Raw genomic sequence first — 102,500 nt, 5'->3', positions numbered from 1 at the left:
GCTAGTGTTGTTAAGTCCTCAATCTTTTGCATTATAGGCGGTGAGCTTTTATCCTTCCACTATTGTAATATCTGTCTTTTAGGAGCCAATAATGTAGGGATGTCAGAGAATTCCGCCACGGATCTCGGTGAGGCCGAATGCCAGTGCATTTGGCCCCCCGAAATCCATGGGTACGCATTTGCGTATGCGTTTTTTTTTACTTTGCCGTGATAGGCTACGAAAATATTTACGTAGCCTATCACAGTTAAGTACAGGGACACAAACGGCGGTGGCTACAGCCACCACCATTTGCGTCCCTGCTGCCCAGCGGCCAGATGTCCGGCTGCAGGCAGAGCCGGCCAGCGGCTCTGCGGAATCCCCATGGAGCGGAGCCAGCTGGGCAGGATTCCAGGGGGAGAGATGGAGCACCTCCCCCCCATTGAGGATTCCAGGTGGAGGGAATGGAGTGCCTCCCCCCACCGCAAAGCAGATCCGCGAAATGGTAAGTGACTTTCGTACATCCCTACATGATTCGTAGGGTGGGTGGGTTGAGCCAAGAACTGTTCAAAGATACAGGAAGTGGGAAAGCCAGTGGATAACTTATGTTCTAATCCACATATTCATCCAGGAGGTCAGGTCAGATCAGAATTTGCCATTTCTCCCCAGTCATACAACTGATTATAGAATTCTAGGGAACTAGCAGTGTGATGGGAAGGAGAGCTGATTCCATACTGAAGCCCCCTGTGATAATCCTTTGCCCACATGGATGTATGAGTGTGTGTGTGTGTGTGTGTGTGTGTGTGACTGAGAGAGAGGGGGGAGGGTGTGGATGTGTAAATGGAGGTGCCCAGCTGCTGCCCATAGAGAAATGGTTTCCATGCTGCTAAGATAAGTACCCATTAACCAGGGTTTGGTTTTTTTGTTTGTTTTTTTGGCCCAAGGGCCAGATTGCCACCCAGGAAACTTCCAGTGGGGTGCATGCCAGCAGTGGCCATGGCCAGAACCCCAAGTGGGTGTGGTCAGCTCACTCTCACACACCCATTCACAATATTTATACACACACAGAGACAGAAACAACCCATCCATACAATCTGCACGCCCCATTCACCCCATTTACATATGCACCATCCACACCATTTGCACAACCCATTCACCCCATTCACACATACAAACACACGTCTCATTCACACCATTTACTAATTTACACATGCAACCATTCACCCCATTTCCATACACACCATCCTCATCATTCACACACACATACACACACTATTCATACACACAGCATACACTCTTCCCAGCTTCCCTTAGCTGAGCCATGCAGATCTGCTGAAGGGGAGACCTTCCTTGATGAGCACAAAGAATTGCCTTCATTTTTGGTTCAGCTGGATCAACAACACCACTACTAAAATGCTGGCATCTCACTTCTCACAGTCCTTTTAAACTATTTCTGCCAAGGATCAACTTGATTTTAAGGTGTACATGATGGTACTGAAGAGCAGGGGCGCCAACTTCTTTACCATCCCAGGGTCCTGAAAACTTTTCATTGTATCACCAAGTAAGAGTTCTCTCCACTGTTTTACACACATGGCATCGAACTCCTACTAAGGCTAATTCTAAGCGCCTTTGTGGTGTGACTCAGCCAGAGAGCACAGACGTAGCAGTGTCCTCATTACGTTCGTTACCTTATGGCTTTAGCAGTTCTGGTTCACACTTGAATCCATTTGAAAGTCCTCCAAGTCCTTCCCTATTAGGCTCTTTGTAAAGGAAGATATCAAACAAAAACATGTTATGCTGGCAGAAAATGTCAAGCATTAAGTGAAGGCAAGTTAGCAGCAGCTTTATTATATACTCAGCAGTAAGGACTTTTTTTGATGTTGTTCGCTTTTAGAGATATGTAAGGGAAGTTATTTGGAAGTAGGTGTTTACTCCCCCCCAACACACACACACACACACACACAGGAGGGGGGGAAACCCAGCTGGCAGCACATCATTTACTTAAAATATCCTTTAATTATTATTTTTTAAGGTAGACCAATTGGTTGGGCAGCATTTTTAACAGCTTCACTTGAAGGGAGCAAATGACCATCGTCAAATGGTTACACAGGTCAAAAGACTGGATGTTTACAATGTAGCATGTTACTAAAGGCCACTTCACATTAAGGATGTCAGAGAATTTCGCCACAAATCTCGGGGAGGCCGAATGCCAGTGCATTCGGCCCCCCGAAATTGGTGGGGAACCGGTCTGCCCCCCCGCCCCCCCCGGGACGGGACTTACCTTGGGCAAATCCTCCTGGCGGCAGCATCTCCGGCGGTGGTGCGGCGGTGGCGGTGCAGCGGCGGCGGCAGCCGGTCTTCCGACCGGCTACCACCGCCGCCATTTCCACTAAAAAAAACAAAAAAAGTGATAGGCTACGTAAAGATTTACATAGCCTATCACAGCTAGATTTAAAAAAAATACCGTGATAGGCTACGTAAATGTTTACGTAGCCTATCACGGCTGAGTAAAAACAACAACAACCGCCCGTACGCAATAGATTTACGTAGCCTATCACGGCTAGATTTTTAAAAAATACCATGATAGGCTACGTAAATATTTACGTAGCCTATCACGGCTGAGTAAAAACAACAACAACAACAACCGCGCGTATGCAAATGGCGGCGCCCATGGGCGCCGCCATTTGCGCTCCTTATTTTGGCATGTCTAGTCTATGTAAACATTTACATAGACTACGGTGAAAGTAAGGGGAACGCAAATAGCATAGTGTCTACGCTATTTGCATTCCCCGTATTTTCGCCGTAGTCTACGTAAATGTTTACGTAGACTAGACGTGCCAAAATAAGGAACGCAAATGGCGGCGCCCATGGGCACCGCCATTTGCATATGCGCGGTTATTGTTGTTGTTGTTTTTACTGCCAGAATTTTGGGGGGAGGGATGGAGCACCTCCCCCCCACCGCGAATCAAATTTCATTCAAGGTAAGTGACTTTCGTACATCCCTACTTCACATTCGATGCAGAAATGGCAACAGATCACTGATGAGTGGGCCTCTACAACAGACATGGGTTCAGCATTCACACTTTACATGTTTATGTATTCACTCGGATATGAAAGGACCCAAAGTGTTATTGAAGCCAGAAGTAAAAATAAGCATATATGCAGGGCTGGTATTGACTCCAAATGTGTTACTGAGGACAGAAGTAAAAACAATTGCATGTATAGGGGTGTTATGGGTCCAACTGAGATGCATGTAGAGTGAGGGGGTAGGGCTAAATGTGACTGGTATGTGAGTGGTCCCTGCCAGCAGTGCTTGGTGGTGGCAAAAGCAGAGTCAGGAGCAGGACACAGAGGCAACCCCAGAAAAGGTAAGGCAAGCAGTCCTGCCAGACAAGTAGCTAACCAGCCCACCCATTGCTAGGTGTTTCCTTGATGGTGAGGCACTTTTGTCACACAAATTATGCCTACCAATGCTCATAGAATCATAGAATAGTAGGGTTGGAAGGGGCCTACAAGGCCATCGAGTCCAACCCCCTGCTCAGTGCAAGAATCCAAGTCAGAGCATCCCTGACAGATGGTTGTCCAGCCTCGTCTTGAACACCTCCAGTGCGGGAGAGCCCACCACCGCCCTAGGTAATTGGTTCCATTGCCGTATTGCTCTAACAATCAGGACGTTTTTCCTGATGTTCAGCCAGAATCTGGCTTCCTGTAACTTGAGCCCATTATTCTGTGTCCTGCACTCTCGGATGATCGAGAAGAGATCATGGCCTTCCTCTCTGTGACAACCTTTCAAGTACTTGAAGAGCACTATCCTATCTCCCCTTAATCAGTCTTCTCTTCTCAAGGCTAAACATGCCCAGTTCTTTCAGTCTCTCTTCATAGGGCTTTGTTTCCAGTCCCCGATCATCTTCATTGCCTTCCTCTGAACCCTCACCAGCTTGTCTGCATCCTTCTTAAAGTGCGGTGCCCAGAACTGGACACAGTGCTCCAGATAAGGCCTAACCAGTGCTGAGTAGAGGGGAACTAGTACTTCCTGGGATTTGGAAGCTATGCTTCTATTAATGCAGCCCAAAAGAGCATTGGCCTTTTTTGCAGCCACATCACATTGTTGGCTCATATTCAGCCTGTGATCGACAACAATTCCAAGATACTTCTCGCTTGTAGTGTTGTTGAGCCATGTATCCCCCATCTTGTAACTGTGCATTTGGTTTCTTTTTCCTAGGTGCAGAACTTGGCATTTATCCCGATTAAATGTCATTCTGTTTTTTCTGCCCAGCACTCCAGTCTATCAAGATCACTTTGAATTTTGTTTCTGTCTTTCAAAGTATTAGCTATCCCACCCAATTTTGTGTCATCTGCAAATTTGACCAGCATTCCCTGCACCTCCTCCTCCAAGTCATTAATACAAATGTTGAAGAGCACTGAGCCCAGGACTGAGCCCTGCAGTACCCCACTCATTACCTCTCCCCATTTTGAGAAGGTCGCATTGAGAAGCACTCTTTGAGTCCGATCCTGTAGCCAACTGTGGATCCACCGGATCGTTGTTTCATCTAGCCCACTTTGAGCTAGTTTGCTCATCAGGATATCATGGGGCACTTTGTCGAAAGCTTTGCTGAAGTCGAGGTATATTATGTCCGCAGCATTCCCACAGTCCACAAGGGAGGTGACCTGATAAAAAAAATGAGATCAGATTCATCTGGCAGGACTTGTTTTTGACAAATCCGTGTTGGCTTCGAGTAATCACTGCATTGTTTTCAAGATGATTCCAGATGGATTGCTTTAGAATCTGCTCCAGAACTTTCCCAGGGATTGCTGTCAGACTGCCTGGTCTGTAGTTCCCAGGTTCCTCCTTTTTACCCATTTTGAAGATAGGGACAACATTAGCCCTCCTCCAGTCATCTGGCACTTCCCCCATCCTCCATGATTTCTCAAAGAGAATAGAGAGTGGTTCTGAGAATTCTTCTGCCAGTTCCTTTATTACTCTAGGATGCAGTTCATCTGGCCCTGGAGATCTGAACTCATTCAAAGTAATTAGGTGTTCCTTGACCATATGCCTATCGATCTCAAGCTGCAATCCTGCCCCTTCAGCCTGTACTTCGCCTTTGCCAGGGGGCTCATAGACCCTCTTTTGGGAGAAGACTGAGCCAAAGTAGGAATTGAGCACTTCTGCCTTTTCATTGTCATCTGTTATCATTTTGCCATCCTTATTTAATAGCTGAACCACCATTTCTTTCCTCTGCCTTTTACTATGCACGTAGCTGAAGAAAGCCTTTTTGTTGCTTTTAGCATCCATCGCTAACCTCAGCTTGTTCTTAGCTTTAGCCTTCCTGACGCCATCCCTGCAATTCTGTGCTACCTGCCTGTACTCTTCCTTCGTTGCTTGGCTGCCTTCCACTTCCTATATGTGTCCTTTTTTGTTTTCAGGCCATCTCTAAGCTTTTTGTGAAGTCACACTGGCTTCTTCTGTTGTCTTCCACCTTTTCTTCCTCCTGGAGATGAACACACTAATGTGGGGACATCTTTGCAGTATTCTCTCACCTCACTTCCCCTTCTGGCTCAGAGGAGGATACGAACAGAGAGGAGGCTTAATCCAGTAACCCATCATCTGCCACTACAGGCACTTCCAGGCTGGAGGATGTGGCTTTACCACACTCCTTGGTCTCAGATGGTACTCTTCCAATGCAGCCCAGATCAACTCCTCACCATAGAAGCCAGCAGCTACATAATAAGACAATAGCCTTTTAAGGAGTAGACATCTCCTCAGAGGGGATGGAATTAACAGTAGGTCCAGACTTGCCAGGCTTCATAGGTTTCAGAAGGCTCCTGCATGTTGCTGAGACAACAGCTCCTCTTGCATGACCTTTAGCCAGCATAGATCTGTCCAGGGTCCTGAAAGGCCTGGCCTTCATTGGACTCAACTCTGCCTTGCCCTGGTAGTATGTGCAACTACTTTGGATTGCTTACCTGGGGACCTTAAGCTGAGCTAGACAGGACAACCTGTAGGTTGGGCACAAACCACTTTGCAGTAATTGTGTGACATGTCCTTCACATGAATAATGTGTGAATGGGGCTAAACTGGATTTTTTTTAAAAAAAAAATTATGTGATTTGGGATGGTGGAACGAGGGATTCTCAAGCTCACTGAGATTGTCTGAATTCCACTTTGAAACTCAGCTGGCTTCAATCCCATTTTTGTGTGTGACCTGTTTTTCTTTCTGTTTGAAGGGGGAAAGTGTGCATTTTGAATGGGGAAAGTGTGCATTTCCAGGAGCATTTTTCAAAAGTTCGCACTTACGCCCATTGACTGAAGTGTGAAAATATATATGGGAGTGTGCATTTTAAAGTGTGCAACGGCTAGAGTGTTGGACTAGAGTCTGGAGATCCAGGTTCTAGTCCCCACTTGGCCATGAAAGCTCACTGGGTGCCTTTGAGCCAGTCACTGCCTCTCAGCCCAACCTACCTCACAGGGCTGTTGTTGTGAGGATAAAATAGAGAGGAGGAGGATTATGTACGACGCCTCAGGTTCCTTAAAGAGGAAAAAAGGTGGGATATAAATGTAATAAATCAATAAATAATCACACACACACTTCTCAAAAAATGCATATTTTTCAAATGTGAACACATGTTTGCAAATGTGCAAACTGCTTTCAGGCAATGTGCTTCTGTTCACGTTTGTGTTCAGAGTTGCAAATGGGGCATGTTCTGATGATTTGTGAACTGAAAAGTGATTCTTGTACATCCCAGGCTGCAATCCAAAGCATGAAAGGTAACTTATCAAAAGCAAGAATATTTTTAGAGCAACCATGCTTAGGATGGCAGCATTAAAGTGAATATCTCTTTAATCCTCTTTCAAAAATCTAATGTAGGATGAGATACTTGATTCCTCATCTGAATGCGATTTACCTGTCTGTGCCTTCCCATGTTTGCTCATTGATTTGTTTTTTGAGTTATAGGGATAGATGAGCCCATCTCTGTTGGAGGCGGGGGGAGCTCAACGAGCTGCCTCCCCCCCAGCTCATGCAGCCCAAACCTGCTCAGCGAGCCTTCCAGTTCGCCCTGCCCACCCGCGAGCTGCACAAGCCGCCCCTCCTCTCCATGCCAAGGACTCTAGAGGAGGCCAGGGTGAGAGTGCTGGGGTCCTGCTGTTGCCCTTCTTCCTTGCGCGGCTGTCAAGGGCTGGGGCAGGGGAAAGAGGCCTGGGCAGCCAGCCCCCAGCCTCTCACCCTGGCAGCCCTCAGTGTAGCGGATGGGGGGGAGAAGAGGATAGGTGCCTCCTTCTTCATTCCACCCCCACCTGCTACAGCAGTGGCGGCAAGGGACAAGCTGGTCATTTTCCATAAAGCTCTTACACTTACGTAAAATGGTCAGCCTGTCCCTCGTCTCTGCCAACATGGGGATGAGAGGGGAAGAAGGCACCACCTCTCCTCCTTCCCCCATCCTTGCTGCAGTGGCAGCAGCGAGGGACAGGCTGGTTGTTTTATGTAAGTGTAAGAGACTTGTGGAAAACAACCAGCCTGTCCCGCACCACTGCCACTCTAGCAAGGATGGGGGAAGGAGGAAAGGTGCTGCCTTCTTCCCCGCTTGGCGATAGGCAGCTGACTCACTGAGGGACAGATACCCGCTCACGCTCTTGCCCAACTCAGCATGCAGTGAGCTGGGCAAGAGCTCAGGTCCGTGAACTGGCATCTGGGGGATGGGGGCAAACCGGCAACTTTTTGCCAGGCTTCAAGCCCCAACAGGACTCTTGCACCATCCCTAAGTTATCATCACTGGCAGTGGCAGGGTGAGCTGTAGTGGGTTGCAGAATACACAGAGCATAGCTAGCGGTTCCCACAGTGAACATATCCTGCACATCATCAAGTGTTGAGTAATAAAGTTGTAAGAACTCGAGAGATGTACATGTGTGTGAACTGACCCTGACTTTCTGGCTTGGAACATTCTACCTGGAATTATTATCCTCATAGGCCTGCCCCCTTGATCTCAGTTCTTCACTCAGCCTGTGCCATTCCAGCTTGTACCACAACTCTGCCCCCTGGCTGCCATATTGGACTTGTTTCCACCTGTACTCCCACCCACCCACCCCACAGCCCATACTTGATCTCGCAAAAATCACCCACAGCAAATGCCTAATACATGGGGTTTAAACATAATCAGTCATGTTAGGGAAGTGCATGAAAGAAATGATCAAAGAAAACCCATGAACTGTAAATTGAACAAGGAAGATAAAGTAGGCAGCTATCACAATCTTGTAGTTCTGCAGAGTAATTATCAGCTCAATTATCTGATACAAAATGTGGTCTGATGGAGCTTTTGTTCTTTTCCAGACAAAATTAATGTATGCTCTCTTTTCCCATTAAGGCTAGGGATTTTCAGAGCCTTCCCATTTTCCCTAATGGATGTTTCTAACCTCCCCCAATGCTCATGTTGAACGGAACCATTTGTCAATATGCAGACTTTGTTATCATGCATCATTCCCCTTTCAAAATACCAACTGGCTCTCTGTTAATTCTTGCTCACCAATTCCCTGTTGAAAGCATAAGCCCAGGTAGCTACTGCATTCCACTTCACAAATGTTTCTGAGTGGGCTGCAGAAACTAGGGATGAACAAACTTACCGTGCCCTGGATCACGTACCACTCGGCAGACCCCCTGCATGCAGTGAATGGCCAGGCAGTCCGCGAGCACCTGGCGAGTGGCACACAGCTGCCTGATCACTCTCTAAGTTGCCATTTTGCAGCTCAGCCATTTTCTTAAAAGTTGATTTTACACAAATGGCAGCCATAAAGCAGCTATTTATACAAGATTACAGGCATCAATGGCCATTTATGACTGTAATCTTGTGTAAACGGTCACTTTACAGCTGCCATTTGCATAAAATTGGCCTCTACAAAAAAGGCCAAGCTGCCATTTTGCGGCTTGGCAAGGGATGGGAAATCCCCATGCTTGCTTGACTCGATGTGTGCTGAGTTGGGCAAGCACAGGGATGCACGGACTGGCATCTGGGGGGTGAGGGGTCAAGCCAGCAATTTCTCACCAGGCCTCAACCCCCAGCTGGATGCCGACTTCTCTAGCAGAAACCATAACAGATTCCATAAGCCACTCTGGGCACAAGCAGAGACCACCCCTCCCCAGTGTACTGGAGGCCTCAGAGCATGCCAGACAAGGCCCGGATACATCTTTAGACTGCTTGAGGTCTCACCAGGTATGCTTCAAGGTCTCCACTTGGCCAGAGAAGACATGATGGACTGTAGGCCTATGGGCATACAAAGCGAGGCCTTAAACAGTCTGGGGGTATCTCTCGGCCATATTAGGCTGTCACTTCACACACACCAAGACCCCCAGCGTGCTGAAGGGATAGTAAAATCACTACCTCCTTGCTTTGTTGGAGGCCTCCAGGGTAGGGTAGCCATGTGTCCTCTTTTACAGAGGAAGGTCTTCTGGTTGAAGGTATCCTCTGTTCGAAGGGGTGTCCAGTCCAAGTCCAGTTTAATGATAAAGAACCATAAGAACAGTTGTCCTTCAACAGTTAGCACCTAGAAAGCAGATGAAGCAGGTGGGTACACAGGGCACCTAGTCACAGTCTCCCACACTCTGGTTAGATGTACTGTATTTCTATTTAAATTATACTAATTACTTATAAACTTGCATTTATACATATAAATTAGCATATGCAAAATTCAAACAAATCTCTGTCCTCTTTTTTTGGTGTTTCATAAGTGGCCATCCCGTACAAGACATGGTCCTTACTAGAGTTGAGCGCAAATGGCCTCTCAAAATGGCCTCTCTCAAATGGCCTCTCTCAAAGTTCTCCACCCTATTTGTGGTCAGAGAAATGCAGGGTTGGTTGGGGATTTCACTGAATTTCTCCAGGGGAAGGAGAAATTTTCCAACCATATGTAGGGTTCACCATTTGCAAGGTTCTTTCTCTCTTTTTTCCCTATGGTTTTTTTGGGGGTGGGGGCAGGGGTTCACTTCCCCTACAAGTGGCAATAGCATCAACTGTGTTGACAACCTGGCCTCCATTTTGCATCCTCCACAATACCCCATTCCTGCCATCATTTGGGGGCATGGGAGTGGGTGAAGAGAATGTAGCCACCACAAAAAAAATAATGGTGAAGAACATTTGGAGAAAATTCTGTGAAGTGGCCGTTTATTTCTAGCAGGGTAAGAAAACAAAAATCTCAGGATTTTTCTGAGAAAAATGTCTGCTGAGAAATTTTGGCCTAGCTCTACTTAGCATTCTTCAGCACCTTCCCCAGGGTCTTCCAAATGTTAATTTCTGAGGGGCGACTGTGGATGCATCTTGCAGGTGTTGAGAATAATACTCCTTCCCTGCAAGCCCTGTAGTGGGTGTGAGGTGAGGGACATTTTGGTGCCCAGGTCCAAGGAAGAGGTGGAGCTGTTGTTGTGCCAAAATCTGACCTCCAATTTCCTGAGAGTTTTCTTCCCCCGTGAAAGAGGCTTCTGTTTTTCTGCCTCATTCTCAGGGCATTTAGTAATTTATTTTGAATGTCTTTTGGTGGTGGTTTTGACCTTACCTAACCACTGTGAGTTGGCCGAGGGTACTGTGTATGTTTCTTCTTTCTTTCTATTACACATCTCTCCACTGCTCTATAGCCTCCCAGGTTGCCTGCACTTCCTGATCTGAAAAAGCCCTACGACAGGAATTACCTCATGAGGTCTTCCCCTAGGAGAGAAGTATAAGAAGGCAAAGAGGCTACAGGCTGCCAGAGAGATGATTGTACAATGAAAGACAGGTCCCTTTTACCCGTGCCTCAGCCACCTCATAAGTAAGCTAAGCACAACAACCCTGAACCAAACCAATGAGAGTTTCTCCAAAATTTCTTCTCCTTTGAAGTTCTTCTCAAAAGCCGTTTCTTGTCTACCAAATGGAATGAGAATAGTCGAAAAATATGTGGGATAAATTTTCGGCACAACGTTAGTCCTTACCCTGACATTTTATCATCTATGTTAGATGGCAAGGCCAGGCTGGATGACAAGAATGGGAAGAAGCCATGAGAACTGGCTAGGGAAGGCTTAGAAGGCAGCACCAGTAGAGGTCAGGTGATCATAGGGTAGCTTAGGAATAGTTTTGATGAGCTCACATCTTTCATAGTAACTGAAAAGTTATTTTTGGCTGGACAGGGACCACTCGAGGATGGAAGCAAGTGAACTTGCCAGAGGGTATTTCTTGCAAAGGGTGTTTTCATCTCCCAGTCCCCTTGTTGCCATTGCTATTGGGCTGCATGATAATAAGATATTTCTGCTGTATGTAGTGGAAAGTGAGGGTCAATCTAGACATTATGGGCAGTATCCAATCCTTCCCACATGCTAGCGAGAACCACCGCTAGCACTACAGGAAGTTAGCACTTCCAGAATCAGCTGGAAACATCAGAAATGCCTATTTCCGAAATGGAACAGATCAGTGGAGCTCACAGAAAGGAGCTCCCCTGAAATGTCCCATTCTGGAAACAAGCATTTCTGGGGCTGCTATAGGAATTGCGAATTCCTGTTGTATTAGCAGCGGGTCCTACAGCGGGGCTGCGGGGCCGCGCTGGCTTAGTGGTTAAGACGCTGAACTGCAGACTGGAAGGTCGGCAGGACAGCAGTTCAAGACCCGGGTGCCGCATGCTGGATTGAGCTCCCATCTTCAGTCCCAGCTCCTGCCAACCTAGCAGTTCGAAAGCAAGAAATTGCAAGTAGACAAATAGGTACCGCTTTGGCGGGAAAGGTAACAGCGTCCATGCACCTTGGTGTTCAGTCATGCCGGCCACATGACCACGGAAGCATCTTTGGACAGCGCTGGCTCTTCGGCTTAGAAATGGAGATGAGCACCACACCCTAGGGTTGGACACGACTGGTTGGGGACACCTTTACCTTTTTTACCTACAGGCACAATGGAACTAGTGGAGGTGCAGCAGCAGTATTGGATACTGCCCTATGTTAAATGCCTTAGGGCACAATCATATGCAGATAGGCGGCTGCCTCTGAACTCAGAGGCGACCGCCTATCCAATGCAGGGCAGGAGAAGCACGGATGGGATTGTTCCCTCTGCGCTCCTCCTGCCCTGCATTTTTGGCTAGACAGCTGGTTTCGGCTGTCTAGCCGCAGGATGGCAGAGCGGGGGAGGGGGCTGCTGGACGACACATAGGATGTGTTGTAGAGGCATTTCCACTCTCCCCGCCCTGGAACGCCCCCTGGAATGCCCCCTTTTGGCTGATCCAAGCTCCTCTTGCGAGCGCGGAGCACGGGGCTTTTCTGTGCTGCCTGTGACGCAGCGAGGGGGGGGGGAAGGTCAGTTCCCAGAAAACAAGATATCCTATGGCCATTTAGCGGCTGGCTTGCAGCCATAGGATTGCTCCCTTGTTGCATTTAACAAAGCTGGGCTTTTTAAAGACCAATATAGCAGATGCAGAGTGTCTAGTCAGGATTGGGACCATAGTGGGTTTGGAGGGGGAATTTAATGCTTCCCTCCCCTGCTCCAAGGACCCCCAAAAAGCCACTTTAAAGCTTCCATTGGCATTCACACCCCACTGTTGAACATTACACAACTAAAGGATATGGACAGCCAAGTGATTTCAACAGCTAGGGAAAAGTAGGGTGTGTGATTAGTTCACAGTATTGTATGTATTTATCTACATATTTCTTTTAAACATTATTTGTTGTTGTTCAGTCATTCAGTCATGTCCGACTCTTTGTGACCCCATGGACCATAGCACGCCAGGCCTTCCTGTCCTCCACTCTCTCCCGGAGTGTGCTCAAGTCCATATTCATTGCATCGGTGACGTTATCTAGCCATCTCATCCTCTGCCGTCCCCTTCTCCTTTTGTCTTCAATTTTTCCCAGCATCAGGGTCTTTTCCAGGGACTTTTCTCTTTGCATTAGGTGGCCAAAATATTTGAGCTTCAGCTCCAGTATCTGTCCTTCCAATGAGCACTCAGGGTTGATTTCCTTTAGGATGGACTGATTTGACCTCCTTGCAGTCCTGGGGACTCGTAAGAGTCTTCTCCAGCACCACAGTTCGAAAGCATCAATTCTTCGGCACTCAGCCTTCCTTATAGTCCAGCTCTCACAGCCATACGTTGCTAATGGGAAAACCATAGCTTTGATTATATGAACCTTTGTCGGCAAGGTGATGTCTCTGCTTCTTACTATACTGTCTAGGTTTGCCATAGCTTTCCTCCCAAGGAGCAAGCGTCTTTTAATTTCATGGCTACAGTCACCGTCTGTGGTGACCTTGGAGCCCAAGAAAATAAAATCTGTCACTGCTTCCATTTCTTCCCCTTCTATATGCCAGGAAGTGATGGAGCCAGATGCCATGATCTTCGCTTTTTAATGTTGAGTTTCAAACCAGCTTTTGCACTCTCCACTTTCACCCTCAACAAGAGGTTCTTTAGATCCTCTTCGCTTTCTGCCATTAGGGTGGTATTGTCTGCATATCGGAGGTTGTTATAATTCTCCTGGCAATCTTAATTCCGACCTGTGATTCATCCAACCTGGCATTTCTCATTATGTACTCTGCATATAAGTTAAATAAGCAGGGCGACAATATGCAGCCTTGTTGTACTCCTTTCCCAATTTTGAACCAATCGGTTGTTCCATGTCTGCTTCTTGACCCTCATACAGGTTTCTCAGGAGACAGGTAGGGTGGTCTGGTACTCCCATCTCTTGAAGAATTTGCCACAGTTTGTTGTGATCCACACAATCAAGGGCTTTAGCATTTTTTGATTCAAAAGACTTTGAATCAAAGTCAATGAGGCATAAATAGACATTTTTCTGGAATTCTCTTGCTTTCTCCATGATCCAGCGAATGTTGGCAATTTGATCTCTAGTTCCTCTGCCTCTTAAAAACCCAGCTTGTACTTCCGGTAGTTCTCAGTTCACATACTGCTGAAGCCTAGCTTGTAGGATTTTGAGCATAATCTTGCTGGCATGTGAAATGAGTGCAATTGTACGGTAGTTTGAACACTCTTTGGCATTGCCCTTCTTTGGAATTGGAATGTAAACTGACCTTTTCTAGTCTTGTGGCCACTGTTGAGTGTTGCAAATTTGCTGACATTTTGAGTGCAGCACTGTAACAGCATCATCTTTTAGGATTTTAAATAGCTCAGCTGGAATACTGTCATCTCCGCTAGCTTTGTTGTTAGGAATGCTTCCTAAGGCCCACTTGACTTCACTCTCGAGGATGTCCGGCTCAAGTTCAGTGACTGCACCATCATGGCTATCAGGGCCATTAAGATCTTTCCTGTATAGTTCTTCTGTGTATTCTTTCCACCTCTTCTTAATCTCATCTGCTTCTTAGGTCCCTGCCTTCTTTGTCCTTTATCATGCCCGTCTTTGCACAAAACATTCCCTTGATATCTCCGATTTTCTTGAAGAGATCTCTAGCCTTTCCCATTCTGTTGTTTTCTTTGATTTCTTTGCATTGTTCATTTAAGAAGGCCTTCTTGTCTCTCCTTGCTATTCTCTGGAAATCTGCATTCAGTTGGTTAAATCTTCCCCTTTCTCCCTTGCTTTTCACTTCCCTTCTTTCCTCAGCTACTTCTAAAGTCTCATCATCAGACAGCCACTTTGCTTTCTTGCATTTCTTTTTTGGGGGGATGGATTTAGTTGCTGCCTCCTGAACAATGTTATGGACCTCCATCCATAGTTCCTCAGACACTCTGTCTATCAGGTCTAATCCCTGAAATCTATTCCTCACCTCCACTGTGTATTCATAAGGGATATGATTGAGGTCATACCTGAATGGTTTAGTGGTTTTCCCTACATTCTTCAATTTAAGCTGAAATTTTGCAACAAACAGCTCATGATCTGAGCCACAGTCAGCTCCAGGTCTTGTTTTTACTGACTGTATAGAGCTTCTCCATCTTTGGCTGCAAAGGACATAATCAATCCGATTTCAGTATTGACCATCTGGTGATGTCCATGTGTAGAGTCACCTCTTGTGCTGTTGGAAAAGAGTGTTTGCTATGATCAGCGTGTTCTCTTGGCAAAACTCTATTAGCTTTTGTCCTGCTTCATTTTGTACACCAAGGCCATGCTTGCCTGTTATCCCGATGATTTCTTGACTTCCTACTTTGGCATTCCAATCCCCTATGATGAAAAGGACATCTCTTTTTTGGTGTTGGTTCTAGAAGGTGTTGTAGGTGTTCATAGAACCAATCAACCTCAGCTTCTTCAGCCTCAGTGGTTGGGGCATAGACTTGAATTGCTGTGATGTTTGCCTTGGATTCGTAATGAGATTATTCTATCATTTTTGAGATTGTACCCCAGTACTGCTTTTCCCACCCTTTTGTTGACTATGAGTGCTACTCCATTTCTTCTAAGGGATTCTTGCCCACAGTAGTAGATATGGTGGTCACCTGAATTAAATTTGCCCATGCTTCTCCATTTTAGTTCGCTGATTCCCAGGATGTCGATGTTCAATCTTGCCATCTCATGCTTGACCACCTCCAGCTTACCTTGATTCATTGATCTGACATTCCAGGTTCCTAAACAATATTGTTCTTTACAGCATCGGACTTTCTTTTCACCACCAGACACATCCACAGCTGAGTGTCCTTTTGGCTTTGGCCCAGCTGCTTCACTCTTTCTGGCACTACTTGGAAATAACCTCTGCTCTTCCCCAGTAGTATATTGGACACCTTCTAACCTGAGGGGCTCATCTTCTGGCGTTATATCTTTTAGCCTTGTGATACGTTCTATGGGTTTTCTTGGCAAGAATACTGGAGTGGGTTGCCATTTCCTTCTCCAGTGGACCACATGTTGTTGGAACTCTCCGCCATGACCTGTCCGTCTTGGGTGGCCCTGCACGGCATAGCATATGGCTTCACTGAGTTATGCAAGCCCCTTCACCACAACAAGGCAGTGATCCATGAAGGGGTTAAACATTATAACCAACCCCAATAAAACTCAGTCCAAAGGTAATAAACGAATTCAGCAACCAATATAATCCCAGCAGCAATTCAAAAGGAAAAAGAAACTAAATCCCAATCAGCCACCAGTCTTCCTCAAGGCATCCTGAAAAACTGTCTTAACCAGCTGACAAAATGTGTTTCCCTGGAAAGGGTATTTTTGAAGGTTAGGGGACCTTTAGGAATGGTACTGGATATGGCATAAGCAGCTGGAGTTGAAGGTAGGGATGGTGGAGAATTTCTCCCCGAATCTTCGGGGGGCTGAGCGCCAACGCATTCGGCCCCCCGAAATCGGGGGTTAAATTCTCCGCCACCCCCCCCCGCCACCCCGCCGGGATGGGACTTACCTTTGGCGAATGTCACTCCCGGCGGCGGGTCCCGGTGGCAGTTCGGCGGCGGTTCATCGCGGGTGGGGGCGGCGGCCGGTCTCCCGACCGGCTGCCACTGCCGCCATTGCAAAAAAAAAAAAACTAAATAAAAACAGCCGTGATAGGTTACGTAACGATTTACTTAGCCTATCACGGCTAGATTTCCAAAGTCAGCCGTGATGGGCTATGTAAATCGTCACATAGCCTATCACGGGTGACTTTGGGGAAAAAAAAACGCGTACGCAAATGGCGGCTCCCATGGGGACCGCCATTTGCATTCCTTATTTTGGCACGTCTAGTCTACGTAAAGATTTACGTAGACTATGGCGAAAATAAGGGCAACGCGAATAGCGTTCCCTTATTTTAGCCGTAGTCTACGTAAATCTTTACGTAGACTAGACATGCCAAAATAAGGAACGCAAATGGCGGTGCCCCATGGGCGCCACTATTTGTGTACATGCTTTTTTTTTTTTTAATTTCGGCCAGGCGAGGCGGGAAGCCTCCCCCCCTCGCCTGAACTTCGGGGGGAGAAGCGAAGTGCCTCCCCCCACCGCAAAGCCAAGCTGCGAAAAGGTAAGTGACTTTAGTACATCCCTAGTTGAAGGAGCAGTCGGTGGAATTCAGAGACTTCTACTTGCGGGAGCAAGTTCAAGCAGACTTTTGGATCCAGCTCTAGCCCTAATCCCTCACTCTGATTGTGGGAAAGGGGAAAGCAGGGGCACACTCATTGATGCCGTCCTCTACATCACATCTCCAACGTTCCATCCTTGCAGCTCTCCAGACATTTGGGCTGGAGTATAGACATGAGTACAGTAGGCTCCCCACTGCAGAATTTCAACCTGAATGTCTCAAGGACTGCATGGACCTCATCAAGTATGGAACTGAGGGGGGGGGTAGTAACAGGCATGCAGCCCTCCCCTCCCTCATGTAACTGGAATAGGATGAGTTGGGAGCAATGTTTCTATGTTCCCAGGAACTCTGGAGTGCCTTGAAGAAGAGCAAGGTTTCCTCAATAAGATCAACAATGACAGACAATCTTGGCTTAAGGTCAGCTTTCGTAATCTACCAATATCATCTCTGATGCACAGCCACAGGATAGTGTAGGACAGGGGTGGGGAAGCTCAGTTTCCCGGAAGCCAAATCTGGCCCTCCAGGGCTTCCCAGAGGCGATGCCCCCTTCCACTGGCCCCGGGCCCTTTCCTCCAACCACCATTTGTTTGGTAGTTTCCCAGCCTTTGTATGTTTTTCCTCCTTCAAAAAGGTTAAAATGCTTCTCCTAAGGCATAGTTACTTGCAGTAAGAGCTTGAAGCTAAAATACGCTGGGTGTGTGTGTATTTTTGGCCCTCCCTCCTTTGCCTTCAGCCCTACCCAGCACTGGAATGCCCCCTCCCCTGAGAACCTCTTTGAAATGGAATTTGGCCCTCAAGCAGAAAGAGGTTCCCTATGCCTGGTGCAGGGTGTGTTTTCACCTGACATCTCAATTTATGCCAAGCAACAAGTTCGAAAAGTTCTGGCCATCACTTTCTGTGAATGGATTCTGCCACAAGATCCAATGTGCCACAGGATCTTCTCCAAGTACCAGGGTTCCTTGGCAGGAAAACCAGAGTTTACACCATCGTCTGAAAGTGACAAGTGTGAAAAGCATGGCTGTGAACTCTCTTTTCTGCACCCTTCTCAAGTTACCAGTTATGGATCCTTATAAATGTAGAATGGTTCAGCTACCAGATGATTCTCTCTCTCATGCTCAACTGCAGTGATCAAGAAACGGATTAAAATGTCAAATGTGGGGGCCTGCCATGTGTTACATTGATTCATTCAATACAAAACCATGCAGTGTACAGGCAGTTGTTGCTGCATTCTTGAAGAACAGAGAATAACAGATATAATGAGAGGTAAAGGGAGGTCTTTTGTTGAACTTAGGAATTACAGATAGATGAAAGGCTGCCTAGGATAGTAGTATCCAAGAAAGACTTCTATATTTCTCCCACCATGATCTTCAGGTGGATTTGTGCTCCTCTCTAGCACACACTGAGAGGTTCTAAGCCCTGGGTACCTCAGATAAGCTGGCATCCAGTCCCGCAGGTCAGCTATCCAGTTCTGCTTCTGCAAAGAGCTGGCCAGTGGCTCATTTGGGCTCCAAATTTCTATTTACGACATTACCACACACACACACATGGCAAATCTGTGAGCTGGCCTGACTCGATTCAGATCAAGTCAGACCAGCTCGTGGGGAAAGAAGCCAAAGCCTGAGAGGCTGAGCTGATGAAAGCCCCCGACAGATTCCTCCAACATCCCTAACTAGATGTTACAGAGGGAGAGGGGAGAACTAAACACCCAGTTGCCATTGCCTGCAGAAATTGTATTTTGTAAAATGCCTAGTTTAACACTTGTACGGGTTGGTTGTGCTACCACAACCATTCATCCCCTTCACCCCATGCAGACTGGTTGTTTTGTCAGGACTGAAGACTAGGAGGAGGGGAGGATACGTTTTGCTGCCACTGAGCAACTACAGTTTGCACTCTCACTTCTTGCTTGACATGGCTGATGCAGGGTGAAGTGACCAGCTTCAGGCAGGAATATGAGGACAAGGGGGTGGGGGTGGCGAGGCAGATAGATGGAGGTAGAAATAGGGCTGGCATAGGTGCCCAGCTGGGTCTGGGAGTCCATCAGACTCTGCCCCCCATTCCCGCCCCCAAATCCAGCTCAGCAAGCTGTTGCCCCTACCCACCAAGCCATGTGAGCAGCTGCGATGCTCACACCTAGCAGCAGCCCATCCACCTTTCAAGCCGCCATCTCTTATGCAAGATGGGGCTCTATATTTTTGTGTATTTACCACTGCGCACAATTGCAGCCATAAAGGGCCATTTCCACAACATTAGAGACCTCTAATATTGTAGAAATGGCCCTTTACAGCCACCATTGTGCACAACAGCAAATGTACGAAAAATTAGAGCCCGGTCTTGCGTAAAAGATGGCAGCTCACATAGAGGAGTGGGCAGCTGCGGCGTGCTCTCAGACCCTCCAGAGGCTCGCATAGGTGAGCAGCAGTGGCAGCTGTGTGAGCACCCACCGAGCACAGACTCCGAAGAGTCTGTCCATCCCTAGGTAGAAAATGATGTCTAAATGATGCAGAAAGAAAATGTGTAAAAGGGACTTTTTTATTGTCCCTAACCCCTGGAGCACCATTTGGGATCCATTTCAGGAAGCAAAATATCTTGGGTCATCACTGGCCACTGGGAACACATTGACTTACCAAGCAAGATCAGGAAGTCTTAGCAGATGGCTGCATGGTACACCATGTGTGTGTGTTTTTTCCAAGCTCTCTACTTAGGAAAAATAGACTTTGGCGCTTTTAAAAATATTTTTTTATATTTTAGTCTCATGCCAGTGTAAATCAGAAATAATTGAAGTCTCAAAAGATGCATAGTACTATTGTAGGTGAGAGGAGACACATTATTCATAATTATTTACAGTGTACTTGACACAGCTTAAGAATGATCCCATTTTAAACAACCATTATGAAGTTGAAAAAAATTTGTAGCATGCTAATGTAATAACTGGTGGGTAGATTCTCTCCAAATTTCTCCATGTAAAAATAATTGGCATCACTGTTTGAAAGAACAAGAAATATTCACTATTTATGAAGCTGGGTTCTCACAGCCATGCAGAGGCTTCCGTATGTTCTATAAAAGCATCTGGTTAGAGTTCTGTAGTAATTGCTTTAATCAGCACAACCTGAAATCATAGAGTCCTTTTTCCATAATTAAGCAATAGAACATGACAAGCTGAGTTTTCAGCATGACAACGAAACGGCAAAGATCATGCATCTTAATTATAAATATTAATAGATGGTACACATCTCTAATAATATGCTGCACTGATGCTCTCAAACTTATTTAGAAATACTCTACTCTGCTCTTGGTAGTGTTTAACGTAGGGGTTCACATTAACATGCATGATGTATCACAATTAGTGTCATTGAATACTGTTTGTATTCAAATGTTTAAATGTTACTTATTTAATAGATTAGCAAGCCTCTTTCCCAAACCTTAAAAAACGGAATTAAGCTTATAATAACTGCACAACACAGACAGTAAAAAGTGAAAATCCCAGTGCAATCCTAAACATGTTTACTCAGAAGTAAGTCCCACTGAGATCAATGGGACTTACTCTCTAGTAAGTGTGTTTAGCACTTCAGCCTTAGGCTGCACTCTTAATTGGAATAAGTTCCCTTGAACAAGTGGGATTTACTTTGGGATAATCATACATAGAATTCTTCACTAAGGCTACAATCCTTGGTACATTTCAAAGTAAATATTGAATTAGGAAGGACAAAATGCCCCCCCCCCCCCCGAACACAATTCCATGTACAGAAGCTGACAGCATTGGCAGTTGAATCTCACTTCAACACTGGCCACAGGAAAGCATTGTCCACTGCAAGTTCTAGGGATGCTGGAGAAATTCGAGACGGACTAAAATGAGCTCTGCTTTCTAAGAATCTGATCTGAGGAAGCTGCACAGAGTTGGTGGACTTCCGGATCTTTAAAAAAAAAAAAAAATTCCAAATGTACCCATATTTATTCATAGGAAATACACATGTTTCTGCTGACACTGGTAAATATACGCGGGGAAAAGTTGCATGGAATGGGGGACAATATGCTAAACGTTACATACGAAGGTAAATCACGTAAATTGTTCTGAACCCTCTTACAGAATCAGTTGCACTTTTTTCCACACAGCAGGAAAAAATTCAAATCCATCTGTAAACGGATGATGGAACCAAAGGTGCCTGACAATCCACAAAACACAGACTTCACACAGTCCGTACATCCCTAACTGCAGCTGAAGACAGCACGCTAGTTTAGAGGGTGGAGGGCCGGTATGTGGCACAAGCCTCACCACCACTTAGCACCCTGCACCATCTGCTGCCCGAGGGTAAGGCTGTGTACAAGCATTTTGTTTACGTTCGCAAATTACCCAAAAATGTCATGTTCATAATATGCGAGTCCCAGCAGAAGAATGTGTTTTTTTAAGAAATGTTAGCAAATTCACTAAAATTGAGATCTCATTCGAAAAGTGTGCATTGTAAAATGTTTTCTTTTTTTAAGTGCATTTTTATGCTTTAGCCAATGGAGGGAAAGTGCACGTTTGAAAAATATACACACAAATATACATTTTTCCTGTTTGAAATGCACACTTTTCCCATTCAAACAAGCCAAAACATAGATCAAAAACTAAACTAATGTGGAAGTGAGGAGAAATGAGCTCGAAACTGCATTTCAGATCATTCTAGCATGTTCAAAAATCCCTTGTTCTTCCATCCCTACCTGACGGTGCTGCCTAACTCTGCCTAATGGCATGGTCAGCCCTGGACACATTTCTCTGCAGTGTAAATATATCAAAGTTGTACTTTGAGAGGAAATACTTTATTTATTTATTTATTTATATCCCACCTCTTTTCCTCCTTAAGGAACCCAAGGCAGCATACACCATCCTCCTCCTCCTCCATTTTATCTTCACAACAACAACCCTGTGAGGTAGGTTGGGCTGAGAGTCTGTGACCGGCCCAAAGTCACCCAGTGAGCTTCCATGACCAAGTGGGTACTAGAACCCAGATCTCCTGACTCCCAGTCCAACACTCTAGCCAATACTATACCACACTGGCTCTCATATTTAGAGATGCATATTTTGAGGGGGGTATATAAAACACATATTTAAATGTGGATTTTTGTGTGAATATTCTTTTAAAAAAATTTCAGATTAATGAGAAAATGTGAAAGTGACACAGGCTGAAAATAGGCCGGTCAGCAGGGTCCCCTAGCTTTTTGGACTGGTGGTGACATGAGTGCTGTCACAAAATGGCTGCCACCATGGGAGGCTTGCCATTCACAAAATGGCTGCCATGGTGGGTATGGGCAGTCACAAACACCCATTTCCCAGAAGGCAAACCGGTGTGACTAAAAGAAAAGTAAAATGCCCAAGAACCCAAGTACAAGGCAGAGGTGGGGGTCTGAGCTCCAGAACTTAAAACCACACTAAGATGGTGCTAGAGAGCAGCACTTTGCTGTGCAGCATGTTTGCCTCCCGGTCTTTGATTAAAAAAAAAGGTTTAATTTTAAACATGCTTCTTAAGATAAAAATCAAGGGCAGGAAGCCTGATGGGCACCAAGAGGGGTGTTCCCGGACACATGTTGGAAACCCCATCAACCATTTTCCAGTAACCTTTGCAAAGGGAGAAGGACTGACCAGGGCAGTCTCAAAGCCCAAATGAGGTGAAGCTTGGGAGGCAGAATTCAGACATCACTAGCTCTTGGTATGCGTCACGGGGGAAAGAAACAGGAACAGGGTTGGGAGCTTTAACATTAGACTTGTAATTGGAACGAAAGCTTTGCAGGTTAACTTCACAGGCACATTCACTTTCACAGTTGGGTGGCTGCCATATGTTCCCCAACGATCAGAGTGCGCTGCCAGAGTTTGCAAAGCTGGTGCTTTGACTGCAATCATTTAGCCTCCGAGACGTACTTGAACTGCCAAAAGGCTAATTAAAATTTTATGGCATATGCAACCACTTATTTCCCTAAATTTTGTTATGCTGCTCTAATGCGTTTAAAGGGTTAGAGCTTATTTCACTTAACATCTTATGTGAGCCTCTGTAAAAGTTGAGCCATGCTTATTATGCCATTTATTTATTTATTTATTTATTTATTTATTTATTTATTTATTTTAAATGTCAGACCAGCCCATCCAAAGGGTTCAAGAAATGAGCAACTTTAAAAAAAAAAAAAAAGTCAGGGCTGGTTGACATAGGATTGTTCATTACTTGACAGCAACATCAAGCAAAGTGTAGCACATGCAGATGAGTCAGTAGAGATCTACTGCCATGGACAGAACTATAGTATGTCTCCTATTCACACATGCATGCCTCCACACGTACACTAAATGCATACAGTAGAGAGTGGCAGGTGCTCCATGAGACTAGGAGCCTTGAGCCCCCTGGGGTCAATTCAGACCTTCACCTGTCTGTCATCCAGAACTCATTCACACATTACTTGATATTTTGGGGAAACGTGGAGGAGGTTTTCAGCCTAAGACTTTTGAAATGAACAAAAGATCTTAGCTCCAACCTGAAGTCTGCATGTGAAATGCTCAGAACTTGATCACTTAATCCTCCTGCAGGTGAAGACCCAGTCAAAGCTGCAGCCTAGCATTATTTGAAGCACCGTAGTGCAGCTTACATCCTGTGGCCCGTATGTGGCTCACAGAGGCATTCCATGTAGCTGGTGTGGATGCCCAAACTACCACCACCAAATAGTGCGGTCACTGAACTTGAGCCGGACATCCTAGAGAGTGAAGTCAAGTGGGCCTTAGGAAGCATTAGTAACAACAAAGCTAGCGGAGATGACAGTATTCCAGCCGAGCTATTTAAAATCCTAAAAGATGATGCTGTTAAAGTGCTGCATTCAATATGCCAACAAATCTGGAACACTCAACAGTGGCCACAAGACTGGAAAAGGTCAGTTTACATTCCAATTCCAAAGAAGGGCAACGCCAAAGAGTGTTCAAACTACCGCACCATTGCGCTCATTTCACATGCCAGCAAGGTGATGCTCAAAATCCTACAAGCTAGTCTTCAGCAGTATGCGAACTGAGAACTACCGGAAGTACAAGCTGGGTTTCGAAGAGGCAGAGGAACTAGAGATCAAATCGCCAACATTCGCTGCATCATGGAGAAAGCCAGAGAATTCCAGAAAAACGTCTATTTCTGCTTCATTGACTACGCTAAAGCCTTTGATTGTGTGGATCACAACAAACTGTGGCAAATTCTTAAAGTGATGGGAGTACCAGACCACCTTACCTGTCTCCTGAGAAACCTGTACGAGGGTCAAGAAGCAACAGTAAGAACCAGACATGGAACAACCGAGTGGTTCAAAATTGGGAAAGGAGTATGACAAGGCTGCATATTGTCACCCTGCTTATTTAACTTATATGCAGAGTACATCATGAGAAATGCCGGGTTGGATGAATCAGAGGTCGGAATTAAGATTGCTGGGAGAATTATCAACAACCTCCGATATGCAGACGATACCACCCTAATGGCAGAAAGCGAAGAGGATCTCAAGAGCCTCTTGTTGAGGGTGAAAGAGGAGAGTGCAAAAGCTGGTTTGAAACTCAACATTAAAAAAACGAAGATCATGGCATCTGGCCCTATCACTTCCTGGCATATAGAAGGGGAAGAAATGGAAGCAGTGACAGATTTTACTTTCTTGGGCTCCAAGATCACCGCAGACGGTGACTGTAGCCATGAAATTAAAAGACGCTTGCTCCTTGGGAGGAAAGCTATGGCAAACCTAGACAGCATAGTAAGAAGCAGAGACATCACCTTGCCGACAAAGGTGTGTCTAATCAAAGCTATGGTTTTCCCAGTAGTAATGTATGGCTGTGAGAGCTGGACTATAAGGAAGGCTGAGCGCCGAAGAATTGATGCTTTCGAACTGTGGTGCTGGAGAAGACTCTTACGAGTCTCCTGGACTGCAAGGAGGTCAAATCAGTCCATCCTAAAGGAAATCAACCCTGCGTGCTCATTGGAAGGACAGATAATGAAGCTGAAGCTCCAATATTTTGGCCACCTAATGCGAAGAGAAAACTCCCTGGAAAAGACCCTGATGCTGGGAAAGACTGAAGGCAAAAGGAGAAGGGGATGGCAGAGGATGAGATGGCTAGATAGCATCACGGATGCAATGAATATGAACTTGAGCACGCTCCGGGAGAAAGCGCAGGACAGGAAGGCCTGGCGTGCTATGGTCCATGGGGTCACGAAGAGTCGGACATGACTGAACGACTGAACAACAACAACAACTCAGTTGAGCAATGGGCTCTGTGGAGTATGACTATGATAGAGAGCGTCACAGAGGAATGACTCTAAGTGCATTCCACCCAGACCACCAAACACTAGGGATCAGTAAAACTCGAGCTCGCTGAAGTTGTCTGAATTCCTACCCATTCCGATTCCAGTCCATATCAGATTGCGAACTTTGTTTTTCTCTTTCTGCATGAAAATCCATCCGTATTTTTGTGAGCATCTTTCCAAATGTACAAATCAATTGTGTGCATCTTTGAAATGTAAGCATTCTTCTCCCATTGATTAAAGCATGTGTGTAGGCAATTTTCAAAGGATGCATTTTTTCAGGTGCATTTTTCAAATGTACACATGCTGCCACAAATGTTTTGGTCTGCAAATCCCATCGCAAGCTCGGAAATGTATGGATTTTGATTGAAGATTGCATCCAAGACTGTATTCAGTCCGGAAGGTGCAAACTGGGTAAATCCTGATTAAAAATGAATTGAAACAAATTTCTCAACAGCTGGGGGTGGGGGCGGATTGTGATGGGATGACACATGAGAAGAGCATCTCCATGCACTTTCTTCTCCATTTAAATCACATGACTCTACACCTACCACTGCCACCCAGCTGACTGGTGCTGGGAAAAGCTGTCCCCAGCTCCAATCAGCTGGTGGGGGGAGAGTAGGGATATGTGAATCAACAGAATTCGAGCTTGCTGAAGTTCTCTGAATGCCATTATGACGCTCATTCTGACTCGAGTCCATATCAGATCATGACTTTTTTCTTTTCTTTTTGCATGAAGACCCATCCATATTTTTGTGCGCATTTTTCCAAATGTATGCATCAATTGTGCTTATCTTTGAAATGTACGCATTCTTCTCCCATTGATTAAAGCCTATTTGTGTGCATTCTTCAAAATTAAGGCATTTTTTCATGCACATTTTTCAAATATATGCATACTGTTGGGGGTCCACAAATCACATTGCAAGCTTAGAAATATATGGACTTCAACCACAGATTGTGACTGCGTTTGGTCCAAAAGGTGCATACTGGGCAAATTCTAACCAAAAACAAACTGAAATGAATTTCTCATACATCCCTAGGGGAGAGACATGATGAGGTTTCAGCATACATGAATGCAAAGAAAGGATGAGTGTGGGCTCTGTGCCTGTGTGTAGCTCTGCTTGTGAGTACACACATGAAGCCTCCAACCTACCACCTATCAGCCCATACAGCCCTCTGAGCCAAAAAGGTTGTCCACCTTTAAGATTATCCTCCATGTCCAAATTATTCCTACCATCATTCATCAGGAAGCCTCCCCAACTCTCCTTCTCTCTAACTATTTTTCTCCCCTTTCCTAAGCCACACACCATACCAGCCCATAACACCCCCACTCACACCATTCAGCACCCTTTTCATCCCCCATCTATGTATGACTCACTACTCTGCCTAGCAGGGTGTCTACTTGCCCTCCAACTTGGTTTGACTTGAGCTGCCCTCACCTTTCCTGACATCTGCACAGGACTCCCAGGTTGCTTTCCCTCTACATTTCCCCACACAGTCTTCAACTCGGCTGTGAAACAGAGGTGAGATGTGTAGTTGGTATACTTTGCCCAAGGTCAGAATCAAAAGTAAAGAAAGCCTTGACCTTTTAATAAAAAGAAAGAAAAAAATCACATAGATACCAAGACATTCACATGGTAATAAAGGTGCTATATGTTCCTGAATTGTATATGAAGGCAGTGCCTAAATAGTCTCTTAAGATTACATAGATCGAAGCTATGCTGGAAGAGTTCCTAAGGAGCATATACTATTTCAGGCTGGAACAATGGGCTGAGAAAAACACATGGGACATCAAAACCAAAAATGGCTTTCATGCGTATGCTGGCTATGGGTTCATTTGCCAGGCTCCAGAGCATGTCTGCGCACTTCTGCGCCTTACTGTTTCAAAGAGCCACTGCCTATGTTGCCCTAGGTCTCACCCACAAAGAGACTGCATTCTCATCTTGTGCATTATTAATACTTGCACTCTGCCTTCAGTCAGCAAAGACGCTATGCTGAGGTCCTTTCTGCTTGCCTCCAGTGGCTGTTCAGGTGGAAGTTAAAAGATCCCATCACACTTTTTCTAAAAGAACAGGGCTTAACCTTAATGTGAAGCCTGACCTTAATTTCAAGGAAAACATGTAATCTCTAGGGGAAGGTGTCACTTATTTTGGAGAGCACAACAGCTGCCAAGTTAGATGGCTGAACTGTTGCATTTTCTAATACTGGATCTACTATTTCCTTCCTAAAGTCCATTATTGTAGTAGTAGTAGTAGTAGTAGTAGTAGTAGTAGTATAAATATACAAGCACATTTCAATGTCCTAATTAGGGCCAAACTAGACAAGACATGAACAGATGTCCAATGGCTTGGGTATTTGTTTCTGGGTTCAAAACAGCCCACACACCACCAAATCAGATCAGGTGGGTGTTGCTGCTGAAAAGGATGCTTAACACTTTTCTGTATATCATTTTCCTGAAGTAAACTGCCCCCACACCCTGAAACCCATTATTTGCCTTATTATGATAGCGTTATCTTAAGAAATATACTTGCTTTCACCGCTAGTCAACCATCCTCCTCTTTTCGTCTCCATCATGATCCTTGTTATGTACATACAATGCTACCTTTCAAGAATAATAGTGTGAACATTTACAGTTGAAAAATCCAACATCCCCATTCAGTTTATTTTAAGTGACAGAATCATGACAAGATGCACTCAGCCTCCTACACATGAACTCACACCTAATCCTCCCAGATATAAAGATGTGTTTGGATTATTTATGTAAAGAACTGGAAGCCTAGATGAAAATTATGCTTCAAAACCAATTTTCCAGTTGTTCCTTTCATATGTCAATAACCAAGTTAAAGAAAGAAATGCAGTATTAGATTACTTAAACATTTGTACTGAAATATGTTGCTTAACCAGGTCTGTAGCTTGATTCAAGACCCAAGAATAGGCTGCATAAGCAGTGTGGTGATAATACAGTGTTGTATCAAATGCTGGTCTTATTTAGAGTAGACTCATTGAAATGAATAGGACTTAGTTAGGAGTTAGACTAACATTGGATACAACTAAGGATGTTGGAGAAATCCACAATGAAACCAAATAAGTTTGGATTTTTATGAATCCAACCCGCTGATTCCATAGTTAACCAGCTTTTCCTCTGTCAGGCAGATTCCACAAACTTGCAGACCATTTTTCTAACTTTTGGAAATTTTGTGCTAATTTCATCATAGAAAAATATGCAAACAATAAAAAACAGCCAAAAACGCACATTTCCCCCATAGGCTAATGCATGAAAATGTGCATTTGGGAGATTTTGCACATTTTGTGGGGATTTGCACATTTCTGCACATACAAATTTGTGCAAATTTGGAAACTAAAAACAATCCGATTCCATCGATAGGCAGATGAGGGAACAAAAGGCACCTGACAATCCGCAAAACACAGACAGAAAGGATTTACACAATCCATATGTCTCTAGATTCAAACTATAGTTTTACAAAAGTAAAGAGTTAATTACATCATAACACTGATATATTTATCTAGGGTTTTAGGGAGAACTGAAGCCATTTTCACACATTGATTGTGAATGCATTGGTGAGGGCAGATAACTGGGATCATAAATAGCCAATTTGTGGTAGTGATTAGAGTGTTGGACTGGGAATGGAAAGACACAAGTTCACATTCCCACATGAAGCTCACTAACCAGTCCCAATCTCTCAGCCAAAAAGAGTTGTGTGGATAAAAAGGGGGAAGAATTATGCATGTCACCTTGAGCTCCTTTACATTAAATGTAAGTACATAAATAACAAACAACAAGAAGAATAACAACCACGCCACCCTGTGAGGAGACACTGAAGGAACTGGGCATGTTTAGCCTTGAGAAGAGAAGACTGACTAAGGGGAGATATGATAGCGCTCTTCAAGTACTTGAGAGGTTGTCACAGAGAGGAAGGCCAACATCTCTTCTCCATCATCCCAGAGTGCAGGACATGGAATAATGGGCTCAAGTTACAGGAAGACAGGTTCCAGCTGAACATCAAGAAAAACTTCCTGACTGTTAAATAGGGATGTACAAAAGTCCCTTACCTTTGATGAAAGTTGATTCGCGGTGGGGGGGAGGTACTCCGTCCCTCCCCCCAAAATTCTGGCCGGGGGGGAGGCACCCCATCCCTCCCCCTGAAATTCTGGCCAGGGGGGAGGTGCCCCGTCCCTCCCACCGAGAATCTTGTCCTGCTGGGACTGCAAATGGCAGCGGCCGTAGCCGCTGCTGTTTGTGTCCCTGCAGTCAGCCATGATAGGCTACATAAATGTTTACGTAGCCTATCACGGCTGAGTTAAAAAAAATTAAAAAACGCACGTACGCAAATGGCGGCGCCCATGGGCACCGCCATTTGCATTCCTTATTTTGGCATGTGTAGTCTACATAAACATTTACGTAGACTACGGTGAAAATAAGGGGAATGCAAATAGCGTAGATGTTACGCTATTTGCGTTCCCCTTATTTTCGCCGTAGTCTACGTAAATGTTTACGTAGACTACACGTACCAAAATAAGGAACGCAAATGGCGGTGCCCATGGGCGCCGCCATTTGCGTACACATGGTTGTTTGTTTTTTTAACTCAGCCGTGATAGGCTATGTAAACATTTACGTAGCCTATCACGGTATTTTTTAAAAATCTAGCCATGGTAGGCTATGTAAATCTTTACGTAGCCTATCACATTTGTTTGTGTGTTTTTTTAACTTGGAAATGGCAGTGGCGGCAGCCAGTCAGAAGACCGGCTGCCGCAGCCGCCGCCGCCTAGCTGCCGCCGAACTGCCACCGAACCGCCACCAAACCGCCGCCAAACCGCTGCCGGAGCCGCCGCCTCCAGGGACATTCACACAAGGTAAGTCCTGTCCTGGGGGGGGCATGGGGGCAGACCGTTTCGCCACCAATTTCGGGGGGCCGAAGGCACTGGCATTCGGCCTCCCCAAGATTCGTGGCGAAATTCTCGGACATCCTGACTGTTAAAGCAACACGTCAATGGAACCGATTACCTAGGGAGGCAGTGGGCTCTCCCACACCGGAGGCATTCAAGATGAGGCTGGACAGCCATCTGTCAGGGATGCTCTAACTTGGATTCCTGCATTGAGCAGGGTGTTGGACTCGATGGCCTTGTAGGCCCCTTCCAACCCTATGACTCTGTGATTCTAAGATCATTACCACCACCCAAACTTCCGTAATTTAGAACATATTCTAAATAGAGCTTACAATGGTGCACATGTAAGTTCTCTCTGCACAACTGGCGGAGTTTTCATCCATTCATATATGAATGTACACACAGTTCTGCAGACACACTGGGTGAATTATGCTTTAGATTTATTGTAGAGGACAATGGGGGGAGTCCAATTAGTTATTACAGCTGGTTAGTGGTTATATGCTACTGTTCACTCCCCCCCTCCCCCTCTCTATTTGTTTATATTAATAAATATAATATATATATTATATTGTTTATATAATAAATATAAATATGACTTGTTCATTCTTCCTGGATTTGGATCACTCATTACAGAACAACACAACCAGAAACATTTTATACCATGGACATTTTCACACCGATCATGTAACAATGGGATTCCAAGTGAATAGCATACCAAAGTATTCATCCCACCCCCAGCTTCTGAGCTGAACACCAAAGAAGATAGTGAGAGATGACTTTATTGTTAGAGAGGAAACCATTTCTGCATCATTAGGTTTCATCAAAGGAGCTTTTCCCCTTTTCAGCTTTCCCTGTTCTTGCTGCCACACTCCATCCCACAGAGATGAACAAAGAATACATGGTCAACTTTACTGTATTCTCCTTGCTTGTCATTTAGTGAATTAGTATGGCTTATGAGCCTCCAGGCCTCTTCAAGAAGCCCTCAATTTCTGCGACTTACTCAAGCAGCACAAGTGGTTTTATTCTGAACACTGGTATACCAGTGAAGGGTATGGAAGGAGGGAGCCATGAGCACGATAAACAAACAGGTGAAAAGCAGAGAAGAGCTGTGCTGATGGTGCTGACGTCTTGTAATATTTCACCTAGAAACTGACTGCTAAGTTCCCAGAGTTGGGCCATGCTGCACTCAAATGTTCTGCAACAGGGTCTTTGAATACCAAGCAAAGGGTGGCAGTGTCTGTTACAGATGGAAGTAATCACAAAGTAATGTTAAAGTTTATCTGGTAAGGAAGGCAGGAGGGAAAGACCCTGAATGATGTCTGCTCAACCTAGCTAATGTGAAAGCCCAATATGCATGGCAGTCAAAGCAGTTAGTATAGCAGTTAGTGATAGTACAGAACTTGAAAAAAGTAACCTTTGTTTATAAGGGTCAACAGATACACACACATACACTGGCAGAAATCGGAACAATCCAGCTAATTTCCTATTTATTAATTAATATTTAAAATAGGTATATCCAGCCTTCATGCTACATTTGCAGCACTCAGGGTGTCTTGCAACAGTTTAAAAACAATTAAATACAAAAGAAAAATTAAGAAATCATCAACAAAAATAACCAGCAGTAGAAACAGGTACACCAAGTAAAACCTTTTCTTAACCATTCATGCTATTTGTGATTAATTGTGTGAATGATGTCACACCTAGTTTGGACTTCTGTTTGGATATTTGGATTTACATGTAATCTTTTATTTTCCCCCTTTTTTCTAGAATGTTGCAATGTTTGAAACTGAGGGCTTCAGAGCATGTTATACTTTCAATTTGTTTTGTTACATTTTTGTTATTTTTTGTCGAAACCCACAATAAAAAATTAGGTGTGTACGAAACCCCACTTACCTGGCTTCGCCGGATTCCACAGGTGGGGGGAGGCAATCCATTCCTCCCCCCGGAATCCTCGATGGGGGGAGGTGATCCATTCCTCCCCCCCCCCGGAATCCTGCCCGGCCGGCTCTGTTCCACAGCCAGGCCATGGAGCCGTCAGCCGGGCCAACCCACAGTGGGGCCTCCAGCCGCTGCCGGGCTGCTGTGGCCGCAAATGGTGGCTGTCGTAGCGGCCGCCATTTGCATCCCTATGCCAGCCCGTGATAGGCTACGTAAATACTTACGTAGCCTATCATGGCTTAATGCAAGGATGCAAATGGCAGCCTTAGCAGCCCAGCAGCAGCCGGAAGTCTGGCTGTGGCCAGCTGTGGCTGGCGGCTCTGCAGCCTTGCTGTGGAGCAGAGCCAGCTGGGGAGTATTCCAGATGGAGGGACGGATCGCCTTTCCCCCACCGCCGAAGCCCAGGACTGGAACCAGGTAAGGGATTTGTACATCCCTACACACTACCCATCCCTGGCACTCCCCTCCCACCCTGTTTTGTAATATCAGCCATGGCGTTCCCCTCCCACCCTGTCACCGCCACTGCCGGCATGCAACAATCCCTCTCCCCCTGCCAGTGCCAACACCGGCAGGGAGAAAAGGACGGTTGTGCAGCAGCGGCAGTGGAGGCAGTGATAAGGGTGGAAAGGGAGCCCCATGGTGCTTTCTTCCACCCTGCCACTGCCGCACCACTGCCATCACTGTGCAACCCTCCCTCTCTCCTTGCTGGTGTTAGCACCGGCAAGGAGAGAGGGAGTGTTGTGCAGTGACAGTGGCAGTGACAGGGTGGGAGGGGAGCACCATGGGGCTCCCTTCCCACCCTTATCACCGCCTCCACTGCCACTGCTGCACAGGAGCACCCTCCTGCCACCTCCACTGTGCAAATGTGCCAGCTGGCCCAACTCACTGAGGACCAAGTCAGGCCAGCTGGCAGTTGCTGGACTGGAGTCCAGAGGACTGAGCCAGTAAAAGCTCATTGAGCTCCACCTCCCAGACAGATTCCTCCAACATCCCTAAATGGGCCAATCCAGTTCCCTATTGCATTCCTGCTTAAGACCTCATGTATCATATTTATTTACCACTAGTAAGTATTTATACACATGGATCATGGGTTGATAGAACTGATCAGCCTCAATAAGTGCTTCCAATAGCAAAGGAGAATCTGAAGCTGTAAAAGTGGCAGGGCTACACCTAGATTCTAACAGATTTTGCAGTTACAAGTATTGCCATCCAGCCATAGCGGGCAAATCATATTTAGTACAGAAAGCCAAGAATGACAAAAACTCAACATCAGCACCCATTAATTGACCCAAGGTAAAAATCAACTGATCTATCCAAGTCCACCACAGAAACATTTTCTTACCCATTTTTAAACAAAAACATTTTCTTACCCCATAAAGTCAATTTAGCATCAGATAATGGATCAAAATGGGATTATGACATTATACACCACATGCCTCTAAATGTAGGAGGAACCCTATCCATTTTAATATACCAAGAACCTAATGCGATCCATTTGGAGAGAGGATCCAGACAGGAAGATTCCAAAACTGACAAAGGTGGAAAATCTAATCTAAAATGACCCAAATTTCGGTCAAGATCCAGAAAGGCAAACCCAAATTCTTTAAATGGAAGTTGCATCCTTTTCAAGGATATTTGTGTTGGGGAGAATCCCCCCACCCCCTACCCCCCCAAAATTTACAAAACAGAGCATTGAATTTTGGAAAATATTTCCCAGGTATAAATAGAGGAATCCCATGCATGACATGAACAGTCTGAGGTATAATATTCACCTAAAGTGTATTCATCCCACAACTCACCCTTAAAGATGCCCATCTATCTATATCTCATAAGATCTCATTACTCAACTTATTAAATTTAGCTGGATCATTTAAGATATGACTTTCGAAATAAATATTCCCAAATAAGTAATAAAATCTGGGCACCATCGAAATTGCCAATTGGCTAACACACTATGTGATATAGTATCTCCAATCACATCAATTCAGACTTTGACCACTTAACTGAATAGCTAGACAAATCACCAAAAGTATTGATCAACTGCATCAAAGCTGGAACAGATGTTTGGAATTTCAAAATACACAATTAAAGATTGTCCGCATAAAGAATAGTGTTAATTCTAAGCAATCATGCACAAAGCCATGAATACTACTATTCTGTCTAATAGCATGTTCCAGGGGGTTCCAAACATAAATCTAGGGATGGTCAAAACCATCTCCTTCTGGGGTGGGGGGAGCTGAATGAGCTGCCACTAGGGATGTGTGAACTCACCCCTGTCTAAGTTCTCCAGATGCCCTCCCAGCCCCTGCCCCTGCTCGCCAGTCCCCAGACCACACTCAAGCTCTTCCCATGCTCGGTGAGCAGCCCACACTCATCCCAGCGGCCTCATCAAGCTCTGTGGTCACCATGGAGAGGGGTGACCCTCCATCCTTTGGAGAAATAAAATGGTGATCTCAAAAATGTGCATGTTTTTGTACGTGCGAAAATATGCATTTTGCAAATGCACATATTCTTATGTGTAAAATGCACATTTTTGTGAAGGTGCATATTTGTGTGTGTGCAAAAATGCACATTTTTGAAAAATGCACATTTTCGTGCATGAGTGAATATGCGCATTCACAAATAGGTGCATTTTCGTGAGTGAACAGGCACATTCGCAAATATGTGCATTTTCGCATGTGCACAAATATGGGCATTCTTGCAATCACCATTTTATTTCTCCAAAATATGGTGACTGTGAAGCTCAGTGAGGCCACCAGAGTGAGTGCAGGCCATTCGCCAAGCGCAGGTAAGGGGCGAGCAGTGGCAGGGGCTCGGCGAGTGGGGCTACAGGGTGTGGGCAGGGGTGGTTCTGCCGGATTTCCAGACTGAATCAGGTGCCCGCACCATTCCTAGTTGCCACAATGCAGCTCGTGCAACCTGGACCCACTCGGCAATCCTCCCTGCTCACCCGGCCCACTCACCATGCCACATTAGCCGCCTCTCTCCATGCCAAGGACTCCTAGGCAGTATAGAAATGAAATAATAATTATTGCAATTATATAATTATAATTATAATATCACATCACTATCAACTTTAATTCCAATGCTTTTGCTGTTTAAGATGGTGTGCCATCTTACGAGGATGTTCACCATTTTCCCAGTATGCCTGTCATAAACAGAATAAGGCAAATTTCACCTGCTGTGAAAGAATATTATTCAGCTCATATTTTACATTCTGGAGTTCCTGATAAAGTTGTGCTGTTGGGCAAATGGCAAACTGGGTTATAAGAGATTTCAACTTCTTATTTAGAGATATGTTTGCATGGTTCGTTTGTTTGTTTTTCTAATATGAAGCATAGGCAATAATTCATCCCTGCCTGAATGCTTTACTGGCCTCCCACTCAGCATGTGCAAACATATATATGCAAATGGTACTTATATTGCACTCACAACCACATAAATGTTAAACGTGTACAATGGAGCCACAAGACAAGTCCGTTTCAACTCTAGGACTTTTTCAAGTTCATTTCCTTGGGAGAAAGATCTTTTCTTGGTTTATTTTTTGTTTTGTTTTGTTTTGTTTTGGTCAGATTTCAGCTTGAGTTATTGTCAGCTGCAAAATCCTACCACTCATTTTGTGATAAGTGAAATTCTTGCAGGATCAAATGAACTTGAAAAAGACCTAGAGTTGAAATGGCATATACTGGGATTCCATTGTACATTTTTGTACCTGCATTTATGCAGTTGTTAGTGCAATCTAAGCGCCATTTGTATATTCATGTGTCTTATGTTGGTGCTTGTCATTTCATTAGGGATGTTGGAGAAATTTGAGATAGACTAAAATGAGCTCGGATTTCTAAGAATTCGACCTGCAGAATCCTCTGTGGAGTGACCCCCTCAGACCACACGGAGTCCACGGACTTCCAGATATTTTTTATCTTTCCCAAATCTTACACATATAAATTCATAGGAAAATACGCACGTTTCTGCTGAGGAAACGTTGAATGGAATGGGGGACAATACGCCAAATGTTATGTACTGAGGTAAATTCTGTAAATACTTACGTAAATATTTGAGTATTTTCCGCATGACAGAAAAAAATAATCTGCATCCATCTGTGGAAGGACGATGGAAGAAAAGTCACCTGACAATCCACGAAATGCAGACGGAGAGGATTTTACACAGTCCATACACCCCTATCATTTTTATATAGAGACCCTTAGTCTGTGTTTTTCTAGCTTTAGCATTTGACCCACTGATATGGATTGGTGAATAGAATGCAACTCCACAATGGAGATCAGGTGCATGTGTTCCACTTTATGAAGTCACTGTCACATCATGATGGGATAAACTGCACTAATATATGTTTGTATGCACCACTGTATTTTCTTTTTTTTCTTTTTCAGTAGAATATTTCATTTCCCAATGGATCTTAGTGGGAGACGGAACTGAAATGTAAGACTTGCCTCCCCTCCGAGAGACTTTTTTGGCACACTTTCTCTGGGCTGGAGTGACAGAACTACCACCACCACCAGTGTTTTTGTTATTGTGTAAACTCCTGCAGATGCACTACGCTGCAGTACTACAGAAAAGGTCATTGCCACCTATATACGGTGGGTCCTCACAGCTATGCAATGGGTGTACGAAACCCCATTTACCTGGCTCTGCCAAGTTCTGCAGGTGGGGGGAGGCGATCTGTTCCTCCCCCCGGAATCCTCGATGAGGGGGGAGGCGATCCGTTCCTCCCCCCGGAATCCTCGATGGGGGGGAGGCGATCCGTTCTTCCCCCCGGAATCCTCAATGGGGGGGAGGCGATGCGTTCCTCCCCCCAGAATCCTGCCCAGCCGGCTCCACTCCATGGCCAGGCCACAGAGTTGCTGGCCGGGCCAACCCATAGCAGAGCTTCCAGCTGCTGCCGGGCTGCTGCGGAAGCAAATGGCGTCCTGAGTAGGGGATGCCATTTGCGTCCCTACGCTGGCCCATGATAGGCTACGTAAATATTTAGGTAGCCTATCACGGCAAAAAAACTGGGGCTCGCCAGTGGGGATTCGGCAAATGGCACATGGCACAGATGGAGGTGAGTCCATCAATTCCTACACAGAATCCTTTGGTCAGAATGCACTTGGAAAAGCTACAGCTTTCTATCTGTCCTTTGTTCATTCTTCACTTATGAACATTTTCAGTAAGTTAGAGTGAAAATTTGCATCCCTAAGATAACTTGCATTCATGGGATACTCTCTCCTTGCCTCCATTTCAAAATCTGTCCTCCCCTGCGCACGCATATGCATAGGGATGTTAGAAAATTCCACCACGGATCCCAGGGGGGCAGAATTCCAGTGAATTCGGCCCCCCAGAATCCATAGCGGAACGGAGCCCCCTGCCCCATCACCCTGCGAAAGCCCCGCAAAACGGAGCCTACCTGGCTGCAGCTCCGGTGGCAGCGGCAGCTCCGGCCACTGCCAGGCTGCTGAGGCTGCAAATGGCGGCCGTCATAGTGGCCACCATTTGCGTCCCTACACCGGCCCGTGATAGGCTACATAAATATTTACGTAGCCTATCATGGCTAAAGAGGGAATGCAAATGGCATAGGGGACGCCATTTGCGTCCCTGCTTTAGCCGTGATGGGCTACATAAATATATATGGGCCGGCGTAGGGACGCAAATGGCGGCTGCTACAACGGCTGCCATTTGTGGCCGCAGCAGCCCAGCAGCGGCCACAGCCACCACCACCGCTGGAGCCGGAGCCAGGGCCGCAGTCAGGTAGGCTCCATTTGGCGGGGCTTTTGCAGGGTGGGGGGCTCCATTCTGCCATGGATTCCGGGGGCTGAATTCAGTGGAATTCAGCCCCCCTGGGATCCGTGTCAGAATTCTCTATTATCCCTATGCAATGCACATAAAAGGATCCAAGATGTCTTTCACCCAGTGCATGTCTCCTTGGGAAGTCTCCCAAAAAATCTTCTGGTAAGAAAATAAGTAGAGCAATGCTGGATCAGACTAAAGGCCTATCTAGTCCAGCATTCTATTCACTCAGTGGCCAACCAGCTGCCTGTGGGAAAACCATAAGCAGGACATGAATGCAACAGCATCCTCCCACCCATGTTCCCCAGCAACCAGTATTCAAAGGCACAGATGCTGGAGGTAGCATATAACCATCTTGGTACATGTCCCATTACATACATTTATTTTCATCTTTTTTCATCCTGGTCACTCCCCTCAACCAAAATTAGCTTTCCCCGCTTGCTTATTGGAGGGAGCAATCCTATGAGGATGAACAGTCACCTCCAAGCCCGGGGGCGACCACCTATGCAGTGCAGGGTGGGAGAAGTGGTGAGGAGCAGATCTCCTCTCTGCTCCCACCACCCTGCTTTCACAGCTAGACAGCCAATTTTGGCTGTCTAGCTGCAGGACCTCGGAGCACCTGAAGGGGTGGCCAGACAACACATAGGATGTGTCGTACCAGGACTTCCGACCTCCCCACCCCAGCCCACCCCCAGGAATGCCCCATTTCCCCTGTTCCAAGCTGCTCTTCCAAGCGTGGAGTGCGAGGCCAATCCGAGCCGCCTACGAGGCGGCGCGGGAGGGGGTGGAGGTCAGTTCCCGGGAACCGACCTATCCTATGGCCATCTAGCCACTGACTAGTGGCCATAGGATTGTGTCTTTTGTTCCTTTTGTTACTTTTCTGTTACTTTTTAAAAATTGTTACTTTTCCTCTCCTACCTCCTTTTTTGGCATCATCTTTAACTCCTTTGAATAATTTTCGGTATCTCTCACTTTCTGTTCCTTCCCACCTGGCTCACTTGCTTTGTGTTTATAAGCCAATTGTTGCTAGTCTAACCTAAGCACTGTAAATATACTTTCTTTGCATATCCATGAACACACATACATACATGCAAATAATTGCATTTATTGTGATTTTGCTGTTATATGTGTATACAGTTTGACCAGGGACATTGGATTCAAAACAGTGTGGAAATACTGACATTCTCCAGGCTTCGCTTTGAAGCTTGTCTTGGTTTACTTTGCTCCATTTTAGCTTGCAATCTGTTTTTCAGTTCGTTCGATCTGGGAAAATTGCACTTTTCAAAAGGGAAAAATGTGCATTTCTGTGAGCATTTTTCAAAAGTGCATATTTCCCTGCACCCATTGACTAAAGTGTGGAAACATTTTTTTTAATGCACATTTCTAAGTGTGCATTTAAAAAAACATACACGAAAGCATTTTTCAAACACAGTCACAAATTTGGGATTGTGCAAACATTTTTTGAAAAAGTTTGCAGTTGTGAACAGGGCATGTTCAGGTGATTTCCAAACTGAGACAAAATTCTTGCACATCCCCAGTGGTAGGAGGGAGTAAAGGAGGATACAGTCTCTTCCTTTCTCTCTGTCTCTTCCCTCTCTCCTGCAGCAAACCAGGCCAGGAGCACTGGGAAATGCAGCAACAACTAGGGGTGCATGAAAGTCACTTACCTGGTCTCGCAGCTTGCTTCGCGGTGGGAGGGAGGCGCTTCGCTGCTCCCCCCGAAATTCAGGCTGGGGGGGAGGCTTCCCACCTCGCCCGGCCGAAATTCAGGCCGGGGAGAAGCGCCCCGTCTCCCCGGCCGCGAACTTCAAAACAAACAAAAAAAACCCCTGTGATAGGCTACGTAACGATTAACGTAGCCTATCATGGCTAGATCTGCAAAGTCAGCCGTGATAGGCTATGTTAATCGTCACGTAGCCTATCACGGGTGACTTTGAAAAAAAAAAGCGCGTACGCAAATGGCGGCCCCCATAGGGAGCCGCCATTCGCGTTCCTTATTTGGTCGCTGTAGTCTACGTAAATCTTTACGTAGACTACAGGGACCAAATAAGGAACGCGAATGGCGGCTCCCTATGGGGGCCACCATTAGCCGTACGTGCTTTTTTTTTTTAAAGTCACCCGTGATAGGCTACGTGACGATTAACGTAGCCTATCACGGCTGACTTTGCAAATCTAGCCATGATAGGCTACGTTAATCGTCACGTAGCCTATCACGGGGGCATTTTTTTTTTTTTAACTTTTATTGGAATGGCGGTGGCGGCTGCCGGTCGAAAGACTGGCTGCCGCTCCCGCCCCTGACGAAGACCCAACGAAGCGCCTCCGGGACCCGCCACCGGGAGGGACATTCGGGAATGGTAAGTCCCATCCCGGGGGGGGGTGCGGGGGGCGGGGGGGCGGAGAATTTCTCCCCGAAACTTCTTCGGGGGGCTGAACACGTTGGCGCTCGGCCCCCCCGAAGTTTCGGGGAGAAATTCTCCGCCATCCCTACTTAATCTGGAGGACAATTCATGGAGGACAAGTCGGGTCAGGAAGACCCGACGAACCGCCGCTGGGACCCGCCACTGGGAGGGACATTCGTGAAATGTAAGTCCCATCCCGGGGGGGTGGGGGGGCGGAGAAGTTCTCCCCGAACAACCTTCGGAGGACCGAATGCGTTGGCGCTCGGCCCCCTGAAGTTTCGGGGAGAAATTCTCTCCCATCCCTAGCAACAACAGCAAGGTAGGCAGGTGACAGTTGGGCAGCTGGGAGGTTGGAGACTCATAGGCAGGGGGAGAAAGTCTGTAAGAAGTGGATTGGTGGGAGTAAGCTTGCTCAAGGATTTCATGCAGTCTGCATTTTTAAGCAAACCAACCTGATTTGCACTTCCTGGATGAATATGTGGATCAGAACCTGGTTATCCTTTCATTTTTGTACTTGTACAAATTTTGCAATATACTTGGCTCAGAAATAGTACCAAAATGTATATTAAAAATGCATATTCTATGTTAAAATGCAGGCAAAATGCATATTATAGAGTAAAATGCAGGCTCCCAATGCATATTTTAGGGTAAAATGCATACACTAGGCATATGGGGGGCACATTAAAAATAATGCAGAATTTCATGATGTAAAAAAAATATATTCACAGATTGATGTGGAAACAGATGGAACAGACTTATAAATGAATACATGCCAAACTCACCCAGTCTGGAAACTGATTGATCTGTCCATCTCTATGTGGGAAGGAGGAGTTGGGTGAGTGATGCTGGCATAGATGAATGTCTAAGTTGAAGAAGAACTTGGGAGATTGTAATGCTTGCCTCATAAGATATTACAAATTGTTAAGGTTCATAGTCTGAGCCAAAGAATTGTGACACTCAGCAACATCTCTGATATAGACAGCGACAGTACCAGAAAATAGGGATATTTTCTAATAGGGATAGTGGTACAATATGCTGGCATATCCATTAAAATGGATGAAGTTGGCATGGCAGGCAGAGGAGCCATTTCCCTGTCTCAGGAGCCATTTTTCCTCCTTGATATGATTGAGAGCAAAATGACTGTATAACAACATTCTGACATAGCTTCAAAATTTTAGCCGTTTCTTTAAAAAAAATAAAAATGCACTGCTTCCTTTGCAGCTTCTCCTAACCCTTGCTCATTTTATAAAAGGCCTCTTCATCTAATTAGGGAACAGAGGCAATACTTTGTGTTTCATATGTAGCTGCTGACAGCTAACCAAATATCAGGCACTGAACAGTCACAACAAACTGTTTGCAATCAAAGCACACCGTTAAAAAAATATTGTGAATTAAATTTGAATAATGAGCTCACTGGAAGGAATTGCAATCTGCTCACAGTTCTTACACAAGTACACAAGCAGAAAGAGTCTGGATTTCTTCAGTAAATTATGCACTGCAAATTATTCATTCAAGTCTAATTAAAGCATCGGAAATCTTACAAACTTGAAGACGATGTGCTTTCCAACACATCTGTCTGTTTTAGACTAGTTTTAATACATATCTGTTTTACCTGAAGGGAGAAAATGCTATAAATAAATACCTACCCCACTACTAGATGAAGTGTATGTATCTGTGGCCAACGCATCCCCCTGCCCTTGCTGTCTGCCACAGTAGCAAGGACAGGAAGAGGAGAGGGGAGCAATGCTCCATTCTCCTCCTCTCATCCCTGTTACTGCTTTTGCAGCAGCAGCAGTATGACAGCAAGGGCAGGGGGATGCATGAGAAGGGCTCCCCTCTCACTCCTACCCTCACCGTCATGCTGCCAGAAAATCCACAGCTGCCCCAACTCGATGAGGTCCAAGTCATGCCAGCTGGCAGATGTCAGATGGATGTCCGGGGCGGGGGTGCTCAAGCCAGCAAAGCTCACCAAGCTCCACCCCTGCCTAAATGGATCACTCTGACATCCCTACTTCAGAGAAATATGCTCTATCCACCAGGATCCAGTAACCACCTGCAAGCTGGGTGTAGGACCGACTGAGGTTCCAAGGGGGGCACCACATAGAATGCAGTACAGTAGTCCAATCTTGATTTTATTTATTTATTTATTTATTTCAAGGATGGGCAACTTGTGGTCCTCCAGATGTTTTGCCCTATAACTCACATCAGCCTTAGCCAGCAGAACCAATGGTGAGAGTTCATGGGAGTTGTAGGCCAACATATCTGGAGGGCAAAACATCTGGAGGGCCACAAGTTGTCGATCCATTATTTATTTATGAATTACAAGATTTATACACTGCCTTTTAGGGTGGACCCTCCCAATGCAGCGTACAACAAAAATCTTAAACTGCAAGACAATACTGTCATGAATGACTATGTCCAGGTCTACCCCATCCAGGAAAGGATGCAACTTTACATGCATTACCAGATTGCTATTGGATCACAGTTTGACTTCAGAACACAACACAGCAGGCTTTAGAAACCATTCCTTTATGCAGATGCTACCTCTACCAGAGCTTAAAAAAACCCAACTTCATGTGGTTTTTACAAGAGTCTCACAACTACCAGATCAATCTCTAAAGGCATATCTGCACTACACAACTACATCAGTTTTATACCCAATCTATGTTCCTTGTGTCTACCAAAGAATCTTAGGAATTATAGTTTGTGGAAGTAACTTTGATTCTGTTACAGACAAGTGAGGACCCACAATGGTATATTTGGGTTAATTAAAAAGTTTAGTGCCATATTTAACCCTTCCATCATGTCCCTCACTTCTTTCCTAGGGATGTCAGAGAATTCCATGATGGATCTCAGTGAGGCCAAATGCCAGTGCATTCAGCCCCCTGAAATCCATCGTGGAATGAAGTCCCCGCCGCCCCCACCCCACAAAAGGCATGCAAAATGGTGCACTTACCTGCTCCCATCCACGCTGCTTTGCGAATGGCGGCCGTCCTGCGGCCGCCATTCGCTTCCTCCTCTTCATAGCCATGATAGGCTATGTAAATACTTATGTAGTCTATCACAGCTAACACAGGGATGCCATTTGCATACGCTGGGGTTTTTCCCCCTGCCGTGATAGGCTACGTAAATATTTACATAGCCTATCACGTCTCAATACAGGGATGCAAATGGCGGCGGCTACAACAGCCACCATTTGCGTCCCTGCAGGGCTGCCCAGTGGCCGGATGTCCGGCTGCGGGCAGCTGGAGCCGGCCAGCAGCTCCGCGGCTTGGCCGTGGAGTGGAGCCAGCCGGGCAGGATTCCAGGCGGAGGGATGGAGCGCCTCCCCCCCCAATGAGGATTCCGGGGGGAGGGGCGGAGCGCCTCCCCCCCATCACGGATGCCCCTGCATGGAGCCAGGTAAGGGATTCGTACATCCCTACTCTTTCCTCACCTGTCCTTCTGTTTCTAGCTCCCTCTTTCCCATTCCCTGCTGTGCCTCTCATTGCACACCTGTCTCCTTTTATCCTCCTCTCTCTTCTGTTGTTCATCCTGCCATTTCCCCCTCCTCTGCCTCTGCTCCCACCTACCCTTTCTTTTTTTCTCTTTCATGTCTTCCCTCCATTTCTCTTTCTTGCTTCCATCCTCCTCTGCCTACTCCCACCTCCTGCTCCCTCCCCCCAGCTGCCCCTGTTGCTGCCCCCTTTTCTTTCCTCTCCTACTCGCATTTCCCTCTCCCCCCCACCCCATGTCTCTTTCTTTCATTGTCCATCCTCCACCACCTCCACCTTCTGCTTTCTCCTTCTAGCATGTCTCTTCTCTCGCCTAGAGATTTATGAAAATTTTATTTCATTTGGCAAATCGCTTGAAAATGCTCCATTTACCACCCCAACTGTGAACAGGAGTACATATTCTCCAAAAATGTTCAGAAATACGCAAACTTGTGTTCACGTTCACAAAATGTGCACTTCAGAAATGTGCAACTTTCACAAAATGTGCAACTTTTCCTATTCCTATCCTAGCTGGAAAACAGGACAGACAAGAACAAGCTTGAGCCGAATCAAGTATTGAAGTAGGGATGTATGAAACACCTACCTGGCTCCGTGCCGGGCAATCTGCGGTGGCTCTGCAACCTGACTCCGTCCCTCCCCCCGGAATCCTTGATGTGGGGAGGCGATCTGGTCCTCCCCCCTGGAATCCTTCCCGGCTGGCTCTGCTCCGCGGCCAAGCTGCGGAGCCGCCGGCCGGCTCCGGCCGCTCATAGCTGGACATCCGGCTGCTGGGCAGCCCCACAGGGACGCAAATGGCGGCTGTTGTAGTTGCCGCCATTTGCGTCCCTGTATTGAGCTGTGATAGGCTATGTAAATATTTACGTAGCCTATCCCGGCAGGGGGGTAGCTGCCGCCATTTGCATACGCTGGGGTTTTTTCCCCCAGCCGTGATAGGCTACGTAAATACTTAAGTAGCCTATCGTGGCCTCCACAGGGACGCAAATGGTGTCCCTGCATTAGCCGTGAGAGGCTACTTAAGTATTTATGTAGCATCTCATGGCTGTGAAGAGGAGGAAGCGAATGGCGGCCGCAGGACGGCCGCCATTCGCAAAGCAGCGTGGACGGGAGCAGGTAAGTGCTCCATTTCGCACGCCTTTTGTGGGTTGGGGGCGGTGGGGACTTCGTCCCGCGTGCCTTTCGTGGGTTGGGGGGGTGGGGGCTTCGTTCCGCGATGGATTTCAGGGGGCCGAATGCACTGGCATTTGGCCTCACCGAGATCCGTTGCAGAATTCTCTGACATCCCTACATTGAAGTGAAGTTCAGAGAATTTCAGTAAATGCCAACATCCCTGGGTCGCCCAATCCCACCTTCCATCTATCATTTTTTTGTTTGCCTGTTTATTTTTCTCTGCTCCATCTCTCATTCTCCTGCCTGTTTTGGCCATTCCTCCTTCACCATGAGCCTGCAGAATGACTTTTGAAAGATTGCAATGGGAAGGGAACAGGTGAGTCAGGCATATACTGAAGAGGTGTGTACTTCTACTCAAAGTAGGTTTTGGAGGCGTTTGCCCTATCTAGGTTATTTCCAAATATTCTGAGTTGGTATGTACCTTATTTCAGAGACATGTTGGCATACTGCAGAGGTGCTGAGCCTCGGGCTGGGGTGGGGAGGCAAATGTGGCCTAGCTGGGGTCCCTATCTGGTCTTCCAGGGTTCCTCAGATTGCCACATCCTTCCCAGATTTTGTGCTGTGTGTTTTATGTTATGTTTTATGTTGTGTGGGGTGTGTTGTTTACTGTTGTGTGGGGTTGGGGGTGTCAGGGGGTGTTGTGTGTGTTATGGCGGTGGGGGTGTTGTGTGTCTGGAGGAGTGTTGCGTGTGTTGTGAAGGGGGAGGTGTTGCATGTGTTGTGTATGAGGGCTGTTTTGGGTGGGGGGGTGTTGTGTGCATGGGGGGGGTGTTGCATGTGTTGTGTTGTGTTGTGTTTTGTGTTATGTTATGTCACACTTTATTTCAATGCCACCTTTCAGACAAAAGGCCCCCAAAGCAGCTCACAAAAAAATATGCGAACACAATATTCAAACAATACACTAAACACAAGTTTAAAGCAGAAATAGCACAAATAAAACTAAACAACAACAATGGTGGATCCCAAACACACCTTCTTCCTGCCCAAAAGCAAAACCCACCAGCAAAAATGCCAAAGGATTGCTGCAATAATCCCCTGATCCGTATAAGTTTTCCCAGGCAGGGGGGAAGGAACAGAGCAGATGAGGGGGAGGAAATCCCTTAGTTGGAACAGTGTCTCTCCCCTGAAACAGTGCCTCTCAGTCTCAAATCTCAAGCTGCAGCTCTAGCCTTGCTTATAAGGTTTCCAGTGATGGTGGGAGAGCAGGTCAAACCCTTGATGGAACAGCATCGCTCCCCTGAAGCTGTGCCTCATTTTCCCCATTCTAAAGGCTGAAATGCCTCTCCTAAGGCTTAGTTACTGACAGTAAGAGCTTTAAGCTACAATATGCTGGTATTCTTGGTATGAACTGGCCAGCTGAGGAGAATAAGAGCTACTGAGCTAGACACCTTATGGCTATCCTTTCTTCTGGTTCTTCCCCCAAACAGATGGTTCCTGGCAGCCTTACTAGCTTGCCCTTGGGTCTGCTGCTGCTGCTGCTGAATGCCAGGTCAGTCCAAAATAAAATCTCCCTCTTCCACAATTTGATTGTGGATGAGGGGGCTGACCTGGCATGTATTACTGAGACCTGGGTAGGGGAACTGGGAGGAGTTACTATCTCCCAGCTGTGCCCTCCTGGGCGCTCAGTGCAGCACCAACATTGACTCAAGGGTTGGGGGGGGGTTACTGTGATCTATAGGAATTTGATCTCCTTCTCTAGGCTTCCTGTTCATTTGAGTGCAGATTTTGAGTGTCTGTACCTTGGGTTGGGTACCCAGGACAGACTAGGGATTCTGCTGATGTCCTGCCCACCCTGCTGCAAATCAGACTCCCTGCCTGACCTGCGGAGGTGGTCTTGGACTTGGTGTTGAGGACCCCTAGGGTGATGGCCCTCAGGAATCTCAATTTCCATGCTGAGGTCGCTGTAACCGGGGTGGCTCAGGAATTCATGGCCGCCATGACAACCATGGGGCTGTCCCAACATGTCATCAGCCCAACACATGTAAAAGGACACACACTCGATCTGGTTTTCTTGTCTGGGCAGGAGGATGGTGATCTGAAAATGGAGGAATTAACATCTGTCCCCTTGTTATGGTCCTGCTGAAGTTTAGACTTTCAGCACCCTTTCCCCTCTGCAAGGGTGGGGGATCTATTAGCCCCAGAGGCTAATGGATTCTGATGGATTTAAGAAGGCTCTGGGAGATTTTCCTGCTGGTATGGCTGGTGCCCCTGTTGAAGCCCAAGTCGCTCTGTGAAATGCAGAGATGACTCGGGTGGTTGACACGATTGCACCCAAATGCCCCCTCCCTCTGAGCAGAGCCTGGCTAGCTCCTTGGTATACACCCAAGCTCAGGGCAATGAAGCAAGAGGGGAGATGGCTAGAATGCAGGTGGAGGAAAACTCGTGCTGAGTCTGACTGAACACAGGTTAGAGCTCATTATCAAGCCTACTCTGTGGCAGTGAGGGTGGCAAAGAGACAGCTCTTTTCCACCAGCATTGCATCTTCTTAGTGTCATCCAGTGGAGCTTTTCCGAGTGGTTCATGGCCTGTTACATTCTGTGCCAAGGAGAGAGACTTTGAAACCCTCAGTAGCATGCTGTGATGAGTTTGCGTGGCACTTTGAAGATAAAGTTGCTCATATTCATCATGAATTGGTCACCACTATAAATACATTTCCATGGTAGAGGCGTTCAGAGTCCTGTCTGGTCCAGTTTTATTAGATGAGTTTCAGTTATTGAGGCCTGAGGATGCAGACAAAGTCTTTGGCCAAGTTGACCACTTGTGTGCTTGACCCTTGCCCTTCATGGCTTATTACATCAAACAAGGAGGGGATGTCTGGCTGGGTCCAGGAGGTTGTAAATTCCTCCTTGAGAGAGGGAGTGGTGCCTGACGCTTTAAAAGAGGCAGTAATCAGGCCACTCTTCAAAAGCCTAACCTGGACCTGGAGGACTTTAACAATTATAAGCCAGTGGCCTTCCTAGGCAAGGTGCTTGAGCGGGTGGTTGCAGGACAACTCCAGGCACTCTTGAATGAAATGGATTATCTAGATCCATTTCAATCGGGCTTCAAGCCTGGTTTTGGAACAGAAACTGCCTTGGTCACCCTGTGGGATGACCTCTGCTGGGAGAGGGATGGGGGAATATGACCCTGTTGATTCTCCTGGATGTCTCAGCAGCTTTCGATGCCATCGACAATGATATCCTTCTGGATAGGTTGCCTGGGTTGGGAGGCACTGCACTGCAGTGGTTCTGCTCCTAAGGCCAATTCCAGAAGGTGGGCCTGGGAGATTATTTCTCTGTACCATGGCAATTGTGCCATGGGGTTCCACAGGGCTCTGTTTTATCCCCCTTGCTGTTTAACATCCACATGAAACTGCTGGGGGAGGTTATCTGGAGGTGTGGGCTGAGGTGCCATCAATATGCGGATGACACCCAGCTCTACCTCTCTTTCTCATCAAACCGAGGTGAGGCAGTGGCTGTTCTGAATCAGTGCCTGGGCACGGTAATGGACTGGATGAGAGCCAGTAAACTGAAACTCAATCCAGACAAGACAGAGGTACTGTTAGTGGGTGGTCTGTCTGCCTGGCTAGGTGATATTCAACCTTTTCTGGAGGGGGTTGCACTCCCCCTAAAGGATCAGGTTCGTAGTTTGGGGGTGCTCTTGGACCCAGAATTGTCACTTGAGGCACAGGTGAACTCAGTGGCATGGAGCACTTTTTATCATCTTAGGCTGGTATACCAACTACGCCCTTATCTGGACAGAGACAGCCTAGCTACAGCTTTCCATGCTCTGATAACTTCTCGTCTGGATTACTGCAATGCGTTATACGTGGGGCTGCCTTTGAAAATGGTCCGGAAATGTCAGCTGGTCCAAAATAGGGCAGCAAAATTGTTAACAGGGATTGGCCAATGAGATCACATTACACCAGTACTTTTGCTGCGGCACTGGCTGCCAGTCCATTTCCGGGCCCAATTCAAAGTGCTGGTATTCACATTCAAAGCCTTTAGCAGCTTGGGGCCAGGTTATCTGAAGGATCGCCTCCTCCCATATGTGCCTGCCTGGACCCTAAGATCACCCTCAGTGGTTCTTCTCCATGAGCCCCTGCCAAAGGAAGTGAGGCGGGTGGCTACTAGGAAGAGGGCCTTTTCTGCTGTGGCACCCTGGCTGTGGAATGAGCTCCCTAGAGAGGTTCACCTGTCACCTACGTTGTATTCCTTCCAGCACCTGGTGAAGATCTTTTTATTCTCCCAAGCATTTTACTATTTTAGCTTCCTAGTATTTTAGCTTGAGTGTTTTAAATCTGTATTTTAAATCTCTGCATTGCTGATAGGTTTTATTCTGGTTGTATTGTTATATTGTGGTTTTAATGCTTTTATGTTTTATATTGTTTTATCCTGCACATTTTGGTTTTAATTTTTGTGAACCACCCAGAGAGCTTTGGCTATTGGGTGGTATAGAAATAAAATGAAATAAATAAATAAATAAATAAATAAATAAATAAAATTTGATCCTGCCCCTTTGGCCCTGCATACCACTGAAATGTAGCCCCTGAGAGCTTCTCTGAAATGGGATTCGACCCTTGGCCTGAAAGAACTTCAACACCCTTGGCATGCTCGAACTGAATTCAAGATCATACAGAGGGGTAGCCATCCTTCTGTTTCTGCATTTTGCAACAGAACAATAATTTCCAGGGTCCTTTAGGAAGAGGGCATGTGACTATTAAAATAAGGTTAGCTCTACCTAGATATATACCCAAAGGCACATATTTCTTCTTGAGGTAAAGGCCACTTAAACATTGTCTGTTTCACATAATGTTGTAGGATTGAATTGATTGAGAAAAGTATTTCTCAATCCATCCAGAGAGCTTCGGCTATTGGGTGGTACAGAAATGTAATAAATAAATAAATGCATGCATAAATGAATACATAAATATTTGTGTTACCAAAGAATGTCAGCGAGGAATGTGCCAAAGTCGCTCCTTTATTTCTGTGACATTTGTCACTTTTCCACCCAGAGATCTTATATATTCATAGAAAGTCCATAGAACATCTCACATAGCCTTGCTTCTAAGAACTAAGGGTGTAAATTGGATGGGTGAACATCAGAATGCATGCATCCCAATGTGAATGTTATCCTTTGCTTTCAATGCCCCCCATTCCTAAGCCCCAAGCTAAGTTGAGAAGCATTTGTGCTCAGTGGAAAGTAAAACAGATAGGTTAGGACAGAAGAATCACAGTTTCCGGTAGCAGAACTACAGTATCCATGTTGGAAATAAAAATCTGCTGGATTACAGTGGCATCCCTAATGCCAACTCATCACTGCTTTCAAAACCACCAAATATTTATTCCAAGCCAATCAGTCAGTTTTAAAGTAATAGCTTTCTACCTATTTGCCTATGGTCTCTATTTGTCTATTTACTTATTTATTGCCCTCATGCATTATTCTATTTGGTCTCCTACATTAAAATCCTAAATAATTTATAGCCATCAGACTCAAACATTGGAGACACTTTTGAAATGGAGCTTCTAGCATAATGCAACCCTTTAAAACAACAACAACAGCTAGCTGCAGTAAACATGAGCTTTTCCACATGTCCTTTAATTCAAAAATCTGCATAGTGTCTTGAAAAACATAATGCACACATTTCACATGGGAATAGTGTTGATAGGCTTGATTTTCTTTGCTGTTTGAGAAGTGCACATTCAACTGATACAAAAAACATTATCTGGTTCAGAAAGCAGCTATGTGAGGTTTGGAGTTCAGTTAAGCAACGTACAAAATCCTGTGAAAGACACAGGACTTGGAAAGCATTCTCTTGCATGCTCAAGAGGTGAAGATGACTTTCACCCATATGGTCTCCTTGCATTCCGTGAATTGACTGGCCCTTTCAAATGGTAATATATTTGTTGTAACTGAAGGAGGATGGAGTGGTTTCAGCTGAACTGTGAACTGTTCTTTTCTCCCTAGCTAGTAAGGCGTCAGTACATTGGAGAACTCCAAGGCAGCAACTTGTTCCCACAAGGTCTGGAATCCAAAAGAGGCCTTTTCTCCTTCTCAGGGCCAAAACAGACATTAATTTCATCCCTTTCTAGCAGCTGTGGTGGGTTTGGTTTGGTTTAAAAAATATTATTACTCTAGAGTAGGCACAGGGCTTGAATCCAAATTGGGACCCTAACATTGGGGGCGGGATCTGGATTGGGGGCCCTGCACCTACTCTAGAGTAAAAATGAGAACAACAACAACACTGTGAGATACAGATTTAAAGAAATATCTGTTTTGACCCTCAGCCCCTCTCTTTCCTGGGGAGTCCAAAGCTTAGCTTCACACTCCATCTTTCATTAATGATGAAATCCATTAATGATGGGCCCTGTTTCAGAGTTCCCTAGTTTGCTCTGCCCTGCATTCCACTGCTCCTAAATTCCCATTCAACTTGAGCCATAGTGCCCTAGGCAGTTAGATTTGCATGAAGGGAGAGCAGGGATTATCATGCTAGCTTCCCCCTTCAACGATGTCTCCATCCTCGTCACCCTCCACCAGTTGAAGGGTGCATGTCTACAGCAGGGAGCCCGCTCGCGTAAGCTCCCTGCACATTTTAGAATCCTGCAAGATCAGGTTTCTAAATCACATGGGGATCCTGCATGAGTTAGGCAGGCTCCCAGCTACAGGCATTTGCCCTCCAATTTGAGGAGGGCGACAAGGACAGCAATGGAAGTGGTGGAGCAAGTGTGCTTGCCTCACATGATTCTAATCACAAGGCAGAATAGAACTGAACTGAGGAAAAAACGTTCTAAAATTCTGAAATTGAAGCTGTCATGGTTTGCTATGCCTTACATGGTCCTCTTCCTCCTCTCCATTTTATCCCCACAGCAACTCTGTGGGGGAGGTTAGGCTGAGAGTCAGTGACTGGCCCAGTGAGCTTCATGGCCAAATGGAGACTAGAACCCAGGCCATCTGAGTCTCAGTCCAATACTCTAACCACTACACCACACCAGCTCTCTTAGTTCCTTTGTTTCCTTTGCGTATTTCCCACCATGCATTACTGATACCCACACATGTATTGATAGAACACTTTTTTAAAAGGGCAGTCTTGATGTGGTTCTGGTTTCATATCAAGGTTCTGTTTGTGCGGTACTTTGTGGATGCACACATGAGCTTCAACAATGGGGATCCGCTCACAGGGGCAAGGGGGTGCAACTGCTCCCACCCCCCAGATTCTAGTCATTCTGAGAGCAGCATCAGTGGCTGCTCATGCTGGCCTGCCCATCTATCCCCCCCCCTTTCAGTTTCCAGCCACACAGGCAAGGCTCAGGACATGTTAGGAGGTCAGTAAATTAAACATGGGGCGGCGGAATGTCCTCAATGCTTCAGGAGCACCTGCAAAGAGGTAGTAGCAGGCGGCAGCATGACCAGGCTCCTCCATGCTAAAGTAGCTCCATTCTGAGAGTGGAAAGAGCGTCCCATGCTGCACACACCAGCCCAGTCTATCTGTACTCTCCAGTTCCCTACAAGGGCCAGCCAGGGGAGGTCAGGTGGGGGCAGGATTCCATCAAGCTCAGCTGAGAAGGGATGCAATGCAAGTGGCAGAATGTGGACCTGGAAGGGGCAGTGAGGCCGGCTTTCTGGCAGGCCTGTTAGGCCTTTGGTTTGGTAGCCCGCGGGAGTGCACACCTCATAAAGCAAACGGACAGTATGACATGCTCCCTCACTGACTGTAATGATGCAAATCACTGACTTCCCATCCTGTTCCACCTGGCAAGGGCCCCTGGCTGAGTACACAAAGTGAACCAATGAGTTGTTCAATGAGTTGTGGTTTTAATGTTCTATATATTTTAAATTGTTTTATTGTGTGTTTGGTTTTAATTTTTGTGAACCGCCCAGAAAGCTTCAGCTATTGGGTGGTATAGAAATGAAATAAATAAATAAATAAATAAATAAAAATAAATTGTTCTCCAGCCCACAGGGGAGGGGAGGGGAGGGGAGAACATGGGAACATCGTCCATGCCTAGCAGTTTCTGCTGCTTCCCTCATCCTAGTTTTGCTTGCTTGCCTGTTCCAACCTTACTGTGCCTCATTAAACTGGTGGGGCAAGTGAAGCAAGGCTTGTCTTCAGCAACACACTGCAGGAATCAGGGCTGTGGCTGCAAAAGTGTGGGTTACACAAGTCCTGCAAAGTAGCCCAGTGTTGTTAGTCCCATTTAGTGGAAGGATATGTTTAGAGTAGTCTATGACAACTTTGCAGCATAGTGCAATGTTGTTGGTGTTTTAGTGATACGCAGATGGGGCTGTGAAATTAATTGTAGCACCTAGGGATGGCTCAGATGCTCAACTGGGTCCAAGAACCCACCAAATCCCCCCCCCATCCATGCTCCCAAACCCAGCTCAGCAAACCCCCACTACACGCACCACGCAAGAGGCCAGGACTTACAGCAGCTGCCCAGTCTCCATACGAGCCCCATTTTGGTGCAACATGGAGACACCATATTTTTCAAAGATCTACCGTTGCACACAACAGTGGCCAACATTAGAAGTCTGGTTCTAAGACAAAAGACGGAAGGATAAAATCTTGATTCAAGTATAGCTGGGCAACAGGTCAAATGACTAAGCTCTCCTCAAAACTTCCAGTTACCATGCCGATGAAATTTTACATCTGCTTAATAGCTAGTTGATAATAATCATTCTTCTGAAAGGCATATTCCTTTTTAAAATGTTGCTAGGATTCAAGGGACAATCAAAGCTTTGGAACATGCAATTATAACTCTTGCAACAACTGGACAAGTTGACAGGTAGAGTGGGGTAAGTCAGTGCTTGTAAGTAGGGATGTACAAAAGTCACTTACCTTTTCGCAGGGGTGCTTAGCGGTGGGGGGATACGTAGACTAAGACGTATCAAAATAAGGGACGCACGTGTTTTTTTTTTCCTTTAAATCAGCCGTGATAGGCTATGTAAACATCTACGTAGCCTATCACGGTACTTTTAAAAATTCTAGCCATGATAGGCTACGTAAATCTTTACGTAGCCTATCACGTTTTGTTTTGTTTGTTTTTTTTACTGGAAATGGCGGTGGTGGCAGCCGGTCAGAAGACCGGCCGCCGCAGCCGCTGCCACCACCGCCATCGAACCGCCGCCGAACCGCCGCCGCAGCCGCCGCTGCCAGGAGGATTCGCCCAAGGTAAGTCCAGTCCCAGGGGGGCGGGGGGGCAGACCGTTTCGCCACCAATTTCGGGGGGCCGAATGCGCTGGCATTCAGCCTCCCCAAGATTCGTGGCAAAATTCTCTGACATCCCTACAACTGAACGCCTCGGCGGTTTCATAATCTCTAGCGCTCACTGTTTTCCACAGATCATCAAAATAATTCTCAGACCGCTTTCAAAAGCCATGAAACTGGAGAGGCTTTTTTCTCTTAAAAAAAGGGGGTGGGGGAATGGTGCCAAACTAACTCCCTACCCAGTTCTTTCACAGGGATGTCTCCACCATAATTAAATTTGATTCTTACATTTAATTACAGCATACACAATCCATACCTTGGTGCCTTTTTTCTGGAAGACTCACTGGTACTGTCCCCTGCAGCTTTAACTAGAAATGGGTATTTTAACTAGAAGCCCAAACAGTTCCAAAACCCCAGGTAAGGCCCTGAACTGAGGCAAGCTGAGTCACTCAGCTCAGGCATAAGACTGGATGGTGGTGGTGAACTGAGAGGAAGTTATACCTCCTTTCACAGTGCACATCACCCTTCAAAGGAAGGGCATGGCTGGTACCTTCTGGTGATCAAAGGGCTGAGCCACACTGTTCTCCATTAGAACACTGTCTGATGCGCAGTGGAGAAAGGCAGAGAGTGAGTCTCTGCCTGAAAGAACAGAAATGCTATTGGCTTCTTCCCAGACAACAACAACTAATATGAAAAGGGCACAAAGGCCTCTTCGATTGCCTGCATTTCAGCCACTCCTTCTCCTGTGGCTGGGGACAGAGTTAAGAGAGTGCAAGATACCACAGAAAGTGAGCTGGTTACATCCCCTCTTTCAGGAAACTCTTCTCAAAGTGAGAAAATTGGAATCAACACACACACACTGTTTCCATGTTGCAGAAGAGTAGCAGAGACCTTCTCCTTTATGCAGGAGCTTGAGAGGAAGCAGTGCTGTTTTATTCACTCATTGGTGCAGCTAGGGTTAGATTCCAGGGCCAAAGCCCAGGTTTCTGTAGGGATGTACAAAAGTCACTTACCTGTTCGCGGATTATGCAGATGCTGGGGGGGAGGCGCTCCGTCCCTCTCCCCCCGAATCCTGGCCGGCCGGCTCCACTCTGCAGGGATTCTGCGGAGCCGCTGGCCGGCTCCACCAGCAGCCGGACATCCAGCCACTGGCTAGCAGGGACGCAAATGGCGGCGGCCATAGCCGCCGACGTTTGTGTCCCTGAAGACAGCCATGATAGGCTACGTAAATGTTTATGTAGCCTATCACAGCTGAGTAAAAAACAACAACAACGCACGTACGCAAATGCGCGTACACATTTGCATTCCTTATTTTGGCACGTCTTAGTCTACGTAAACATTTACGTAGACTACGGCGAAAATAAGGGGAACGCAAATAGTGTAGCGTCTATGCTATTTGCATTCCCCTTATTTTCGCCATAGTCTACATAAATGTTTACGTAGACTAAGACGTGCCAAAATAAGGAATGCAAATGGCGGCACCCATGGGTGCCGCCATTTGCGTACGCGCGTGTTTGTTTGTTTGTTTTACTCAGCCGTGATAGGCTACGTAAACATTTACGTAGCCTATCACGGTGTTTTTTAAAATTTAGCCATGATAGGCTACGTAAATGTTTACGTAGCCTATCACTTTTTTTTTTTTTTAAACTTGGAAATGGCGGCGGCGGCAGCCGGTCGGAAGACCAGCCACGGCAGCCGCTGCCGCTGAACCGCCGCCGGAGCTGCCGCCAGAGCTGCCGCCGGAGCCTCCACCACCAGGAAGATCCGCCCCAGGTAAGTCCCGTCCCAGGGGGTCGGGCGAGCAGGCCGTTCCACCACCGATTTCAGGGGGACAAATGCGCTGGCATTCGGCCTCACCGAGATCCATGGTGGAACTTTCGTACATCCCTAGGTTTCTGCAGTCCAGGGGCCCCACAAATAACCACCCGTAGACTGCCAGGTGACTGAGGTGAGGGGCGCAGCAGCAAACAGGCCTAGTGTCAGCAGCTGGGCCTGCATAGGGCTGATGCTGCTTGCAGTAGCATCCTTCTTTATTTTTTTTTAAAAATATCTTATAGTCATATTTTTATATATATGCAGTTGGCAAGGCAGTTAAATAGTTTGTTCAGTCGTTAAGTCATGTCCGACTCTTCGTGACCCCATGGACCATAGCACGCCAGGCCTTCCTGTCCTCCGCTCTCTCCCGGAGTGTGCTCAAGTTCATATTCATTGCATTGATGATGCTATCTAGCCATCTCATCCTCTGCCGTCCCTTCTCCTTTTGCCTTCAGTCTTTCCCAGCATCGGGGTCTTTTCCAGTGAGTAGTTGAATAGTTACAGATGGCTATTTTGTTATTTTGACTTTTCAAATATATTCTCCTTTTCTACAATAAAATGGTGCTTATGCCCAAGTAAATGTGTCTAGCACCAAGGCAGCTGACGCAAACTCCATTTTATCCCTGTAGTCATGATAGCGCTGTGATTCGAATGATTCTGAAATATGAAATATGCACATGCTCAGAATATTTTGTATGATTATTATCAGGGGTTTTCATTTATGTATGTGTGTCTTGCTGTAATGTATCAGGAACACAGAAGCAGGGAATGGTCAACTGAAGTTATACACAAGGCCCTCTAAAGAATACTGGCTTCTTTAGGTCCAGGGCCTAAAATTACGTAGCTGCATCACTGCCTCCATTCCTGGAATCCATACACAAAGTAAAGGATTGTCACCTCCCCACCCCCATCCCTCTGCCCCTTTGACATACAACAGATTGGCTGGGGAAGGGGAATCCAGATCCTCTGATTACTCACAAGGCTCCTTGGCAGAGTGCCACCTTGGCCACTTAATGTGTAAGGAGAGGCCATGGCTCACTGGTAAAGCTGTCCATCACAGAAAAATCCAGCCCTTTCGGGGCCCAACAGATCCCAGCAGTTCTCCCCCCACCCCAACTTGGCTTGCATTTGTGAGCTAAGCCACCAATTAGTTCTTGAAACCCAGGTTTTTTTTGTTTTTAAAGAGTTTTTAATGAGCAAATCACAATTTGAGCAAAATCACTGCCGTAAATAGCTGAATTTGTGCAAAATTGTGAGTGTAAATGGTCTAATTTGCACAAATTAGACCATTTACACCCACACTTTTGCACAAATTGTGCTATTTATAGCCATGATTTTGCACAGATCATGATCTGCACAAATTAAAAAGAAAACCGAAAAATCTGTCAGCTGGCCCAACTCATTGTGCGCCAAGTCAGGCCAGCTCGCAGATGAGTGACCAGGAGGCCAAGCCAGCGAAAACTTGCCAAGCTCCACCCACAAACAAGATTCCTCCAACATCCCTACTCCCTGGTAGATCACATGTTTTGCCTAGAGAAAACCCCAGTTCAATCCCTGGCATCTCCAAGTAGGGCTAGGAAAGGCTCCTGTCCGAATACCTGTAGAGCCACTGCCAGAAAGGATGCACAACCTATTCGGCCCTGAGGGCCAGAAGTGATACTGGCTTGTGGGTTGGGAGCTAGCAGCAGTGGGGAAAGGGTGATTTGTATGAAGATCTCTGGAGATGGGAGTGGAGAGTAGGGCTGTGCACATACCCCCACTTTGCTTCAGATGCCTCTTCAGACCCTCCAAATCAGCCCCACTTTGACTGAGACCGATTTGGACCCCCTCTGCTTTGACTCGGTTCTGGATCCAAAGTGAGTTTCGGATATCTGGACCACTCGGTTTGGGCATTTCCCCATTGACTTGCATGGGAAAACACAAATGGCCATAACTTTTTTCAGTTTTCATGATAAATACATGAAACTTGGGGGCCTCTCTGCTGACATGGAGGGGATCCCACCTGCCAAATGTCAGACAGTTTGGCCCAGTATTCTTTGTGCTAGGTGCAGCTTAACTTTGAGTTTTTTCCACAAAAACTCTCAAAGCAAAAAGCTATACCTCTCAGCACCGTGCCGCCTCGGCCCCCTGCCTGCTCGGCTGTCTATGGCCGTGTTTCCATGACAACAGAAGGAGAAGCTAATGGAGGAATACTGAATTTTAATTTAAAAGGAATCAGCTTCGCTGCAATGTGGTCCATGCAGGGCTCCACGAGCAGGTTCTCCACAGCAATAAAAATTGCTTCAGAGAACATACTTCCTGGTGGGGTTGGGGGTTGGAGTGAATGTCATCTGACTGGCAGGGGCTGCTCAACCAATAAGAAGAGGCTCCCCTCCCCCATTTCACCTTTCCCTTGAAAGTCCAGGAGCAAGTCTCATTGACCATTATGAGTGTTACTTCTGAGTAGACAGCCAAATTCTTGTGCTGGGAAAGACAGCAGTAAACACAAAGGGGACCGGGTAAAATGAGGATCCAAAAAAATCAAAAAGGGATCCTCCTGATTTCATATGATTTTAAAGGGAGACCCACAAAACCACCATCCAATCACAAAGCACATCTGCCTCCACGGACTGAAACAGAAAAATCATGGATCCGCCACTTGTGGGTGCATCCACAGTGGAAAAAAATGGATTTGGGTTAGGGAAATCCTCATGATTTTTACAAGAAAGATACCCCCAAACACTGCCATATCACAAAGCACATCTATGCCCATGGATTAAGTGACAAAAAACATAGTTTTGGGGCTTCATAGCACCGTCATGTTATTAAGCCATGAATAAGACACCCAATTCAGTTTGGATCCTCTGAATTTTTACATTGGGTCTCCCTGCCCAACCACCCCCCATCAAAGCACTGAACTCATCTTTGTCCAAGTATGCACACTAGGAATCCCAGATCTGCTGCTTCCCAACAGATCCCAGATCTTCTGCTTCACTTCAAATGGTGTGAAAAATCATATGAAAGCAAGAGGATCCCTGCCTTGGATCCCTTTGCACCATGACTGTGCCCATGGGTGGTGGATCCATGATTTTTCTGCTTCAGTCCATGGAGACAGATGTGCTCTGTGAATGGATGGTGGTTTGGGGAGTATCCTCTTTAAAAATCACATGAAATCATGAGATCCCTTTTTGATTCCATGGATCCTTGTTTTACTTTCTTCCAACACAAAGACAGAAAGCAGCCCCAATTTTAGCCCTCAGGATCTCTATAATGAAGGGCCACTGTGCCTTGTCAACTGAGGGGGTAAATCGTTGGTGGAAACACCCCCAAGCACTGCTAGCTGACTCCTGCTCATGAGGAGGAGACAGTTAGCGAGTGGCAGGGATGTGCACCTCACCTCCTTCTCCTATCTGGGTGATTCACAGCTCTTTTTGCATATAAGTCTATAGTCTTCCAATCACCATGTTTTTTTAAGAACATGGCGATCACAGCAGAAGCAGAAGCAGAAGCAGAAGCAGAAGCAGAAGCGAGACGAGACGAGAGGCTTTTTCACACCTCATATCCCTAAGTAACACCACCAGAATGATCTCTGTCTCTGAAACACGGACGTTTTTCTCCAGTTATTCAATCTTCCCCCCTCTTCCACCACTGTCTCTGATTGGAGATTGCTGGGTTACATTCAGCCCTGATTTGGCAACTAGAGTTTCCATTTGCCAAAGCTCCCTCCCTCCCTCCTTCTCCTCCTCAACCCTTTGCTGAACTTTCTGAAGTTGATACTTTTGGTGTCAGGCTGTCTGAGTTGCTCAGAACAAATCACTGAGTTGGACAAGGTCATATACAGGTTGCGTCACTCCAGGGTGCTTCATTGCTATCATGCTCTGGCTCGTACCACACGGAGGCACCTCTGAAACAGCCCGCTTCAACTCATTATTTGGGTTTCGAACCTAAGCAGTGCACAGCCCTAGCGGAGAGTGCAGGTGAGTGTCAATTCAGCAGCAGGTTCTGAGTACCCATAGGGGCACAGTAAAGGCCTTGTGGCTGCAAGCAGCCCCCACACCTTAGTGTAGACAGTACTGAGCTAGATGGACCAATGGCCTGACTCAATATAAGTAGCGGCCTATGAAAAGCTGGGTCATAAATGTCCAGGGAAGGAAAAGGGGCAACAAAAATGGAAGTAGTAGAGAAAGCCCAGAACCTTCACTGGGCTGTCTGTCTTTTCTTTCTCTCTCTTACTGTCAGGGCGTCAGGAGTTTGGAACTTGTTGTTGGGTTCCTCACACTGCCACTCCCTCCTGTAGAAAATGGAGGAGATCACCAACTCCAAGCAAAGGCTGAGCTCAAAGGTCCTTTGCTTCCTGGCTCCTCCATGGCTGTCTTGGAGAGCTCTCCATCCCCATTGTCCTGCTCCACCAGCATGTAGTTTCTAAATAGGGTGGGTTGGCTGCACTGAGTGGAGTAGGTACTTTTCAGGCAGGCTGTAGTAATGATGGGGGTTAGACCTTAGAGAATGGGTGAGGATTCACATGCATAGTGAATAGTTGGTATAGCATAGTTGGCATAGTTGGACCAGAGCCTAGATGGAATGTATGGTTCTGCTTTGTCCCATCAATGTATTCAACAAGATCTGAAATGTGGGTGGGAAAAGTATAGACATTTCCATAATCTGGATCGATAAATGTTTGCATCTTAGAATATAGCAAATGTGTGTATATGTTTTAGGGATAAAACAACAGTGGGAATCTCTGACCTATAGGCCAGAGGTGGCCCACACAGCCTCCCCATACCACCTGCTGAATCTCAACCAAGCTCCAGCCTACTCCCAAAGCCCTGGCCCATTGGAAAGGCAAAAGAACAAGGAAGCTAGCTCCAAGGGGAACCACAGCCTCAAGGTACCTGGAGTAGCAATGTAGAGATTTTGTTAAATCCATTCCATTTATATTTCACAGATTGCCAGGCACCTGTCATTCCATCATCTGCTCATTGATGGAAATTGGATATTTTTAGGGATGTACGAGAATTTCATTCCACTTGCACAAGCGCACATTAGCGCTAATGTACATTAGTATAAGTGTGCATTAGCACAAATGCACACTTGTACTAATCTACATTGGCACAAGTGCAAATTTGTGCAAATGCCCCCAGAAAGTAAAAAAAAAATAACCTGTCTGCAAGTCCGTGCGACTCAGAGGAAGCTGATCCTCTGTGGAATCTGTAGGTTGGATTCATAGAAATACAAACTCATTTGAATCTGTTGCAGATTTCTCTGATATCTCTACCCTGGAAAGTCTTGAAGCCATCATCCCTGAAGGCTTCCTTCTTCCCTCACCGTTTTCAGCAGGAAAGGCAAGGGGTAAGGGAAGCCTTCTGTTTTGGGCGCTTCTGGCTCAAAGTGCCTGGAACTTCTGGAAGAGGGGGCCTCCATATGGAGCAGCTCCCTCTTTGCCACTGCTGAATTGTTTCCTCAGCAGTGGGAAAGGGGTAGTTTGTTGTGTTTCTCTGCTGTGTGGTGAGAAAGGGGATCCTTTTCTCACTATGCAGCACAGAAGCCAAACACTGTGTAGGTGTGAGGGTGTGGGTGTGGTATGTGTGAGAGAGATGTGGCATGTGCGTGTGTTTGTGTGTTTATGTCTTTGCCTCACCCACTTTTCATTTTGCTCCACCCACTTGGGCCTGCCCACTGCTTCCCCCTACCCTGAGAAAATATGGCCCTTGGGGCTGGGATAAAAGATGTAGGACAGGTCCTTGGCCCCAAAATGTACAGAAATGAAACCCATACCGCTTGTCACTTTAGTACAGAAGAGCTGGGGGGAGAAAGGATTGATTATTTCCTGAAAGGCCAATGCAAATTATCCAGCTCCATAATGATTTTGCAGTTTCATCTGTGAAAGATCTAATCTTAATCTTCTCTTCATCATAAGCTTTTAATAAAAGAGTCAGTAAGGGAGCCCTCCTGAATGGCAATTACTGCTCCTACGAAATGTGCTAATGTATACATGTCAGAGATGGGCTTCAACTTGTCTCCCTCCCCTCTACACATCTGTTAATGGAGATCTGTCATGGTTAATATGTTACTGTTGTAATGAAGGGGCTGTTTCCATATGGTCCAGGCCCACACCACACTGGTAGCGCGTGTAAAAAGGAACATACATTGGACAAGGAATGCAATTCTGTCTCATGACTAGGGATGGCAGAGAAATTTGTTTGGTTTACATTTTAATGCAAAGTTACCTAATTTCACACATCGGGAGTGCAGAACATCTTTCAGCCTGAAGGCCAAATTCCATTTTGAAAAGTGCTCAGCGACAGCTTTCCTGTAACTGACTGGGCCAAAGGCAAAAGGGGCCAGACAAAAAATGGTAGCATACCAATGGGAGCCAGGGGAAAGAGGCATGAACCAAAATCTAGTGACCCTTTGAAACTTGGGACTTCTCTGAATTTTGCAATGGAGTTCTCTATTTTAAAAAAAATGCATACAAAACTGCAGAAATTAGGGGAAAGTGCCCATAAAAATGTATATATTAGTCAAAATATTTTTAAATGCATTTTATTGGGAAATAGCTTGCAAAATTCTGTGTCTTAAGCTAATTCCATAGAATGATACATGTATTGGGAGAAAAGAAAAAAATGTTTACACATTTTCATGCAAATCTTTAAAAATAAATCTCAATGTCTGGGATAGGGATGTGCGAATTCACCCCCGTCTGGGTTCTCCGGATGAATGCCCATCCCTTACACCCACTTGCCGGTCCCCAGACTGCCCTCGAGCCCCTTCCATGCTCAGCCTGCGGCCCACACTCACCCCAGAAGCCTTGTCAAGCTCTGCAGTTGCCATTTAAAAAAATAAATAAAATGGCAATCGCAAAAATTCGCATATTTTTGTATGCCCGAAAATGTGCATTTTTGTGAATGCACATATTCCCATGTGTGAAATGTGCATTTTTTGCAAAGGCACACATTTGTGTGTGTGTGCAAAAATGTGCATTTTAAAAGAATGCAGATTTTCATGCATATACAAATATATGCATTCGCAAAAATGTGCATTTTCGCATACGCAAATATGCACATTTTTGCAATCGCCACTTTATTTCTCAAAAAATGGTGAACGCAAAGCTCGACAAGGGTGTGAGTTCAGGTCATTTGCTGAGCATGGGCAGGGGGCAAGCAGGGGCAGGGGCTCAGCGAGCAGGGCTTGGGGGTGCGGGCAGGGGCGATTCTACCAGATTACTGGACTGAATTGGGCTCCCGCACCATCCCTGGTTTGGGATGAACTGAACATAAGAATGGAAAAATGAGAAATGGAGAAAAACCAACAATGACAGATTCATCTATCCCTGTTCATATCAATGTCGCCTCTCTCCGAAGCCTAGAAAAGGAAGTGAGGCGGGTGGCTGCTAGGAGGAGGGCTTTTTCTGTTGTGGCACCCCGGCTCTGGAATGAGCTCCCTAGTGAGGTTCACCTGGCACCTACATTGTACTCCTTTCGGCGCCAGGTGAAGACCTTTTTATTTTCCCAGGCATTTTAGCTTTCTAAATTTTTATCTTTGCTGTTTTAAATCTGTATTTTAAACTCCTGCACTGCTGCTAGGTTTTATTGTGGTTGTATTGTTATATTGTGGTTTTAATGTTCTATATATTTTAAATTATTTTATTGTGTGTTGTTTGGTTTTAGTTTTTGTGAACCGCCCAGAGAGCTTCGGCTATTGGGCGGTATAGAAATGAAATAAATAAATAAATAAATAAATAAATAATAGAAACTCTAGCATAAGAAGGAAACAGAATTCAGTCAAATCACATGATTTCCCTTTCAAGACATTACTAGTGGCATTAAAGCAGACCACATGGACGCCTCTTCCGTGGTACAGCAGTACCATATGGACAAAGAGCCAAGTGACTGAAGCCTGGCTTACTTAGTATAGCCATCACAGGGAAGCTGCTTGAAATCAGGGTCGGGCAGAAGTTAGATCTCCAGGTGTTTTGGACTTCAGCTTCCAGAAGCCCATAATCAGGAATGGTGATCTACTTTCTGCCTACCCCTGCTTTAAATCATTCTATATGGCAGCTATTGATGTGGTAAGCCAGGTATCTCCAACATGGAGGCCATGGGCTCCAATGAGCCTATGAGGCCCACCAGGTTCCCTGCCTCTCCTTATTTTAATTCTTAGATATAGGGGTGTATGGATTACTCACCGGGTTCTTGGTGGGGCTGTCCACGGGGGGAGAGACGATCTGTCGCTCCCACCCGGAAACCTCCTGGCCAGCTCCACTCTGCAGCGAGCCCGCAGAGCTGCCAGCCGGGCCCGCCCGCAGCTGGACTTCCATCCACTGCCAGGCTGTGGCCACAAATGGCAGCCACCGTAGTGGCCGCCATTTGCGTCCCTGCATTAGCTGTGATAGGCTATGTATATATTTACATAGCCTATGTAGCCTATCATGGCAAAAGGCAGGGACGCAAATGGCGTAGTGGATGCTATTTGCATCTCTGCTCTTTGCCGTGATAGACTATGTAAATACTTATGTAGCCTATCACGGCTAAAGTAGGGAGGCAAATGGCAGCTGCAGACTGGGGCAGCCATTCACGGCTGCAGAGCAGGGCAGCAGAGGGACCGGATGGCCTACAACAGGTAGGGTCCGTCCCGGGGAAATTTCACAGGGTGGTGGGGGGGATTGCTCCGTTCCGCCACGGACTCCGGGGGGCTGGATTCGAAAGAATCCAGCCTCACTGAAGTCTGTGGCGGAATTCTCTAACATCCCTACTTATATATAAATAGTAGGGATGTACAAAAGTCCCTTACCTTGCCCGAAATTTGATTCGCGGTGGGGGGGAGGCACTCCGTCCCTCCCCCTGAAATTCTGGCTGGGGGGGAGGTGCCCCATCCCTCCCCCCTGAAATTCTGGCCGGGGAGGAGGCGCCCCGTCCCTCCCGCCACGAATCCTGGCTGGCCGGGAACGCAAATGGCGGCGGCCATAGCCGACGCCGTTTGTGGCCCTGCAATCAGCTGTGATAGGCTACGTAAATGTTTACGTAGCCTATCATGGCTGAGTAAAAAAAAAAAAAAAACCGCGCGTACGCAAATGGCGGCGCCCATGGGCGCCGCCATTTGCGTTCCTTATTTTGGCACATGTAGTCTATGTAAACATTTACGTAGACTACGGCGAAAATAAGGGGAACACTATTTGCATTCCCCTTATTTTCATCGTAGTCTACGTAAATGTTTACGTAGACTAGATGTGCCAAAATAAGGAACGCAAGTGACGGTGCCCATGGGCGCCACCATTTGCGTACGCGTGTTTTTTGTTGTTGTTTTTTACTCAGCCGTGATAGGCTACGTAAACATTTACATAGCCTATCATGGTATTTTTTTAAAATCTAGCCATGATAGGCTACGTAAATGTTTACGTAGCCTATCACGTTTTTTTGTTTTGGGGGGTTTTTTTACTGGAAATGGCGGTGGCGGCAGCTGGTCGGAAGACCGGCCGCCGCAGCCGCCGCCGCCGCCGCAACGCCGCCGCCGCCAGGGACATTCGCACAAGGTAAGTCCCGTCCCGGGGGGGGGGCAGACCGTTTCGCCACTGATTTTGGGGGGCCGAATGCGCTGGCATTCGGCCTCCCCAAGATTCATGGTGAAATTCTCTGACATCCCTAATAGATAGATGATAGTTGATAGATTAGATAGATAGATAGATAGATAGATAGATAGATAGATAGATAGGTTTGTCTAGAGGAGCTGGCATGCTGCAAAATGAAGCACTGGCTTCCAGCACCATCTTTATTTCCACAAACGTCTCTGGGCCCCACATAGGACCCAGAGGCATTCTTATAAAACAGAAAAGCCCAGCATTCTCAACCATCCAAAAAACATAAAAGGTGAACTGGGACAATCTGTGTGTGTTTATTCATGCACATACTTGTGTGTGCTCTGCATTTGGGGTGTGTGGTGTTTTCCCTCTGTGTTTGTGTGTTTCTCCCAGCATTGCTTTCTGTGAAGTGTGCATTTTGTTGTGTTTTATGGTGGCAAACATGTGATTTGACATTTAGGGCTCAGACCTCACCTCTGCCTTTTACCCAGTTCCTTGGTGAAGTTACTTGCCTCTGAGCCTCATCAGTTTGCCATCTGTGAAATGAGTATTGGAGTAGAAAACTGTGGTATCAAAAGACTGGTTTTGTGTTTTGGAGCTCAGACCCAACTCTGCCTTGTACTTAGGTTCTTGGCCAAGATTACATTTTTTTTTAATCTCATCAGTTTGCCTCATGGGAAACAAGTGTTTTGGGACTGGCTATGCCCAGGAGTGGCAGCCATTTTGTGACAGCACCCATCTCAACATACCAAATATGCCTACTGATTCAAAAAGGTTGGGAACCCTGTGGGAAGCCATTTATGTGAAATAGTACTTAGGGTTCCAGCCTTCACTTTATATGAGCTGTTATATGAGCACTTTATATGAGCATACTGTTATGCTTTTAATGATGTATTGTGTTATAATATGTTATGAACCACTTTGGGATTTTAGAAAAGGGGAGTGGTATATAAATGTGCTTAAAGAAATAATAAACAAATAATTCACAAGTGGCTAGCCCCCTTTTAAAATCTTCTGTGTATGTCCATGTTTTGTAACAAATTCATAAGTAATAGATAGTGGGTTGGATTCAGGCTTAGGCATGCTTTGAGTTGTTGTTGTTCAGTCGTTCAGTCATGTCCGACTCTTCGTGACCCCATGGACCATAGCATGCCATGCCTTCCTGTCCTGCACTCTCTCCCAGACTGTGCTCAATGCTTTGAGTAGACCCACTGAAATCAATGAAGAATAAGTTAATCATGACTACGTTGCCCCATCGATTTCACTGGGTCTACTCTGAGCATGACTAAGTCTGGATCCAACCTGATATACAGAAAGATTTCAACCTTTACATCATTTGGGACAGGATCCAATGGGATGCTTACATCCTCACTGATTCTCTTATGACCTGCCAATTCCATTCCACAGGTGGCCTTCACCGATTGCACAATAGCGATTAGCACTTCCGGGACAACCCAAAATGAGCCAAAATGCTAGTTTCTGGAAGAAGGCAGGTCAGCAGAGCGCATATAAGGGAGCTCCACTGACCTGCTTCCTTCCAGAAATGCATGTTTCCACTTGTTTGGGGGCTTCCGCTTCTTTTGGAGCTTCAGGAAGCACTTAGGGCATTTCTACACCAGCCTAAAATCCTGCATTTAAAATGGGGCTTTCTGCTTCCATTTATAAAATAGAATCATAGAATAGTAGGGTTGGAAGGGGCCTACAAGGCCATCAAGTCCAACCCCCTGCTCAATGCAGGAATCCAAGTCAGAGCATCCCTGACAAGTGGCTGTCCAGCCTCGTCTTGAACGCCTCCAGTGTGGGGGAGCCCACGACCTCCCTAGGTCATTGGTTCCATTGTCGTATTGCTCTAGCAGTAGGGATGTACGAAAGTTCCGCCACGGATCTCGTGGAGGCCGAATGCCAGAGCATTCGGCCCCCCGAAATCGGTAGCAGAATGGCCCACCACCACCCCGCCACCACCCCAGGACGGGACATACCTTGGGCGGATCTTCCTGGCGGCAGCAGCTCCGGCGGCGGTTCGGCAGTGGCGGCTGCGGCGGCCGATCTTCTGACCAGCTGCCGCCACCACCATTTCCAGTTAAAAAAAAAAAACGTGATACGCTACGTAAAGATTTATGTAGCCCACGGCTAGCTTTTAAAAAAACACCGTGATGGGCTATGTAAATGTTTATGTAGCCTATCACGGCTGACTTTAAAAAAAAACAAAGAACGCGCGTACGCAAATTGTGGTGGCCATGGCTGCCGCCATTTGCGTTCCTTATTTCGGCACGTCTTAGTCTACGTAAACATTTACATACACTAAAACAGCGAAAATAAGGGGAACGCAAATAGCGTAGATGCTACGCTATTTGCATTCCCCTTATTTTTGCCGTCTGAGTCTACGTAAATGTTTACGTAAACTAAGACGTTTCAAAATAAGGAACGCAAATGGTGGCAGCCATGGCCACCACAATTTGCGTACGCGCGTTCTTTGTTTTTTTTTAAAGTCAGCCGTGATAGGCTACGTAAACATTTACGTAACGTATCATGGCTGACTGCAGGGACGCAAACGGCGGTGGCTACGGCTGCCCCCATTTGCGTCCCTGCTAGCCAGCGGCCGGATGTCCGGCTGCTGGCAGAGCTGGCCGGCGGCTCCGCAGAATCACTGTGGAGCCCAGCCGGCTGGCCAGGATTCGGGGGGAGGAGGAACGGAGCGCCTCCCCCCCGTCCAGGATTCCGGGGGGGAGGGACAGAGCGCCTCCCCCCCACAATCAGCATAATCCGCGAAAGGTAAGTGATTTTCGTACATCTCTATCTAGCAGTCAGGAAGTTTTTCCTGATGTTCAGCCAGAATCTGGCTTCCTGTAACTTGAGCCCATTATTCCGTGTCCTGCACTCTGGGATGATGGAGAAGAGATCCTGGCCTTCCTCTCTGTGACAACCTTTACTTGAAGAGTACTATCATATCTCCCCTCAATCTTCTCTTCTCAAGGCTAAAAATGCCCAGTTCTTTCAGTCTCTCTTCATAGGGCTTTGTTTCCAGTCCCCTGATCATCTTTGTTGCCCTCCTCTGAACCCTCTCCAGTTTGTCTGCATCCTTCTTAAAGTGTGGTGCTCAGAACTGGACACAGTACTCCAGATGAGGCCTAACCAGTGCTGAGTAGAGGGGAACTAGGACTTCCCAGCATTTGGAAGCTATGCTTCTATTAATGCTGCCCAAAAAAGAGCATTGGCCTTTTTTGCAGCCACATCACATTGTTGGCTCATATTCAGCTTGTGATGGACAACAATTCCAAGATCCTTCATGCTTGTAGTGTTGTTGAGCCACGTATCCCCAATCTTGTAACTGTACATTTGCTTTCTTTTTCTTAGGTGCAGAACTTGGCATTTATCCCAATTAAATGTCATTCTGTTGTTTTCTGCCCAGCGCTCCAGTCTATCAAGATCACTTTGAATTTTGTTTCTGTCTTCCAAAGTATTAGCTATCCCACCCAATTTTGTGTCATCTGCAAATGTGATCAGCATTCCCTGCACCTCCTCCTCCAAGTCATTAATAAAAATGTGGAAGAGCACTGGGCCCAGGACTGAGCCCTGCGGTACCCCACTCGTTACCTCTCCCCAGCTTGAGAAGGTCCCATTGATAAGCACTTTTTGAGTCCGATTCTGTAGCCAACTGTGGATCCACTGGATCATTGTTTCATCTAGCCCACTTTGAGCTAGTTTGCTCATCAGGATATCATGGGGCACTTTGTAGAAAGCTTTGCTGTAGTCAAGGTGTATGATGTCTACAGCATTGCCATGGTCCACAAGGGAGGTTACTTGATCAAAAAATGAGATCAGATTTGTCTGGCAGGACTTGTTTTTGACAAATCCATGTTGGCCTCGAGTAATCACAGCATTGTTGTCAAGGTGCTTACAGATGGATTGCTTTATCATCTGCTCGAAAATTTTCTCAGGGATTGATGTCAGACTGACTGGTCTGTAGTTCCCAGGTTCCTCCTTTTTACCCTTTTTGAAGATATTAGCCCTCCTCTAGTCATCTGGCACTTCCCCCGTCCTCCATGATTTCTCAAAGACATAGACAGAGGTTCTGAGAGTTCTTCTGCCAGTTCCTTTTTTACTCTAGGTTGCAGTTGATCTGGCCCTGAAGATTTGAACTCATTCAAAGTAATTAGATGTTCCTTGACCATATGCCTATTGATCTCAAGCTGCAATCCTGCCCCTTCAGCCTATACTTCGCCTTTGCCAGGGGGGTCATAGACCGTCTTTTGGGAGAAGACTGAGCCAAATTAGGAATTGAACACCTCTGCCTTTTCTTTGTCATCTGTTATCATTTTGCCATCCTTATTTAATAGCTGAACAACCATTTCTTTCCCTTGCCTTTTACTATGCACGTAGCTGAAGAAAACCTTTTTGTTACTTTTAGCTAGGGATGTCCGAAAGGTACTTACCTTTCCGCGGATTATGCTGATGCTGGAGGGGAGGCGTTCTGTCCCTCCCCCCAGAATCCTGGCCGGGGGGGGGAGGCGCTCCGTTCCTCTCCCCCGGAATCCTGGCTGCTGGCTAGCAGGGATGCAAATGGCGGCAGCTGTAGCCACTGCCATTTGCGTCCCTGCAGTCAGCCGTGATAGGCTACGTAAATGTTTATGTAGCCTATCACGGCTGATTAAAAAAAAAAAAACCCGCATACGCAAATGGCGGCGCCCATGGGCGCCACCATTTGCATTCCTTATTTTGGCACGTCTTAGTCTACGTAAACATTTACGTAGACTAAGACGGAGAAAATAAGGGGAACGCAAATAGCATAGATGCTACGCTATTTGCGTTCCCCTTATTTTCGCCTTCTTAGTCTACGTAAATGTTTACATAGACTAAGACGTGCCAAAATAAAAGGCAGTGCCCATGGGCGCCGCCATTTGCGTACGCACATTTGTTTGTTTGTTTTTAATCAGCCATGATAGGCTACGTAAAGATTTACGTAGCCTATCACGGTGTTTTTTTAAAATCTAGCTGTGATAGGCTACGTAAATCTTTACGTAGCCTATCACTTTTTTTGTTTTTGTTTTACCTGGAAATGGCGGTGGCGGCAGCTGGTCGGAAGACCGGCCGCTGCAGCCGCCGCTGCTGAACCGCCGCCGGAGCCACCGCCGGAGCCGCCGCCACCAGGAAGATCCGCCTAAGGTAAGTCCCGTCCCGGGGGGGCGGGGGGCGGTTCTGCCACCGATTTCGGGGGGCCGAATCTGCTGGCATTCGGCCTCCCCGAGATCCGTGGCAGAACTTTTGTACATCCCTACTTTTAGCATCCCTCGCTAACCTCAGCTCGTTCTCAGCTTTAGCCTTCCTGACACAATCCCTGCAATTCTGTGCTACCTGCCTGTACTCTTCCTTCGTTGCTTGGCCTTCTTTCCACTTCCTATATGTGTCCTTTTTTGTTTTTAGGTCATCCCTAAGCTTTTTGTGAAGCCACATTGGCATCTTCTGTTGTCTTCCACCTTTTCTTCTTGTTGGAATTGTTTGTAATTGTGCCTTGAGAATTTCCTTTTTTAAAAGCTCCCACCCATCTTGGACTCCTTTTCTCGTTAGCGTCGCTTGCCATGGGACCTTACTGATCATTGTTCTGAGTTTATGAAAATCAGCTTTCCTAAAATCCAGGGTACGCGTTTGACTACACTTGACTTTTGCTTCCCTTAGAACCAAGAACTCAAGTACAACATGGTTGCTTTCCCCCAGAGTTCCTGTAACTGCTACTTTATCCACTAAGTCATCTAAGTCATTTTAATAGGGATGGGGGAGAATTTATCCTCGAAACTTCGGGGGGCCGAGTGCCAACGTATTCAGTCCCCCGAAGTAGTTTCGGGGAGAAATTCTCCACCCCCCCGCCCCCCGCCCCCCCGGGATGGGACTTACCTTTCCCGAATGTCGCTCCCAGTGGCGGGTCGCAGCGGCGGTTCAGCAGGGCTTCGACAGGGGTAGGGGCGGCAGCCGGTCTTTCGACTGGCTGCCGCCACTGCCATTCCAAGAAAAGTAAAAAAAAAAAAAAAACGCCCCCATGATAGGCTACGTGACGATTAATGTAGCCTATCACGGCTAGATTTGCAAAGTCAGCCGTGATAGGCTACGTAAATCGTCACGTAGCCTATCACGGGTGACTTAAAAAAAAAAAAAGCGCGTACGGCTAATGGCGGCCCCCATAGGGAGCCGCCATTCGCGTTCCTTATTTGGTCGCTGTAGTCTACGTAAAGATTACGTAGACTACGGCGAAAATAAGGGCAACGCTATTTGCGTTGCCCTTATTTTCGCTATAGTCTACGTAAAGACTACAGCGACCAAATAAGGAACGCGAATGGCAGCTCCCTATGGGGGCCGCCATTTGCGTACGCGCTTTTTTTTTTTAAGTCACCCGTGATAGGCTACGTGACGATTAATGTAGCCTATCACGGCTGACTTTGCAGATCTAGCCGCGATAGGCTACGTAAATCGTTACGTAGCCTATCACAGGGGCGTTTTTTTTTTAACTTTTTATTTCGCGGCCGGGCGAGGAGGGAAGCCTCCCCCCCGGCCTGAACTTCGGGGGGAGCAGCGAAGTGCCTCCCCCCCACTGCAAAGCAAGCTGCGAGACCAGGTAAGTGACTTTCGTGCACCCCTACATTTTAAATGGAGGATCACAACTGACTCCCTTTACACATGCTCCCCTCCCCCCCTTCTCCCCATATCTGAGTCTTCCATTATCTTTCATTGATCTCACTCCTCTTCTTGCTGCTTTAACTCTTTGAACAGAGGAAACTGAAGCGGAAAACAACGGAGTAATGTGATAGCTCATTATCTGTGATCTATTTAAAAACGGAACAAAGGGCATTTAGTGCAGGAGGGTCACAGCAGGGTCACGGTTTCATGTAAAGAGCCCGCAAACTTCCGTGAAGGAGCAATCTCAATCGCAGGATAAAAGCTCCGTGTGATGAGGCCCAGAATCTGCCTTGTATAAGCAGTCAGTCCCGCTTGTGCAACAGAATTGGCAGGACCCAGCTCTTGCGGAAGGGAATTGGGGGTGTAAGTCCCCCTTGTGTTCTGCCCTTGGATCTATTATTCTAAACGTAAGAATTTTCTATAATTAAACCATGAAACAACCTTTAATCAAAGAAGCAAAAATACATTCCTTATAATAAAAAAGTCTCCTGTGCCAATATTTTATATAATGATTTTAGTCACATTGATAGTTACTGCATATTGTACTGTTTCTTGGAGGATAAACTAGTCCAGTCATAAAAACCAAGACGTGCTAGGGAAGAAGAGGAGGGGAAGAATCAATCCAGATTATGCCTGCCTAATAAATATAGACAAATATATAACTCAATTCTTTAAAGTGAAAACAAATCTACTTGATGTGTTTTGAGCAGAGGGATCCTGCATTTTCTACTTCCCCTCCTCCTACTCCTATTCTTAATTCATTTCTACCTGCCCACATGGCATCTTAGTACATTATTTGCTGACCAGTTTGCTCTCTTCTTAAGGCTTAGCTTCAGAGATTTCTCCTGGTATCCTGGATACTCATCATAGTGAATTCATTCTCTGTGAGTGCCTATCCTTATGTAGCCAACATGGCACCATCATTATACACTAGGGGGAGGCATCAGCAATAGGCTCGGGGGAACCCCAAGATTGGCAGAAGTACAACAATTCTTTTTGTGAGGGGAGACCTACTGGGAGGGGAGAGCTCAAAACAGGTCAATGAAGACTGAGCATGCTCAGTGGGTCTAGAATGCTGATGGTGAGGGCAGGGGAGACATGGAATAGAGTAACCTAGAGGAAGGCATGGCAGGCTGTCTGCAAACCACAACAGGAGCCCTCCACACTGCAACATGTTGTTGCAGGTTCCACTTGTTTTAGATAATGGCTACTCTATGCATTCCTATTTCTGCCTTTGATATGTCACTCCTCTTTTCATCACCTTAATTCCCCCCCATTTTGAGCTGAAATTTATCAGCTGAAAGCATTTAGCTCACCCCTACTTTACATTGTTTACACTAGGTACTTAGCCTTTTTTAAAAAAAAAAAGTAGGAGCCACAGAATGGTCTGCTTGAAATTGTGACAAATACTTAATCATAGCCTTAGGAAATAATACTTAATAATGATAAACTCCTTCGTGTGATGATGGACATGAATTAGATTGGACAGAGTAGACTTCTCTTTCTTTGCATGTGAGGGTGGATGTGTATTTACTATACCTGACCTTTAGCTTGGTGCAGTGCTAATAATCTTTGTCCACAAGATTATTATTATTTGCCTGAGCACAGGCAAAGGAAACAATTACAGGACTCTTGAGAGAGAGAGAGAGAGAGAGAGAGAGAGAGAGAGATGTCTAGTACCTTCTACTTTTGTTGGTAAAGCACTGTAATCTGCAGTGTTGATATAATTGTATTCCTGTTGTACCTCAATAGATGGTACTTGCCTAGTGAAAATCTTTAAATTAATTCAGAAAAGTGACATTATTAGTTCTTTGTCCTGAGTAAAACGACCTTTGTTGTATTTATTTCATTATGTAGTTATTTCAGAATGCCTTGAAATTTGGAGCCAGTGTGGTATAGTGGTCACTCAGGAGATCCAGGTTCTAGTCCTCACTTGGCCATGGAACTCCCTGGGTGACTTTGGGCCAGTCACTGAGTCTCAGCTTAACCTACCCCACAGGGTTGTTGTGAGGATAAAATGGAGAGGAGGAGGATCACACAAGCCACCTTGGGTTCCTTGCAAGAGAGGAAAAGGTGGGATAAGTATAAATAAATAAATGGAATGTAGCCCTATTTGGGCATTCAAAAAAGACTTAACCCTCTACATGTGAGCAAGGATGGGCCATGTTGTCCTGTCCCTTAAGTCATATACATTATGTAGCCCATCCTCCCCAAGTGTGCATGTGTAGAGCGCAAATATCTGCAGAGGGGAGGCCTGATTGCATACAGCTGTGACACAGTTGTAGTCTGGATTGTGTTAAGAAAGATTGGTGGCTGACTAGGGGTGTACGGATTCCCCACCATCTGTTCCGGTGGGGAATCTGTGGGGGGGGCGATCTGTTCCTCCCTCCCCCCAAATCCTCCAGAGCAGCTCTGCTCTGTGAGGGTTCCTGGGGAGGGGGGAAACTGGCTTGGAGGCCGCTTACCTTCCCTCCTGCCAGCCACAGCTGTTAGCCTCCTCCCTGTCCCTGCCGACTGCCATGTCTTTAAAAAAACAAAATGGCAATCAGCAGGATGTGCCCGTAGACTTAGATGCAAATAGAGTCATGAATCTTGCATCTAAGTCTATGTGTCCATAGGCTTATATGCAAGATTCATGGCTCTATTTTGCATTTAAGTCTATGGGCACATCCTGCTGATCGCACTTTTTTATTTTTAAAAAATAAAAAATGGTGTTCGGCAGGATGTGCCCATAGACTTAGACACAAATAGAGCCATGAATCTTGCATATAAGCCTATGGACACATAGACTTAGATGCAAGATTCATGACTCTATTTGCATCTAAGTCTATGGGCACATCCTGCTGATCGCCATTTTCTTTTTCTTTTTTTAGAAAAGACATGGCAATCGACAGGGACAGGGAGGAGGCAAATGGCTCTGGCTGGCAAAGAGCAGCCGAGTGCAGTTCCGCCTCCAGTCCTCCTGGAGGGGAGGTAAGTGGTCCCGATCTGCTGCGGATTCCTGAGGCCAGATTCCAAAGAATCCAGCCCCATTTGAATCCGCAGCAGATTTCTCTGACATCCCTATGGCTGACTGATTTCTGATGCAGATGTATTTCTTGGTGACAGGGGCTTGTAAGCACATGTAACAGCTGTACATTTAAGATGGACAAAGGTGTTTCTATGGCCCTGAAATCTTGACCACTAGGGCTAGCCACTGAGTCCTGCCCTTGGCTACATCCATTTATTATTTAGTTAGTTACCATTTTATAGTATTTCTGTACCATCTTTCTAGACCAATCAAGGTGGTTTGTAAAAGGTCCAAAACATAAAAACCTTCATCAGATAAAGCCATAGTACAACAGTAAAAGCAACCTTAAAAACCATAACCACAGTTTAAAAGGCCAAGTTACACAGATGCATCTTGACCCCCTTCCTGAATGCAGAGAGTGGGGACCAGTTGTAATTCCAAAAGGACTGCATTCCAGTGTGATGTTTTGGAGCAACACAGGAGAAAGCCATTTCCTGTGTGCATGACAAATAGGCTTCTGCAAGCGGGGTGTCTTCAGAAAGGCTTCTCCTACTGATCTTTATAACTGAGCAGGTTCATAATGAGACCTTCAGTTATTGGGTAATATAGAAATACAATAAATAAATATAAATACATCAGTAGGTGGGCCCTCATAGCTGAGCTCTACACCATTTAGAGCTTTAAAGGTTAAAATCAACACCTTGAATTAGGGATGTATGGATTGTGTAAAATCCATTTCGTTTGTGTTTCAGGGACTGGCAGGAGGCTTTTGTTCCACAGTCTGCCCATCAATGGAATCAGATTTGTTTTGTGTGTCTGAATTTGCACAGCTGCACATTTCTGCAAATTCGCACATGCACAACAAATGCACGAATCCCCCCCCCCTCGCGGGCACAAAATCCCCCAAAATGTGCATTTTCACACTCTAGCCTATGGGGAAATGCACATTTTGCCCATTTTTATTTTATTTTTTGAATCTTTTTTCAACAATGAAATTTGCACAAAATTGGGAAAGTTAGAAAAACGATCCACAAGTCCACAGAATCCTCCCGCCAGGGGAAAAGCTGGTCCGCTGCGGAATCCTCTGGTCAGACTCATCAAAATCTAAACTCATCTGGTTCTGTTGGAGATTTTGATTGATATGTCTGGTTCTGACATACCTACCTTAAATTGACCCTAGAAAAAACTGGCAACCAGTGCAGTTCTTTCAGTATTTAGGTGATACGATCACCATACCATATTCACAATACCAGTTAGCAGCTTCCATGTTTTGCACCAATTGAAGCTTCTGGATGATCTTCAAGGGTAGCCCCAAGTAGAGTGTATTTCAGTAGTCTAACTGTGATGTAACCAAGGCATGGATAATTGTTGCTGTGTTCCCATACACCATCGTTGCCAACCTTACAATCAAATCCTTTGCTACAGTTGTCTAGTAGGAACTACTGCAGATGCCTTTGGGACCAGATGCTATAATATAGCCCCAGCCGGATGCCTGTGACATCCCTAGGGACAAGTCAGCAGAACTCATGGAAGGTAGCTTCACTGAATCATCCCATTCCAGAAGAGGGAGGCTGGGTGGGTTCCCAGGGTTGCACTAGCAAGCGTTGGCCATCATTTCCACCAGTGCAGCATGTTTAACACTGACAGACTGATTGCCAGCATTGGATACCGCCCTGTTTCTCCCCCCCAAAAAAGTTGCTTAAAACATGGAAAATAAATTAGTTGAGACATTGATTCAATTACTCATCTGGTGCAATAGATATTGTCCTAAAACTCAAAACTTACTTGCCAGCCATAACAAGTTTGTTCCATGCTTTGTAATATTGCTTTCTATGGTCCTGAATGCTGATATCAAAATTGCTTGCAAGACCTTATTATTTTCTTTCACCCTTCTAGAAGTCTAGAGTGACATTTAAGAAATGAAAACCAAACTGAAGAGGAAGCTTCGGGTTTCAGCATGTCCCCCTATTTTAACTTTATGAATACAGAAAAGAATGCACACTTATATACTTTCATACTTTTCATTTCAAAACAAGCACCTTGCTCATGTTAAAATTGTTGGAGATACTTCCAGACCATTTTTAACAATATCAATACTTGGTTTGAAAGCAAAGTTTAAAAGGGGGTATTTAAAATGCTGCTAATCCACCCAAACTCTTCAGGTGCTTTATTTCTCCTCACAGAAAAAGATGAAACAGGTTGACATTAAAAGAAATGAAAAGAAAGTCAACTTAGGCTATCATAATCCCTCAGAATGGAGAGAATTTCTGTTAAAGATAAATAAACTCAGAGCAACAGGGAAGGAAGTGAAATATAATAAGACTGGAGAAGGGGAAGGAATTGTTTCAATATTACTGTTTCTTAAAGCCCCAAATTCACTCATATATTATTGCTCGATCCAGCAATATGTTTTGGGTGCAGAAGTGATACTGAGCACATTGAGTTCCCTCACATGTATTTCTGTGCATGAGTGGATTTGTTCACACCACCAAAATGAATTGGGAATGGGATCTGAACTCAGGAAAACTATTTTCCGAAATTAGGGGGGGGGGGCTGGAGCTCAATGGAGCACCTGCTTTGCATACCGAAGGTCAGTCTCAAGTTCAATCCCCAGCTTCTCCAGGTAGGGCTGGAAATATTCCCTCCCATTTCTGCAGTATGAACCAGGAGCTCCTTCCTCGTAGGGATGTACGAAAGGCACTTACCTTTCTGCGGATTATGTTGATGGTGGGGGGGAGGTGTTCTGTCCCTCCCCCCGGAATCCTTGATGGGGGGGAGGTGATCCATTCCTCCCCCCCCGGAATCCTCCACGGCCGGTTGTGCTCCGCGGCAGCTCCGCGGAGCAGCCGGCCAGGCCCAGCCAGGACAGAGCCGTCCGCAGCCAGATTTCTGTCCGCAGAGGGCTCGGGGGGGGGGGAAACTGAGTACGCAAATGGCGGCGGGTACGGCCGCCGCCATTTGCGTTCCTTATTTTTGGCCATCTTAATCTACGTAAATATTTACGTAGACTATGATGGCAAAAATAAAGGGGAACGCAGATAGCGTAGCAGGCACTATTTGCGTCCCTTTTTGATTCACCGTTTTAGCCTACGTAAATATTTATGTAGGCTAAAACGGCAAATCAAAAAGGGACGCAAATAGCGCCTGCTACGCTATTTGCATTCCCTTTATTTTCGCCATAATAGTCTATGCAAATATTTATGTAGACTCAGATGGCCAAAAATAAGGAATGCAAATGGTGGCGGCCGTAGCCACCTCCATTTGCGTACACGGTTTGTTTGTTTTTTCCCCCAGAAATCCGGAAATCCGGCCATTGGCGTATGCGGTTTGTTTGTTTTTTTAAACCCAGCCATGATAGGCTACGTAAATCTTTACGTAGCCTATCATGTTGTTTTTTTGTGTGTGTTTTAAACCCAGCCATGATAGGCTATGTAAATCTTTAAGTAGCCTATCACATCATGGGTTTTTTTGTTGTTGTTTTACAAGACTGCAAATGGCGGTGGCGGCGGCAGCTGGTCAGAAGACCAGCCACCGCAGCAGCTGCCGCAGCCGCCGCCGCAGCCGCCGCCGCCCGGAAGATCCGCCCCAGGTAAGTCTCATCCTGGGGGGATCTGCGGGGGGGGCGGGGGGCAGGCTGTTCTGCCACGGAGTTCGGGGGGCCGAATGCACAGGCATTCAGCTTCACCGAGATCAGTGGCGGAATTCTCTGACATCCCTACTTCCTGTGTCTGTCAGTTGATGTTTAGCAGCAGTAGCTAGGGATGCTGGAGAAATCTTGAGTCCACATTTTTTGTAGTTCAGTCCACAAATTCCACGCCAGACCAGCATCTGTGGGTCAAGTGGATTCTGCAGACATGTGATTCCCACCCCATCCCATTTCTGAAATTTAGTTGTGGGGGGGGCAGTATTCTGCTTACTGGCAGTAACATAGCGAGTGTTTGTGCATGTATGTGTTGTTTAGAATGAAGTCTCCATGTTGGTTCACTACCTATATCCATAAAAGGACTTGGGTCTTTCAGGAGCATTTCCCTAAGTTTGTTGGCTGGGAGATTGCCCAAGCATCTTTCAAAGACGGGGGGAAAGGGCCCTTTCCTTGAAAGAGCCTGAAAGTAGTACCTGAAACATCTTTCACATGTAGATATAAAGGCTTTAAAGGCAGGTGGTAGAGAACTCTTAGCAGGCATGCTTACAGTAGGGATGGCAGTGGAGTCTGATTGACTCCTCCCAGTCCAGCCACTGAGCACCCCAGAGTTGGCAAGCAGCTGGCAGTGATGCCAAGGATTCATTCTGCCTCTACCGGCTGTCAAGGAAGCTCTTGACAACCAGCAGAGGCAGGTGCCCCAGGGCTAGAGAACTAGGGGTGCAGTGCCATGCCGAGGACTCCAACAGTCAAGCCCTTGTGTGCATAAAGCATAACGGCTTGACTGCCAGAGTCGTTGGCATGGAGAGGAGGGGTGTCTCTCACAGCTTGACAGGCAGGTGAGGTGAGCAGGGAGGCTTGATAAGCAGGTCTGGGATGTGCGAGTGGGGGGGGGCGCTTGTCAATATCCCCTGCACTCCATACGGAGATGAGTCCATCCATCTTTCACTGACAGGGCACAGGTATATAGGCCTGGTTCACACAGTGGCTGTCATGCAAGTGGAACATGTCACACAAGCGGAACATATATATTGCCGGACCGGTTGTGCAATGGACTGCGCAAGCAAAATGGGCAACCAGTTGCACAATGGGTTGTGTGCCAGCATAATGCGCAACTGCTTGCACAATGAGTTGTGCAACTGTTGCACAACCGCACCTGCGCAAACATAACTTTAGCTGGATTCTCCTCCTACATGTCATTTGGGACCTAGTCATTTGTGCTAGTGGAATGACACTGTTGGATACTGCCCTTAGTGCTGTGCTCATGAAATGAGAATATTTTAAAAATAGAAGGAAGCAGCAAGTGTTTCAAGGGGTCAGCATCCTGTTTCTGCATTAGTTTGGTTTTTAAAAAATTAATAAATGAGGATTTATGTGTATTCTTATGTGCATTTCTCCTAATATATGCATTTTTGTATGCACTTTATCTAATGTATGGATTTTATATGAGCAATCCTCCCTATTTTAATGCATTTTTCTACATTTTATGAATGCACACATTTTTGTGTGCACTTTCCCCTACTTTGTATTCATTTTCTGATTGGAGAATTGCATCATAGGAGTGGATGAATCTGATTTTCAGTTTCTCTCCATTTCTCATTTTTCCAATCTTAAGTTCTGTTCATCTTGAACTTTGAGAATTTCTCTGATCTTAAAATTGTTTTGTCCTAAACTCTGAGATATTTTTAAAGTTTACATAAAAATTCATAAGCATTTTGGGGTACATTTCTCCTGATGATGGCTGTAGGAGACCCCCCAAGCTATGAACCTGCTCCTTCAGGGGGAGTTCAACCCCATCCAGGAGAGGTTGAGCGCTCTCAATCTGGTCAGAAGAACCACCCACAAACAGCATTCTCAATCTTGTCTGGAGTCTGGATTCAGTTTCAGTTTATTATCCCCATTGTTGCAGCCAGACACCGATCTAGTATGTCCACAGCCTCACCTGATGAAGATGAAAAAGAGAAATAGAGCTGCGTGTCATCAGCATACTAATGACAATGCATTCCAAACCTCCTGATGACCCCACTCAATGGTTTCATGTAGACTTTCAATAGCATGGGGGACATGACCAGGATGCTGACTAGGAGTCTGCATCAGTATGCAGAGGCTAGAGGAGGAGGGCAGGCTTCTGTGTGTGTGTGTGTGTGTGTGTGTGCACGCACGTGCGCATGTGTGCCCCTGCCCCATGCCTGCCTAGAATATGCGAATCAGCAAAACTCAACCTCATCAACGTTCTTTGAATTCCATCTTAAAGCTCATTTTGGCTTGAATCCATATCAGATTGCAAACTTTGTTTTAGTTTTCTTTTTGCATGAAAATCCATGCGCATTTTCATGTGTATTTTTCCGAATGTTCACATCAGTTGTTCACATCTTCTAAATGTATGCATTCTTCTTCCATTGATTAAAGCTTTTTTCAAAAGCACACAATTTTTCGTGGGCATCTTTCAAAAGTACGCATGCTATTGAACATATTTTTTAGGCCTGTGAATCACATTGCAAGCTCAGAAATCAACAGATTTCGACTGTAGACTGCGTTCAAGTCCATGTTTGGTCCAAAAGGTATCAACTGGGTAAATCCTGAGCTAAAATAAACTGAAACAAATTTCTCATTCATCCCTACTCCTACCATTCCTACTTACTCTGACTCTGCCCAATTTTGGCTCTGACTACATCCCCTGCTGAACAGCAGACCCTGACAAGTTCCAACTGAAATAATGCCAAACTGGATAGGAAAAGTTCCCCCACCTGGGTTTAGGTGATGGACATTTTTCTTCTTTTTTTAATGGCCTCTTTACAGGAAACTTTATAAAGAGTAAGGTTTTGTACATTTTATAGAAAAGGGACAAGCTGAAGAGAGGCCCACATGTATTCTTGTGTGCATGCAGAATATTAATGTGGCTTTGGCTACATAATCTCACCTGGGATCTGGTCATTGCCACCAGTATAGCATATTTGAAATTAGGAAATGGAATGCTGTTCCAGGTAACAAAGGCTATGGAACATCCAAAACAAGAACAAGAGAACTGCTAGGTGGTGGGAGCTATTCACAGTTGGCAATGCTCCTCATGCCTATCATGTAAAAGGAGGAATACTCGAAGGAGCTGAGAGTGTGCAGAGACACAACAGAAGCATTATGTTACCCATAGGATGGCAGCAAGAACAGCATTCACATCATCATCTATTTATCATTTTCAACCGCCAGGCAAAGTGATTGTTTTCCTGACATGACACTCGAGGAGGGGGTGTTTCTGTCAGGCACTGTTCTTCTGGATCCTTCCAGCAGAAATCTTAAGGGGGAGAAGCTTTCTACAGGGCCACATGCATGGTGTGCATTTCCCCAGACTCAGTAGCAACCATGTGGTCCTTCTTGCTGAAAGCATTGCTTCCCTCACACAAACCACTATGGAACCATATATACGACTTGGGACCAGCCTACCCAAAAGACTGTATTCCCCTATATGCGCTTGCCTGGGTTTTAAGATGTCCCAGGTAGGGATGTCACAGATGTCCAGGTAATGAAATCGCCACCTCAGCCCCCTGGATGCCAGTCTGCATATCGTCATGCTTGCTGAGCCAGGTGATCCCTGATCCCTCACCGACCTGCAAAATGGCAGCTAGGACTTTTCCATAAATTCCCATTTGCGCAAATGTGGCCATTTCTCATTTGTGCAAAGCCACCATTTATACAAGATTAGAGGCGTAAATAGTCCATTTACGCCTGAATTTTGTGCAAATGGCTGGTTTACAGCTGCCATTTGCACAAATGAGGATTTACAAAAAGGCTGAGCCATTATTTTTATGTAAAATGGCAGCTTGGTGAGGTCTTGGGAGGCTACGCGCTGCTCGCCAAGCAGACCACCATGTGCGGACCACCATGTGTGGTGAGGAGGGGCAGCTGGCCAGCAGGGGTTTGGCAACTGGTTCAGGACCCACTGAGTTCATTCATCCCTACTTCCAGGGAGACCTTTCTCTCAGTCACACCACCATTGGCAGCATGTTGGGTGGGGACACAAGAGGGCCTTCTCAGTGGCTGCTCCCAAGCTCTGGAACTCCCTGTCATGGGAGGCTAAGCTGGCTCCCTCTGTTGTCCTTCCACTGGCAGTCGAAGACGTCTTTCTTCAGGCAGCTCTTTGCAATGTAAGCTGTTGCTTAAGTGGCTTCTACTGAGTTGGCTACTGAATTTATTTCATATATTGTTGTGCTTTTTACTAAGGCTGTGCAGGGACCCCTGATCTGACCCAGAAGCCGCTTCATGGCTTCGAAGGCAGGCCCAATTCAGCTAGGGCAGATTCAGGGGGGCCCCGGCCTGACTTGGCCCCGAACCCAAAGTGGGATTTGGATGTCAAACCCCACTTTGGGTACCCCCCGACACCCCCGCACAAACCCCTTACCTTGCCACCACCTCCACCACCGCTTCTGCTGTCCTCGCCACCACTGCCATCATCCTCACCACTGCCCTTGCCACCACCGCCATTAACACTGTTGCCACTGCCCTCGCTGCTTCTGCCTCCACCACCGTCTTCTCTGCTGCCTGAGGCCAGGATGCACACACCGACCCTTACAGCAGGGAGTTGCCATTTTTAAAATGGGTGGCAGCGGCAAGGACAGCGATGGCGGCCGAGGCGGCAGTCGCGGAAGTGGTGGTGAGGATGGCAGCAGCGGCAGAGAGGACAGCGAGGACGGCGGTGGAAGAGTGGGGGCGGCAGCTCAGGTAAGGACCTGGTGCTGCTGGGCCTGAGGTGACAAACCTCCGAAGCACACCCAATGCTTCGGAGAGCCCCCAACCTGCTCCAGGTTGCTTCGTGGCCCCTCCGCTTCACCTCGGAAGGGGCTCAAGATGACCCAAAGCAGCCTGCTTCAACTCAGCATTTGGGCTTTGGGCCAAAGCGGTGCACAGCCCTACTTTTTACTTGGGTTGTTATTCTATTTGTTTTAAAAATAATTTTAACTAAGTTTCTTTTAATCTTGGTTTTTATTACTGTTAGCTGCCTTGAGTACCATTTTGTTTGGTGGAAAGGCAGGCTACAAAACAGGTAAATAAATAAAGAAATGATATACAATGGTGTGTTCAAGGTGTGTTCTAAGGGAGCATGTGGTCATTTGAACATTATCTAAGCAAGAGTTTGGTTGTAGATGTAGTCGTGTGCTTACAGAGCCAATGGGGAACATTGGCTGTGAAGAGGGATTGTTACCCTGAGTCCATGGAACCAGTTAATCTTCAGGGCACCACATTGATCCTTGCCCAGCAAAGCTGTGCCATTCAGAAGTGGTGTGTATGGGGCGGGGGGTGGGGGTGGGGGAACCAAATACTTCAATCAATATGCATTTTTAATTATAGATATATGTATAACTAACACAACTTTTAAAACTGAAACACTAAAAAGCCTGAGAAAATAAAAAAGGTCTTCACCTGATGCGTAAAAGACCACATTGTAGGCACCAGGCAGGCCTCTCTGAGGAAAGCATTCCACAACAAAGGTGCCAACATTGAAAAGGCACTCTCCCTAGTAGGGATGTATGGATTAGGTAAAGTCCTCTCCCTCTGTGTTTTGCGGATTGTCAGAAGCCTTTTGTTCCATCATCCATTCATGGACGGATTCAAATATTTTTTTTCATCATGCGGAAAAATATGCAAATAATTTTGTAAGAGAGTTCACAAAAATGTCCATGATTTACCTTAGTACGTAACATTTAGCATATTGTCCCCCATTCCATTCAACTTTTCCCCATGTATATTTACCAGTCTCAGGTCTCAGCAGAAATGTGCATATTTTCCTATGAATAAATATATGTACATTTTGGGAAAGAAAAACAAAACGAACAGGCCCAAGAGTCTATGGACTCCTCACGGCCTGAGGAAGTCAGTCCACAGCAGATTCCACAGGTCAGATTCTTAGAAATTTGAGCTCTTTTTAGTCCATCTTGAATTTCTCCAGCATCCCTACTCCATAGTAGCCACCTGCATCACCTCATTCAGCAGGGGTAACCAGAGAAGGGCCTCTGAAGATCTTCTTAGGTATCTGTCTTAGGTTCCAGGCAGATATATATGGAAGGAGATGTTCTTTCAGGTGACCTGACCCCAGGCCATTTAGAGCTCTATAGGTTTATACCGGTACTTTGAATTAGGCCTGGAAATGGACATATTGTCATGACTCTCCTGGGAGATTCTTCATCACAGAAAGAGCTTGAACCTTCAAAGCCAGATGTTCCCAGAGGACAGGTTGCCTCAGATGTCCCTGGCACTACCCAAGATGTTCCTGGCCCATCAGGGCTGATGCCTTCAGATCTGCCACTTTGAGAGGCAGAGAGCTCAGCTTCTGAGGCAGAGAGGGATAGCGAGCATATATTGCCTCAAGAGGCAGGCTAGAAGAAGTGCTTGGCTACAAAAGAGGATTCTTCAGGGGGAAGGGACTCCTTGGAGTAAGGCCTGCAATGAACTGCAGCTAAACCTTGAGTGGGGCTTAGGCGGCTCTGATAATATAAGCCTGCAGTATCAGTTTAGTCTTTGTTGGAAACAATGTCCGATCTTCAGCTGACTTGTACGGATTCCCCACCACCCATTCCGGTAGGAAATCCGCTGGTGGGGGGAAGTGATCCATTCCTCCCCCCTGGACTCCCCCCCCCCATGAAGATTCCACAGAGCCACCCGGCTTGGGGGCCGCTTACCTGCTAGACCCGTCCCATTCTCCTCTGAGCCGATTGCCATTTTAAAAAAAAATGGCGATCGGCAGGATGTGCCCATAGACTTAGACGTAAACTAGAGCCATGAATGTTGTGTATAAGTCTATGTATCCATAGACTTATACGCAAGATTCATGGCTCTAGTTTGATCTCAGTACGAATCCAAGGCAAACCATTCAACATCACAGTAATTCAAGTCTATGCCCCAACCACTGAGGCCGACGAAGCTGAGGTTGATCGGTTCTATGAAGACCTACAACACCTTCTAGAACTAACACCAAAAAAAGATGTCCTCTTCATCATAGGGGATTGGAATGCTAAAGTAGGAAGTCAAGAAATCACCGGGATAACAGGCAGGCATGGCCTTGGTGTACAAAATGAAGCAGGACAAAAGCTAATAGAGTTTTGCCAAGAGAACATGCTGATCATAGCAAACACTCTTTTCCAACAGCACAAGAGGCGACTCTACACATGGACGTCACCAGATGGTCAATATCGAAATCAGATTGATTATGTCCTTTGCAGCCAAAGATGGAGAATCTCCATACAGCCAGTAAAAACAAGACCTGGAGCTGACTGTGGCTCAGATCATGAGCTGCTACTTGCAAAATTTCGGCTTAAATTGAAGAACGTCGGGAAAACCACTAAACCGTTCAGGTATGACCTAAATCATATCCCTGATGAATATACAGTGGAGGTGAGGAATAGATTTCAGGGATTAGACCTGATAGACAGAGTGCCTGAGGAACTATGGACGGAGGTCCGTAACATTGTTCAGGAGGCAGCAACAAAATCCATCCCAAAGAAAAAGAAATGCAAGAAAGCCAAGTGGCTGTCTGATGAGGCTTTACAAGTAGCTCACGAAAGAAGGGAAGCGAAAAGCAAGGGAGAAAAGGGAAGATATACCCAACTGAATGCAGAGTTCCAGATAATAGCAAGGAGAGACAAGAAGGCCTTCTTAAATGAACAATGCAAAGAAATCGAGGAAAACAACAGAATGGGAAAGACTAGAGATCTCTTCAAGAAAATTGGAGATCTCAAGGGAATGTTTTGTGCAAAGACGGGCATGATAAAGGACAAAGAAGGCAGGGACCTAACAGAAGCAGATGAGATTAAGAAGAGGTGGCAAGAATACACAGAAGAACTATACAGGAAAGATCTGAATGTCCCTGATAGCCATGATAGTGCGGTCACTGAACTTGAGCCGGACATCCTCGAGAGTGAAGTCAAGTGGGCCTTAGGAAGCATTAGTAACAACAAAGCTAGCGGAGATGACAGTATTCCAGCCGAGCTATTTAAAATCCTAAAAGATGATGCTGTTAAAGTGCTGCATTCAATATGCCAACAAATCTGGAACACTCAACAGTGGCCACAAGACTGGAAAAGGTCAGTTTACATTCCAATTCCAAAGAAGGGCAACGCCAAAGAGTGTTCAAACTACCGCACAATTGCGCTCATTTCACATGCCAGCAAGGTGATGCTCAAAATCCTACAAGCTAGGCTTCAGCAGTATGCGAACCGAGAACTACCGGAAGTACAAGCTGGGTTTCGAAGAGGCAGAGGAACTAGAGATCAAATCGCCAACATTCGCTGCATCATGGAGAAAGCAAGAGAATTCCAGAAAAACATCTATTTCTGCTTCATTGACTACGCTAAAGCCTTTGATTGTGTGGATCACAACAAACTGTGGCAAATTCTGAAAGTGATGGGAGTACCAGACCACCTTACCTGTCTCCTGAGAAACCTGTACGAGGGTCAAGAAGCAACAGTAAGAACCAGACATGGAACAACCGAGTGGTTCAAAATTGGGAAAGGAGTACGACAAGGCTGCATATTGTCACCCTGCTTATTTAACTTATATGCAGAGTACATCATGAGAAATGCCGGGTTGGATGAATCAGAGGTCGGAATTAAGATTGCTGGGAGAATTATCAACAACCTCCGATATGCAGACGATACCACCCTAATGGCAGAAAGCGAAGAGGATCTCAAGAGCCTCTTGTTGAGGGTGAAAGAGGAGAGTGCAAAAGCTGGTTTGAAACTCAAGATTAAAAAAACTAAGATCATGGCATCTGGCCCCATCACTTCCTGGCATATAGAAGGGGAAGAAATGGAAGCAGTGACAGATTTTACTTTCTTGGGCTCCAAGATCACCGCAGATGGTGACTGTAGCCATGAAATTAAAAGACGCTTGCTCCTTGGGAGGAAAGCTATGGCCAACCTAGACAGCATAGTAAGAAGCAGAGACATCACCTTGCCGACAAAGGTTCATATAATCAAAGCTATGGTTTTCCCAGTAGTAATGTATGGCTGTGAGAGCTGGACTATAAGGAAGGCTGAGCGCCGAAGAATTGATGCTTTCGAGCTGTGGTGCTGGAGAAGACTCTTACGAGTCCCCTGGACTGCAAGGAGGTCAAATCAGTCCATCCTAAAGGAAATCAACCCTGAGTGCTCATTGGAAGGACAGATAATGAAGCTGAAGCTCCAATATTTTGGCCACCTAATGCGAAGAGAAAACTCCCTGGAAAAGACCCTGATGCTGGGAAAGACTGAAGGCAAAAGGAGAAGGGGACGGCAGAGGATGAGATGGCTAGATAGCATCACGGATGCAATGAATATGAACTTGAGCACGCTCCAGGAGAGTGCGCAGGACAGGAAGGCCTGGCGTGCTATGGTCCATGGGGTCACGAAGAGTCGGACACGACTGAACGACTGAACAACAACTATGGGCACATTCTGCTGATCACCATTTAAAAAAAAGAATGGCGATCGGTGTGGAGGAGAACAGGACGAGTCCAGGAGCAAGCTGCCAGAGCCGTTCTGCATGGAATCCTCCTGGAGTGGATTGGTCAGTGGAGCCAATTCACTGCAGATTCCTGAGGCCAGATTCCAAAGAGTCCAGCCTCATTTGAATCTGCAGCAGATTTCTCTAACATCCCTATTCAGCTCGTATCTTTCCTGATCTTGTTTTGTGTGTGTGTGGACCTCTACTGAGCACCTGATGCTGCTTTGGGACTATATTTCTGCTTGGTTGATCTCCCAGCTTTTGACCTTGGCTGCACTTTGGACCTCCCTTTCTGGAAACTCCCCCCCCCCCTTGTGCCCGGTAAAACTATGCTTGACCATTTGCTTCCTAAATTGACTTCTCCATTGTATGCATCCCTGTATTTTCTTAACAAAGAGCCAGGACTCAGTTTAGAGCAGAACACATGTAGCCAGTGCAGATCATAAAGCACGGGTGTAATATGATCAAATTGGCCACTCTCTGTTAACAACCCATTGCCTCCTCTTCACCTGGGATGGGCCCACAGCTCAGTGGTAGAGCACCTGCTTTGCACACAGGTCTCTGGCTCAATCCCCAGCAGCTCTGGGTAGGGCTAGGAAATAACTGTGCCTGAAACCCTGGATGCAATTGTCAGTGTCAACAATACTAGGGATGTACGAAACACTTACCTGGCTCCGCACCGGGCAATCCACGGTGGGGGGGAGGCGCTCCGTCCCTCCCCCCAGAATCCTCGATGGGGGGGAGGCAATCCGGTCCTCCCCCCCGGAATCCTGCCCGGCCAGCTCCGCTCCATGGCCAAGCCGCGGATCCGCCGGCCAGCTCCGGCCTCCCGCAGCCGGACATCCGGCCGCTGGGCAGCCCTGCAGGGATGCAAATGGTGGCTGTCATAGCTGCCGCCATTTGCGTCCCTGTATTGAGCCATGATAGGCTACATAAATATTTCCGTAGCCTATCACAGCAGGGGGAAAAAAACCCAGCATACGCAAATAGTGGTAGCCACTGCCATTTGCGTACGTGGGGGTCTTTCCCCCCTGCTGTGATAGGCTACGTAAATACTTACGTAGCCTATCACGGCAGGGGGGAAAAAAACCCAGCGTACGCAAATGGTGGTAGCCGCCGCTATTTGCGTATGCTGGGTTCCCCCCCCCCCCGCCGTGATAGGCTACGTAAATACTTACATAGCCTATCACGGCCTCCGCAGGGATGCAAATGGTGTCCCTGCCTTAGCCGTGATAGGCTACGTATTTACGTAGCCTATCACGGCTATGAAGAGGAGGAAGCGAATGGCGGCCACAGGACGGCCACCATTCGCAAAGCAACGCGGACAGGAGCAGGTAAGCGCTCCGTTTTGCATGCCTTTTGTGGGTTGGGGGCGGTGGGGACTTTGTCCCGCATGCCTTTCATGGGTTGGGGGGGCGGGGGCTTCATTCTGCGACGAATTCCGGGGGGCCGAATCCACTGGCATTCAGCCTCACCGAGATCCGTCACAGAATTCTCTGACATACCTAAACAATACTGGGCTACCTGGACCAATATATATATATAGCGGCTTCCTACAATCAAACCCATTATGTGCCACACCACAGCATTAAAGTGTTCATCCAGCAATTGAGATGGGCTCTAATTCTGCAAGGCATATTTGCATGCACTTCAGCGAAGTGACTGACAGCATCTTCGATCACTGTGCCATGTAGGACGTGGCAGGCCATTAGCTGCCACTTGCATATCACAAACTGACTGTGTGACAGGACTGTCATTTCACTAACATGCATGTGAGATGCCCCAATCATCTGCAGTCACTACTCCCAGTGGAAAGTAATCCTTTATGCGATAAATAATATTGGGGAAATCATTCCCTCTGATATCCCACTGTGCAATAACCTTTCAGCTTAATTTTTTTGGCTTCGATTTTCTGGTTTGCACTTAATGCTTGTCTGGTCAAAGATGGTAGCCTGTGAAAGACTCAAAATAAAGAATCCTTCAGCAAAAAGAAAGCAAACAAAACATGTTCCAAACCAAAAAGAATAAACAGGGCTGTTTCAGTTCAGAAAGACTTGGCTTTTTGCAAATCTTTGACATATTTTCAGATTCCTTACTGAGCTTTTCTTGAATATTTAACTGGCTTCTGGGCTTGCTTACCTCTTGTTATTTCCTGTCAAATTGTACCACCATTTCAATGATGTGATGATGGTGATTTAAAAAAAAAAAAAACCTGAGAAATGTTACTGTTCCTACTGAAAACTTTTAGGCTTCCTTCAAAGTTTCTGAAAATTGATCTTACAAATTCATGCCAGTTTTTTAAAGGCAAAATTCAGTGGTAGCTTAGAGATATGTAAAGGTGTTGCCCCTACCCTTGAAATTGTATTAATCATTTCAAAATTCTTTTAATGTCTCTTGAACTGCCTTGAGATATTTTGCCTGAACTGAATCTTTCTCAAAGTGCAATTTGATTCAAAGCATACACTCCCTCTCAGAATTTAGCTGAATGTGCTGAAATTGTTCTAACTTCCCCTAACATCTGTTTTCCCTGAGCTGGACACTCCAAATTAACTTCAAATGCCATTCTGAGTGACAACTCCAGTAATGTGACAAGCTCACATGATTTCTGAACCAACTGAAATGCATGTATGATTGTAGGCTTCTGTGTAATGGGAAATGAGTCCCTATAGTAATATAGGGACTCAATTTAATACCTTTTTGTTTTAATTAAAGGACAAACAGATGTATACCTAACTTGTCAAATTTGTTCCATTCAGCAGTTTGCATTACTAACAATTGTGTTTTTGTGAACAACCATTATTTGTGAACAACCTTCAAACACTTTGTTGCATCATGTTTAAAGAGGTATCATTATATACCATTTATTTATTTTTATATGGTGAAGGGAAGATTGCAAAACAAATTCTAACATAAATCTCAAAGGAATCTGAGATTACCCCCCACTGTCCCTCAATGAAACAGAAATGCAATGTTTTCCACCCATCACCCACTCCCATGGTTATATCTCTGCCCCACATCGGCGTTACATTTAAAAGGACAAGATTTTACTATGAACAAATTGATCATATACTGTAAACTCACGTTGAGCTGCCTTGCTCCACAGTCAACATATGTTCATAGACATATAGTTATTAAATGCTACCTAGTCTAGAGTCTAGTGCCCTGATGTAACCATCCATGCACCAGCTTTGCTCCCCCATCTGACTCTGTGATCCTTATAATGCTATAATCCTATGACCTCTAATACTGCAGAAGAAATATGCATGCAAGGAAATAACTCTTCATGCATTTTACAATCCATGCTGTGCCTGAGGGAAGATGCCTTTTTAGAGCAGGTTCCAGGGCCTAGATTAACCCTAAATAGGACATCTGAAAAAGTAGTGAATGTTGGGATGGGAGAGTACCTAAGAACGAACTTATTATTTCTTTATTACATTTATATCCTGCCTCTTTTCATCCTTAAGGAACCCAAGGTGGCATACATAATCCTGCTCCTCTCCATTTTATCCTCACAACAACAACCCTGTGAGGTAGGCTGGGCTGAGAGTGACTGGCCCAAAGTCACGCAGTGAGGCTGAACCCACAACTCCTGACTCCCAGTCCAACACTCTAGCCTCTACACCACACTGGCTTTCACAAGTGGATTGCCATTTCAGCAATGGATTTTCCAGAGAAACCTTTTGTTTGGGAGCAGAAAAAAAAAAGAAACTGGCAATGGATTTGTAAAAACTTATTTGCTTTTTATCTGTAAATATTTACAGATTGCCCCACTGGCAAATGCCCTCAGGGTGACTTACAATTTTTAAAAACCCTAAAAACAAGAGAAAAAATACAATTATAAAAATAACAAAACAATGCAACACTAAAAACATTAAAAACATTAAAAACATTGAAGAACAGTATCCAGTAACATGAATAAGAAGAGGAACCGAGTCAAGATGAAATGCTTGCTTTAACAGGAAGGTCTTAAACTGGCATCTAAATGTATGCACTGAAAATGCAAGGCACATCTCCCTGGAGAGGGCATTCCACAGCTAGGGCACCACTAGAATGCCTCCTGTGGGATCACACTACCCTTATGATTATGATTACTGGGGCACAGGTGGGCAGCCCTGCCAGTGGCCTCCTAGCCAGTGCAGAGGCCAGAGTAGGCCTCCCTTCAGCTCTGCAGTCCCAGGGCAACCGGCGGATGGTTTGTTTTTTTCTGGTAGGGGGACACAATTAGCAATTGAACCATTACTTTTAGAAATAATTTCTGGTGACCATAAACAGATTTTTAAAAAATGCAGCATAACTTGTTTCTTATCCATCCCTTGTGACAACTTTCCCCACCACGATATAGTTTTGTCACCTCAGGAAAATGTGAGTTTTCAAGCCTGTCTCCATGGCATATGTTTTGGGGTTATAGTATGCAAACCAGCACCCTGAGCCACCCCGTTTATAAGGAACAAAGACGACAAAACATTTATTCATGGCAGTGTAGCTATTAATGTAGCAAATCTCAGACTCCATAATGCGTAATGACTTCCAAGTCCCATCAATTCAGGCCCTCTTAATTCATTCTTAACTGCTCTTTTCTAACTCCTCCAGCATTACTGTCCTCAGATAAACCCCTACAATGCCAGAGGGAATTGATTCCTGTGAGAGATGGAAAATACAAATTGGGGAAGAGTCACCTAACTGAGCCCACCAGATTAGTAAACCCTCCACAACTGAACCCATCACTACTTCAGTGCTGATACAGATTTTCAAAACATTCACCATCCTTACTGAACTAATTACTTTCTCTTTTGTGTGGGCGTGATTTATTTTTTACTGCAAGAAAATAGTATTCCATTTTTTGATCACCCTGCAAATAACCAGTGAACAAATCACTTATGCTTTAATCTTTTTTGTAGTACCACTAAAGAGCCTGGATCCTGTGGAGACAATCCAATGGGAACTCCTTCCCGTTTCAGTGCAGCTTGCATAGGAGAACACCCCATAGGATTGAACCCTACCTTGTACTGGAGAATTATTTGCAGTACCTTAATGGCATTTCCTGTTTATTTAATAGCAGGGGTCAAACTCTTCTAAGAAAAAAGATCACCTGGTTTATAGGGTTTAACAAGGCAGAAATTACTGCAGCAACACAGGCAATATCTTTTTATGTATTTATTTATGAGGAAAACAAACACACATGAAAAGATTAACCTAAACATCAGGGATAAGTTTAACATAAGTGTGCCACAGTCTGCTCATTACCAGCCTATCATTCCTGACCTTGAAAAGCTTTAATATTAACTGCAAAAGATGGAATACAAAACCTGGTCCATAGCTACTCACTGTTTGATTCTCTAGTAATTATCTTTGGTTTCTGCCTTGAGAGGTGCTGTTTTTATCCTAGCTCTTTGTGTTACTCACCCCATTTTACCATTGCTGGTCTAGAACTGATTTTGAGCTCCAAAGATCCCTGTTAAATACAAACAGAAGTGCAAGCATTATTATCCCCATGTAAAAGGACTGAAACTGAAAGCAAACATCATGTATACCTGCTACAGAAATATGGACATTTGTTCTAATATTTCCTCCAAGTTCCGTTTTTGATCATGCAAGTGGTCCCAAATTTGGGGGAAATCATGTATCCACTTGGGAAATCCTACCCTCACCCATGTCATCTCCTCCTCTATTTCCTGCCTGCTCCGTCCCTTTGCCATTTCTTTCCTGCTTCCATCTCCCTGCTAATTGCTGTGGAAATCTTTTCACCCAGTCTTTTCATTTGTCCATTTCTCCCTCATTTCTCTGCCCACATTCTTTTGGCCCTCTGATTCCTTCACAATTCCTTTCTGTTGCTCCCTGCCTCTGAGACCAATTACTTCCTTTATTTCAGCCACCCGTTCCTCCTGGACTACCTAACATTTGTTGGAAAGCCTGGTGTGACTTATAGCAGAATTGCCTTATACAAAAAAAAAGTGCAGTAACACAGCATGTAGTATTAGAGGGAATAAATGCAGGCTCGAGCCAGTTTAGAAGAAGTTCAGATCAACTTACTTTATTAGTACTTTTATACATATCATTGAAGAAGGCTATCTAATACTGTTTCACTACAAGCACCCCCTAAAGCTGGATGCGTAAGTGTAAGTAAGCAAAGGCATGAGGTACGATTACTTGCTTCCTTCAGGCAGAGAGCACATGTTGCTTGCAGAGGCAAAAAAGAAAGAGGAAAGGGAGGGACTAGGAGAAAGGAACTAATCAAATTACAAAACAACAAGGGGGATGAACAAGACAAGCAGTTGTTGATACAATGTATTCTTTATCGCCCCCTAATGTCTGGAAGCACGTGGAGTTGTTCCTATTATCCAACAACATTTACAGTGGCATATAAACCTTTTAAGAAAATACATTGTTCTCTTTCTCCTGAGCATCTCCTCAACCCAACCATTCTCCATATTCTGGCCATTGGCAACCTGACCACCACCCCTGACATCTCTGCAGATTTTTGTGATCCCGCCCACCAATTTGCTCCCAGCAAAACCTTATAAATGGCTCTCAGTCAGTCAGAGCCCTGTTGAAGAACCAGTGCAGGTATCCCCTCCCCCTCTAATTCTATACCACATGTGTGGCCAGGCTTCAAGACCAGTTCACCTACACTGATCAGATGCATGATATTCCTCTCCCACTGAAATTTGAGATGCCTAGCTTCAGGTCACTGTGAAGTTGCTGTGAAGTCAAATCTCACTCTATTCAAGGCTCAATGAGAATTCCTTGGGCCTGTAGGGGTGGGTGAATCTCTCATTTTGTCTTTCTTCTGCATTTGAATGTTTAAAACCTCAGGTTCTTTCTCTCTTGAATATGAAGAATTTTGCAAATTTTGGTAAGTTCTTATCAAAAAACAGTTGAAACAAAATTCTCACTTATCTGCACCAGCCAAATTCAATAGGCACATCATAACAATGTAAGAAGAGCTATGCTATTTCAGACCAAGGGTCCATCTAGTCCAGAATTCTGTTCACACAGTGGCCAACCATCTGCCTACAGGAAACCCACAAGTGGGACATGAGTGCAACAGCACCTCCTTGCCCATGTCCCCCAGCAACTTGTGTATATAGGCATATTGACTCTGATACTGGAGGTAGCATATAGCCATCAAGACTAGTAGCCATTGATAGGCTGGCTATCAATCTATTCCCAGATCTATTCCTAGCATGGAGAAGACCGTGCCATATAGTTGTCAAAGGTGAGGAGCCTGTCAGAAAAAGAGATGGTGAGCCTAATTAAATACTAACAAGGCTGAATTCAAAGACAGACTTATAAGCATGCGGCACTCATAGGGGCCAGTCCTGACTGGATGGAACTGTCAGTTTTGGTTTCTCCCACATTCGTTTTCTTTAAACTCTCAAGTTCTTCTTGTTTCAAATATGGAGAACGTTGGACATATTGGTAAATTCTTATCAAAACAGGACTGAATCTGAAATGAAATCCTCAGCCATCCCTACTTGTAACAGCCCATCTCAAATTAGAAGTGAACTTCAAGGCCCCCAAATTCTTCTCCAGCTCAGATCAAGAAAAAAGCCAGAGAAGAATTCCAGGTTTCCTTCCCCCTGTCTGCCCCTCTCCAGCTCTTCCCTTCCCCTGAAGACCTCACCACCATCACCTCCTCTTCCTGCTTCTCTTACTGAGCAAGCACTGGTGGCAGGAACAGCAGAGGAACCTGGGGAGAGGAGAGGAGGGAACCTGGGGAGAGGAGAGGAGGGAACCTGGGGAGAGGAGAGGAGAGGAGGGAACCTGGGGAGAGGAGGGAACCTGGGGAGAGGAGAGGAGGGAACCTGGGGAGAGGAGGGAACCTGAGGAGAGGAGAGGAGAGGAGAGGAGAGGAGAGGAGGGAACCTGGGGAGAGGAGGGAACCTGGGGAGAGGAGAGAAGAAAGGCATGCTGATTAGCAGAATGCTGGAAGGGTCATGAGAGATGTAGCCCTCCCCAGGCCTACTGGTTCCCTCCTTTTTGCTTCCCATTCACCACTGCTGCAGCCACCACCATGTGTCAACAATGGCTCTGTGTTTCAGAGGGTGGGGACTAGCAGCAGCAAGTGCTTTTGGAAACAGGAAAGCTGGTAGGAGTGGGGGAGTGGAAGTTCCAAGCTTCAGATTGGCTTCAGAACAGTGACCCCAGTTCTCCCCATTTTTTTTTCCAGAAGGATTTGTGTCATTTCCAAGTTATAAGCTTGGGAGAACAACATTTGAACATACTATTGATGATGGCAGACTACTCCACTGGTCCTGCATAGAGATGTGCAGCCCTCTTCCCAGCTCAAGGCAATTTACTTGTTTAATAGCTTCTTCTGGGCCTTTTGGCTAAGATCAAGTGCAATTGCTAGTCTTATCAAACTTCTTTTCTCTTCCCTCACGATTTCTCAGATTTTTCTCCCTAAGCATCACTTTCCAAAATTGAGGCATAGATCTGATCCTATTTTGGACTCCTTAGTTAAAGTTTTCTCAAGGCTTGATAAGAAAATAAGACAAGCAATTCAACTCTCCACCCCCAACCTACCAATCCCAGTTACTTTCCTTTCCTAGAAAGTGATTATGTCATCCTTGCTGGTCTCAGAGTGGAGGCAGGGAAGAAATAGTCACATGAATGATTTTCTACTGTGTCCCTAAACAGATTAAACATCTTACAGACAACAAACTAGAGCCATAGATGATAGAAATGTTGGAGTACAAGCATTCTCCAAGGGAACCTATATCACCAAGCTGCTCAAGGTACGTTTTTTTTTCCAAGCAACTTGGCAGTGCCCTGAGTTCATGCTGGTCAGATCTTTTACCCAGACAGCCCCCTCTCCCTGCCTTTCACTATTTATGTGCTGCATCAGGCAACAGTTTACCTCAGGGGCACGAAAGTAAATCTGGATGCATTTGATCCACAGTGCCAGAGTGGTTTGGTTGCCTATGGAAACAAAGGCTCTTTTTGAGGGAGTTCACTCGGGAAGAGGCTGTGATGCCAGGTAATCCTGTCAATTTGAGACACTGTGTTATGTGCAGGTATTTTTCTGGAACAAAGCAAACAAATATAATCATCATAAAAGTTCAAGAGAGTACTCTCATAATAGTTCAAAAGGGATATGATGAAAAGCGTTCCTGAGATCAATGGCAAAGGGGAAGGATTCTTAGGATTATAATCCCTCTCCCCCTTTAAACAAATTGGGGTTATAATTACTTATCAAATTGAGGCATAATTACTTTTCAAAGCCAAAAACCATCTACCTTTGTCTCCCTTTTCACCCGGAAAACTGTTTGGATATTTTTTGTGTACAACAGCAAGGAAAATCCATTTCATGCTTACTCACAGAATCCATTTCCGATGGCAAATTTGATCATCATTCTGGCAGGATACCATTTTTCGACCATTTCATTTTTATTTTGTATGACAATGATTAATTCCTGGCATGTAGTCCTGCTTCTTCTTTCCCTTTCCTTTTTTCTTTTCAAGTGCTTTGACAGACTTCAAGCCTCACCTCACAATAACATCACCTCCCTCTCCCGCTCCATTCCCATGTGAGAGACCTGTTTTACTATACGATTTGACCTACCTCACTCAGGAGGTGATGACTGGCCTTCTAAAATAGAAACTTGAATTGCTGAATAGCGAGAGGTAGTGAGGAGCTCCAGTAGAGCCCAGGTTTCAGCCCAGACACTCCTGCTGCCAGTCTGCTCGGTTTCAAACCTCAAGGTTTTCACAATTTTCTGTTTCGTGTGAGATCAGACCTGCTGTCGCCAACCATGACATCAACATGGGGCATTCTTGGGTGGATGCCAAGGCCCTAGCACCCTAGCTGATGCCTCCCCTCTTTAAAACCCGCACTGCGTTCAGTACCACGTTGCTGCCATTTTAATTTCCCACAGTGGCCCTTATATAGCATCACTCTAGGGCATTGTGGGGAATTAAGGTGGAGCACACCAGGTGCTGATCAAACCATTACTGCTGCGGCCACCTGATGCTGCCGCAAAGTGTCACCAGGTACCAGGGGCCCACCGGTGTGGGAGGAAGCCTACCTATATAGGAAGCCCCACCTCCCCACCTCAAACCAGGAGGCAGCCCCGGCTGTAGTGGAGTGACTAAGAATTTAAACGGAAAGACCCTGGTTCAAGTCTTACAACTTCTCTCAGTTCCATCTGTCTGTGCTTAGGTCATCCAACTACCACCAGGATGCAGATCTTGCCCAGTGCTTCCATGTGGCCCATCAAGCTGGTAGCAGCCTGCACACACACACACACACACCCCACACACACACACACCCCCACGCTCCTCCTCTGTGCCTTGCCAAAAGTTGCCATTCCTTGACAGCTGTGCCATCAGCCAGCTCACCCAGCAACACCAGTGCTGGTATCTGCCATAACGCTGCACAGCATCCCCAGCAGCAGCAGCAGCAGTGTCTCCTGCAAGGTTGTGCACCCTTCTTCCACCTGTCCTGAGTGGGCAGCAGGGAAGAGAAGCATTCAGACAGGTGAGCCTGCCCACATGTTTATTTCATATGGGTCATCAAATCAGCTTTCCATGCTCGCTGCACCCAACAAAGGCCTTTAAGGGGCTCCCATGATTTTTTGCAATCTGGGTTACTGAGCTGGGCTGGGGCAGGAGTGAGAGTAAGAGTGAAGGCACCTCTGTCTTGCCTTTCCCCTCTCTCTGCCCTTCTGTCTCTTCCTCTCAATGCTTTCCCCTTCTTTCTTTGTGCCTGCTTTTCTCTTTCCTTCTTCTGTTCTTTCCTCCCTACTACTGCCTTTGCCTTCTTTTATTTTCCTCCCTCTTTCCCCCTCTTTCCTTCCTCTCTTATTCTCTCTCATTCTCTGAACAGGGCTTGAATGGCATCCCAGGAGATGAATTCTCCCCCCGCCATCAGTAATGTGTGACTTCCATTTACGGTTTCAGAGCAATGTATCTAATATTACCGTTGCACAAATATTGCTTTAGCCTTTCCCTGCCTGTTCCATTACAACCTTTGTAACTCTAGCCATGTCTGAAATCTATTTTCATATTGTCTGGCATAATAAGAAAAGAATATATCTGAGTATGTGCAGAGTACCTTTCTCTTCAAAAAGCCACACAAAAGAGCTACACAGAAATACTACTGGGGTGGACAAATCTGCCTCTTTCACTTTCTGTAATGTTTACAATGTTTTCAAGCACTGCACATGTTCGTTCCGTCTCATTCTTACATCAGTGCACATGAACATTTTTATGCATTCTCATGTGCATTTCTCCTAATAGGCACATGAGCATTTGTATGTGTGTTTCCCAATATACATATTTTTCAAGTAATTTCCTCTAATATAGGCCTTGTACACAATTTTCCCTAAAGTATGCATTTGTGTATGCATGTTTTTGATCAGAAAAATCCACTGCAAAATTTGGAGTAGTGCAAAAACCGAAGTATAATTGTGTTCCAGTTCACTTATTTATTTGGAAAGTGTGAATTATGTCAGTTTATATTTAAAAATGAACCACATTAATGTCACCCCCATCCCTACATACCACACTACCCACTTACACTACCCTTTCTAGCTCTTCCTTAGGCAACGAGTTTCACAATTATCATCATCATCTGTATCTTACCCTCTCTACTTTGAGCTGAAGGTTATATGCACAGAGTTACCTTTTTTTTCCATCTACAAACCTGTGGCAAAGTTTAGGCTAAGGCCAACCTCTGAACTTCATGACTGAGTAGAGATTTGAACAGAGAACTTTGTGGCCTAAGTCTAAAACTTTAACTACATCACTCTGCTACAAAATTTAGGGTTGTCAAACAATTGAGTGAGTACAAAACCAGGCAAAGGCAGTTATTCCTGATTTGACACAAAGTACAGGGGAGTGTTTCTGTGTAAGTGGTGTTGGGTTAGTAGTTATTCAAGAATAGTTATTATACCTTAATTAATGTGTGTGACTTTATGTATGAAGGTTAACCCAAGGAAAAGGTGTGATTTGGCTGCAATCCTATACATACTTATACTATACATACATACTTACCTGGGAGTAAGTTCATTTGAACTCAATGGGGTTTACTTCTGAATATGGGCTTTAGCGCTCTGAGTCTAGGTCTTACTCAGAAGTATGTCCTACTAAGTTAAATGTGTTAACTCTTAAGTAAGTGGTCTTAGGCTGCAATCCTATGCACTCTTACTCACTGTTGGCCCCAGGTTTTTGAGGGCCCTTGGGCAAGATACCCTCAATGGATCCTGTCACTCACTGAATCAACTTTCTCACCACCATCGTCCCGAGGTGTTCTTGCTCCTCATCCTCACCATTGCTTCCTTGATTGACAAGGAAGCATCTCACCATTGCTTCCTTGATTGACAGCCACAGAGTCAGTGAGCAAGTAGACAGACAATGGCATCTACTGCTCCTCCTACTCACCATTACCATTGCCTTGGGCCAGGGTGAGATGAACAACCAGGTTGCAATGGTGAAGAGAAGACGCAAGTCCAGGAGGCTCTTGTTAGTGGGCCCTTGTTGAGGTGTGAGCTCTCAGACTACCCTGCTCTTACTAAGAAGTAAGTCCCATTAAAATTGGTGGAAGTTCTGAGTAAACATGCCTAGGATTGCAGCACTATACAATTCTCTTATCCTGTATTCTGTTTAGTTTTGTTGTAATGATTATATAGGAATGAAACACTGTTACATTTTCACAGTATAATACTCTCTGTTCTGTATTTAGTTGGATGTTTATGCTGCTGTGCTGTTGTTTGGTATACAAGAAGATGACATTTAAGTGGGAACTTTACCTCATATTATAGGGATGTACGAAAGTCACTTACCTTTAACGAAATTTGATTTGCGGTGGGGGGGAGGCGCTCTGTCCCTCCCCCTGAAATTCTGGCCAGGGGGGGAGGCGCTCCGTCCCTCCACCCCCAAATCCTGGCCAGCCAGGCCCGCAAATGGCAGTGGCCCTGCAGTCAGCCGTGATAGGCTACGTAAATGTTTACGTAGCCTATCACGGCTGAGTAAAAACAAAAACAAAAAATGTGCGTACGCCTCCCCAAGATTCGTGGCAAAATTCTCTGACATCCCTACTCATATATGGCAATAAAATACCTTAAACCAGCCCTAACTAAAGCTGTGTTATCCAGGTAAATTCCATGTGTATCTTCTCTCAAAGCTGGTCTCCACAGGGCATAACCTATGCCTGTTGAAATACCCAGCTGTGGTTCACCAAGGCCAAAATGTGACTTTTAAAAAACATTTTGTTCGGGGTATGTATATTCAAGGAAGCTTGCCAGACTCTATTTGGAAACAGCCTTATTATTTTTTATCTCTTGGTTCTTTTATATTTGCTTTTAATTTTTGCCTTGTAACTAGATAAGCACCATTAAGGGGTATACCAATAAATGAATATTTAATTTTGCCTTTCACGATGTTCCAAAAACAAAATTAGAAGAGCACAATTATACCTCTGTGTAAATTCAAATGTGATTCTACTTTAAGGAGTTGAGACCAAAGAAGCTTGGAAAAATATCCCAAGTATAAATATTGATATATCCATGAATAGGTAACTTTGGAAAGAGTTTTGCTCATGAAGACAAAGCAGAGTCTCTCAGCTTCATGACTAAGTTCATTTGAATGATTTATTGATAAGCCAATGTACAGAAGTAGTTCAAAGAGGACAAGTTGATTTTTTTATTATTAAAAATAAGTTGATTCCAAGGGTGTCTGACACTGTTATGAATTCATAAATAAAGAAGTAGAACAAATGAGGCGTTCTCGGTCTAAGGGAAAATTCAGTTACTTTCTGTTTTATTGACTATTCTAAAGCCTTTGACTGTGTGGATCATAACAAATTGTGGCAAGTTCTTGGTGGTATGGGGATACCAAGTCATCTTGTCTGCCTCCTGAGGAATCTGTATAACGACCAAGTAGCAATGGTAAGAACAGACCACGGAACAATGGACTGGTTTAAGATTGGGAAAGGAGTATGGCAGGGTTGTATACTCTCACCCTACCTATTCAACCTGTATGCAGAACACATCATGTGACATGCTGGGCTTGATTAATCCAAGGCTGGAGTTAAAATAGCTGGAAGAAACATTAACAATCTCAGATATGCAGATGATACCACTTTAATGGCTGAAAGCGAGGTGGAGCTGAGGAACCTTATGACAAAGGTGAAAGAAGAACGTGCAAAAGCTGGGTTGCAGTTAAACCTCAAAAAAACCAAGATTATGGCAACCAGCTTGATTGATAAATGCCAAATAGAGGGAGAAAACGTGGAGGCAGTGACAGACTTTGTCTTTCTAGGCACAAAGATTACTGCAGGTGCTGACTGCAGCCAGGAAATCAGAAGACATTTACTT

At 45.8% G+C, this 102,500-nt stretch overlaps 1 long non-coding RNA gene across 1 annotated transcript; it reads right to left on the bottom strand.

Annotated features, from left to right (window-relative positions):
* Positions 1-19,604: 19,604 nt before the first annotated feature.
* Positions 19,605-94,364, bottom strand: LOC146347873 (uncharacterized). Its single transcript, XR_014789904.1, has 6 exons — positions 94,213-94,364; positions 93,586-93,634; positions 40,968-41,047; positions 36,052-36,102; positions 34,969-35,006; positions 19,605-20,797 (listed from the first exon to the last, which is right to left on the bottom strand). It is a non-coding gene; the product is annotated as an uncharacterized LOC146347873 (long non-coding RNA).
* Positions 94,365-102,500: the final 8,136 nt, after the last annotated feature.

The sequence above is a fragment of the Heloderma suspectum genome, chromosome 4 (assembly GCF_057233095.1).
Source record: "Heloderma suspectum isolate Gila_16-S chromosome 4, 16-S_ref, whole genome shotgun sequence".
Classification (NCBI taxonomy): Eukaryota; Metazoa; Chordata; class Lepidosauria; order Squamata; family Helodermatidae; genus Heloderma; species Heloderma suspectum.
The sequence above is the reverse complement of the archived record's forward strand: the minus strand, read 5'-3'. Positions and strand labels throughout refer to the sequence as shown.